At 41.2% G+C, this 143,201-nt stretch overlaps 4 protein-coding genes across 4 annotated transcripts; 2 read left to right on the top strand and 2 right to left on the bottom strand.

Moving 5' to 3' along the window:
- Positions 1-34,778: 34,778 nt before the first annotated feature.
- LOC306741969 (cGMP-inhibited 3',5'-cyclic phosphodiesterase 3A-like) lies at positions 34,779-98,821 on the top strand (the record flags this gene model as incomplete). The annotated part of the gene is made up of 14 exons (XM_079224305.1): positions 34,779-35,693; positions 69,190-69,240; positions 79,532-79,792; positions 82,105-82,262; positions 89,691-89,764; positions 90,744-90,895; positions 91,025-91,162; positions 91,404-91,515; positions 91,734-91,847; positions 92,488-92,687; positions 93,216-93,419; positions 94,578-94,739; positions 97,588-97,870; positions 98,508-98,821. The coding sequence occupies 14 exons, from the start codon at positions 34,779-34,781 to the stop codon at positions 98,819-98,821; spliced, it is 3,138 nt and encodes a 1,045-aa protein (XP_079080431.1).
- Positions 98,822-110,575: 11,754 nt separating this feature from the next.
- LOC306741027 (solute carrier organic anion transporter family member 1C1-like) lies at positions 110,576-121,498 on the top strand (the record flags this gene model as incomplete). The annotated part of the gene is made up of 14 exons (XM_079223281.1): positions 110,576-110,671; positions 113,606-113,747; positions 114,989-115,121; positions 115,339-115,460; positions 115,841-115,987; positions 116,637-116,735; positions 117,117-117,365; positions 117,772-117,936; positions 118,485-118,680; positions 119,421-119,586; positions 119,797-119,981; positions 120,258-120,322; positions 120,695-120,812; positions 121,092-121,498. 14 exons carry the CDS (start codon positions 110,576-110,578, stop codon positions 121,309-121,311), a joined length of 2,103 nt encoding a protein of 700 aa, XP_079079407.1. The 3' UTR covers positions 121,312-121,498.
- An 804-nt stretch (positions 121,499-122,302) lies between these two features.
- Positions 122,303-124,329, bottom strand: LOC306741267 (B-cell receptor-associated protein 29-like). The gene is made up of 7 exons (XM_079223538.1): positions 124,234-124,329; positions 123,892-123,992; positions 123,643-123,790; positions 123,334-123,469; positions 122,940-123,036; positions 122,716-122,816; positions 122,303-122,539 (listed from the first exon to the last, which is right to left on the bottom strand). The coding sequence occupies exons 1-7, from the start codon at positions 124,323-124,325 to the stop codon at positions 122,504-122,506; spliced, it is 711 nt and encodes a 236-aa protein (XP_079079664.1). The 5' UTR covers positions 124,326-124,329; the 3' UTR covers positions 122,303-122,503.
- A 9,282-nt stretch (positions 124,330-133,611) lies between these two features.
- Positions 133,612-134,928, bottom strand: LOC306741988 (G-protein coupled receptor 22-like; the record flags this gene model as incomplete). Its single annotated transcript, XM_079224329.1, has 1 exon — positions 133,612-134,928. The coding sequence occupies one exon, from the start codon at positions 134,926-134,928 to the stop codon at positions 133,612-133,614; it is 1,317 nt and encodes a 438-aa protein (XP_079080455.1).
- Between the last annotated feature and the right edge of the window lie 8,273 nt (positions 134,929-143,201).

Here is a 143,201-nt window from a genome sequence, read left to right on the forward strand (position 1 = left end):
GGACTATATTTCATGTTTGTTATTTGTTATTGGTCCCACTTTTGTGGTAAATCACAGTGGGCAATACAATGGTTCAGCATGCGGACTGCAAAATGGAGGCTTGTATAAATACCTGAGCAGGATTAATGTTGGCTAGCGGTCAGTTTTGTTTTGCTCCGTGCGTTTTCATCCAAAGGAAGCGACCAATCAGGTTGCAGATTCCAGTTCAGAATATTGACGTCATATTTTCTCTTTTAATAATGGATCCCAATGGAGGACACTGCAAATGAACAATTTATGGAATATTTGTACTCCAAAGGGTTCCCAGCTCCGCACTCGCTCATCACCGTGTCATTGTTGGGCCAGATGATCTAACCTTAGCCTCCCGATGAGATACATGACATCCGCACATAGCAGCAGGGGCTAAAGGCATGATGACAAGCTGTCTGCTGCTCTCAGAGAGACTGAAGAAGGACATTGATGATAAGGGCCGAGCACAGATGTGTCTTTGTGCTGCAGTTGGGGACGACACGTGGAGAGGGGCCTCCTGCCTCTCAGGGCTCCTTTGGCCTGTGTATAATTGATGAGTGGAGTGAATAAGAGATGAGTTTGTGACTGTCAGCCAGCCTGATGGGGATGGACAGAGCTCAAGTTTGGCTCTCCTCATCTGGCTGATGATGACAATGATGGCGATGATGACTATGCCCATGCTTCTTCCACAACACTGTCCTGGACTCTGCACGGGCCACGCATCACCGCTATCGTCACCGCAACCTCTTCTGGATGGCAACACAAAGACAGAGGGACGTGCCAGAAAAGAAAGAGGCAAGGAGAGGAGAAGGAGGCGGGGTTGGCGTGTGGGGGAGACGAAGAGAGCAAGAATGGAAGTTGGATGAAAAGGAGGGCAGAGGATAGGAGCGGGGGAGGGGAATAAAGAAACCGCTAGAGAGTGGAGAAATTCACTCACAAGAAATGATGACATGCAGATCAGGCTTCGAGGGGGATTTGGTTGCAGTAGTGGCCTTTTAAACTGGCCAGGCAAAATCATTTTTTCATCGATATTTCTATATTCATAATCAATTTCTTCACTTTTGTCTCTGAGGAAATGGAGACAATTTGGGTAAATACTGGCGAGGTCTTGTACGTCGGACATGTTTGGCCAGGAGCGGGCTGCCGTGATATGAATATATTACCGGGGTCGTCCCTGAATCATTTTCAATCTGCGTCCCCTTTCTAATAACAATTCTGCCATTCTGAGACAACAATTTACATATCAATGTGTTCCTTCAGAAAGGGATTACCAACAGAAATTGGACTTGTTACAGATTTGATGGGAAGAAGCGTTCTACAAATGACTCATTAAGGAATGCAGTTTCTCTCTCCCTGACGTGAATGCTGATGCTGAGTCGTCACTGTAGTGTCCGGCTATAACTCAGCTATGAGATGCTTCAAAGTATAGTTCTGGGTCAAAGCTGTAAAAGATTGACCTGGCTTTGAGAGGGGAATGACATTGTAAGATGTGTTCTGTGTGTTTACGTTAACGTATTTGAAAGGGATTTAAAAAAAAAAGACTAATTTTATCCGAACCATCTGAGAAGCCGTTCTAGGAAACAATTTGGTAAAGAGCAGGCACTTATATTTGAATGTAATTGGATGAACCATCCGTCCATCAAACTCTTGCCGAAACCATTTCGGGACAAGAGCGAGAACATCTTTTTCATCCAGAAAAGCCTTTAGTGCTGTTCTTTGCTCTTCTTTCAATGAAGAAAATACTTTCCAGTTCTGACGTGACTGTTGCCATCGCCGCCTCTACGCCGACCTCCTCCTCAGAAGCCTCCGTTGTTGTTTTGAAGGAACGGTCGCCTCTCTGAGTCGTTGCGTCACACACCTAAGCAACACCGCGGAGCCGCCAGTGTTCCTCACAGGATGCCGATTAGTTTGCCCACTTAGTTTGCTTGTCGGATTCTTGCGTGATCTGGTGATATTGTGAGAATCCCGCTGCTCCAAATGGACCATACTGATCTAAAACTGTTTTCTGTAATCAACATTGTACATAAAACAACAATAGATCTTCTTCAATTAGGATATCAGTTGTTTCCATCTTTTTTTCCTCTCAGCTCACAATATATCCTGTACACAAAATGTTCCATAAGCACACATGCATCCTCCCAAGGTGATAACCCGTTTTCACTTTTATGAACTTGTGACCTATTATCTATAGGGCCACCTTTGTTTTCTTCACACAGTAATTCTCTTTCCACGGATATCAGATTTTCGATCCTTCTGTCTGTCTGCCCCATCCTATGAAAAATGAAATGGAGACATGCTCTGGGATTCTGCTGGTTTAGTGGATGACTGTGGTGGTGCCACGGAGGAAGAAAGTCTGCCCTTTACACAACCGCTGGGACCGGGTGACTGACATTTCTGCTAATGCCATCACATGAGCCGTGCCATTTCAGTGAAGACATGGACAGATGCCACCCTCTGCTCACACCACTGTGACCACACAGGAAACTCCATGTCTCTCTGTGTTTTCAAGTGAAAGCCTGCGGAGGTAAATTCTCATCGCCATCTATGGAAGTGCGCTGCCTCCATAAATGTCATTGTGTTGAATTCTTCAAATGATCAATGAGTGCAGGTGACAGCACGGAGGAAACGCAGGCGAGACAGTATACGCTTTGGCCGTGGCGCGACCGCACCAAACGTCACCCGGTGAAGCTTTTATGTGTTGCACTTTACAGCTTCAAATGAATCTCAGACATGTTGCGTGTCTGAATGTCATTTACGGCTAACGTTTTGCAATGTGTTGACTTCAGACGGATCCCATTCGTTAACAATGCATGGTCCACTTTTACAGCCCTCCTTGTAGTCTGAGGGGAGTAGGCACTGGCAGAGCTCAAGGTCTCTCTCTGATAGACTGTACTCTCCCTCCTCTACTTTGTGTCTTTTGGGGGAAGGTGTTAGTTCGATGCGAAGCAGGCGACGAGGCAAGCAGTGTAGCGAGGGGAGCCGAGAGATTCAGCTGAGTCCAGCGTTTTTCTGTCCGCTCCCTGATGGCTCCCAGATGTTTTTTAAAGCAGCCGCTCTCTCTGCGTTTGCTCTCTTTCTCCCCCCCTTCCTCCCCCCCTCTGTGTCTCTCTTTCTCTCCTTTCACATATCTTGCCCCCTCTTTCTGCCTGCCCTTCCAATTTTCCCCTCTCTTCAGGGATCACACCCTTCGTAAAAGCGCTTGCTTCACCGTGTCTGATCGTAATCACCCCTCGTCAAATAAACAGTCGTTCTCCACACTTGTTCTCTTTATTTCTCTTTTGCTTCTCCCTCCTCTGTCGTTGCTCTCTTCGCTTCTTTCTCACCTCCTCTCATCCTTCATCATTCGTCATTCAGCTTGTCATATAATGGGCCAGGGCATTACGTTTCTACTATATATTCTACTATAATACACCGGACAATGCAGTGTTTGACTACAGAACCAACTGTCCTCGCCATGAATTCTGCATTGCCTATGCAGAATTCATGTGATTTGAATGCACTCGAGTGCGAGTAGGATTCATTCACCAGGAGTCCAAAACATGGCAGACAAGGACTTCAGCCGTTGGGTTTCAGAACTGAAATGCATTCGGTTCAAGTGCAGAAATAGCAGTTGTGCTTCGACCTGTGAGTGCTGTGTGAAAGCACTTCTCCTCAAGCATGCATGAGTGTGTGTGAAAATGTAAAGAGGGCGATATAGATATGGAGAGGAAAGGAAGTGCGTGAGGAAGTCATAAATAAGAAGTCCCACCCCTTCTACCTTTTCTCTCTTCCTGAGCTCTCCTGAGAAAACAGGAACTTTACTTCTATCAATGAAAACAGTTTTTTTTAAATGTATTTAATAATTCACTCTACACATGTGGACACAGCGTTAAAGGAATACACCAGTTTTATAAATTGCTCATTAATCAATGTACCTGCAAAAAATAATGAAGGAAAATTATTCTTAATGCTAAGTTAAAAAAAAAGTATGAGTTGGAATTTTTGACTTCTGTGTTTGACCTTTTAAATAAATGTTTGAATTCGTACCTGTTTTACAGGTAGTCTTTACTGCTATTTACCTAGACAACTGTGTATCCATTTGTTTTTGCAGTATAGTTGCTTCATCAGTTTTTTCAATGTTGTATTAATTTCCTTTTCATTCTTTTATTGTTGTTGCTATGTGTTTTGATATCCGCATAGTTTCTTGATGCTACATGTTTCTTGATGCTACACTTATCACTGCTGTAGTCGTAAGTGCTAAAAGCTAAATTGTGGCTTGGCTCCTACATATGAGCCATACAGTCAATGATGCAACCTACACTTTGTAATTACTTACAGCTCCGAGGAGAATAACAATGACTTTATAATCATTGCTATATCCCACGCAACATTTCAGATTAGATTTGGCCTAAACATTAGAGACCTATTTGTTTGTTTTCCCTATTTAGGCTGTTGCACATTGCCATGATGAACCTAAAGGGAGCACAACACCAGTGTTGTATACGTGTTCCTCTTGCAAAAAATCGTTGATGTCAATGAATGGTGTCTCTAGTTCCAATATTCCTGCCACAAAGAATACAATACATATGGTTAAGGATGCTCCGATACCACTGTTTTTCAGTACTTCAGTACTTTGGGTACTTGCTAATATCGAGTACCGCAATGATTACTTAATAAGAGCATTTCAGGCTAACAATTACTTTAAAAACATGTTTTATTTTCATCCGATGTTCCTCAATTTTTGACTGTAACAAAATAAATATACAACATGATGTGGTTGAAGACATTTTAACATTCAACCTTTACCGGTACAGATACCTCTTTGCAGTAAGGATTTTGATAATGAACCGTTAATTGACAATACAAATGTTGACGGATAAAAGCTATCAATTAAACAGTTGAAAGCAAAGCTCAGGACCGGCGTGTGACTAAAATGACAATAGTTGGTCAGCCCACCTTAAGAGAGCCTGGGCCTCATTGTTGCTGACTTTAATCAGCTGGTGGGAGCTCAGCTTAGGTCTAGAAGAGGTATAGCATGTATCTACAGACAAATAAACTGCACTCGCACTACACTGCTACTGATAACTGTGCATCTCTATATGGTAATATATTTGACTCATTGATGCACTTCAACCATAGTCATTACAGCTGTCATGATTTTCACTACAGCTGTAAACTGATTGCTGCGACGATAAGCGAGACATCTGTGACAGACGTCTCCTTCAGACTGCGTGACCAAAGTCCTCTCTCTCTCTCTCTCTCTCTCTCCCTCTCTCTCTCTCTCTCTGGATGCAGGTTTCACATGAGTGTTCACCGACAGACAGAGACGTTGACTGTAAACACTGTGATCTGTTTTGATGACGCACAACCCAGTGCAAGCTCAATGATATGGAGAGGGAACTGAGGGCAGGAGCTTCCTCATTAGCAAACACATTCCTGTGATGTTGACCCAATGGACTCCAAACTTTACCGCATAGAATTTAAACCTGTGTGTGTGTGTGCATTAATGACACAAAATGGCCGAAAAGAAAGTTCATAACTCAAGCTGTATTGCTACACTCACACAGTAGAGGAGTAAATCCCCCCAACAAGGCTTTAGTTTTCGAGGCATCCCTACTGAGGTAGAACAAAGCACAAGCGTGTTTTTTTTCATAACTTTATTTTGTCTAGTTTTTTTAAATGGATGGTTGTATAAACATATTTTACTGAAAACATTTTTGTATTTGATTGATGCTTGGGTCCTCCCCAAAACCATGTCTGCCTTATCGCATCTGGAAATAATGATCAGGATGTCACTCCATGTGGACTGGATTTTCATGGAGAAAACACGTCATGCATGAAACAATATTCTCACATGATTTCAATTAAAGCTTTGACTGAATAAATTTAACAAAAATCAAAGATAAATCATTAATTCAATCAATTAATAATAGACTACAGTACATATATATATATATATATATATATATATATATATATATATATATATATTATATACAATGTAACTTGACAATTCTACTTCTTCTTCTGCAGAATATATCCAACTTAAAGGAGTAGTTCCACATTTTTGAAGTCACTTTTTTCCTACTTGCAGAGAGTTGGACGAGCAGATTATCTCCCTGCCTCCAGTCTTTAGCAAAGCTAGACATATTGCCTCTTGGCTCTAGCGTCACTTGCCGGCTTTTTGAAGGTGTGAGTAGGTCTCCCTGCTGCTGCCGTCACAGCTTCATATCTCTTTGCGGCTTCTTCTCGTATCACCTGTAAGGCCAACATGGGTGTTGGGGTCATGCATTTCATAACTGACGTGGTGTGATCAGATTTATGCAATCACTGGCCACTTTTTTAGGTACACACATACAATTTGATTTAACTGATCACTCATACATTGTTGTATTTGTAATTCTACCTTTACATGGTTAATAAAGTTGAATTTTTCCTGACATTCTTAGAATAGGAAAGTGTAAATGAATGTTTCTAGCTGAGGTAATTTCCCTCCATGAGGGCGGCAGTACAAGCCCTGCTGAGCTTGGTGGATGCTTGCAGGGAGTGATGAGGTTGCGGAGTCACTCACTGAACTCTGAAACCACGTCATTTGTTTCATGTGAGTTGCGTGTCTGAAATGGTTTCAGTGCAATTATGTATGCAATTATGTATGTATATATATATATATATGTATATATATATATGTATGTATATTCATAATACGCAAACATACAAAGAGAAAAGGCTAAAATGTCTCATGCATGCCTTGAGCAATTAGCACTTGTTCTTTCTTTTGATTTGTGTTCCACATAACTTTATTCAAATGTTTTAATCCTCAAACCCAAAACCATGAATGAAAAGCAGATATGTTTGTGGTCATGTTGATTCCACAGTTTTGAGCAACGTCCACAGGGAGAAATGTTCCTCTTCAAAAGAGACGGGCATGAATGTAATTATCACAAAACAATGCTTATAATTAGCAGGAGTACGAGCTGGTGCACTTTGGCACAATGACGAACCTTGCTCCAGATTCTTTGAATCATATTGCTGTTTGTTTTCTTGTAAAAATGTTCATTATCATATGATGAACTGGGGACCTGTGCTCACATCTCACTCTGTTTATTTCTCTGGCACAACTGATAACCCCCTTCTTGTTCACTTCCTTCCTTTTTTCTTTATGCATTTCTATTCTTCAAACAGAACCCTGCTGTTTTCTCTGCCCTCTCTCTCACTGATTACCACTTACCGTAAAGAGTGCTTTCCATAATCTCTCCCGCTCCATCCCTACTCCTCCCTCTGTCCCTCCCTATTCTTATTAAAAACTCTCCCACTTTAGTGTCGCCTTGGCCCAGGTCCCACTCGCCTCTACTAAATGATCCAAGGCTTCCTTTATATCCTGCTTCCCTCCCTATCTCCTCTCCTCATCCTCCCTCTGTCCTTCCTTCTCACTCTCACTCTCTCTCTCTCTCTCGCTCACTAGCTCGCCCGTTGGCTCGGCATGTAAGGAGTGACGCACAGCCCTGCTGTCAGGGAGAGATAGCAGGCCTGACTCTGGCTGTGACGTCACCAGGTTATCTCCAAGCTGTCCTTCTGCAGAACTGCTACACAGGAACAGACACACACACACTTGCACCAATAGTATTTGGCTGACAGCCATCAAGATTATGGTGCTTCTGCTTGTACAGTATATGAGAAAAAGGCACACACATGCGGTCACGTTTCACACCTTCAACCTCCGAACCAATTGCCAGTACGCATGTCTTAGCGCCACACTCCTGCACGCCAGTCACACGGTATATGTGTAAATCCCTTCCACATATATATGAATTCATTAACACCCCAGATTGATCCTTTTCCCATATGTGCAGCAACAGTGGAATGCTCACAGGGATTGTTGGGCTTCTATTTCACCGCCCATGAATAGATAAGAGCCGACATGCTGCATATGCAGAAAGGATGACTTGCTTTACACTACAAAATCTTACATGACCTTTTCTTTCTTTTCTACATTTACAAAGCTTACTTTAATCTTCATGTTTCATATGATAATTATCATAGACCTTGAATTGAATCTTATCAAAACATGGAATAAAGAGACACATCTGAATGGCTTGCTTTCTGATCCAGGCAGCCCACAATAAGATAATAATTTTGTTAATTTAATAATACTTTTATTTGCAAAGCACTTTTCAACCTGGGATCACAAAGTGCTTTCCATAGACAGCAATATGGATCACATCAATACATAATATCAAGAAATAAAAACAAATAAAAGCACACAATTAAAAGTCCGTATAAAATGCATTTTCAAATGAATCATCCCAAAGCATATATGGGAAGACAGGTGAAACTATTTCAATACACTTCAAGTCAAATGGTTGCAGAGCTATATTTAACAATAAATAAATAATCAATTGTCAGGCGAAAAGGCAATTTGGTAAAAATGTGTCTTAAGACAGGATTTTAAAGCGGAATCAGTGTGAGCCGATCACGTACTAACTGGAATAACTTAGACCCTCACCTGGACTCTAGAACCGTTAGCAGGCTTAACCCCGCGGATCTCAGAGGCCTTCTTGGACAATAGGGAGTAAAAAGTTCACTGATACAGTCTGGTGCCTACCCATGCAAAGCCATTTGAGTACAATTTTAAAAGGAAATAGGTTGTTATTAGGGATTGCCATTTAAAGTACAAATATTATTACATATTCACTGGGATCTATTCAATACTTGCTTTTACCCTTTTTCATGATTTGTCCCCTTTTAAGAGGCTGGTACCAGCAAATTAAATTTATCCTTTAAAACTGAGTCGAGAGATTAATCAATGATCAAAATTGTTGCAGATTTTCCGATGATCAACCTGTCTATCAATGTAATCTTTATCTCTAAAATCGTTAAAGAATAACACAAAAAAATGTAGTTCAAATGAGAAAAAAAGGATAATATGTGATGAAATGGGACCATCAGAGAATACATGATAAGCTGTCAAATGAGGCCCTGCTCCGTAGTGGAAAAGTATCCCAGCTGTTAGACCATTATTGGGGTTATTTTGGAACCAGTGAGCTCCATTGCTGCACCATCTCCTCCAGTAATGAGAGGAGAGCGGTGCGGATGTGTGTTTTCCCACATGGGCAGTGGACCCAGACTGTCCATGATGGACCAATAGGGGCGTACCAACCGATGGACAGCTGTTTGAATCAGATTATCATCCTGTAATTAGGTTTTCTGTACTAATGAGTACTTCAATTTGCAATTGTTTGTTTCCCTCAACGAATATCATTTTTCCAGTTCTGTCCCAAAATATGAAATATAAAACAACAACTTTATTAGTAATGGTTTTACAAGTTTAAGTGGGTCAAAATCTGCTTATTCATTCAACGTTTTCTTGGGGATCAGTCCCTTTGGTCCCGTCCAGTTGGAACCTTCCCTCATATGTCCTGCTTTTAATACAAAGGTATACGCTTTGTTCTTGTTCTTTGTTGATGTGACAGCATTTGTCCCAGAGGTGCTGTCACAAGAAGAGAGGTTTTTATTTTAATGTTTTTTTAAATAAAATTTGCAATACCTGATTTCACATTTACATTCAGTCGTAGCGTAAACCACAACCGTGGAGTCCCAAACCGATTGGAACCTTTCCTGAAAAAGCAGGATAAAAGGGCCACCCTCAATATTCATTTGAAGTGGAAAATCAGGCAATGGTGAAGTTCAGTGGGTTTGGGTGGGATGAATAAAATTGGATGGCCTGCTTTTTTCCATTTCATTGAATTCAGATCAGGACACAAGGCCAACTCTTAGATGTGTCGCAGAATTTGGCATCGCCAGTGATGGCAGAGACAGCTGTATCCAGCATCCCCCACCTCCATTAGAACTAGAAAACTCAACCTCCCACAACGCTCCTCTTTGTTATAATTTATGGATTCTTCTCTGTCATCTGATTCATATTCTCTGTTGATTTCTTTGAAAAGAGTAACCAGTGTCCCACATGTCATGTTGCTGTTCTCATATTGCATACAATTGTTCTCATGATACTTTGTCATCATTGTCCTGCCCAGCAGTTGGCTGAGAGGGATTCGCAGTCTTTCCAAAATTGGGCCAGCCAGGGACAGGCAGATGTTTGGAGTGGTGTGTGGGTGTGGCCAGGGACTGTGTTAGAAGACAATAGAAACCGCAGGGCAGGCTTCCCCAAAGTAATGACGTAGAGCATGAGCCTCTTCGCTTTCTTTTGTGTTCTCTGGCTTACATCAGCCAGCCCTGATGCAACATGGCAATGGGGAGACATCGCCATGTTGCAGAATACAACTTTGAACATGAAGCCCAATGTGGCATTTGCAGCTTGAACCCGTATCTCTCTTTAGAGCTAGTAGTGCTCTGACCATTATTCAAGCTGTTCTGTTCACCAACTTTGAGTTTAGTTGAGCTCCGTGGAGGAGGGAAACTGTTTAAATGTGAATGAATTAAGAAATGCTGGTCTCCCTTTTTGTTTCTTTAAAAAAAGCAAAAAAACAATCACAACTTGTCACTTCCATTCTTAATAATCAAACTCTCCATTCGCTCGCCATGTGTCTTCAGTGTATTTGTTTCTGTTCACCGTGTTTATTTTGTGGTTTGCTGCAGTCAAACCATATTTATGCAACACACAAGGGATGAATGAAACATCTCTTCACATGAATCATGTGCACCTGTGGTCCAGTTCTCTTTAAATATGCAACATGCATTGGTCTCTTCCATGATGGTCTTCATCAGTGCACCAGTCATTGATTGATAGGAACCTATAAGTAATTCAACAGCATAAACAATTCTCCACTAATAGTGCATGCGTGTTTCAACTGATAGAAGGGAGACGGACGGAACTGATGACGTGGAGACTGGATAGGAGGAGATCATCTGAGAATGCCGATAGTCACTTCTGATTACATTAAAGCTCCCAACCTCATAATATATTCATCATTTTAGAAGTAGCAGATATAAAGACGTGACACTGAAAATAGATTTATGGACTCAGATGAGGAATGCTTGTTCTTTCATTTTTTAATGCTTCACCTCGAGATTCTGAACAGGATGGATTCAAGACTTCCCACAGAGTTAGATGCCAATTCCCCAAACATATCTACAGTATAATAATCCAAATAAAAAGTGCTCAAGTTTGAATTTAGGAGTTAAATGGTAATTTTATGAATCTACTGTGTATACCAATTGTCGTGTCACATCTTACAGTGTGCAGTGTACCTTGATGTTACTGAAAGATGATTCAGATTTGGGCTCTGAATTGTGAGACCCATACAAATATTATATATTATATTATAATGCACGCAATCATGCGTGATCTTTGCTATGTCTGTTGGCATGAACCAAAGAGAATAATGTAGGGTGGTAATTTGGTAGCTTCAAAGACGCAGGAGTGTTCCTTTCATATTTTCTGGGCTTTTTCTTCCTGATTGGTCAATACGTGTGACACAGCACCGGGCAATGTGTGGTGATGACGCTCCTATCTTTTTGGGCTTTCACTCACTCCTGCGAGCCTGATAGTGTGATTCATAGCTCATCTGATCATAAGTCAAAGGAAAGACAGAGCAATGAGAGGGACAGCGACCGCAATCCCTCTGTGGCCTCAGATGTGCCAGCGAGCCTTTCGTTCCCTCCTTTGCGGTGTGAAGTGTGAAGTGAGCGATCTGAAAAAGGGGAGTCTGTCTCTTGCGCTCCTGGCTGTTAACCTGGCAGGCGGATACGAGAGTAAAAAAAGTGGCTCTTCGCAATGATCAGAGGCGTCACAAAAGACACAGACGGTGCCAGAGCTAGGAAACAATCTCTTCATTTTCTCGACATCAAAAGAATGTACTGTCTGCAAATGAAACGACTCTAAAGAGGACAGGAGAGAGATTAATGCGGGGCTTAAAATGGGAGACAGATAATCGTGTCCTCGGTTTGCTTTGGCGGGGTGCTTTCCGTGCTGAGCCAAAGAAATCAAACAAGTCAATGAAGTCTAGAGACAGATACGCCCCAAAACCCCAGCCAGTTTCAACTTACCTCGAACTGGGTTGCATCTCCATTCAGTGAAAGTTGTTGCCCAGTTCACTTCATGTTGGCAGATAGATAATAAACATCTGAACCATGTCCAAACATTGTGTTCCGCCAACAAGCCATTATTCCAGCTGAAGAAAGATGATGTTTCTAAGGGTTATGATTGACGATGGAAATGCTGCTGTGCTTACAGTACACCTGCTGTCCTGTGTCCTGGGAATTAGTATTTTTAAATAGTACTTTTATTGTTTATAACAGAGTGATTCTGATTACACTAGTCATTCAATATTGTAATTGATTTACAGTACAAAGGGAAAGCATTAATATCTGTTCCAAATAGCCACATTTGAGGGCATGAGGAAAAGCCTGGCCTCATAGAGAATCATTGAATAGTGTAAATGGGGATAATGGTCCGTACTTTTGGGTAAACTGGCGTGTGCACCCTCAAACCTCTGCAGCTGCGTAATTGGGGCTGGCGCGCAACCGGGCGTGTGCTTTTTGTAAATTGAAACGGCCATCTGCGGCTGTGCCAACTGTTGATGATTAACTGGTTTGTCTGTGGAGCCCATGATAAAAATCACTTTCTTTTCATGTCCTTCCAAAACAAAAGTAGCCACAGAGCCGAGGCATTTTTATTTCTTGGTACGTTACAGTTGCATAAAGAAATATCAGAAAAATATAAATAAAGAACTATGACACATTTAAATAATGAACATATTGTTACATATAGCACAATTCATCGAGAAAATATAAGTAAATAAAAATACAAAAAGAAATACGGAATGAGGCGAATCAGACAAATGTGCATAAAACACATACAATATAGTTTTGAGTCATCCTTTAAGAATTGATGATGCTAATTATGACAAATTCACACAAACAAAGTAATGACATTTTGGACAAACTATAATTTAAACTACAACACGACTGGTATACAACTTCAAGTTTATAAAGAAATCTGACATCTCAGTGACAACAGAGCAAACGTCATCCACTGTTGAGCTGGACTTTAAGTTTAGGGTTTGTTTCTTCTTTGATCTAACTGGAGGACGTCTGAGTAATCTAAACAAAGACGTCAAGAAGTTCTAAATCCTGCTTCTGGGTTTACATTTCTAAATGTTGACCTGAAACTCTACACATTCATGGGGCTGTCACACTTCAGGTTATCCAATGATCTGGTAGATGATCTCCTGGTGTGGACAGCACGACAGTAGAAGGCCAAACCCAGAGGCTGCTGTGATAGATTACTTTAGTGCCCTCTGTGCTGTTTATCAGACCTCTTCCTTTTTACTGCCTGCATCTATCAGGCTCCCAGTAGTTAAATACGGAAGATAAAAGCATATAGTGCAGGCCCACATAAAAACAGCCACTCAGTTGATTTATTAGGTTGTCCTCCACCGAAGATCTGTGCTTCTCAGGGCCACAGTGCAGTGTGTAACGGGCCTTGTTGTGTTGTATCCACGGACACTTCTATCCCCTGTTCCTCCTGGCAATAGTTGTCACGGCCTTAATGGCTCTGTTTTTCGGCGTCGATGCATTTTCTCATGTTCGTGAAACGTAGAGCTACTTGGAACATGGTGTTCTTTAGGTGGCTGGCGGATGTCGCAGCCTAAACGCCGGCCTGTGGCTCATGTTGCTTTAACAGTTTACTGTGCCACAAGTTGTTTTTATTCACTTTTAGAAACTCAAAGGTTTTCTGGATTTGATAAGACTTGAGGAAACATGTCTCCTGTGTCCTGTTCGTTGGTTAATCTGAAGCTGACACTTCGGCGGTTGTTTAAAACGTGTCGCCTGCAGTTCTCCTCTCAATTTGATTGACATTTGGTGATAGCAGAGGCTGATGGAAAGGTTCTGTTTGTTCACACCGGGAGAGACGGGAAAAGATAGACAGAGAGATGAGAGAAAATGGGAGAGAAGAGCCTCCTGAACTACGATAACCTTAAGTCCTCTTCTAATGACACATGCTCCCATCTCTGAGTGGGTTGATTATGGTGACAGCAGCCTTTGCTCATCTCAGTCGAGCCTCTGCATCACATTCCTATGATGAAGACACTGGAAAGGACTGGAACAGTCTTTGTTGTTGCGCTGGGAGAAATGCCTCTGTGCATCTGTGCCTTTATTATGTCTCACCATTGAAGACGGGGCTCTTTTTAACAGAAAAAATATTTGCTTTTGAAAACATGAAATTAAAGTGTTTTTTTTTAATAGGTTAAATCCTTTAACTTGAATAATTTATTTCCAAAACAAAAATGTAAACATAGAAGAACAATACAATGTATCACATGGATAATTGAAATGTGTAAGCTTCCAACTGTTTTGCTGTTATTTTTCTAGAATAAGCACTGTGTAACCTGTGTTGACTGCTTGGTGTGTATTATATTGATCTCTTATAGATGCTGACGTATATGTTGTCCTTGTCCGGGGCCACATATGTAATGCCAAAGCTTTAGTTAAAGGAGCTATGTTTCACATTTTGAGTGTTAATATAGCAGCAAACCAGTATTACCTATGTAAGTGGAGAAATGTCTACCTGAGTAGAGTTGAAGTAATCTCCATTTGTGTGTGTTGTTTTCCGAGCTTCTCTGAGTTTTGTTCTCATAGCCGGGCTGGCCGTGCGGGCTTTCAGTGCCTGTTAGTGCATGTTAGTGCATGTGAGCGCGCCCAGCGTGCGAGCAGCGGCCCTCCAGTGGCCCCTGGTACACGCTGTTAGTTCTACCTGCACTTTCGCAGTTGTTTACTTGCCGTTTGTTAGCACTGTTAGTTATATTAACTAGCCATTTGAAATGCTCCTAATCTCAGCTCTTGCACCTTGAATGAATGGCGGGAGGAAGAGTTTGTGTTGGCAAATATGTTAAATAAAAAATATTGAGTGTAGTATTCAGTCATGTGCATCACAGTTCTTCTAACATTTATTTTATTGTTTATTGCTTGCTGGATCCATTGCATGACAGTGAAATGTGCAGTGTGTGTGTGTGTGTGTGTGTGTGTGTGTGTGTGTGTGTGTGTGTGTGTGTGTGTGTGTGTGTGTGTGTGTGTGGTCATTGTTGTGAATATTTCAGTATGTTTGAGAGTGTTTTGTCTTATTTTTTTATTTTTTTTATTTCCATTTCACCAGTTTCTTGAGATTGAAATCTTGGCCAAAAAAAGTACGTTACACAAACTGACACTCATATATTGAAGAAAAGTAAGACAAGACTGCTAACAATAAAAGACATTATAAGACGTTCATGGGGGCAGTACACTGCACACACTCATTTGTGCGTGCACATGACTTTTTCTATGCATGCATGTCTCAGTCTCAAGAGGTTCCTCACAGCCACTGGCATTTTTACATTGCATCATGTCGTTGAATGTTCATGCCTGTTTCATTTAGTGGAATATGATTCTTGCGTGCGTATTACTTCCATCTCGTTGCTCTTCTTGATGAGGAAATTGAACATACATGCTTTCAGCTGCAGTAGGTATGTGATAAGAATCCTCCATCCTGACCACAACCACCACTGCCGTCACCACCGCTGCCACAGTGTTTCTAAGAAATAGATCACCTCCAAATATTGTGTTATGTAACCTTTAAACAACTGCAGATTTCTCTCTATGCTTCGTTTTTAAGAGCCACGGGACCACAAGCGTGCCTGGAGGCCAGATGCAGATGATGGTCTGTTAGTTTGCGGACCCATGGTCAGGCCATCATGATGACATTAACACTCCAAGAATGTCTGTAGCACTCACTCTCAACCATCTTTCCACCCTCAGCTCGAGCAGGGTAGGCTAATTCTCCCCTGCAGAATGTGGATTGTTATGAAGGATTGCTCGTACAGTATGTTTGTTAAACCGCAGCACTCACTCTTTAGGTACGCCTGTCTTTTCTTTGTGGTCTGTGAAACTCCTCCTTTTTTTAAAAAAAACTTTGTGAATGGATGAAGCAAACAATGAAAGATTTTCCTTCAGTCACCAAGCACCTTTCTATTTGGGGTGTAAACATGTCCTGAGCTATGTGTGACATGGTGTCAGCAGCAAGCTATCCGCTAGTTTGGACCACTGGAGCAATGCCGTGCAGCATCGGGGAGTGGAAGTGAGGACACATGAAAAGAGATTTTTCATGCATCAAAGAAGTCCCTCTGGATATGCTCATGACATGCACAACAGCTTCAAATACTTTGAGGAGGGTCAAGCTCACTTCCATTGGCTCAATCTCACCGCCCGATTCCAGTCTCTCCTCCGCCTTCCCCTCTTTCTCTCACTGACCTTTTTTGTGATTGCAGCTCTGATGTGACGAGGGTTTCATGAAAGAAATATTTAGACAGATCATAAGCTTGAGTCCGGGCTTTGAAGCCCACGATGGTGGTGTTGACAGCAGCTACTGGAGCGCCTAATTAGGCTGCGAAGACTGCACCTCTGTGTGGGCTTCTCTGATGCAACTTAGAAGGCACCCTGCTAATGCTAGCACGCTGTAGCAGTGTGGAGGTAAAGCTGGCAAAATAACTGATCGGTGTTTATAGTGGGTCACTTGCATCTACAAGCATGGATGTCCAGTCGGGCTATAATTGCTGGCCGCTTTTGTGAATAGCCGGGAGAAGTTGTTAAGTTGTTAGTACACTGATGGGGTGCAGGAACTGGGCTTGGCGTATCCCTCGTGTTCGATGTACAGCCTGCTGTGCTGGTCATAAATCTTGGCTCGGAGTTCCGTCTTGATAAAATATCAGCGGCAGGAAAGTGGAATGGTTGTCGCCTGTAAAGCTAGCTTTCGTATGGAGCCCCACTCTGCTGGGCTTGTATGAATTAAACATGGGCCGGGGCCATTATAAATGACAGGGTCAGAACAGCCAAATAGGGATGTTGGAAAAACAATGCGACCAACAGAATCTATCAACTCTGCCAGGTCAGTTAAACTTTGTCTTGTAAGGCCAAGTCAGCAACTATCAGACTGCAGCTCCAGTGAACACTGTTGCGCTGAATTGAACAGAGCCTCATGACAGTAATAGTTGAAGAGGAGAGGAGTGTAGTGACGTTGGCTGTGCTATTACTTCCTGGTATGTTGTGAATGATAATCGGATAGTGGCTTATCCCTCTTTTATTAATTCATAAAAAATCAAATAAAAAGTTACAATCCAGTATATCCCTGACAGGCGGTTCCTTTTGTGCTAAAAACCTGGGAACCTGCATTAGGTTGTGTGAATAGATTAGGAGACAAATGTGTGGTTAAATATAAAGATCAATGTTAGACTTACATTTTGATATTTACAGATTTACTATTAATCCTAATGTTTTCTCTATACTATACACTGTATAAGATATGCACTTATTCTCCGTGACGTCGCCCGTAGATTTCAGAGGAGCTGTTGTGAAGCTCAAAGTGTGGCTCTGGCCACATGGAGCATCTATGGAGCAACGTGGACGTCTATGGAGATTTACTTGGAGCTTAGCCTCAAGTGGCCATTGGCTTCATTATTTCACACCATAAGCTGCCGCTTAGTTGCATCTAACAATCATTTTAATTATCAAGTAATCTCCACATTATTTTCTCAATTCATCTTTTGATTATCTATACAATGTAAGAAAATATGGAGGAATGCCCATCGCAATTTTCTTCAGATGTTTTGTTTTCTCTGAGCAACAGCAACTTTTTTTCTTCTTAAAAAAACTGTTGACGATTACTTTTGTTGATTTGACAAAATGTATTAATTGTTTTCATTCTGATGTCTCCTTTTATTTCATTTAAATTAGAGTTTAAAAGATAAGTCCAATGATTAGTTTTTAATATTTTGTAAAACAAAAATGCTGATGGTTGAATAAAAAAAGAACCTGAGGACACCAGCTTGGGCTCTGAGATAATTATAATTACATCATGTTTCACTCTTTTGGCCAATGAGAATAATCAATGGTTGCTGCCCTAATTTTACTTTATCTGTATGTGGCTTATATATTGGGTCAAGCTCAGCTAATGTGTTGTAATATCTGTGTATTGTTGCTGCAGCCTTAAATGCACTGTGGTATTGTTTCCTCTCTTCACTGGCTTCTCTCATGCGTCCAGCCTCTCCCCCGCTGATGAGCAGGACTTCGGGTGCCAAGAGTCTGGCAGCTCCATCCAAGTCTCTCCCCGGGTAAAACTCTGCCTCCCTGTTTGTTTCATATGCCTGAGCGTTGTTATCTGGACTAGGAACAGACACAATGATGAAGTGGACACTTGAAAAACAGTGGAAGTTGACCAGAACGCATCTGTCTCTCAAGTCGTGGAAATAAACCAAACAAATATTTAATTAACACGCAGGCCGGGGTGATCCTTACTGAGCTTGGCTGAGCAGTAAACACGGTTGGTTCTGTTTAACTTGAGACATAAACAAATTACAATAAAGGAAAAATAAATCCTTTATAAGATTCCATATCATTTACCAGCTAAGTTAGCTTGATTTGATCCTGGATCCAGGTCTATCTGGAGCTTTTGCTGGAACATTTGGCTTGAACTTAATGTGCAAAAGTATACGCTGACTCAAAGTTAAACTGATCCTGACGAATAAATGTATGTCTACTCCATCACTGAATGCACCAATAGAGCTACGTTGCAGTGATTGTGGTTTCTAGAGAATAAAATATGGGTTATCACAAGAGCTATTGGTGTTTGAAAGATACCTATGTTGAATAATACTACTAATAATACTAATAACTATTTTTTTTACAATAAAAATGCATGCATATATATTTAAGAAGTCAACAGAATTAAACAACGAAGAAATCATTAGCAATTTAGTCTTGGTCAATTTAACTTTATGACTATATTGAAAACTCTGGAAGCATTTTAATATATATTTATTACTTACCTACCGATAAAATATAGTAGATCATTGTATTCAGTTAATTTTATTCAATAACTTTAACTATATTAAAGTTCAAATCCATACATTTTGGGGTACATAACAATGTAAATGAATCAGTTTAAACAATTAAACACACCTTTCCTCTCATGTTTTAATCTGTACTTTAGAGTTCAGATATGATTTGGATGAGATATGTCCCTTAGCTGCAGTAAAACAGTTCTTTCCCCTGTAAGATGGTGTGCCAATTCCACCTCACATTACCTTGATTTCAAAATAAGAGCATGCAGCTGCCCAAGTAATCTTGTAAATCCACACATCAATTGTACTTTAAAAGACCAAGATAATCCGGTGATGATTAACAAGAGATTTTAGCTCTCTAGTATCATAATAATCTGGAGATGTGTCAGTCTAGTTAAGGATAGCTAATTGTCGGTGTGTTAATGTTATTAATATGGAACTGTTCATGCAGGTGCATCTCAGACTGCAACTTGCTTTCACAATAACGATTCTCTAAGTGAGAAGCACAGCATTTCATTGTAGATAGACTACGTACCTACTACGTACCTGAACAGTATTTACAATCTCTCCATACATGCTGGCATTTCCTCAGAAAGGTGTGATGAAGGGTCTCTCCAAACTGACAGTATAAAGCTCTATGATAATAATAGTCCACCAACAGCAAAGATCTCTTTTCATCCCTTGACTTTATCTTCTCTGCTTTTATAAATCCAGTCTTTCTCTTACAAAACACTCTAAAAATCCATCTAATTGTACATTGCCAACCAAACAGATTCCTTCGTTGATTGCAGAGCAGACACACAGGCCAGCTGGAAAGTTTCCCTTTTAGATTTATCCCTGAAGACAGAGGAGTAGAAACATTGGTGGGGTAACAGGGTGGCAGGCCTGCCTTGTCTTCAGAGATACCGAAAGGGGCAAGGACTGGATTTCCACTCCGCCACGACTGCAGGATCACCCGCAGCCGTTTGTAAATGACTGGAACAAGTATATTCCAGCTTTTGGATTCCGATGATTTAATGTCTAATCACAATACAACTACATGGAAACATCTAAAAAGTGAGGCGGTCAGAATAGTTGGTGAGGCTAACACAGTGTCTTAGTTCTTAAGTCTTGTATAGATTATGCCAACCCTGATTTTCCTTTTCTGCTGTAACATGTATTATACTGTGTCTCACACTGGGTGTCCTGCAGTGTTAGTATGACTGTATCTCTCACATTCTTCCTTGTCAGATAGACTATCGTCTAGTGTGGTCTGAAAGGTAAACAGGACCCAGGGGGGTCCGGGAGCTCAGTCTGTATTCTCTCCTCAGTGTCAGAGTCAAGTGTCAGCTAATGGAGCCTGTCAAAATCTCTGTAGCCTAAAACCACCTGCCTTGAGAGGCCTTGTGTGTAGATGTCAAGTCACTATAGTAGTACCCAGCAGCCCCACAGTAAAACTCAATACTGGGCTGTCGCACTTAATTTATACACTAAGTAGAGAGTGATACATGCAGCAATTAATCTTAATTAAGCTTTGGTAATCCTGTCAGAACTCTATTAATTGCGACTTGTGTGACTTCTAAATTGAAATCTGTGTTGACTTAGTTAATATGGTAACAGGTCTGCCATAATTTAGATGTGAGAAGCAACTATGTGGCAGCATTATGATGCTGTCTTTCCAAATATATTTGATATTTGATATTCTGTAATTCTTTGATTTTAATTTGTCATTATTATTGAGTGCTTTATCAATGTCTGGTTGGATGGGTTCTTTAACTATAATGGATCCAAATGCATTGTACCCCATACCGGCATGTGTGTGTGTGCAAATCAACAACAGCAAACACACCATAACCATACATCAAGAAAGAATGTGTGCTTATTACCTTGAAAAAAAATTCTAGACATGAATTTAATTGTAGATAAAGTATTAGAATTTAAAATAAACTTAAAAAATGGCTTTATCGTTGCAAATGTATTTACATGTTAGCATTATAGCGTTACTGCATTTTATTTGTTGACTAGTCCATCAATAGAACATGAATTATCAATTATTTTAATAACCAATACATTGTTATTGTAATACTACAAGATAAACTATATCAGCCCACATTCACTGCAGTGACGTGCCATTAGCCCGTTTACTTGTTGATGAATGACTAGACAGTTGCCTTTCTAGTGCTTTAGCCAACATTCACCCATACACACACACACACACACACACACACACACACACACACACACACCTACACACACACACACACACACACACACACACACACACACACACACACACACGCTGCCATGCAAGGTGCCACCTGCTCATCAGATTCTAATCTAATCTTTCACTCACACACTAGTGCACAGCTCAGCCTTCAGGAGCAATTTGGAATTCAGTATCTTGCCCAAGGACATGCGGATTGAAGGACCTGAAAAATCAAACCACAGATCTTCCGAAATACAATATAGAACCGCTGTATCTCCTGAGCCACACCCACCATAGTGTTGTTTGTATTGCACCTCTTTCTGCGACAATTAACCCATGAGTCAGATAATTTCTTCCTCAAGATGTATAACCTCTCTCTGCTCCTGGTGTTCACACATGCAGTGTTCATTCATGCTGCAGACACACTGCCGGCTGGTTGACTGAACCTGGCTCTCAACTTGCATCACCAGCAGCTGTTATGTAAGCTGGAGTGTGCAGGCAAGTAGCTGGTGCATGCTCAAAAAGTCAAGTAGCTGGATAGTTTGCATTTACAATTTAAGTTAATTGTATTTTCTTTAATGTATCCTGTATTAATTGAGGCTAGATTATCTGAGCATGCATTCTCATGTACAGCAGTGCTCTGGTTGCAGAGTGGGAATCATTGTCAAAAGAACAGACAAACATAGAGCAGTTACAGGCAGGTATGGAGTGATTATTGCACATACTTTTATAGTTATGGAAGAGTATTCATGTTTTGATTTGAGGTGGTTTTGCAGATTACTCCATGACGTCTATGTGCTCACAGTGAAGCTGTCTCTCCTATATCACTTCTAGCATGGGCTCCATAAGCATCAGCCAATTATTGTAGTGAGTTAAGTATGGACCAGAGTTCCAAAATTGAGATATAAGATGGCAATTTTCCGACTGGGGCTTTTTAGATGAATAAACACCAGTGGTTATTATGTCTCTCAGTCAGGGAGGACCAACCAACCGTACTGTATAAAATGCAGTGAGTGTTGTAATTATCTCCAGTAATGAACCTGACCATGTCTACAAAATGAGAGGAAAAATCTTTCAATAATCAATTTTCGACAACTCAGAGAACGCTGCTTCTGTTTCTTTACATAAAGCCCAACTTATTTTTTGTAAGTTAACTAACAAGGTTTTCTCTATGAAAAATAAACTTCTCGTCAAACATGCTACCCTCAGTCTCAATAATAAAACATGCAATGTGGAACCCCATTGTCTTTGCCCCGGAAGGTTTAATGCCTCTAATTACCATATCTCTAAGTATACAGTACATGTTGGCATTTTTTTCAGCGAGGTCAAAGGTCATGGTCAGCCATGCTGTAGATTTCTGAAGCAGTAAAGCCGACACGGCGGACAGTTCAAAGCTCTGACAGAGATTTGTTTGCCCATCTAGCAATGGCTCAAGTGCAAGTGTTATGAAACTTGCCGGGAGTAAGGGGACAGGAAGTGATGAGGTACCCACTGGCCCCTCGGGCTGTCAACAGATATTCTTAATAATAAAATAAAAGACCTATGAAAAGACCTTTAAACTACCACGGCTTCCTGCCTTGCGCGCACTGAATGCTCCAAAACGTCTCGTTCATTAACAGGAAGTAGGAAACTTCCAGGCAATCTCCCTTCAACCAGCTGCCACCTTATTTAGGTTTCTGTCGTGAAGTGAGGAGGTATGGTATACATTACCCATTCCTTGTCCTATACAGGCTTTCAAAGTGAGCAAAGTGAATAAATAGTTAAATTAAGGCTGCTGTCTACCTTTGCCAACATAGACAGAAAATGCTCCTTGACATTGCCTGGTGTGGATACATATAAGTGACTTTACACTGCTTTTCGTACTGCTCTGTTCAAGATTGTAATACATAAAAGGGTTCGGTAGTTATGGCTCTCATGATTGGGCAAACATGAAATCAATGCTCCCTGTGTTCAATCAAATGGATTGCTCAATACATTTGCCAATGCACTGCTCAATCAAGCACACACAGTGAAGAGCCAAAAATGCACTGAAGGGTCAGCTGAAGTGTAACTTCCACTTGATTGATGGATGTTTTTTTTAGGTGGGTATAATCCCACCTGAGTGCGTATATGCTGAATATTTGTGGATATGTCCTACCACATCTTGGGTCAGCACAAGATCAATGAATGAACTCACATGATGTCAATGTCTCCTACAGAGCACACTACACAGCAAGTGTTTCTCCTTCCTCGCGCAATGGAAACTCCATTCAACTCTGCCAGTCGTGATGGATCAGCAAGATATTCAGCCAAGGAAACTTGAAAAGTGAGAGTGTGTTCTTCCCAGATGGTGTGCCTTCTGTATCCGCCAAACATGATGTGTGTGTGTGTGTGTGTGTGTGTGTGTGTGTGTGTGTGTGTGTGTGTGTGTGTGTGTGTGTGTGTGTGTGTGTGTGTGCCTTCAGCTGCACATATGAACATATATAATTTGCTTTCATACACATGCAAATAATGCTGCAGGCTTGATTTGTCACACACACTCAGCCATGATTACATACATCTATCCACGGGAATGTGTTTCCTTAACAGACTTAGTCTTCAGATTGCTGAGCAGTTAGATAGTCTGTAGGTTTATCTGGCTGCTGAGGCCAACAACAAGAGCACTTTCCTCTTGCACCGGAGAAATAACAAGCTGTGCTGGGTTTTCTTGTCCCGCACAGATTAGATCAGTGCCGGGGCCGGATGGTTTGGTCTGTCTGAGAGCTCCAAGTCTTTGGCTTTTACCACTTGGACTATGTTTAGGCCCCCTCCCCAGGGAACTGTCCAGTTGAGGCCAAGCAGAGTGGAGGGCTGCAGGGAAAGTCCAAGTCCAACACACACAGGTCTGAGCACCAGACAGGAAATGACCTGGGCCTTTGGAAGTCATTAAACCCTTAATCTGATACCACAGGGCTAGGACACACTTCAGCAGCTCCCATCGCACTCTCCTGTAGATATTTTATTCAGTATTTCCAGTGAATGTTTCATTTTTTGCTGCATTAAAGACTGTATTTGTTGTATTTGCTTTCTGACGTTGCCTTGTCTAAATTATTAAATACATTTATGCGTTATATCTTAATACTTAAAAATCCAGCCCATAAGTCAGATAAGAATGATCTTGTCACCAATATACTTCACAGAAAACATTATTATAATGATGTCAAATATTGATCAAATAGAAAGTAGAACTCACACATTAAGTCAGAATCTGAATTTTCCAATGGTTTCATGATGTTTTCCATTTCTTTAACTTCCGGTTGTTGTGTGACAACAATGTTATTTGGAGTCTCTTGAAGCCGCTATATGGCACATCCCCCCATGCACATGAAACTGGTCGGATAGTGAGAGGAACAGTCCAGTGCACAAGTATAAGGCAAAAAGAGGATGTTTAAATTTTTAAACATATGCCATTTTAGCACTTTAATTATTGAAAGCTCCCAGTGAGCCGTGAATAACTTGTGCATAATGCAGACCCAGAGAAATGTTTCAGCACCATATATTCTGAGAAATTTAGCTCATGTCTGTACTCAGTGTACTGTAGTACTTATTACAGTTTCCGGAGAAAGAGGAAAACAGAAGCAGTTCGGTTTTGGGGCGTCACAGGGTTCAAAAGTCAACAAAATGTTTTGTCTACATGACCAGAAAATTCTTAGAGAAGATGATGACTATGATTTAAAACTGATTGAGACTAACATTGTAAATGTGTGGAAACGTTAACCTCACTGTAGTCCTAGATTAAAAACTGACTGTGATGAAATATTATGAGTGCAAATGTTATGAGACAATGTTTAAAGTGCAAAATTATAAAATGTTCTATATTTGACTTTTGACTAAATGTATCAGCTCGGAGCAACGCAGACCAAACAATGTGTACCCCTCCTTCTCAATCACTGTTTCAACAATAACATGTATCTCCGCAGGCTTTGCCTTTAAAGGGTAACAGGGATGTGTTGGTACAGAGGGACTGTGCACACGGCGCTTATAAACACTCCTGACACAAGCTCATGTTCAGTGTTTCCCCGGGCACACATGCCTTCTGTAAATTGAACCAAATCTCTTTTGCTCTCAACAAAAGAGTCAGACCAAGCTTCTCATCCAGTTACAAGGAAAAAGTACAGCTTTGATTCAAGATTGTTTTTGTGATCTAATGCCTTCAAACATAGCAATGAAGTCTGAAGTTTGGTGGTTAATTAAACACCCGTCCTCTCTCTGTGCCAACTCAGAATCTCTGTTTAAACAACGTCCGTCGGAAAAATCCCTTTTACCAACAAAGCAGTGCATTTATAGATGATATGCTTTTGCTGAGCTGCTGCTAACTGACAGTATTATATGTGTTTCCATTTCCATAGCAATCTAGTAAACATATTAAGGGGTTGAGCACTTGACCAACTGACAGAAAGTGACTTGACACGAGAGCATGAAGAAAACAAATGTCGGAAAACGTGGGGAGGATGAAGTGCTTCGGCAAACACGAGAAATGTTTGCATTGTCACCGTCATCAGGTTGACATTTTAGCCCAAACGTCTTAAATGTCTCCCTTTTCCTGGGCAGCACCGTGTGGGTTTTGTGACTCAGTAATGCTTGGATTGCCGAAAATTTGAATATGGGGGAAAGTTTGCTGTTTTACTCAAGGAGGAAATGTAAAGTAAAAATATAAAGGTGAGGTATATATGCCCTCGCTCTTTTTCTCTCCTTCAGTCCACCTCGACGGCACATCTGGATTCGCAAAGGTCATGATAAAATGTTAACTGCTGGGGTCAGGCTTTCACTTATGAATGCCATGATGTTTCATGTCATGCTAGACATTTCTGCTTGGATCTCTGAAACTATAACAGGGTGTTAAGGAATTATCAAGTCAGACATATTTCATTCCTGTGTTATGAGGAACATAATTAATAGTCTTCAAGATTCTGCTGTGTTAGAACTTAAAGCTTATAGGACATATTGTACTCAGCAGAGGCTCGTGAGCGGCAAAGATCATGTACGATTTTTTTCCTGATGTTTACAACGCTCAGGCTTAACCAAATGACAACTGTAAGCTGTTAGAGAGGTTTCTCATTTTTGTCAGTTTACTTAAGGCAGCCTTTCCTCCATTAAATGACGTCAAACAGCCACTGGGAAGACTAAATAGGGCTTTTTAAAGTCAGTTGCCGTCTACACAACTGCCGTCACGCAGTTCTTAATGGGAGACTTTGAGTCCCTCCTCCTCGGTTGATGAAGGGAGAAAAGTGAAGGGGCGGAGATGCTTTATATTCTCAATTTAAGAGGCAAAAACATTGCCTTAAAAGTCTCTGTTCAGTGTATCAACCATGTAGGTGTTTCCCATAAAATGTTATTGATAGAGAAGGGAACCAGAGTGGAGAGTGAGAGTTTGTAAATGGAGGCCTCAATCTGCCTGCTTCCTCTTGAGGGACCACACACTTTATAGATCACTTCCTCCTCTCCTCTTCTCCAAGACAGGCCTGACGTGTGCCGGCGCCATGCTCTGTGATGGCAACCAGGATAAACGGTACAAACAGCGGGGGATACATGGCAGCTTAAAAGCCTCTGTCCCAAATAAAAGTCACGCAAAAGGCAGAGAGAGGGGCTGTCAGAATCTAGAGATGAAGACCAGCCATGTTAGATTTGAGCTGATCGGACAGAGCCGAGAGGAGGCCGAGTGTGCATCTACTGCTTCTCGGGGACAGGAAGTCTGCTGTGGTGTCCTGTCTTCCCTCTGTCTCTCTGTCTTGATGCCAGTCTGTCTGCTTTTTAGAGCGCCAACCCTCCAAAGGTCAGCCGACATCGAGCTGAAATCTCATTCTCTCTTTTTCATCACAGGGCTAAATCGTGTTTTACGGTAAATCACCTCACAAGTGATTCAGAAAAACTGACTTATGAATGGCTGAAGTTTGGAGGATTTGGCCCCAGGAGAGGAAAGTTGACTTGCATGCTTCACTGAAAGCCGTGGTGGTGCATACATTAGATAAACAACAATCAACAGACATATTAACTCTCTTTTAGCTCTACTTTTTAGTCTCTACCTAGTCCACAGGGACATATCTGGCTCTTTGGCTGCTAAATGTTCCACTGTGTTAACCAGCTGGTTGCTAACTTTCTTTGTCTGACATTTTGTGCTGAGCAGGTAGTTAGATTGTAGAGTTTTTTTTATGGCTGCCTAAAGCAGAGCTGATGAGAGCAGCTATTTATTATAGTCTATTATTGATATTGAACTTGTTTGCTTTAACAATATAACGTTTATGAGTTCAACCTGTTTTCAACAGGTCTCAGATTATTTATCAATCACATTTTGTCACTACAAAGTGAAGGCTTGGGTCTCTATAATGTCAATTGCTCAAAGCCTTAAAAACAGTAATTTCAAGCTAAAAAAAGTCAGAACCATTTTTCCATTTTACCATCAGTTAGATCGGAAAGAGTTCCATCAGTCATGGGATTGTGTCATCCCATAAAGGTCCTTGTGATCTTTCAGTTGAAGTGATGTATGTTTGAGGGTTGTTCCAAGTTATCAGTTATTTAAACATACAGAACAAAGCAGAAGTATGTTGCAGTCAATACGAATCTGACTAATTGTTTGTGATTATGCTTTTGGAAAAGGTTGTCCATAACCCTCATCCTTTTTTCCCGACTGGAAAGTTGCCGTGAAGCACTTTACCCATGACCCCCTGTTTCCTTAACAAGTGAATAGGGCCTAAGGATCGGTTTCTGGGCCTGAGCTCCCAGCAGCATTCCTCATGTTTAGGAAAACATGTAAACTGACGTCGAAAAAATAGAAGTGAGCAGTCAGCTCCCTTGGCCTTTCTCGCCTGGCCCAGATGCCCATATGAAAGCTGACTTTTGTGTGCTGGACAACTCTCATACAAGGTGGACAGCCGGTGTTTTTCCTGGCATGTCTTGAACAAACATGGACCAATTACACTGGGCTGCCTGGTGTGTGGAGCCATGATCTACGGTTTTATTTTGCATTATTTGAGAAGGCTTAGGAAGTAAATCTGTACTCCACAGAACAAGCGAGACAGAGATATATAATACAAGTTCCTGCAGTTTCCCCGGGTTAGCATAAATCCCAGGCTCAAGCGGATATCTAGTGTCTAAGACAAGCAGCACGTCCCACGCCAGCTCGCTGCCACATGGTCTGAGCGAGCTGTGGTGGCAAAGCAGCTTTGAAAACTTTGACATAAAATATTCAATACATGCAGCTCCCCTGCATATATAGATGCAATACAATTTGTGGCTCCTTTTCCACTCAAACCTTGGAATTACATTATTCATCTGAGACGGTGTTTCAACTTTCTCTCTTTCTCTGCCCGCAGTGCTCCCACCCACACCAGTGAATTAAGTACCGTCTTCTAATTCAATCACAATATTCTTCCCCATCATTTTCCAAAAACTGAGCCCCACTTTGTGCATATGTTCTGTGCACACTAGTGCACGGTGGGGACCTGTGCAACCTTTTTACCTCAATATGCCACATTGATTTATGATGAGTTTGTCCATAACAAAATGGATCATTGTGTTATATGTAAGTAGCAATACCACAATGTAAAAGTACTACTGTAAAGAGAAAGTGCTGCTCCTGTGAGTGTTATAGAGGAATATAGTATATCATTGGATTATAATACCAATAGCAGCATTTTACTGTTGTAGTTGGGGGAGGTGGAGCTAACTTTAATTATTTTGTAAAGTGTTGGTTAGTTTATTCTATAACAATGCATCATATTTTATGACCTCATCGTGTGTTTTTTAGGTAAAATCTTAATTTTTAAGGGAACTAGTTGCTATATTTTTGAGGTGGAAAATAGTATTTAATTCTGCAATGTATGTATGTACATGACATAGAAATTGTGTTACATTCCACTACTGACTATATGTATATGTTATGATTAGACTTATCATTTTACCTAAATAAACAACAACCAACAAAATGATAAAGGTTTCTCCTGAAGCAGTTGTATGCCCATTTTCATATATTGTTTAGTTGTTCGATAAAGTTTTTAACAAATATATTTTGTCTGTCAAAGATCTTACAGCTTGCTTTTCTATTAATGAGACCTTGAACTGCCAAAATAATTTAATTTCGCAATGGTTTGGCCAAAGAGTTTGTGTTCAATCGGTTAAATGTAATTTCAGAGGAAATATTCAGGCAGAGACACTTTTTCTGCCATGAAAACGAGCAACATTTAAGATACTAAATCAAAACCAAAACAACTATTTGCAGTCTCTGTACTGTATTTGTATTGGCATCAGTTTTGAGAAATGCATGTGCTATATCCCTGTGTGTGTGTATGTGTGTGTGTGTGTGTGTGTGTGTGTGTGTGTGTGTGTGTGTGTGTGTGTGTGTGTGTGTGTGTGTGTGTGCGTGTGCGTGCTATGTTTGTATTAGTTTGCATGTGCCTGTACTGTATATAGAAACCTGTTTTGGAGTGACATTTTATAACCCTTCTTCTAGATACAGTATGTTACAGTTTGCCATGTCGAGAGAGTCAGCAGTTGTATTTACCAACAAACACAGGATACAGAGACAGCCTTTCCTCTTCAACTGCAGACTATAGTGGACTGTAAACAGTGGGCTATTTTAGTTCTCGATTCATCTGGAGATAATTTTCTCTATTAATTGGAATTCCCTGAAGCTGACGGTTCAAGTAATACATCAATTGCCTTGTTTTGTATGACAAATAGTCCAAAAGCCATAGCCAAGATATATCCAGTTAACTATAATGTAAGACAAATACAAGCAAGTCCAAACATTTGATAAACTGGGACCATCAAATGTTTGAATCATCAAGATTGTTGCAGATTAATTTTCTGTTGATCAATTAATCGCATAATTGTTGCAGCTCTAGATCACACATTCTTGTATTTGCCATATAATCAGAAGAGAATTACAGTTTGCATCCATTACATTGGCTTTATGTCACAATATTTGGCTCGAACATTTTATTTCAGTAGATATAGGATCTAAATCCTGTAGCTCTCTTGTGCCAATGAATCCCTGGATTGTACATGATTTAAATTGGAATATTGATGGAAGAACATTTTGGCGGATGTTGAAATCATTGACCCAGACTCATACATAATGCAGTTGGCAATGCTGTAGGTTCCTGCTCTGTTATTGCTGGGATTGTGTAATACAAGAAACAAGAAGCACGGACTAATTACAGTTAGGGTACCAACGTCAGGTCAGATGTTGTTGATTCCTGCGGGTGTCCAGCCTAGAAGGCTCTGCTCTGTGGACAACTGTGTGTACACACTCGGGCAGATAAATGACTGTGTCAGGAAGCGCGTGCACGTGCATGTCTGTGTATATGGTGGCGGGAGACGGATGTCCACAGCACCTTAGTGGAAACTTGGCCATGAGCCAACCGTTGCCCATGAGGGCTGGTAAAGGCACAGCTACAAACACCGCCTGTGAACAATGGCGCCCAAAGTGGGCCGGTCTGTTCCTGTTCATCATGAAGGTTGAAGTCTGGACTCAACTTCCTCCACGTCGAGCTGGAGATCAACGAACGGAACAGAACATGAAGTGTATCAGCGCTTCTGTTTTGGTTTCCACTTTGGAGACAACTTAAAGGTGACACTGACACGATCGGTTACAACGGGGAGGTCGACGACGACAAACACTACAACATGAAGCAGCATTTCACGTTAACCAAATTAGCGGAGAGGAAATATTCAGCGGGAGCAAGACTTCATCGCCTTTTTAGGTGCTCGGTCCGGGTATTCATTTATGTCTACATGCTCACATAAACATGAAAGAAAATCAATAACACTATCAAAACCTCTTCTTCTATTGTTTCCTACAGCACAACCTCTTCTTCTAAGGTTTCCTGCAGTACAACCTCTTCTATTGTTTCCTGCAGCACAACCTCTTCTTTTATGGTTTCCTGCAGCACAACCTCTTCTTCTATTGTTTCCTACAGCAGAACCTCTTCAATCAGCGACCACACTCGGTGTGTTCATTCAGCTTCGAGACGCAGCTACGACTTCTGTGTTTGAAATAGGCGCCACCTTTTCAGAAAAAATATAATTATAATGTAATTCTTCTTACATTCATGTCTATGTTTTAAAGGGTGTACTCCAGGTGATCTGGTTTCCTCCCTTAAAAACATGCTTTCTTAATTTCATTTATATAGTTATTTGGGTTTTCTCCGGGGGATCTGGTTTACTCCCTTAAAAAAAAAAAAAAAATCATAAATAAAAAAAGAATTCATAAATAAAATGTAATTTTTGTAATATTTGTTGTCAGTCTCAGATTAAAATAAGTATTGTGTTTCTATTTAGATATGTCTCTATATATCATGATCTGTCGGAAGTCGTTAAAAAATATTTTTTTAATTTAATCACCTTTCCTACTTGCTTGAATTGCTGATGAACATGATTTGAATGTTTCTGAAGTAAAAAATAGTGAAAGGAGTAATGCACATGATATTCACAGCCTTTCAAGCCCGAGCAGCCCCTTTAAAGGGAAATACTAAAATATAATTTATATTTCGTCCCGAGTGAGCTCACTCTGCACGTTTCCGGACCTAGCGACCCGTGGCTAGGTGCTAGCAGACAAAGCGAGATGACAAAAAGCAAGCAGATTCCACACATGCACAGCAGTGGCAAACACAACGTAAACTTGTTTCCATCACTCTCTTCAGCCTCTTCTCTTCTTCTTTCCCTCTGATTTATTCTTTCAACTCTGAATCACGCTGTAACCGCATTACAATTCCTGCCAAAGTGTGATCAAACAGACAGCTCCTCTTGATGGATGATTCTATTTCAGATTATTGAAAGCTATTTACAACCAGATTTGCCTGAAGTGTAGATCAAGTGTGAGTTAGGTCATCGGTCCATTGTCATGTTGGATATGAGTCGAGCATGTAGGTGCTGCAGGGTGAAGGGGTTTAGTGGTAAACAACTCTGCAGGACATTCACACTTCCTGAGTATACATCAGATCTGTCAGCCACAGTCCCAGAGGCCAGAGTAGGTCATCAGATGACTGCCCCCCCCCATGCTGCCCTCAATATCCAAACCAGATGTCTGATGAATTGCTCCTCATAAAAAGATTCCTGTTTCACAATGGACCGTGACATTGCCAAATAGGGTAAGATGGTTACGTGTGCATTCCCCAGTCGTTAAAGTTCTTACGGGTAATCAGAATGGCCTCTAGACGTGTTTGTAGGGATGACCAGAATTTGTTATCCACAAGGACTTTGCCTGGAGATGCTGCTTGCAGTGTGCTGCTGAGAACTGTGTGTGAGTGATTCATCTTTATCGGAACCAGAACGTTTCATAGGGGGAGATGCAGGTTATGATGAGTTTCATTCATGGCCATTGACAGTTTGCAGGAAAACAAGGGCAGCTGTTGGCGTTCACAGTTGACAACGCAAGTCTTGTTCCGGATATTTCACATCTGGCATTACTGTAATTTATGTCTTGTTTTCCAGCACATAACCTGCATCATTTCACATTATATTACCACACACGGATATAGTTATTTTGGACAACATTGGTCCCCTCACATAATGGATTTGCCTCTGAAATGTAAAAGAAGACCCACAATGTCACACCATGAGTGCACCATGCTATACATGAAAAATGAATGCTTGTATATCCCTGTTTTCTGGCTGACTTCAACTCCTCTCTCCTTTGTCATGCACATATCTTCTGTTTGCAAAGAGGGAATGTTTCTGTTCCACTCATCCATGAAATAAACCAGTCAGATGAAGCAGTATTGTTTCAACTCTTCCAAAGAAAAGTTACTCATGGGCTTTGATAAGATGGAAAAATAAAAGACGTTGTCACAGGAATCTGCTCAAACTTGGAGCCAGCAGCTGCCCTGTGTGATGCACTGCTTCGAAAGAGCTGTCTGGCCCTCAGTGAGCATGTGCTGAGAGGTGATGGACAGGACCTGGCCTACTCTTGCTCCTATCGCTCCCTGTTAGCGCTTCTCCTCCCGTGCCTCCTGCTAATCACAACCGACAAGGGATACACATCTGTCTACACCGATTGATAGAAAGAGTCCCGCTGATCTATCTCAGCCGGGAATAAGCACAGGTATAGAGCATCAACATCACTGAAATGAGTCCTAATTAATTCTTTCTCTGTTTTAAAGGATGAAGCGTGATTTCCATAAATGAATGAAGGATGTGGGGCTGCAAAAGCGTGACATGGTAGAGCATTGTCTATTAGAACGCTCTGACCTCATTTAGATGCTGTGAGAAGGCCAGATGTTGAAAAGCTTCAGGGTTAAAGAAAAATAAGTTACAGAGTTGAGAAACTACACAGTATGTGCGTCAGCTTCTTTGTGTTTGCATCAGCAAACGTGAGCGAGATTACATGTGCTTGCTTGGCTGTAGATGTCTAAACTGTATATGTGAGAGGGTGTGATCCCACGAGAGCGTTGCATCTGAGGGTACACACGTGTGCCTCCTGAACTGTGATGTGCTTCATGCCCACCCACGGAAGATCTGCACGCTGAAACATTGATGGAGACCTTCCACTGTGACGCAACACATCATCAGTGACACTTAAAGTGGGATGAATATTTCAATGACACGGTAAAGTGGGGGCATCAGGAGTCAAGTTGGCGGGCAACCATGGGGATTTTATGGCAAAAACTGTTTGCATGAAGATGTCCCATTTCTCTCATCAGCATCTATATTCTTCTCACTAGTCAAAGATACATTCATGGTAATACTGTTTAAAGCCCTCAGGTTGGCTTGGCCACCAAAACCACCAATCAAAATGCACCCATTGGGAGAAATTATGGCCTGAAATGTTTGTGCCAAAATTCTCCATATTTATTCTATACACTGATATAGGTCAACTCCATTTGATGCAAAAACAGGGTTAGTTATAAATATCAACAACATAAACGTATATGTGTATATATATATATATATATATATATATATATATATATATATATATATATATATATATATATATATATATATATGTAATGTATATAATATATATGTTGTTGAAAAATAAGACATTAAAAAATGTTGAAGAGAGAAGACCAATCTAAACTTAAGTCAGATCTAATGAGGACAACGCCTGCTAGGCTGTGTGAGGAAAGATATGGGGGGTTTCATTGGTGCTGCACTATCTTGCGTGGAGTCGGAACACGGGGGTGTGAATGAGCTGAAACTCGCGGCTGGTTGGAGAGCCGGTGACAAACAGTCCGGATTAGCACCTCAAAAACGCAGAGCAAAAACCTGACGGACTCTGGGTCAAACTGCTCAAATTCCTCAGCAGCGTTTATCCTCGAAAGTAAAAGGAGAACCACTACTTTTTTTCTTCAGGAGAGACCGGAAAGTGGTCAAACAATGGAGAGGGAGAGAGCGCGTTTTGTCGCTGAACGCTCACGGAACGGGACTGATGTTTTGTGAAGACTTCTGCTGCTGCTGCTGCTGCTGCAGGGACCGGGCCGTGGAGGAGCCACACAACAGACGTCAAAGAAACGGCGCTCCACAAAGGAAGGAGGGCAACGCAGGACGCGTGTGTGCCGAGAAGCAGTGCCCTAGATATGAATAACGTCTGAGTTACTCTGTCATCCAGGCTCCTTTCATGCCGTTTCTCGACCCTGCACCTGGACAAACAAAGGGAATGCAGCCCATCTCCATGCGTAAATGGAGACCCATCGGCGCATATTCGCTGTACTTTTTCCATTATGCGTGCAATAAATTCTGCTTGTCACTCGTCCTGTCCCATGACCACACTGGTATAGATGCATTCTAGACTTCCTCATACTTCATATCTACCATGAGTGATGGCGATGCCTGCAGAATCTGACAGTACCGGTGCGCAGAGCACTCGTGAAAAAAGCTTCAGCGCACCGGATCGCAATGGTTATGTGAAAACATGTGTCATCCCACTGTGCAGTGACCGAGATTACGAGTCGTGGGTGAGGCTAATGTTCACCAAAATATGGAGTTCCCAGAGACTCCGGAGTGCGGTGTGTGTGGGGTCGCTCTCGCTTTTTCTCGCTCTGCTGGTCAAATGTGCAGACTGGAGAGCTGGAGCCAGCAGCAGCAGCGCTGACAACAGACTCTCGCATTCATCGTCTCCCCTTCACTTGGTCTCAGGCTGCGCGGCGGAGCTGTTGCAAACTTGCTGGAGTGTTGTTTCCCCTTTGTTCACCCTCGTGTGTGCCTTCTTTTGGGTCGGCGTGTACTTAATCCGCTGCGGGGTCCTCATCCAGACCGCCCTCTCCCTCCTAACCTTGTGCCACCTGGGCGAAGCGGCGGCGTGGTCTCTCCTGGACGGGACAGATGAACAGCTGTTTTCCTTCACGACAGCAGCCGCGGTCGTGCTCATCTGCGTGGCCACCGGCGCACTCATGGTAGCGCGGCTGAATCAGGGCATATCTGTGGTCGTTTTCATTAGCCTGGTCAGGACTATCTCACTCTTCTCGCTGCACAAAGTGCGGGCCACTTGGAGACCGTACGTAGCGTACCTGGTTGGAGTGCTGGGCATCCTGCTGGCGAGGTATGCTGACAAGCTCCTTCCCAACCAAGGGAGACACAAGGAGGGCTGCACCCCCGTGACTGGAGCTAGGGAAGAGATCCCTGTGTTTAAAAGGCGCAGGAGGTCCAGTTCTGTGATAGCCTCAGACATGGCGCACAGTCAGTCCAACAGTAAGTCACATCGCCGGACCTCTCTGCCATGCATCCAGAGGGACCAGGTAAGAAGTTTCTGTCCCATTCAACTTTTCTATTTCTGCCTTGTTTTCTGCTTTCCAGTGACGAGTTTTGTGTTTGAGGCGAGGCGAAAGCAGGGAGCATTGGATTGGCAATTAAAAAAAAGGACTGTTGGGCTTTTATGACTAATTTGAATTTGCATTATTATTATTTTGTATTATTATTGTCATTATTGCTGTTAATGCATATCATATTTAGGGTTGCGTGTCATGTGTAGTGTACCACACAACAACAACCACAACAATAATACTAATATTAATAATGATGATAATAAACATACAAATGATAGTAATCATTATAATGAGCTAATAGTATGTGTTTACATGTCATGCTCCTGGTTTACATTGCAGTGGGTATTATACAGTTTGCTTTAATCTTTGCTCAGCTGTTTTTCTCTGATCTGCACAGATCATCTTTGGACTGATATCTTTTCATATTATGTTGAGCCACTTGCAGCCATTTGAAGGCAAACAATTTACAAGATTTTTTCTTCTTCATCTTCTCAGTAACATTGTTACAGTAATGCTTCATTAGATTTTCTAGCATAAAAAAAATACACATTATCTCCTACTAAAATGATCAATTAGGCCACATTTTCCAAATTCTTTCTCTAAAAACGTTGCACCCATGAGACCAAGGTGATCATGTATTCATGTATATACAGTAAAGTTTACATTTGGTATGTTGTTGCTGAAGGGAGATGCTATTTTAGAAAGAGCTTTCAAGTGCTGATGAGAAAGGGAAGCTGAGGACACGATGCCAATGATTCATCTCATCCCTAATTATTTATGTCAAACATTCTCCCCAGATGATCTCTGAGCCACTGCCACAGAACTGACAAATGCATTATTATCTTTCTGTCCTGGACTTTAATACCACTTGCTCCTCATCACTTATCGGGGATTGCAGTCCTTAAACTCCAGGAATGTAGCAGCTGGCTTTTAAACCTCCTGTGATACTGATACACATGCATACCTGTGTTAAAAGGAGAGAAGCTGACTCATATCAGCTCCTCGGGCCTCCTTATGGAAAATCAATGAGCATGCTGAGCATGTGGATTGGAAACAGATTTTTGGAGTGATCAAAGCTCTCGTTGTGACCTGTGAGTGCGGTCGGGTTGGAGATGAGAGGAGCTCTGTCGGCCCGGCCACTTGAAAGATGCCCTCAGCTCTCAGGGCCCGTTAGCGTTGTAGTGTGCTTGTTTGTTTTCCTTTGTGGTGTTACTCACACACTCCTGCATACACAAATAGGGAAATACTCTTAGATATTTTAAAGTTAACGCTTTTCTCTGATTTAGGTTTGATGTCTCAGCTGAAGCTTATTCAAGTGTCAATCATTATTAATTTGATATTCTGTCGTTGGTTTGCTGCAGTGAGGATGCATCTTTGTTTTTTTAATAAGCGATGACCTGGAAAATGTCTGACTGTAGAGTGAAGAGTTACTGCATGGCTGTAAACAAGCATGTGCACAGATGGCAGATTGTTTTACTCTCTGCTCTGTTTTAAAGATCATTGTTGCAAGTGATGGAATTAAACAAATACAAATATGTATTGATATACACACAAAAAAATACATTACTACACTTATTTGTTTGTGTATATGTTGTTGGTGTTGTTGCATTATAGATAATAAAGTTATAGCTTTTTTTCTATAATCTCTGTGGTTATGCAATACAAAACAGGAAGAAAAAAATGGATATGCGTAAGTGGAAAAACAAATTAAAAATGTCTTCCACTTCACACAATAATGTTTCCATTATGGTAAGAGAAAACATGGGCATTAGACAACAAGCTGTAATAAATTTGCTTCTTTTCAGTCGCAGCAACGCACTATTTCAAAGACGCCGAATGTGTAAAAAACAAGAGGATGAATGCCATAGCTTGTGGATTCAGACCCCTTTACTTTAAGGGATTCAAGATGGGGTTACTCAGAGAACAATAAAAACAGCCTTAAAATTAAGACATTAGTCGTAAACAGCTACTATTGATGCAACTGTGGCAATTGACGCGTTTTTCTTGTGCTTTAGATTTTTCTTCTTGCAGTAATGTCCCAATAAAAGCTAAGCAGGATGGAACCACCACAAAAAAAAAAAAAACAATGCAGACAATATCACGCAAAGATGCTAAACATTGCCAGCATCTCTGACTCTTCTCTGCTCTGTCACCTGGGCCAGGCTGGAGCCCTCTGCTGAGTGATGCTCTCTATTACATGTGTCTGTTGTGTCACATAAAGACAGCAGTGATCTGACTGTCTTGACAGTACGTGAAGGTTAAGAATTAATTCAATTTTTTGCCACGAATCCTGAGTGTTCGTTGCATTTGCTCTGATCTTTGGTGGTGGTGCTCAGCAGTTGAGCAGCCTTCCTGTAATTGAGACACACATGGCGGACATATGCCGTCTTAACCGTGTCTTGTCTGTGTGGTCTGTAATGTGTAAACAAGCCCATGCTGACCCACACTAGTCATCACCTCGCTCACACGGGGCTCTGGCCTCCCTAGGGGAGGTCGACGCACGTTTGGGGGCCACCGTGCAACCGCCACATGGTGACTGGAGCAGCGCAGCATAACGTGTCTCACCGACTCTGCCTGGAGGCCAAAGTGTAGGCTAACTGCATGGCGGTACTGTGGCCAAACATTTTCCAAGTACCGCTTCTCAGTGAGATGATCTAAAGAGGCTGAATGACGTTTGTGTTTTTGCTGTGTTTAATAGAGTTACGATGTTTTAAAGAAGCTGTAAGAGCGGCGTGACTTGGAGTAGTTCTGCACTTTGTTGACGTGACAATGTTTGCACTACTGCCGAGCGTCTGAAGTGTATGAAGAATAGTGTGAGTTTGGAGGGCGGATTACAGTAGATACTTAACTTTTTTTCTTCTAAGGAAGATTCTCCCACATACCTTTTGAGTCTTTTATAAAGGCTTGATAGTCAGATTGATAGTCTTTGTGTAGAAACAGTTTATTCAGAAAATAAATAGAGCTAAGAGGAATCCTTTTGTCTCCTCTTCCTCACAGACCTTAAAGTTGCCATGTTGCCCCCCCGCTGCTCAGCCAAAAACATGCTCCGAGGCTATACTTCACTCCGCACAACTGTAGATTTAATAAACAGTCATTTTCCCTCCGTTTAATTACAAATTGGCTGCCAGCATCTATCAGCTCACTCAGTAGGTACATTTCGCAACGCTGGGGTCGTCCTTCCCATCATGGGCGTAATAAAAGAAAGTAATTATCAGCTGATCTGATAGTGGTTAGTGTGGGCCTCTGTGGGACAGTTCTTCTTCTTGCATTAATACAAAATGACAGGCCAGTCTTCTGCATATTGAACTGGAGTAAGAGGTGTGGATCGCTTTTCACAGTGTGTCAGGAAATATGAGTCCAAGGCTCTCCAGCTGCAGACATCAGCACTGTCATAGAAATTCCTCTCCGCTCCACGGAGGAAAGCAGCCTGCCATGTTACCAGCACACATGGAATGTTTTTAACTAAACTTACCTGAGCTGCGGAGCTGACGAGCCAGGAAGGGGAGGAGTCATTGGCGAGACACTTCTGCTTTTTCACTGATTCTCTTTAGGAGGCGTTCGAAGCCCCTCCCTTTTCTGTCAGTAACTCAATCCCTCTCCACAGCCCTCGACGCGCTGTCCTCTCACTGACACCAACACAAATATTATCCCACCAGAGGAGGAAATTCTTTCTTAACTTGGATGATAAAGATATTCTTGAAATCTATGGTAATGACTTCCTGTGGAATTGGATCCAAACACAATTACTGTTGCTGTTGTAAATGTTTCCTGTTACTCTATTTTTGCTGCACCGTCCATAATTGAATTGTGTTTTGGATGGAGGAGGTTGTTGATAGCCCTTAGGGCAGAGATTTACCACTGGGCCACTGCGCACTCTCATCCCAAACAGCTTGTTTGTATTCTAAACACATAGCCTCGTGGGATGTGTTTTTTTTTTTTTTTTTTTGGACTGGACTGGCCTCTGGGTTAGAAACGGTCTCATTGAGAGCCTCCCCCTACGTTTGGAAAGGAAGCTGATATCAGCATGGGGCTGTGTGTCTTGTGATTGGGCGATCCAGTTCACACTTTCAATCCCCACTCAGTCTCAGTCTATTAGCTGCGCTGTGCGTGTGTGAGGAGGCAAAGGGTGGAGGTATTGGGGTAGGAATGAAAGTAGGTCATTCAAGGTTTTGTTCAGTAGCCAGGCAATACAGCAGGCTTACAACCCCCCTCCTGAATGGTGGAAGAGAGGGTTTAAACCAAGAGTGAGAGCACCTAAATGCTCCTAATAATCAAAGTATCCTATGTTAAAGGATCAGTGTGTAGCTTTTAGGGGGATATATTGGCATACCAGTGTTAATAAGTATGTTTTCTTTAGTGTCTGATCAGTAGAAAATAATAATCATTGTGTTTTCAAAACTTTAGAATGAGCTCTTCGAAGCTAACACAGCGACAAAGTCCACCATGTTTCTACAGTTGCCCAGATCGGACAAACCAAACACTGGCTAGAGAGAGACATTATTATTTTCAAACTTTGCCTCGGTAGTTCTGCTACATGCTTGACACACACGAGGAGTTTCAGTTGGTTGCAATCTGCAACCTCACCACTAGATGCCACTAAACCCCACACACTGCACGTATGAAGTTTAACCGTGAAATTGTCTCTAAACTCTGATATATGTTTACAACTAACATTTTGAGTAATTATTTTACTCTTAGCCTCTCTTCCCAAAAAAGGGCTTGTTTAAATGAATAGTTCAACATTTCGGTAAATATTGCTTCTTGCAGTGAGTCAGATGAGAAGTTTAATTTACGAAATATCTTGTCTGTATGATAAATATGAAGAAACAGACAGTGGTTTATTAGCTTAGCTTAGCATAAAGACTTGAAATAGGGTGAAACAGCGAGCCTAAATTCTAGAGCTAAACCTGTATGACCCTATCTGAACTCTTTTTAGGGATGTTGCTGTGTTCCTAGATCTCAGCCATTAACCGTGTGAGAACAATATTCTGAAAACCAATACCAACGATGGGGAAAAAAATTAAAATAAGACCCAAGTTGTAATAAAGCAGAATTATCATTAAAACTCTACATTACATGGCTGACCATCTGTGTTCAGTTCCTTCATTACCTTAGTTAAAGCAACAACAACAGGAGCTCAGATTCTGGTTCTTGCCCTGTGCTTCTGATCACCTATAAGACAACCAAACCAGAAGTCCAGGACTAAGCCGAGTGCCCCTTTTCCCTCTCTCCCATACCTCTGGCGCGACCATGATCTGGCTCCCTACTGATTACCATGGAAATTATGGAAGGACGTCTGTGTGAGCATGTGTGTGCATGTAAGTGTGTGTGTGTTGCCAGCAGCGTGATGGCTGCCAGCTGCTGCAGGCTGAGAGGTTGAATCCGCTCGTAGAAACACGGAGGGCCTCAAACCACAGACACAACCCAACACAGCTGGAACTGCTAGACAGGCACAGGCCTCCAGTCCTGACACACAGCACACATATTAACACCTCAGGATCCTAATAACTGCCTCACAATTGAATAGAATAGTAGAATCTTAAGCAAATTATTGATGTGTGTGTGTGTGTGTGTGTGTGTGTGTGTGTTAAAGAGTAGATTACACGCTGTACTTTTTTTCTTCCGTTGTCTGTTCTAAACTAAGGCAATTATGTCACTCAAGTTTTCTGTGTTACCATAAGAGACTAGTTCAGTGATGGAGGAAAATAGAATGTTCCTGGCACAAATGTGTGTATGCGTACAGTACGTGTGTGTGTGTGTGTGTGTGTGTGTGTGTGTGTGTGTGTGTGTGTGTGTGTGCTTGTGCATAGGCAAAGACAGAGAAAGAGAGGAGAGAGAGTGTGTTTGTTAAGAATTGGATTTGCATATGCACATATATTAGGTGTATGCATAAACAGGGTTGGGTATTGTTCAACATTTTACAATATAGCCAGTTACGGCACTATTATCATAATGATACTGTTGTTGATAGTTTGATTTAAACGTATATTCATGTTTTACAGAACTCTGTGGAAGCCAAATTTCTCAAATGTCAGATGTTGTCAAAACCCAAGCAGGTAGTAAATACATGAATACACAAGGCTCCATGTACAGTATATGCAGACATATTTCATATGAAAGTCAATTTCAAGTATGATATGCCTGCGCCAAACAGTTCTGAGTACTATTAATACTACTAAACTACCGTACCTCTCACTTGCAATAACAATCACAGCGTTATCAAATACACACTTTAAACATTTATAACAATATTCAGCACTCTGATAGGAATGGTTGATAGGACCCAGGTGCAGGCAAATGGACGACTTTAGAAAACTGTAAAAAACGACTGAAATATGAAGAATACACAGAAACTACACATCTAGAAATGGCTACAAAAAGTTACATGTTTAGTGACAGAATATTGCAGCAGAAATACTCCTCCTTCCAGCTTCAAATGATGGTTGTTTGTTGTGCTGTACTGGAGGATGGTGGTCAGGTGGTCTTCGTCCACTGTTCAACTTTCACATTTCACTAGTTTCTAGAACCTCTTGACGAGGTTGTTTGATTATGAAACAATGCATTTTGTCAAGTTTTTACACTTAATAATAGTTTACCTAAACAGGTAGATCACGAGGGGATCCCAGTGCGTAGATTGGACTGGATCAACTGGGAGTAGGGGAAACAGCTTCAAAGAGAATCAAGTTATTTCTTGGTAGGGCTAAAGCCATCACCTTTCACCTTCGTGCCACCTATGAGCAGCCAAACAAGAGGCTTGCTAACACAATAATACAGGCAAGACTTGCATTTGAGAAATAGCAATATTACATTCTACCACACCCTTTTTCATTTAGCAAAATAATCCTCCCCTCTCACAATAATCAAACAGACATATCTGATAAAGAATAACTATTAATCTATCCATGCATAACTCTCTGTACTTGACCGTTTTTAATAGTTGGTGACGACCAGTGTTTTTGTGTGTGTAATGACTCATTTTGGGACGTTTGATTCCCAGCTCTTTGTACAAAACAAGCCTGTGTTTGCAATGTTGATGCAATGATTTTGCTCTTAAAGGATGGGCAGGTTAATGGGTGCCAGGGGGTATCCAAAAGGACAGCACATCACTTTGGGAAACTGAATTCAGCATGTTCTGCTTTCATCTCTATTTATCCTCCAGAAGGGCTTTTTCAAACACACGAGGAACCCACCTTTAAGACAGTGATCCTTTACATGAGGGGACATTCCTGTGCTTGCCCCGGCGCTAAATGAACTGGAATGTGCAGGTTGAGCAGACCCTGAAGGACAGGCCTGTGGGCCCGTTCACCCAGCCCCCCCCCCCCCCCCCCCTCCTTCCCGTTCCTCCTCTCCCCGCACACCCTGACCTGAGCCAACACCACCATCCTGGGCTGTCACCAGGTGTGCAGCTGGCCTCTGCCGAATGAATGGACACTCTCACATCGCCCCGGGAAGTGTGTGCGTGAGTGTGTATGTGTGCATGTTTGTGAGAGGAAGGTAGCAGCAGAGAGTGGGGGAGAGGAGTCCTAGACGTAAATAGCTGCAGTCAGGAGATGTGTGAAAAACAAATGGAAGAAACAACTGTTAATTTCCCGTCTCAGAGTGTTCACGTGAAGCGGTGTCCAAAAAAATTGATCTCATGGCCTTTGATTGGTGCCGGAGAGGAAGTGCAGCAAGTCCCTCAGGTCCAGTCTGGCCATTTTGTCTCCACTCAAAGCAGAGCAGGCCGCAGTCGCTGCTGCTGCTGCCATCATCCATTTAACCAGCAGGAACATGTTTAACCTCTCCGACTGGGGCCTTCCACTAAATCCAAACATGGTCAGCTATTAATTGATTATACATTTCAGCAGTTTGACAAGGAAGGATGTTTTCAGTAATGGATGATTGTATTTAGTAATCCACCTCCTGTTGGGCTACTGATGACTTCATCTATATAAACAGATTATGCATATGCAAAGTAATCTGTAGGGAGCTGGACAAGTTTTGTGTATTGGAAACATTCAGATTTCCATTTGTAGTCCAAGTAGTATTGACCAATCACGTTTGATAAAGCTTCGTAGGGGCCTTTCTGGAACCCACCGGCTATTGTCTGACCAGGATTTATCTTCATATCGGCTTAATGTTAGCTTGTAAACTGGCTACTTGTGAAGCAATCCAGTCGTACACATCATCTCTGTAGCTCCAGGTTCAAATCTCAATCGGACCGCAAACAATGCGGTCAGAGTTATATAATATACACAGTCATTATTATTACGGATTGATTCATAAACCTTTGAGAAGCATGTTGTATCTCACTGAGGTCAAGGTCATTTTACAACTCATGTAATTTATGTATTAAATCTGATTAATCTGTCAAAATGCATTATATTTTATAAACTGATCTTGTGTTTTGTATAAAATCTTGATCTCTAAAGTAACTAAAATAAAAAATACAATATTTCCCTCTGTCAGCAAGCTGCATGTCTGTCTACTCGATGGCGTGGTGCGAGGAAACGTGTTATTGTAACCTCTGCCTGGTGAGCCCCCCTCCTCGTCCAGCCTGCTGCCTCACTGGCTCGCCATGAGCCTGTCTGTCCCTGCAGCCAACAAGGCTTCTGCTGTTCCCTACTCAATGCCATGTTTTGCTCTCTAAATATGTTAGAGAAAAAAAATCTGTCTGTACATCTGTCTGTCAGTCGGGTTATTTCACCCCTTGCAGCGGCGAGAGTCTTAGGGTTTGGGTTAAGGGCTGTTTTCGTGCAGTCACTTTCAATTAGTCCGATATCAAAAGCAGAATGTATAGCTGCAGCGTTGTGCTGGATTTGCATGATGGTATACAGAGTCTATATGATTTAGACTTTTATGGACACATAGTGTGTATGAACAAACACCAAAGTTGGAATGCTGGTTATGATGCTGAGGTGAACAGTGTGGAGGTATTTTTGTACTTTGGTCACATTTCTGAATCCACTCTGCAAACAGAAACCGCTTACGGTCAGCTCAAGGAAATTTGTTATTTTTATTAATTAAAAATCTACTATTCTAATGTTTCCGATTTGTCTGTATTTGTTAGCACCATTCGTTGGAAAAAGGTCTGCGCACATTATCACTTATTAATGAGACACTAGAAAAAGTTTAGAAAAAGTTCCCCCCCCCCCCAATGTGCTAAGCTCAATGAATATTTAATCAGATTTTTAAAGTGAATGTCGTCTCAAGTTAACTTCCACGTGTTAGATATTTGGTTAAGACAAGACAACCAGAGGGCCCTGATATATTCCCACCACACTTGCAAGAGTTCAACTACACACTGTATTATTTAGTTTGAAAGTGCGAGTCTCGACTCGGTTGTTTGAGAATCGGTGAGACGAAGGCCGGAGCTCTGGCTTGTCATCAGTTTGTCTTCCCTCAACCCTGCGTTGGTCCTCGGCTGAGCAGTGTGATAAAGTGGTGACCCACCTCCAGTTTTTCTTTCCTGTAGACTGGCTAGGCCAAGGACTCATTGATTTGTTGCCGCTATGCTCTGCATTGCCTGGAGACAATAAACGATGTCAGAGCTGACGTGTTCTTGTGTAGGTGACATCCGTTTATACTCGGCCACAATCGATGGCTCTCTCGCAGGCTCTCTTCTGTTCGTGTGTGTGTGTGTGTGTGTGTGTGTGTGTGGTCAGACAAGTGCTGTGTAGTGGAGATAGTGGTCTGTTGGTTCCAAGCAATCATTCCTGCCAAAGATAGCCAAGCTCACCCGCTAATTGCTTTGTGGAGTACAAGCCATGGAAGCTGGTTCAGGTCACATCTCCGCCCGGAAAACAAGACGTGAGCAAAGACGCGCCGTGACAACATGTGAGCCTTGTGATAAGATGCATGGCATTGTTTCAGAAAACTTCAAATGGATCCGCAGCCCTTCTTCTACCCAGATAACCCATAGCCACATGCTGTATGTCTTTGAGAAGTCTCTCTTTTGTTATAAAGAGAGGGAAAGAACACGCATACTGAGCATTTATTTGGATGCTTATGTGCCTCAGGTTTCTCTCTCCACCATCTCTCTCCATAATGTTTTCCGTTAGCTCCTGTTCCATTCATACTCTCACTGACCTTGCGTTGCTCCTCCGGGACTGGGCAGCTTAAATGAAATCTCTACACCTACTGCAGCAGACACCTCTTCTCTTCTCTCTGTTTTTTTTCCTCTTCTTTTTCCCTGATCTGTCCTCTCAATGGACACTAGAAAGAGTTTAGTGTCAGGTCTTCAGCAGCCTCAGATCCTGGATCACAGCTGTGAGACCACATTGCAGATTCAATCTTTTATAGTGAGTCGTGAGTAGTGTGTTGACCTTTTTTTTTATCTTGTTTTTTTTTCACTCTGTTAATAATCAACCCTTCACCTTGCGTCTCGCTGTCATGGCCAGACCCACTTCAGTTTTAAGATTTGAGGATTGTTAGAGGTTTGGCAGGTGATTCATCAAGGCTTTTGGAGAGAGCGTTTCCATTGTCAGGACGAGGAATGGCATTTGGCGGTTTTGGCAAAGCTCCACAAACTGGAGAGGCAGAAGGACTTTTGACGTCATCGGGAAACGTGACCCACTTCTCAAGAGGCGAGGAGCCTTGGGCTGGTTGAGCAGATGTTGCACAGATGATCGTGCGCACACACACACACACACACACACACACACACACTCACTCACACTCACACTTACACCACTCACACACACTCACACTCACGCATGTGCACCTACACTGTGTGCACACTTTCTACTCTGCCTTTATGTTCCGTTAAAATACCCACAGAAAAAGAATCAACAGCCCAGGAACTTAAGCCGGGTCTCATTTGGGTTTGTGGTCGTGACAGGCGAGAACTGGTGTGGGCGTCGGCGTGTGCGCTTGAAAAAGAGGTACAGCATGACAAAAGAGTGTGTCAGTGGGTCATTTAGGTCGTATCTAGTGGGTTTTGTCTATATGGGCCTCAGAGGGGTTCTAAGGAACTAGAAGCAGCTTAATGCCTTTCAGCTACATTGCTCCTGTTATGAATGGTGGATGAAGGGAAGACAAGGTGATGATGGGCCCAAGAGAACTGCTAGTTTAGTTCTTTACTGGCTCCTACTACCTGTCAGCCAGAGGCAATCTCCTCCTCTTCCTCCTCTCTGCCATCACGTTTGCTCTTATAGACGTTGCATAAAGCCTTTCTTTCTGGTCTGGACAGTGTAATAGGCTTTCTTTATCTCTATCTCTATCTTTGGTGGAGACCAAAACAAAGCTAAAAGGAGAGTGCATATTGGACTTACATTTGTCAGGTGGACACAAAAATGTCTCCAATGAATGTTAATGTTGCTTGGTGTCCACTTTGTGTGTAAGATATATACGCAACATTCGCTCACATGTTCAACAGATTTAAATGCTTATAATGTGTAACTGCTGTATTTACAGCTTGTTGCCCCAAGTGGGCAACAAATAAGCTATTGCAGGATTTCGTTAAAAGTTCTACTTTATTATTCGATAGTTTTTTTTGTCCGTTCATTGTTTCTTTATGTGCCACCATGTGGATCAGAACTCAGTCCCCTGTGGGAGATGATAGTGTTTCATCTAATCGAATTTCACCTCGTAAACCTGATACGTCAGAATTTGCGGTGTAACCGATCTTTTATATAATATGTGGTAATGAAGGGAAAAAACTCTCTGGCATTTGACACATTTCTGTTGATGAAATCAAATTGTGGATACAGTATGTTCACAATGCTTGCAGCAATGTTGTCTTTATTGGATGCAGTAGTGGGCTGAACGGTCCAGCCTGCAATCTGAGAGTTCATTTGATTTGTAAATGAACATCACAGGTTTGACTTATTCTCTATACACACAACTAACATCATGGCATTTTCCCTTGAATCTTTCTTCACGATCAGTTGGAGCACTTTTGGTCGATAGTTTGGGATTTCATCTTAGTTGCATCTCTGTCCATAATGGGGTCAGAGCATTTATCCATTGCAAAAAAATTGCATTTATGCACTTTCTGCCAATCCGCAGCTTTTTCTGAGAAAATTCGGATGAATATCCCGGATCTATGGAAAAGGGAAACATCAAAGTCTATTGATCTCAACCATACGCTTGGCTGTGTGCTAATCACAGTATACGTTGATATTGTTTAGCTTTAATCTAGATTCTTTTGGCAGCCGTGTCCTCTTCATTTGTTATAAATCCAATGCTCTATCTGTTTCAGGCAGATGTTGGGTCAGACCCTATTTCTATGTGTTCAGAATTCAGACAAAGTCCAGAAAACAAAATGGTGGCTCCGCCAGTAAGAGGCTGCTCACGCTGTCTATGATGAGCTCATTATTTCTGAAATGTCAGTGGTAATGAAGATTGGTCACCTTCAAGAAGCAACCCAATTTAATGTGACTGAGGTCTTTACGTTCCTCGTCACGCCCTGTTCCTCGCCGTTGTATACTCTGTCGCTGAGGCACAGCGAGCTGAGAGCAGACCCGACAACATTTCATGCTTATTAAGATTATCCCTGCTTCATTTTACGTGTGCTGATATTATTGCTTGGCGGCAGGAATGCGCTTGGATGTCAAAGGAAGTAAAAACAGTCATGAAACACACATTCATGAAACGCACACACCTGCGTAAAAGGGGCCGGAGCCTGTGATGTTGCCACAGATGTAATAAGCACTCATTCATTTCCACGTTGGCAGAATGTTAAGACTGATTCAGGGGCCGGTAGATGAAAAGGTCAGCAGGCTTGTTTTGAGTGAGTGTAAGATTTCCATCATCACGCTGCACGCTCTACCAGGCCCCGTCCAAACTACACAAACAGTGTCTCTAAAGCCCTCGACAGCCTCGATTCTGCCATTAAGTCAATAATCTGCCCTCACTCGCTCCTTCTCGTCCTGCTCTCTCCTCCCCTCACGACTGACCTGCTGTTAGTTTACGTACTTCCCTTTTTACTTACCCTCAACAACGCTTGTCCAAACAGCAGCATAACTTTCCCCCTTATGTGTTTCTCTTTCTCATACCGTGCCGTTTTCCACAATTCTTCCACTTTTCCTCCCCTCCCCTCCCCACTCTTCTCACCCAGCACCGTTCATTGTTTCCAGACAGTGTTGAAACATATTGAGGGAAACGTGTGGAACCTTCGAGTCTGTTTGCAAGGAGAAAGAGAGGAACACACACACACACACACACACACACACACACACACACACACACACACACACACACACACACACACACACACACACACACACACACACACACACACACACACAGAAGTAATTGTTCCAGGAAAGTGGCATCTGTGCAGCCCATTAGACAGGGATTCAGTGGACCAGTATGGGCCTTTTACATATGGTGGTCAGCTGCTGGAAAGGAACTGGAACCAGGGGTCACATTTGAGAGAAAACATTAGGGGAGATGATGCATGTTGGACACACACACACACACACCCTTCAAAGTCCTGTAGTGTCCTTCACCGTGTCCCACACTGGAGCATTGCTCTGGCCGAGTCGTTCATATCCGCAGGTTGTAGCAGACAGCCCTGCGACGTCAACCCTCACTCTCTCTCATTTGGAACCTCAAAGTATTCTCACTCTCGTCCCCTCCAGAGTCACTCCTTGAATCAAAAGCACTGAAAAGTTTGACATTTGTTCATGAGTAAAGGGTGTGGGAGAAAGTGAACTCTGAGAGGCCTCTCATCAGTAGCAACACTGTTATTATTGCAGCAAAAGTCCACCCTACTGTAATGGCTGCTGAAATGGCTCTCTAGAGTGCAGGTCTACTTGACTTTAGTGAGAGAAGAGGAGCAATTGAGGAAGAAAGGAGAGTAAGGGAGTATGTTATAAAGATTCTTTTTGGGAAGTTAAGTAAGAAGGAGTCTTTCTCTTTGGATGCTACAGCTGTGATTCATTAGTATATTTGTGTTGCTAGGTCTGAGTTGACTGGACCATGTATGGACCCAGACCAGGATACTTCCTACTGGGCCAACGGTTCTGCCCCCATATATTTGAACTTTCCTCACTGTTTTTATACCAGAGTGCATAGAGACATTCCTATTAAATGTGTAATGGATAAAACATGATTGTATTGCACTGTATTTATGGCTCATAATTGAGTTTCCTTTCATCTACTCCACATGACATATTTTAATATATATTCTATACATTTTGTTTAAAAAAAACACTATTTGTGACAATGGGCTATGTACATAAAATGTACTTGACTTCTTGTGAGGCAGTGAGCTACGTGGTAATACAGCATTTAACTGAGCAGATGTTTGGTTCTTCCTCTATTGATTAATCATAATGTAATAATTTCTCTTAATGGTGTTTGATAATGATCTTGTGGAATAATGTGGTCCGTTTTTCTGCAACATTTTTTCTGCATTATTGTTGATGCGAAAATCTGATTACTACAACATTAAGTAATCTGGAAGAATTGATAGTCCAAAAACATAAAGGCACTGATTAAAAGGTCATAGACACAGAACATTTGGCATTTGGCAACTTCACATGAATATAGTTAACTTGGTAGTAGCAGTTTGAGATTTTACTGCCATGAAATTGGAATAGATTGCCCATTTAACTTAATATGCTTACATTATAAATATCATCATACGCAATGTGGTTGTAATTCTCAGAAGTTACTCAGTCATGAATTAAATTCAGAAAGGTAACTCAATCACCCGTTTTCCAAAATATTTTTGTCAAGCCTCCAAAATGTAAAAAGGTTAGTTATAGTGAGGTCATGTTATTAGAGCAAAGGTCTAAAGAAAAAAACGGCTCCTTCTGGGTGGTATGCTGTTGGTTACGGTGATATTACGAGAGGTACAACCCTCTGGGAGGATCCTGCTCACGTTGTTTCAATGTGAGTCGTGTCAGAGCACCTGGTCAGAGCCTCAGGCAGCGGATGTGACTGCGCATGCTGCATGAATACGAGACTCATTAAGTTCACTGGCCTGCCAGGTGGACTGCAGCTTGTTCCAGCACATACACACACGGTGCACAAACACACACACACACACACACACACACACACACACACGCACATGCACCATGGTGCATGGTCGTGTACATGTGTGCCTGCTAGTAGTTGCGCAAGTAAGACACGTTCACACACTTTGCAGGGACAGACGGAGGGAGGGAGAGCTACCGACCTTGTAATCAGATCAACTCCAATATGGTATCATTGTAACCAAATTAGTGATGATGCAGAGTATAGTATATCAGGTTTTGGCCTGAGCTCAGTCACATTTGTGGCAGAGAAGTGACATGGAGCACTTGTGCCAAATGCAATATAACTGAACTTGCGTCATGCACATTAAGGACAGTTGAAAATACAGATACTGCAGAGGAAGATAGACTGATGCTGGATGAAGCTCACTCATGTAACTTCAAGTACAAACAAGAGAGAGACAGATACTTTTGACTGGAGCTGCAGATGCAATGTGTCTTTTGATCATTGCTAATCTGTTTCACTCATGCGGACTCTTTGTTTAAAAAAAAATTAGAGAGTGTCATTACAAAGAGAGGCATCCGTTTGCAGTATTTGAAGTCCTTTTACTGTAAAATGACACTCAGACTGGAAATAGTATTGATGTCCTGGCAAGACATTTATTTTTATTTTAGCATTTAAAAAACTGTGAATATCTCTGCATATATTATATTATTTTGTATGGTCTGACTCGAGGCACTGATTAAACATGCATCTTGTCTGTCTTATTAAGAGCAATGTAATACATCGGTTGATTGTTTTTGTATTTTGATGATGGTTTCAACAGCAAAATACGTTTTAAAATCCATCCTTGACGCAGCATACGAGAGAACAGAAATAACTTCTTCTCTCAGATTACTTTTCAACTCAAAGGCTTTTCTGCAGCAGATCTTTACAAAGCTGTTTATCAAGATGTCATACATGTGCAGCTGTTTTAATTTTGGGCACTGTGCATCTGAGAACATTATTTTTCTTGATGCCAGGGACACACAGCAGACTTGGGGTGAAAACACAGTTAATATTATCCCAGCTGAGACTACTGGAGCCAGTCTGGCTTTTTGAGTTCTGGTGACACTCGCCGTCTGTCTATTCCCACCAAATGGTCTTTCTGGTGGGAATGCGTACGGCCCCAGTAATGGAGTCTGGATCACATGTTTGTCTCGGCATACTCTTCTCTGATAGGCCCGTGGTTCTTAATTACCAGAGTGACTGTTTATCCACACTGTTTGCCTGGATCCTTATCAGCCCTAACAGTGTTTTAACTCCCAGTGGAGAATGTGTGGGAGATGGCGAGAGGAAGTGAGCGTGTATGTGTGTGTGTGTGTGTGCGTGTGCGAGTGTGTCGTGACGCACAATAGTGTATATGTCAGCGTGCATGTTTGATGCACTTTGTCAGACATGGGTCAGTGTGTGTGGAATGCAGAACACGCAGATTCTGCCACGATATCTTGGTTGTGTCGATGAGGTTTGTGTTTGCGCTCCCCGTTGTTGAGATGGAGAGTCAGACTTGCGGTCTGCAGTCATTGAGAGGACACTCATGTCGAAGGTTTTAGCGCTGAGGGATGAGTGTTCAAGTTACTGCTCCATTCCTCAGCACCGACGGTATCAAGCAAGTGGTGAATTTGCACGTTTTGCATTCCAAATCAGGAGCCCTTGTAAAAGTGTGACCAATTCACTGTGTCTGGATTGTAAAAATGTTCATGCAGTTTATCATCAGTCTGCTTTTTATTAAAGGTGGAGCTGCTAGTTGGTACTTTGTGTGTGTACACAAGTGTGTTTCCATATGCTTTTATTTGTGTGTATAGTTTATGCGTGTGTGAGTGTGTGTGTGTGTGTGTGTGTGTGTGTGTGTGTGTGTGTGTGTGTGTGTGTGTGTGTGTGTGTGTGTGTGTGTAACTTGAGCTCTGGCCATCTCCCTGTGTGTGAGTAATGGTCCCTGTTTTATTGGCCCGCTCCTCAACAGACTCTATGAGTAATCACATAATGCCTGCTCTGACGTCAGAGCAGTTTCCATGACAACACAGTGCTCCCCACTCTGGGGAGGTGCGTTCATTTTTATTTTTTTCCCCCTACAACTCGTCCTATGTGATCTCAAAGCTCCGGCTCCGGATGAAGGCATTACTCCTTGAGCTAAAATCACCTCCCCCTAATCTATAGTTTCACAATGTGCTCGTATGATTAGAGCGGCACACTTTGCTCTCTTTTACCTTACACTTCTTCTTTTTTTCATTATGGTCCATCTCTCTGAGCCTCCCCCCTCTCCCTTCACTGTCCCTATTTTAGTCATCGTCTGTCTCTTCTTGCCTCCCAGCTCTATCTCTTTCATGATTAGCCCCCATTTTACTCTCCGTCTTCTCCCTTCACCTCTCCTTTCTTTTCTTCTCCAAACTCTGTAATGCCCGACAAACCACCTCTCCTATTTCCACGCCAGATGTATTCATTTTTCTCCCTGCCTTTCATGCACTGTTGAATTCCAGTGAATGTCCGACCCCTTTCTTTTCTAGAGTCTCTTCCTCTTCACAGTTTTGCCTTTTCCTTTCTCGTTCCACGCTCTGGTGAGAGGACAGGCTCGGATGAAAAGGAAACACACTCCCTTGTGTACCCGTGCCCACATAAGATTAATACTGCTCCAGCCATCCCCCAGGGAGCCAAAGGACAATGTAGCAAGTTCTGACCAGATCTATTAACTGCACTCTGTTAATTTGTTTGTATTGAGTTTCACCAGGGCAACCAATTTTTAACACGTAGAAAATAGGGACAGAGAACAGAAAAAACGTCTCTTCAGCTGTGTGTTCGAGGAGATTCAGCTGTCTCAGCAGAATCAAGACAGATTGGAGGTCATCTCTGAAAGTAGAGATGAGTTCAATGCGGAAGGGCCAATGGATCTGTGGAGCGAACAAGCACAAAAGTCCAGAAAACCGAGAGAATGGATGAAAAAGCAACCAGTGACTTTCTGGATTCATTTTTGAAGGTTCTGTGAAGGGCATGTACTACTGATATATCCAATACCAGGACTGGACACGTTAACTGAAAACACTTAAAATTCAGGTTCTGTAAAATATAAGATCAAACACAAATTACAAACAATTTTGTAATTCTCACAGAGGTGAGAATTCTGTTAATTCTGTTACCTCACATTTGAATTAATAAGATGACGTATAAATGCAGAGTATCTATTGCTCAAAGTATAACTAAAAATGGCAACTATATTGTCAGTTACGGCAACCAAGAGCTGAGGTCCAGTTGCTAGCGTGGCAACTACTTTTAAGCGTTAGTAATGAGCCCTGGTTTCACATTAAGTCAGATACATTTGGATGCACCATTCCAATAACCATTGTACATCCGTAATTCAAAGTTCAGCTCAAGCGTCAGAGTTAGTCTTACTTTTTCCCAGCCTGAAAACCATCAACATGTCAATAATCAGGCCAGCCTCAATCTCTAGCCAGCAGCGGATGCTCTGTCTGGCTAGCCAAACACTCACACATTGAAGCCGTTAATGGCTCTGTGTTATGTCTGTTGTCGTTGCACGGAGAGGCCGGGGCTGAAAGCATTACACAGCCTATTTCCAACCCATTTCCTTCCCCTGTTGAAAGTGGTGTGTTGCTGCTCAGGAAAGGGGTATTGCTGTCTCCCAAACCAGCGGTGATCTACCGCCCCCACTGCTCTGTCATGTGGAAACTCGTGTCCGTCAGTCATCCAGTCAGGAGTGAAATTGGTGACTAACAATGAAGACAGACTGGTTGTCTGGGTGATGTGTTTGGGTCAGGAGCAGGACCACCGTAATAGACTTTGTGTCTCTTTAACAGGGCTCGCCTTGTACAGACGTCCATCTTCATTTTCAAATCAATTAGACCCCAGTGGAAAACAGGCCAGCTGACACAGGTGCATGTGTGTGTGTGTGTGTGTGCAAAGTGTCTCTGTAGATGTGTGGATGTGTGTTTGAGAGAGGAAAAAGAGACAGACAGAGGAAACATGAGGGGTAGTGCGGGAGTGTGTGTGATTTTGTGCGGTTTGCCAGAAAGGCAGCCTCACCAGATGACGGCCATAAAAAAGTGCCGCCTTACCGCTCAGCCCCGAGTCATGGCTGGGTTTCTGGCTGACTTGCCCTTGACTTGATTCTGAGGCCCAGGAACAGACAGAGCAGTACCCATTAGTGCGTTGTTGCATGTGACTGGAGTTTTGACCCGAGAGCCTGGGAACACTATCGAACCGTAACCCAATGGGCCACAGTTGAGGGTGTTATGGCCCGGGGCGAGGTCCATTCTGCGAACACAGGTCCCCTGGTTTTGCACAGTTTAGCGTGGCACTGCCAGCTCAGCAGAGGGATAGAATCTAGCCAAGGACGAGGACAAGGTTAAAGTCAGAGCCGTGCAGTTTTCCTACTGCAAAAACGTTTGGAAAGTAGGTTAATCATTGTTAAAGAAATAGTGAGACATTCTTGAAAGTACAGTTATCTGCTTCCTTGCCAATATATTGATCTAAAGATCAGTAGAACTATTATATTTGTCTGTTTAATATGAAGCTACAGGGAGAAGATAGCTTGCTCATCTTAGCATAAAGGCTGTTTATATGTAACTCATTAATTCATGTTAAATCTAAAAAAATATCCATACAAAAACAAATGTTCCCAGTCTTCATGCTAAGCTAAGCTAAGCTAACGTGTCCTGGCTGTCGCTTCATATGCAATGGACATATGCGAAAGTGGTACTAATTAAATGTGTTTCTAAAGAAAGTGTTTCCCAAAATACTGAACTATTCCTTTAAGTGAACCCGTCTCATCAGCAGTGCTGTCGCCACAGCCCATCAGTGTTAATCCACCAGTTGGTATAACAGTGTATAAAAGATTGGAATGATATGTGACACATGGAAAATGCTCTGTCCTACTAAAACAATCTCCCTTCGACCTGACAGGAGTCATTTAGCCATTGGCTTCCAACTTCTGACAGCTCATTATTGTTGCTGTGATTAGTTCTATATTGTTGTAATCACTGACAGCGAATGTTTTGGATGTGGGTGCAGGTCGGGCGAGATCTGTCTGCAGTTTCTTCCTCCATTTTTTTGTCTTCAGTGTTTTACAGTGTGACAGTGGCAGTGACGGCCAGATCCGAGACCCCTCCGTTTACACCCCCTCCTCTTTATCTGCACAGATCCATTTGCTTCAGGCGGGAGCAGCTGTACTAATCAGGTTATATGGGGAGAACTAATTTTGTTTGGGGTCTGTTTTCCATTAGATTAATGTACACATGCAGATAATAAACATGTCGATTTTTTAAATGGGAAAAAAATAACCATTTGCCCAAATTTCCACAGTTTTTTACTCCACGGTGGCCATTTTGTATTTACAAGTCTTGCACAGTACAGCCTTATCAACCGAGCAGTTGAAACTGTTTATGGCTCAGTTTTATGATTCCTCTCTTCTAGTCTACCTCCATAATTAATTGAACAACTTCCCACTATACTAGATTATCCTTTCCAATTGGGCATTTTCGAGCCAGGATTGTGAAAACAATCTTGGCTGATGGTGATCATTTATCCAGAGTTGCAGCAGACATTATTTGTTTCTGCTTTTACATGGTCTACGGAAAGTGCAATTACAGCAATTACAGATGAGGAGTCACACTAGCTTCAGGCTATAGACCCATTTTGTTGGACTAATACGGGTTGGGAACCTCTGTTGAACACAATGTTAAAACCAGGATTAATCGGTCTTTTCATTGTTTGATTAATTGTACTGCCACCATTACTGATTGGCCAATTAAGAGTATAACAAATGAGGATTTGGACAGTGTAATGGCTGAGTGAGGTTAACCGCAGCCTCCATCACACTCTCCATCATGTTTGCTCTGCTTCTTCAGATGGTAGCAAGACAAGCCCGCTGTTCTGGGTGTCTTTGGATCATGTCGTGGGGAGCAGAATGTGAAAGGCAAAGGTCTCAGCAAACTGTTTCCTCAGCTGTGCTGCAGAGGGGACTAGGCTAAGAATGGAGAAGCTTTTTTAAAGTGGTGTTGTCTTAAACTTTCTCTGCTGTGAGACTTGTTGTGGCTTTCAACAACAGAGAGCAAAGTATGCCACCATTTTGTGTATTATCTAAACAACAACAACAACATGTCAAACTCTGGTGCGTCCTGTGTTCACGATCATATGTCAGACACATACATATTACCAAATTAAATAAATGATCTTTCTCTGTCATCGGATAACAAATTACGAGTTGAAAGAAATGTAAATGCTGCATGGATTATATCTTTGTAAAGCATGAATCCAGTAGGACTGGATGGTGGTTAGGTGTAGATGGACGTCATACAAAGCTTTGGACTGTTACACCACAGACCGAGGTTTGCATCCCGTGTCCCGAGTGGATTTGGATTTGACAATACAATCTCTTTGTTTCAGGTTTGGTGTGGTTTTGGTGTAATGTTACAAGGACAGTGTGTAGAATGTTGCGGCATCTAGCAGAGTGGTTGCATATGCGACCAACTGAAAAACCCTCCGCTCACTCCTCCCTTTCCAAGACTGCGGTAATGTGATCCACCTTAAGATCAACGGCAGTCCCCAGTTTTCTTTGCGGCTCACGTTATCGCAGTTTCACAAGCGCGTCTGAGAAAGAAGCTCTCGCTAGAAACATGGCGGACAATTCTCTGTGTCAGGTGGTTTTACTCCAATAAAACATAGTTATGAATATTAGATCCCATTTCTGCAACTACACATTGCTCGTTTAAGTAAACACGTTGTATCTTGTGCTTCAACTCACTTTTTCAGCATTAAACAAAAAACACCATCTATCACTTACGTATCTTAAGCAAGTGCTATGAGGACCTGAACTGTTGACCGATGCCTCACATGTTGCGAGTGGAGATTGTATTGCAATAGATTATAAGAGCAATTTCCTTGAAAACATATTCAATGTTGTAAATTAGTAGAATATAAAAATAATTTTGAGTCAGGTTTTTTATGAGCACAAGGCTAACATAATGTCAAATCCTATTGATTGGGACAAGACTTTCTGTGGCCACTAAATTATTTACCTTAACCACATACATGCATTGTGCAACAATTTGTTATGATCATAGTGAGAAAATATTGTCCAAAAGCAACCAACAATATTTTTCCAGATTTGTAAACCAAGTTGTAGCAGTACATGTTGGACAAAAAAGTGCAATGCCCTGCTTGCTTTGGTAGTGTGGACAGTGTCATACCTTTCAGCCAACAGCATGAACAAAATAACATCAAACACATGACATAACATTTCATACCATACGTTAATCTAATTTTAAATGCTGCACCACGAGTGCAGATTCAAATGTTTCATTCACAAACTGTACATTATTATACATCACTTATACTGTAAGATCCTCATTTCCACTGTCGTCTTCTATAATACAACAGAGAAAAATACACTAATTTAACAATAAGCCTCAGACACGACACCCAACAAAACATATTGTAGTTTAGAACTGAAGCGTTCATGCATATTTATGTTGTGAGTTGTTTGTTCCCTGTACCCATCTCCTGACAGCAGTTTTGCAATTATTTATGGATTTCATGTTTTAAGTGGAACAGGAAGACTATTTCAGGCAATAACTTTTCATGAACGCACAACTGCTTATGAAAACAGATGGCAGACACAACGCAGTGCTTCTTTATTTTATCAGGAAATATGAATATAGCAAACACGGGCCCGGTGAATGATTGCTGCTTTTATAATGTATGATCTCGGCTTCCTCTGTTCTGCAGCATCTGAGACGGTATCAGTGAGAACTGAGACTGATGAATGTGAGGAATGTAAGTTGACGTCAATCCAAGCACCGTAGCTTCAGTCACATGGCTACGCAAACACAAGTTGCTGTTTGGCCTGATGTGGTGTGCGTGTGTGGGTGTGGGTGTGTGTGTGTGTGTGTGGGGGTTGGGGGTGGCACCAGTGGCTCTGATCAAGAAGATCCAGGAGCAAAGTGTTCCTTCAAGAGAGTATTTACTCCGTATTTTTAAAAAACAAAACAAATGCTTTGTGTTTTTTTACTCGGATTCTTTCCATGTTTGAACAGCAGCACAACAAAGTTTTTAAACAATGTTTTTTTGGGCTTGTGGTTAGCCTTAATCCTGAGCACATGCATACATGGACACTATTACTGAACACATCTGTATGCACACGCAGATATGAAACCTGAGCCATGCACACGCATATGTATTGGGACATACTTCATGTTATTGTACACATATTGGGGATAAACTGACAGACATACATGGACTGTGGCACACACACACATGTTTCACACACATGAAATATTGCACTTTTTACCGAACTACATTTATCTAACACCTACAGTTATTAGCTACTATGATGATCGTGATGTTCGACGCAAATTGTTACAATACATTTGTTCATTAATGCAACAATGCCACAACGTTGGCGAGGTTAACAGCAGAAATATGCACCGCTGGACTGGCCTTATTCAAATTAATAAGAGGTCTGAAGTTTTTCACGCTGGGCTTAAGTTGGTTTAAACGTGGTGCGTTATACTTACAGCCTTGTACTTAGCGCTGCACTAGTTCATATTTTTATATTAACAATGTATCAAATGTCTAAGTAATGTAAAAGGAACAATGACAATGAACCCACAGAGAATTGTTGACTGCAGTTCATCTCTGTTTTAGTTGATTCTCAACCTCTAGACATTACACCCAACTGTTTTTAGTAAACAAGATATGATAAACCCGCTGTATGCAACTTGCCTAGCACCAAATGGCAGACAGGCAAAGTTTGTGACAAGCTGGTTGACATAGTGACGCATTTAGATAGCTTCTCGAAAAGTCCAAGACCAAAATGGAGCACAAAGAAGAGTGAATATTGGACTCACATTCATGTAGTGGCAAAAAACATTTGAAACTTTAGGTCATAAATCTGTAACTGTTTGCTCACACGTTCACCATAACAGCTTCATAAGATGTTAATATGTCAGTGATGTGTTATAAGCCTTTTGTGCTACCCCCAAGTGGCGAAAAAAAGCCATCACTGGCTGGTGTCCACTCACAAATTCACAGTTTGAAATATTTGTGCCTCCACAGAGCTGTTGTCACTTTTCAGTAGCGCTCTGCTGAAACCATACATCCTGATATACCTTTGCCAAAGGCCCAATTGCTGCACGGTACAGTGACAACATATTTATTACTACTGTATCTTTGGTTATTATCACATCATACATCACTTAGGTGAGCGGGACAGAGAGCATGTAGATAGTATATGTTGTGTGGTGCTTGCTAAGACTCCGTGAGCCCCAGCGAAGGTGTGATCAAGGAAGATGTCTTTCCTTTCACTCAGGGGGCCTGCAGCCTATTTCCCCAAAGGACAACTATATATTATCCCCCTGTTTGTGTGTCTTTAAGCTAGGTTTCTAGGATGGCTATCAGAATGATGATCCAGTCCTAATTGCTCTATATTTTGCCTCATCGAGAGAAGCCCACCAGAGTGTGTCAGAGAAGGTCGTCTCTTGTTCCCCTTACCTTCGCAGACCCCTGCATTCCTTCTACATGGGGAACTAGACCCCTCTGGGAATTTCACTGACAAAGCAAGCATTTTACAAGCTAATGGTGGAAACCTGCTCATGGGGCTGACCAGAGCCTCTTCTAGGGCTCTGTAATGCAAATCCGTCCACCTGCAAAAAGAGGAAGCCAAGATTTATGTTCGCACACAGGTACACATGCTCTTTATTAGCCGCTGGCATTCACACACTTTCATGCATGCACACGCACACTTTGAGTACATCAGTCAGTACATAGGTGCTGTCTTGATTGTACATTTATATTTCTACAGCAGTGATTTATAAAGGATGTAGGGATGTGATTTAAAGGCATATGCTTGAGCGGGCAGTCGCTGTCTGTTTGTTTACTGGAGTCCTGTGGGAATCTTGATGGGATTGTAAATGTTCTACGTGCAGCTGTGTGTGTGTGTGTGTGTGTGTGTGTGTGTGTGTGTGTGTGTGTGTGTGTGTGTGTGTGTGTGTGTGTGTGTGTGTGTGTGTGTGGTCCTCTCTCTGATGAGCACAGACAAAAAACAGAACACAGACCGAGCTGAGTCAGGCCTGTGAATAAAAGATGCAATAATATATGCACTGGAGGCATGCATGCACACATTCCCATGCTGCTTTCATAATAATGCTGTTGACTGAACTCTGTGTTCTCAGAGTCTCATCCCCTATTCACTGCATTATCTTATTGCAAAGATTACGTTAGATGCTGAAGCCAGAATGGTTAGAATGATTTAATTGCGCCAAAACTCAATTCAGAAGTTCAGTGTGTTTGCTTCAGTTCTCATGTCAAGGCCAGGTCCAAATTGTTTTGTTATTCAACTGTTCATTAACTTTGAAATCCCCTCTTGACGTAAGTCGCCTCCTCCAAAAGAAATATTGCCTTCTGTCCCAGTCAGACTTATGGCTTCATAAAAACATTTTACAGTGGAACTGTAACACCCAGCCCTGTTGTCTGAAACCTGCATTGTGCACTAAACCAGCACTTAGACATCCATTTCTCATGGCTTAAATGAGACCAAAGAGCAGCAAAATACAGCAAAATGTAGCTTTTTTTCAGCCTGCGCTCCTTTTCTTGGCCTGTCATAATGTAATTCATAAATGTGATAGAAAGTCTTTAAGAAGACACATAAATCAATATTACCATTTCCATTTTGTAATGAAAGCTCAGCTGGAAAATACCCAAGTGGCTGTAGGGCTGAATCATCGAGTTGATGGATGATGGGGAAATACACTCTTTATCTCAATGCTGTCCATCTTTTTTGATGAACATGTAGCTAGGCCAATGACACACACATTAGAGAGAATTTGTTGTCCCCTTGATGGGTTTGTAATTAGCCAATCAACAGGCAGGCGCAGTCACCTCTGGGTCAATGTGTCGACCACAGAATGAGTGACAGCGCAGCCTTGATATATTCCAGAAGAAGACAAGTTAGCTTACATTTAGTAAATTAATTCCAGCGTCACAAACTATTTATTGTGACATAGCTCTTTGAAACAAGTGTGCTGTGGCCACAGAGTAGCCACTCGTGTTGTCACAGTTTGAAGCGACTGTGAATTAAACCACACAAAGCCCACTGGCACCTTGCAGACTGAACACAGTAGAGGCTTGTAAAATAAACAAACTAGTGAGTGCTGTGTTCCCTTCTCAGCTTTCCAGGCCCCAGCAGTAATCCTGACTGGACTATTATACACTAATGGCATTGGCATGCTGTTTTGAGGTGGGCTGCCAGGTCTGCCCAGCCAGATCCCCCCTTTCTAACCAGGCTGAATGTGCGAAGCTGGGAACCTTGCTTGAGTCGGCCAGAGCTCATAAGCAAGGAAAAGCAGGCTGTACACAAATATTATTACCAAAAATAAAAGATTATGCTTTTTAATCATGTAACCACATGAGGCTTTAAAACATTATTTTTTACTATCTCTTTATGCTGTCATAATATGTTTTGCTTCGTCATTGGTAAAATTCAGGCCGTCGTATTTGATGATTTTCTAGGTCAGAATATGGTTTACTCCCATAGAGGTTTTCTCTGGGCCACGGCATCCTTGTGTCCTTTGCCTTCACCCTTAGAGACTGACAGATGTATCTCCGGTAGAGCCTCAAACACTGGGTTCCTTCTAGGATCAGACTAAGTCTCTTCCAGGAAACGTAACAATAAATCCCATTTGTCCCACTTCCGAAATTAGCGTCTGAATAAGGAAGCGTGAAGAGTATGGGGGGGCTAAACAGAGTGCACACGCAGTTGTGCTGTGTAAAATATATCATGGTATCATATGTGAATATTGTTAATGCACATGCATTTGTGGTTTTCCTTTTAAGCGTGCATGGTTGCTTTGCAGGCCAGTGCATGAGACAGAGAATGTGAGAGTGTGCTGATGCCAAACAGCTTTTAGGTGTGAGTGTGTGCTAATCTTTGCATTCACACAAGTGTGTTCCTCATTCCCTGCACGTGGCCCCCTCTGCTCTGGCAGCCCACCTCAATAGTTCCCTTCCCTCCAGCGATGACGCAAATGACCCAGGATGACTGACCCCCATGGTAAAACCTGTAAAACATTAGCCGCCGTGAACAGGAATGACTCTCCGTACTCTACACTCAGCATGCAGGCAGTGAAGGATTTATTACATTTTTTATTTATTTATTTAAGTGTCCTCCCGGCGGACAGCTGCCGTGCCCAGGGAGGATGTGGCAGAGGAGAAGGAGTCACCTGGACAAGGAGCCAGGCCGTTTGTGTCACAATTATGTGTCTGCCTGTCCCTGAGACTTTCCACACTCTTTTCCTGCAGTGTGTAGTGTACGTTGAAAATACACACCCCTAATAATTCATAGCACTTAATGTCTTCTTTTCCTTTGCCTTATAGCATTGCTATTGCCTTGTGTCCCATTAAATTGAGAACAGCTTATGAAGAGAGTTTTTTTTAAACTAGTAGTTTATTGAGTGGGAAAGTAACTACATTATGGATAGAAAGACACTGAAGACACTCCTCATTTAAATGTGTTCTATGTGTTTGTTAATCATATGGAAATGTAACTTTTAAACTCCACCAGTTTAGGTAGCAATTAATGGAGATGGTAAACATTAATGTACACTATTATACTACATGCATCTGTTTTTCTCCAACAGATGCTTTCATTAAAAGGGATATCCTGTAATTATACATTGCCATGATTCTGTAAAAAACAAACTGTATTAAAACAAAAAGGACAGTTTCCCAATGGGTGCTATATGGCACTCATCATGAGAATACCTCCACCTGTGGGTGCAAAAGAAGATTACAACTCACTTTCAAAGCTGTGATGAGCAATATCGAGTTTACTGTGGCTCTAATATCCATGAAAGTGAGTACAAGGATCTGTGATTGTTGCTTTGATGGTGTCCTTTCAGCTAAGCCGCTGTCATTTCTGAAGCCTTCCTATAGTGAGACTTAGTTGAGTCTGACCTACTTTCTTTTTGTCGACCGAAATGAAAGTGAGTGTGGGGATGTCTGAGTCAAGCAATGCAGACGTCAGAATAGAGAGCAGTGATAAAAGAACAAAGGAGGAATAAGTAAGAAAAGGAGACCTCGAGGCAGCGGATGTGAATCTGAGTGCATGTGTGTGTGCACTTATGTAAGTAGGCAGATGTGTGAATTCATGACTTTGCAGACCTGATTGTAAGTTGGAGCACAGTGAGTTTAATTGGACAGAAAGGGGGTGCATTAAACCCCTTGGGTCCAGCTGATTGGAAATCCTGCGGACTGATCTGCTGGCCCTTAATTAACCCACCCACACTGTACGATCAGCCCTCTCTCTCGGCCTTCTTCCATACCCTCAGCCAGGAGATCTTTCGTTGGCACTTCTTGTAACCATGTCCTCAATTGAAACTGCATTTGGGTTCCAGTAAATCCAGTTCACTAACAAGCCAGCACAGCTACTGAAGATCCAAGTAGACACACATCAACTCCACTCACATGAAAGCCAGTAATGAGGGTCGAAGTAGGACGCGGGAGGCGGAGAGAGAAAGAGGGAGGCAGAATGAAGGCCTGATCATGAATGAATGATTAAGAAACACTGCGAGCAGTTATCTTGCACTGAGCTATATTAGGACGAGGCAGTTTCCGGTTCCCTCTCTAGACACATTTAGAAAAGTACTCGGTAGTAAGTCGATGACAGTGGCTTCAGAATTATTGGTGTGAAGGTGGAGCTTCACTATGGGTTGCTGTCTGCCACTTCGCACTTATAGGGAAGTGGTTCTCTGGTGGGAGCAAGTCAAACAACAAGCATATTCCAGTAGTTTGTTTGTGCTTTGACACTGTGGTGTTTACCCAGCACCTCAGAGGCACGGCAACTTGCTGTGGGCCGTGGCTCGGAGCCATGGTGGTGGACAGGGCACGGCTGCATACTGGCATCCACGCTGCTGCCCTCTTAACACTCTGGGTGAGAGGAAGGCTGGGAGTTTACTCGGCTGGCACTATTTCATTTTGAGTCATGAGAGTGGAGCTCATTTACGGAGGGAAGCGGGCATATTTTGGCTGGCCGCATTCTTTGTATGTCTGACAGTTTGATATCATCTACTGTACTTAGGAGTGGCCTTTTCATTATTTACTGTTGTGCCTATCAATCTAAACAAACTGTCATAAAGCTGGACAGTAAAAGACTGTTCTTGACACATATAATCTAAATCTGTAAACATCCATTTTCTCCTCAAGCGATTTCATCATAGAGTGAACACACTGTAAGACATTTGGGATAAGGGACAGTCCTTGATGGGCAAAAAGATAAACATTATATATACAAGGTTTCAATCGGATTTACTTGAATTCAGTCTGTATCTTTGTCCTGGTCGTCTTGTGAACTACAGGAAGTATCCTTCTGCCTCAGCTGAGCTATGAAACAGTTAAGATTTTAAAACAGTTACAATAATGAGGGAATTATGCACTAAAAAGACTGTAACATTCGGAAAACACTCCCCTTTTGGCTAACTTGCTCAGACTTGAGTCTCCCTCAAGAGGTCATTTGATCCAAAAAAACAAAATAGTAGTTACTTTTAGTGCTATGCAGCCATGCAGAATATACTCTAATATAATATAAATCTCTTACATTTTTACCTTCACCCCAACACTTTGAAAAGTTCAACAGCAACATCTCTTTCAAGGAATAATGTCTCGGTAACTCTGTGTGTGAAGACTTTAAAAGACAAAAACATTTCCAAGGAAAACTATTGACAGTGAGGTCTTTGGCCTATCCACAGGAAACGGGACATTGTTCCTGGAAAGACACATTGCTGTTGAAGTTTGAACCCTTGAGGGTTCCTCTGCAGTTGTATTTTCAGAGAATACAAGTGTGTGAAAACTAGTTAGCAAGTAGAAAAGCAATTGAAGAGAAGTTCAAACGTCCGTTCTCTGATACTCCAAGAGGTCTTATATGAATGCAAACTTGTCAAACCTACTGGGGAAAAGGAGGAAAGGGACAAAACCTTAACGCTGACAAAGTTAGAATCATTATGTCCTTAATCTGTGCTAAACAACATCCATTTCGAATTTGTTTGAAATTTATTTAAATTGACACATTTAAAACTTGACCAGTGGGGCAGGCGAGGGCTCACATGTGCTCAGTATGATTTTATCAATATCAGTTCAGTTTATTGAAATATCCTTCATGGAGCTGAACTACACCCTTATAATGTCTTTCTCTTGCGTGTTTCTTTCTTCAGAGTATCACTCTGGATCATGAAAGTACAGCAAATCTCCAGAATGTGTTCACAATGGAGCCAGAGTCCCATAAAAATGCCTGAGACCGTATTGAGTGTGTCGCGTTACTCTGGAAGCTATTGTGCCGTGATTGAAAGACGTACTTCCACTTTCAAAGACACAAAGCATTTTTTCTCCTGAAGACTGGTTTCAGTCTCTTATAAATCCCCAGCATTGCTGTAAGTGAAAGCCACTGCTCGACCTGAGTTATGGGCCGGTAATGAATCTAGCAGAGGGTGAAACAAAGGGCATAACTACTACAAAGTTATTATTTTTCCCAGTAGGTGCACTGGAGCTTTAGGACAAAAACAAATCCATTTGGAAATTTTACTGCTCCGGCTGTGTTGTGCTGCCTGGAGGGTGTCCATGAAAAACCAGGAGATATCTAAGAAATCATTCACGTGTGTTTTTACCTCTTTAGACATAATATTGGCAGTGAACTGTCATATGTTTTAAGTATAATCTCCGTTCTCCTGAAGAAAAACAATGTAATAAAGTTTGAACACGACTTTTGGTTACCAGCATGTGGCTGGTATTGTTTTCAGCTTGAGTTTGTGTGTCTCACCATGGCAAAGTATGGTCATGGAGACACCTACTGCAGCAGGAACTACCACAGAGGTGGGTTTGAGTACTTTGCCAGTGTGTTTATATGTATGTCTCTCTGTCTGGACAGATTTGATCAATGTGATAGTGTCACAAAGGCAAGATGCAGACACGAAGATGGGTGTGGCAACAAAGGCGCCAGATGATGGTCTTGATTCTTGTCTGTAAAGGACTAAATGGCTTCAAAAGAAGACGTATATCCTCTCTGTATCACCATATGTTTCCTTGCTATTTTTTAGCAGTGTACATTGTAGCCTCTGTGAGGTTATTGTCTAGTGCTGCTGGGTTTCTTTTGTCTCTTGTGACGGACATTTCTGCTTTTTGTTCTCCAGTAATTTCTTGTTTGTTATGACACCGGTGATTTGAAGGCTGGAAGCACTAACACCAAAAATGTTGTTTATGGTACTTCCAGCACTGGTAAAGAGCATTCAAACACAGTGGCACCAGACTGCATCCACTGTGTGGTTTAGTAAGTGAGTAGCGCACCATCCACATGTATTTGTTGATGAAATATTTTGAGCCAGTCTCAGAGGAAATTAACTCCAATGTGGCCTGTAAAGTCACTCTGTGCAAGAGGCTATCTGCGGCGCTCAAATTTTATGCTCAGCTTTGATTTTGTGTGTGTTTTTTTTGTTTTGGCACATCAAAGGCTGCATGTAGACTTCTGTGTAGTCTGGGTCTGTCTCTCAGAGCATGGAGATGAAAGGTTGGGTTACATAAGACTGTAAGACCGAATAGGCTGTTTATGTGTGTGCGCCTGGAGAGCCTCACTGATACTAAGACCTACTAATGGAGCAGGACTCAGCCGTGACCATGGAGGAGCTGCTGCCAACTCCTATACTTTAAAAGCAAAACCCCATCGTCAGAGCAGTACAATAAGACAAACAGCTCACTGGCTGGCTAATATTATCATTCACAGTCATTTACATCTCATACAAGGGCTTTTTACACTGATGATTGCCTTTTTCATCGAGTATGGTTATTTTAATGCATGAGAAGGTTCATACACGCTTGACGGAGCTTTAAAGTGACTCACAGATATTATCATGCTTATGATGGAAGAATCCAGGCTCTTCATATCAGCAGTCCTTGGGCTAGAAAATGGAGCATGAGTGAAGAATATGTTTGTTGAGAAAGGGCAAATCCCTAGTATTGCATTTAAATGAAAAGACATCCTCAATGTCAAACTGCGGAAAAGTCATTGTGCTTTATGAATGGATGTGCGACGTGTTGTGTGTGATTGTAATGATGCTGCCCTCGTTTACTTACTGCCAGGGTAACCATTGTTTTACCAAAATGTAAGCTCCTAATTTGATTTATAATGCATGTGTTTCAAGGCCCTGAAAACATAGTTTCTCAATCAACTTCTTACTACGACCAATCAATATACATTCAAATCACAAAGTACAAACAAAACTATATTATAACTAGAAAGGTGCACTCAGTAGAGGGCAGACTTCCCAGGTGTGTCTGCAACGGCCACTGCTATAATGTTTAGTTAAATGAAGACAACCCACCATTGCTGACCAATAGGCGGCGATGCAGTTAGCTGCGTGTGTAGTTCTGTTAGCTGTTCGCTGAAAGCCAAATACACCGTCCACAGCAATAAAAGTGGGCAAAGTGCTTTTCTCACTGTGTCTCACTTGCCTTGTCTCACCTCACCTGGCCAGGTGGGGGTCGCAAAGTAATGAGTTAGGAGTCAGCAGTCAATCAATGGCAGTATCAAAATGCCATAAAAGGTGTCAACCATAGAGTTCCTTGAGCAATTTGCCATCAATGAGCACCCAAAACATTTTGCTGTTTGGTGCAAGATTAGCCGTGGACAGACACAGAGATGCACGCACACTCAGTCACGCAAACACAACACTGATCTCATTGTCTTCTGGCAGAGATGATAATAAGGCAACAGGAACAATTTGTTTAGGACTCGGCAGCGCTGTTGAAAAACTCACCACAAAGCAAAACTTCTGTCCAGACAGACCAGTAGCACAGGCGACCGAAACCCACCGTTTTCTGAATGCTTTCTCTCACAGCACGACACAACTCAATGACCTCCTCTGACACAGTAAATTACACCTGAATTATCAATTTGGCTCTTATGATGAGCCCCCTTGCCTCAGTGTGTGCAGCAGCAATTTGTCACAGTGACATGCTGGGTTTCTCAGGGCTCCTCAGTTCTGGGGCAGAAAGCCCGAACAGAGGCAGGGGGGTGTAATGTTGACTTGGCTCTCCTGCAACGTGTTCACCAGAAACCAGTGACAGAGCTGCACTGATGCATTCGGTGACTCCCAAGAAAGTGGAAAACGGGTTTACGAGGCCTGTGGGAGGACACAGTGACTGGTAATTAGACAGCGTAAAAATGTTCAGCCTCCACCAGGCCCTCGGGCAGGGAATAGGAGCTAAAGTAAACCAAACCTGACTGTGAAATTGCATTAAATGTCTGCGCTTAATGGAAAGTGAAAAAAATAGACAAAACCCATTTTTGCATTTATGAGTGTTTCCACCCCCCCACTTGCCCTCTTTGCATCACCATTCTTGCTCCTCCTCTTTTTCACTAAAGAACAGTATATCTTAATTATGGTGTTGCCTTTGTGCAGAAGTTCTGTTGTTGGACGCTAACAGGAACAGGATGTTCATACTGCGGTTTGAACATATCTCTCTTTTCCCACAGATGCTCCCCCGTTCGGATTGGGACCACAAGAGAGGCTCTCGGGGATCACAGGTTAGCACTGTCCACACAAAAAGAGACACACTAGTAATAACAATAATGTTAAACAGCTGACAGGAAAAAACACACACACACACACAGGAACTAGTTCCCTGATCTCCGTCACTCGCCTACACACACCTTATAAATGACGCAAATAGCAGAAATCCCACCACTAACAGGCCAGTTCACCCACTCATTTCAGCCCTGGTTAAACAGCATGTCCAGAGGTGTCACTTCCCACCAGAGTCCTTGTTGTACTCTTGTAGTCTAAAGGATGAAGGTCTGTGATTTAGCTGAAAGGTGCTGCACAAGCCATTAAAGGCCAGGGAATTGAAACTAGAGGGACTCAGATGGCCCAGCTCGTAGAGGGCAGACACACACAAACACATCCTTGAGATTACCTTTCCCATCTTTGGGGGGGAAGAATGTGTGTGTGTGTGTTTGGGGATTGGTGTATTGAGGGACATTGCCCTTGGTGTCGGCCATGTACAGCTTTAGCCATGTACTGCTATCAGGAGGATATCCTTTAGAAAGGAATAGGCAATGCGTTTGAGCTGACACTGTATGCTGGGGCAGCAATACAAAGTTGTGGTTGGGGGCTGAATTGGGGATCTTTTTTTATAAATACTGATTATAACTGTGCAGCGCACGACTGGGCTTGAAATTAAATTACACACATACCTAGAGATGCTAGGACTCATATAGCAGTATATCTGTTCCCAAATCAGCACTGAAGGCCTAGGGCAAAAATGCATTTTTGCCCTAGGCCTTCAGTGCTGTCTGATATTGTTTACATAAATACGTGCATGACGTGATGCTGCGTTATAAACAATGCATGTAGTTCACATCAAGAACCAGTCACATTTAGTTATGTAGCCGAGGGTTTATCTTGCGCCTATACTTTATTAATAAAACAACAACACAAGGCTGGGTAGTTTGCACAAGACGCAACCACTTTTATTCTTGTTCCACACTTCACTAGAACATTTCCTCTCTCCTTCCTTTTTTCCCTTTACAATAAAAGCCCCAGAAACGTACATCAGAACACTGCTTCCTAGAGAACTGTTCAAGTACTCAAGATAATAGCTTAGAGTTATAACAAAACATGACAAAACAATCCAACAAAACTGCGGCACTACAACACCACCCTGCTCAGCTCTCCGCCAGCACCCACCGACGATGCCACCACGCTCACCCAGGGTGACTTGATGGAAAACATGTCTAGCAGCGAGCGCTCTCCGACTACTTCCACGGCGCGAGCTAGCTTAGATAACACACTGACCAATCACAGCGCATGTTAATGGTCACGCTGGGCCACTGACCAATCATACGTCCATGCCATTTCGCAGGCGCTGGCACGTCAAAGAATACACACAGCTTGTCAAACTAAAGATCTGATTTGTTGAAGTCTATGACAATCAATGACAACGTCCACGCCCTGTGTACTTTAATCTGCAAAGACCTGCTTAAACTGCTTTGCATCCATAGAGAGACAGGAGGAAAAAAATCTGATTGGATGAAAGCTATCCTTAAAACCAGCTGCACTGAAAGCAGCGCTGCAGGCTGAAGCCAGAGCAACAGAGGAAAACAGGAGAAAATAACCTAATAGGGAAAAAATATTATAATACATAGTGTATTTGTGAAAAACAATTATATTATGAAATAGCTATAACTTTGTGATTCTGTTGAGGCCAGCAGAGAATGCTTAGCTGGCCCTGACGGCCCACCACTGCATGTTACCCTTTTGAAATATTGTCCATGGCTCATATCAATTTGTTATATGGGGTTAGTACTGTAGGCAAGCACATATTTTTTTGATTGATGCATTCCCTAAGCTGCCATTTAGACTCAGTGGTCAGCTCAGTCTTTTTTTTTTGGATTGGTGCTCTGCGTTCGTCAGTGGAATCCCGTAATAGTCCAGAGACTGACAAGACGTGTAAGAAGTCAAGGCTTATGTTGGCATCTTTCTCCATCTCATGGCTATTTTCCCTTGGCTCTGCACTCCTGGACCAGGTTGTTGGTCAGAGAGGCTGGTAGCGCTTGACGATGCCATGGCACCTCGTAGAGTGTGTAAATCATACACTCTGCTCTTTAGCCAGTGACCAGAGCGGGTGATTGATCTCCACTTTGTCGTAGTCGCCAACATGCACACATTAGCAGGCTCATTTTCCAAACCGCGTTTTTTTTCCCCCACCCTTCCAAAGCATGCGGTGGATGTTTTAGCCTAGGAATTGACAGTGAAGTTATGTATGGAAAGAGCTATTTAAATATTTGTATTCGACTTGAAAACACATTGGTTTTGGAACATTACCCGAGGAGATTATCGGAGAAAAGAGTGTCTGTAGGCCCCGGATCTTGAGACTGTTATTCTAAATTACAGAAAGGCTGGAAGAGTGGTCTGTGAGGCAGACAAGCCATGACATTGCAGTCATGTTGAAGATTTCTCAAAATCACTTTGAGCACTTCAAACACTTGAGACCATCATTTCTTAAACTGCGGGTTTTTCGAGTTGTTAAATGTCGCTGCCCTTCCCCTGGTCGGTCCTATCATGACAGTCTTCTACTGGATCCTGTGGCATGACTGAATTTAAGGAGGAATGAGACTGAAAACATTCAACTACCTGAGCTTGTGACCATCCTCTGCCTGGTAAACAAGTGTATCTGCAAATGATACAGAAGCATTAGCAGTAAACAAGCTCCTACGTATTATGATGTGCAACAGTAAAACACCTATTTCTACCTAGCTATTTCTCAGAAAGGGATGACATTTTAACTTGGTTTTATGTACAGCCTGCCTCTTCAGTTTTTAAGATAAAAAAAAGTGTGACTGTGCTGATGAAGGATTTACGTTAAACCACTTGTATCATGTGGTAAGTCCTCGCCCAGTGTCAGCAATCTGTATGCTTGCCCTGTCCTTTATGCCAGCATTTCTTGCTTGCTTCTGCCTCTACCGGTCTGTTTGTGTGTCTCAAGCTCTGTTTTTATATATATTTTATCTTGCTTGGTTCCTTTTTCATACCCCCTGAAGTATAAGGAAAAACAAGCCTCTTCTTTGAGATGAGATCTCTGCATGTTTGGGGTCAATTGGCTTGACCTTTCCTCGTAAATCATTAATGAGGCAGTTATTATTGTTTGTTTTGTGTTAATACCCCTCAGATCCCACAGCACACCCCCTTTTAATAAAATATGTAATAGTGTGTAATTGTATCCTGGCTGCAGCCGAGGACCTGGCTCAGCACTTTGGTTTGAGTTGACAGAGGGGTTGTGAGGGGAGTTGGGTCGTGGTGGGCTTTCATTGGGAAGTGGGAAATGCAGTTTTGGCTGTCGGAGCTCAGACAAGGAGCAAATAGTGTCTCAGTGGGGTTTTCTGTTACCGTTCTGCTGTGATTCACACTGTATGACTGCACCGTTATTTCAAGTAGAGAACATCACCAACTCCCAAGCTCCTCTTCAGCTAATCCTTCTGGACAGATGTAATCAGGGTCATTACTGCACTGCCACTGAAATAGAAAACTGCACGATAATGATTTTTCAAACATGCAGAGAGTTCTGTGTAAATGAAATCAACCTAAGAAAAATAATGAATGCACTTAAGTATTTTTTATTTAATATATTCCCCAGCTTCTTGCTCAGCAAATTCCTGTATATCTCAGAGTGTGCGGGGGGGTTAACAAGCACCACAATGTGTGTATCTGTGTGCTTTATGAAGAGAGTTGCTTACATTATTGAAATGTGTTTACTAAGATAATCAAATACCTTTCGTTCTCCAGTAGGCCCCTGAGGGATTTTTCCAGTCTCTAGCTACATTATATTCTCACCATTGCACAATTTTAAGAAGCTTCACATATCACTGGTATTTGACTTGAGGCTTCGAGGGCTGTATGTTTAGATGAGGGAGCCATGGGGTTAAAAGTGCATTAAGTGGACCGTCTCGGAAATTGCAAAAATGTGACCTCTCTGCCTCTGCATCCCATTAATAATAATCAGTAGACAGAAGGGTCAGCGATTTGTTTGTTGCATCAAATGCACTTCATCTGTCTTCTGCAGAGTTATTGTTAAAAACATGTGGACGCAGCAGCAACACGAGCAATCACGTTTCAAACGCTCAGTGTTGTTGCAACACTCAATGTCCATGGTGTTGTTTGTAATGCGTGATGTTTCACATGAACTAATTACTATTTGCGCATACACATACACAGACGTTTTTAAATATTGTAGATTCATGTATGAATCCCTGCATTTAGCAAAGCATTTCCAGCATTGTTTATGTATTTTTTGATATAACACATGTACGGTTTGAGTATTTTATTCCTCAAAAGCATTTAAATTAAATGTTTCTAGTCAATGACCCTCACTCCATCGATCGGGTCCAATATCCAGACTAAATCGGCATTAAGAGTTATTTGCAAATATGATTTGGTCAATCTTTGGTGCAAATTACTGCAACTAAAGCTCCACACACAGCAGAGTAGGGTTCGTACAGAGAAGCTGTGTGGACAAACAGCTTTTCACTCTTCAGGAGTGATCGCTGGTTTGTTTTGACTGGCCCTTGGTTTGGTTTACATGAACTGCTGCGCGGGTGTTAATCTATGGCATGTCTATTGACGTAGTTTTCCAAACTGTGTTATTCACTTATACACTGTTGTTATTCATCGTAAAATGTCATAATGTCATAGCAGCATGTCCATGCATGGTTTAGTATATGACTTGGCGTGTTGAAGAATCATAAAAACGGTTTGTTAATGGTAGTCAGTCTAATCAAATCTAGCATGTCAACAAAAGCTGGGGGCTTGTGACCGAATATCACACCGACTTGTGGTAAATTTGTGACCAGAGGTGCTTGGCACAGGGGCCGGATTAGGAGGATCAGTGGGTGTGTGAAGTGGCTGGCATCAGTCAAAACAGGAACTTTCTTGCCTTTTAAAATCAGCATGCCTCCTGGCAGTTAAATGCAAAAGATTGGCCCGCTACAAAAATACCAAATGGCTGCAAGCTTGAGAGAATCAACTCGAAAAATATTACTTCTTGAAATTAAAAAAAGTAGTTTTCTAAATGAGCAATGTATATAACTGCTATGCAATTGTAATCATCAGTCACTTTTCATTCGCTAAGAACACCAGCCCACAGGCTAAAGTGCAGCACAACGTGTTGTATGACTGCTTCATTAAAATGGAAGCACACAACTATTCAACTTCCCCCCTAGCGTTTCCAAGTAGTATTAGACAACCGAAGCGCTTTCTGTTTTCCTCATAGTCTTTTAACTAACACCGGATACACTGCATTTTGTTTTCCACAGTTACTTTGGTTGTGACATCTTCTGGAATTCCCGCTGCAAGGGAGAGTACCTGCAAAGAACTACATTAATACATTTTGGCAACTGGGGATAGCTAATGATAGCTTCTGGGTAAAACAAAAGTGCTATCCATTTCCTGTTTGAGTAGCACAATGGTTGATGCACCTTATTATCCCAGGAGATCGGAAAGTGTTGACACGTTGAACTGCAGAGTGAAAGCCAGGCCGGGGAGCCAATCTCAACGCAGATGGTGTCATTATTCTGTAGCCATTACATTGTGCAATCTCCATTTACTTCATAATGAAAAGTTACAGTTTGCAGGATTTGGTGGCATCGAGCTGTGTTGTTGCAGATTGCAATCAATTGAAAACAACTTGGCTCACTCCTGCCTTTTCAAGACTGAGGTAACCTGAGCCGCCAAGTGCAGTGCTACCTCGCTCAGAGGCCATCCTTACCATAATAACATTACTTTAGGAGCAACGGGAGTCAGACGGCAGCTGGTGGTGCCGCAGTTTTTCCCTCTGCAACTCAGTTACAGTTCCCAATAGTGTTGGGGGACTACGGTGGCGTTCAGGTACCGTAAAAACGTGAAAGGCCCTCTTTAGTGTTTCATTTGTCCGTTTTGGGCGACTGCAGAAACCTGTTGGTGCAGCATGGCGGACTCCATGAAGAGGGCCCGCTCCATGTATCCCCGTGTATAGTTATGAACATTATAGTCCATTACTGCTAATAGATCCCTGAAGTGCTACACTGTACACTGCCCTTTTAAAGCCTAACAGTTGTTTATTGCCACTTTAAAGCGATAATGTAAAAACTTTTGGAAATACCCCTGCTGCTGCCAGCTGTTTTCATGGCCACCATTTTTTATTTTAAAAAGTAAGATTGATCCATTTCGCTTGAACACAGAAGAATGATGAACCATTTTCAAACTGAGGAAGCTGTTATTTTGATGATCAAAGAGGCAACCGTTGTCTTTTTTTCTCTGTAATTTAAAGTAGTTACTCCCCACATCTCCTCTACACAACTCTCTGAGGTGCTTCATCACTGATTAACTCTGAAGGGTGTATTTCTCAGAAAGATCTCTCCAGAGAGGAGTGTGAGCCAGTGGCAGACAGTTGTTGACAGTTGCCAGATGTGAATGTGTGTTACTAAGAATGTGGTGTAGCGCTGCAGTCAAAGAGCATATATGCTTATGGAACCATTTTGAGAAATAATTCATTAAACATATTCAGTATACAGCCTCACTGGGAGGTTGAAAGGGATTGATTTTAATTACTGCGTTTAATGGAGTTTACAAACAATCCAGATGTGACTGAGGAAAGAACTTTCATAAAAGTTTTACGAATTTTGAAATGCTCCATCATAACATCTGTCCAAAAGCTTTTTTCTATGATACTCACAGTGCTGTGAAGCCGCTACAGAGGTGCCTGTGGTTGATGAATGAAACTGACCATCGAACCTGACAGGAAATGCTTATATAACCTTAAAATATTATGTAACTTACTCACAATTTGATCTGTCACAGGACGTCCATGGATGATTGTTAAGTTTTAGTTTTCAGATTGTTTGGAACATCAGGATTTACCTTCCAGTCTAGACCAACTTGCGCCAAGGATTGTTGGGACTTTACACTCTTAATCTTTCCCTGCAATCAGCTTTGTTTGATAGCTCAAAGCTCTTGCTCCTCATCTCACAAACATTCTTTAGATAGTTTCAGAGGGAGGATTTTTAAAGGTTTAAAGTGTTTTTTGACAGCATTTCCTTTCAAATTAAGCAAGATTTGGCTTCTTTTTTTTTTTAGCAGAACAGGTATTGCCATTTTTTCCGGTCAAGAACAGTACGAATTCAGTGGAAACAAGATCTCTACTGTGTCACTACATGCACCTGGAGCCTTTCACCACACTATTTTTCAATGTCATGCTTTGGGCATTAAGTGTTAATGCTTGCACCCAGTGCAAAATAAAAAACCTTCATCCTTCCCTCCTCTTTTATGGCCACTTCGGTCAAATTTTTCAGGTAGTCAAGCTTAGTGGCACATCGCTCATCCTGCATAGTGGTTTAACGGCACACATGCGTCTCTGTGCTGCATCATCAGGATGATGTCATTTTCACTGTATGTATGTCAGTCTTTGTCGATGCAACGTATGTTTTACTTAACTAATGTGTTGACTGTGGTATGAGAACTAGGGGTTACGTTTCTATAAATTGCACAAGTTGTTTGTGTGTGCACCGGACAGATGTTCTCCAGCAGCTATATTTTGGTTAAACTTTCCTTAAGCAAACTCCTAAATCAGCCTATAAATGAGCTGAGAGACAGGTGTTTACATCTTATCCTCACAGCATGCATTAAAGCAGAATATGGAAAAGAGGAGAGGGAGGAGAAGAAGAAGAGAAGTGGAGAGGAGAGGAGAGATGAGGGGGTACAATAGTCTTCTGTCCAGAAATGTTCCATCAGCCATCCCACAGGACGCCTCCTTGCCTTTAAAAGGGATTAGCCTGGTCCCAGAGCTGACCATGTGTCAGATGTATCAATAAATGTGTGTCATTATCGTGTGCGGATCACCATGTGTGGAGGAATGGCCTCACACCCGCTGAACACACGGCTTTTGTCCTTTTGCAGACTCAAAGAAAAAGTGCATAAATACAGTGACTTATCTGATATGAGTAGGAAAATAAAACGCGAAACCTTCTCTGTTCCCACAAGTCCAGACGAATGAAAGGTGTTCACACATGTGTTGTTCAGGTCAACCTCTTGCCACTTAGCCAGTGTAAACAGTATAATTCTGGGTGCCTGGCAGCTGGTGTCAAAGTGAATGGGACATTTGGGGAGAAAAATCTGATAACATTCTTCGAAGAAAAAGGGATCTCGTGAGCTTATTAGATAAATGTGTTGGCAGCCAAGACTGACCTGTGTTTAGTTGTGGTTGTTCAACTGCTCTAGGCACAGCAATTAAGAGTGGGTTGTGAACTTTTCACTTTACCCTGCGAGAACAGAGCCGGCTCAAACTACGCTGGTGCCTTCAAAGCACCGGGCAGACGGGCAGAAACAGACGGTGGCTGTTGGCCGACTCAGGGGTCAAGAGTGAGGGAGTCAAAGGTTGGATTCTAGCTGAGACATTGCTAACGAGTCCATTCATTGAGCATTAAGTATAGCGTAGCTGTGCTGAACATGGTTAGCCTCATGTTGTTGTCAACTCCTACAGCTGTAAAGTAGCACTCCATGCTCCTCCTCAAGTTTTGGCTTTCTCTGAGCTGAAAGGAGCCATATAAGGTGGAGATTAAAGCCTTTGATGTGTGAGTGGATGGACGTGTGCATGTGCGTGTGATAACTCAATTAAAATACACTTTACAAATCTTGGCCGGGTCTCAGTCTGACACTGTGACGGAATATGTCTCCTATGATAGTGGTCCAAAGTAAATGGTCTATTGTTTTCCTACTTTCATATTGTTGTGTTTAGGTATTTTTTATAGGTATCATTTGTGCCATGTTGTTTTTTTCCCTGAGCTAAGTGCCCTATTGAGGCATAATTTGGTTATGGCTGTGCTCACTGTCATTGTCCTCTTGTAATGCGTTCTCAATATACATGGGGCAAAGCTGATGAATGTTCTTTTTTGCTGCTGGACAATTGGCCTCCCCACATAATTTCCAAATAGAGACTGTAATAGTTTTCAAATCAGTCTTTGTTGTATCAGCCATAGCTCCTGCTGTGACAGAATATTGTATTGTAAAGAAAGTAAAATAAGCAATACAGCAATGTAATAATACTCCATTACGAGCTCTGCATTCATTATATTAGAATTATGTAAATGTGTTGTAAATATAATGTATCAAAAGTGAAAGTAGTCATTCTGCAGGCAAAAGGGCCTCCATAGGTATTATATTATTATATAATATGATATTTGATTATTATTACTGATGCATAAATGTGCAATCAACGTTTAAAGAGTATGTTAATACCTGGCTAAAAAACTGTGTTAGTGTGTGCATCTAACCACAGTTAGCATCACCAATGGGCGTAGTCGTGTTTCGTCAGAAGTGTGCTCTATTGCACTTGTAATCTCATCTAACTATGACATCACTGTGCACTGACACACCCTGGAGTACATCTCAGCATCACTGAACATTTAGGAGCAGTAGGCTGCTGTTAATCCCCCAGGGAGGAATTTGGGGTTCAACATCTTTCTCAAAGACACTTCGACATGCAGACAGTGGGAGCAGGGGATTGGACCTTGTGGTAAAAAGACGACCTGTTCTATGTGCTTTTTCTGGGCACATGCACTGATAAAGTTGTTATTGCAAGTCCAATAGAAATTCCTGAATCTTTGTGGTTCCATCTTGTTCTCCAGGGAAACATATCTGGCTCTTTGGCTGCTAAATGCTGCACTATGTTCACCAACTTGTCGCTTACTCTGTCCGCCGGTGGTTTGGCACTCGGCAGGAAGTGTACAGTGTTTGAGCTAGCTGGTGATGGGAGCAGTGAGACTGAACCAAAACAATAAAGCAAAAACAATGAGCTTAAGAAATTATGAGTTTGAGAGTCAAGTTATAATTCTTTCTGGGTTTGTTTCTATGGTCAACAGCTTCTAGTAATATATCCAACATATCTATTAGTGCAATTTCACTACAAAAACCTTAGAATTGCACAAAAATAAACAATTTTAATAATAAATACCACAGAATTGTACTTACTAATAGCATTTTAGCAAATACACTGTCAGTTTCCACCACTGAGAGAGTTGGAACTGTCTGTCTTAATACAAAGACATAACTTCAGCATAGTTTGACTTCCATTTCGTTAGAATTAGCAACACGAGTGATGCCAATGTCACCGTTAAACACATTATGTTCTCACACACGAGCTGCTGACATGGTTTACACAGCTGCTCTTCACACCTACCACCAAGAAGCTGCACACAGCCGCTATCAGATCCAGCCATTAATGAGCATCAAATCTAATTAGCCACAGCAGTAGTGATGCTTATTGCTCCTTTTTCTTTCTCCCTGCCACAGTCATCAGGCACCACTGTCATGGTGGACATAGCAGTGATGGGAGAAGCCCACGGACTGATCTCAGACCTGCTGGCTGACCCCTCTCTGCCCCCCAACACCTGCACCTCACTACGGGCCGTCAGCAATCTGCTAACCACCCAGCTCACCTTCCAGTCGCTGCACCGGCCCCGCCCTGCTCCACTGCTTAACCCCGGCGATGCCTACACATTCTCAGACTCAGAGGACGGACCAGAGAAAGGAGAGAAGACGTCCATCCATAAGGTAAACCTGTAAATGAAGATCATGTGTCATGATTTCATCTTCACTGGTAAGATATGCAGAAGCAGGAAGTCAAGATGAAAGTGAGGATAGTTCACCACATATCAAAAGTCAGAATTGTTAATCAAAAGTAGTAGTATAACTTTTTTCTCTTTTTGGGGGGGAAACGGCTGTAATAATGGAAATGCAGTCCGCTTTATTAGGGCCAAATGATTTATACGCCACATAGCGCTCCACACACATGTTCATATTTTAGCCCATGTTTCAGCTAATGAGTGCTTCCTGCTCTCAGAGCTTTTCGCATCAAATGAAGGAGCGTATTTTCATAGAGTTGAGTGAAGAAAAATAGAGCGTGTCTACTGCTCTGAGCAGCGTTCTCCCTTTCATAGCCACAGCTGTGTCAACATGACAGATGTGCAGAGCCAGACAGTGTGTGTGTGTGTGTGTGTGTGTGTGTGTGTGTGTGTGTGTGTGTGTGTGTGTGTGTGTGTGTGTGTGTGTGGTCAAGAAAAGGGGGAGACGACATGAAGGTGAACACATCTCTCAAAAGGTTACAAAGAGGGACGTCTATATGTCAACAAAGCTGGACCCCCCACCACAATTATGGATCCAGTTATCAATCAGGAAGATACCTATCCTGGCTGTGTTGGATGCTGGTGTGTGGTCGATGGCTGCCATGCCATCAAGCCAATCATTTGGTTGACAGGTGTTTTTTTGTTTTTGTTTTTTTACATCGGCTAAACTTTGTAAAAGTAGCTAAGACAAACTGTGCCTGTGAGACTGCCCTCAGAGATGACGGGCAGCCTCTGACTGCCCAGGAGGAGAATAGCAGGAGGAGTCAAGGTGGTTAATGCAGGAGTGGAAAGCCCTGCTCTTGCTTTTCTGCCTCCTGGCTAAGAGTTTGATGTCCATCGTGGTGCATACTGATGCCTTTCAAGCACTTTTCCAAAACCCATTTCCTGCCCAACACAGCATATGTTCTCTGTGCTGCACAAAAGGAGAAGCACACACTGTACATGAAAAAATACAGAACTAATTATGAAATATTTGAAGTTTCATCAATCTCACTTTTCTTACAAAACAGTGATAGAGATAAGTCGTGTTATTTTTGCCATGCTTTTTTTTTTTGCCATGCTGTTGACGATGGTGATGCGTGTGTTTCTGTGATGTGTTTTTTTGTGCTTTTGGTGGGCATCTGAAGGGCTTTCATGAAAGAATAGAACCATAGTGCTGCAAAATCATACATGTAATACATTAGTCTAATCGTCACAGCATCATACACAGGATGTTTTAAGGACAACCCTGGTATGTGCTAACATTTTTTGAGTGCATACGTGTGTCAGTTCTGTCTGTATATATGTGTGTGTGTGTGTGTGTGTGTGTGTGTGTGTGTGTGTGTGTGTGTGTGTGTGTGTGTGTGTGTGTGTGTGTACATATAGTATGTGCTGATTGGGCATTGTTCTTTTGTAGGTGTGTGTGTGTTTTGCATACATTTGCCTTCACAAATTGGTTAATCTCCAACTGAAATCAGCACATGCTAAAATCAGGCAATTGTATTGGTCTTAAATGAAGGTTTTGGTAAAGCCTCAAAAGAAAGTCAGTGAAATGTCCACTATAGAGGTTAAGCCGACGACGCGTTTGAGTGTGTGCGCTCAGTAAATGAGGCCTTGCTGTGAATGGGCTCATTCAGGATTCTGAGGCGATCTTTACTAGGTCACTCTGCAGAAGACTGGGAGAGAGAGAGCCTGCCATGTTTAGCGCTGCTGAGCCAAGCTGCTGCGTAGCACCGAACAGATGGAGGCACCACAAGGGCACAGACCACTGGGAATCCCAGAGAAAGAGCAAAGACGAGACAGATTCAAGAAAGAGACTGAGAGAACAAGACAAAAGAGACATTCGAAGAGAATTAGAAGCAGAGAGGCAGATTATCTGAGATGAAATATATCTGTACAATGCAATACTAACATTGCATCTAATAATGTTATCGTAAGGGTCATCGTTGGCACAGCTGCCTTCCAATATCCTCCTCCCAAAAAATGAAAGTGCCACATGAAATATGTTCAAGGTTCTATCAGCTGCATCATTTGTTTCATCTTCATGAAACACAACTGTCTCATCTAGATCATCAAATTGACTTAAGACATATTTTTCTTTTCATTACCTGTAGTTTGAATGGCTGAGGATTTTATTAATTTATGGAGAAAAGGGCTGAGAAAGGTTTTCCCTTAGTGTTAACTGTGTGTGTGTGTGTGTGTGTGTGTGTGTGTGTGTGTGTGTGTGTGTGTGTGTGTGTGTGTGTGTGTGTGTGTGTGCAGCGTCTGAGGCGGAGTCTCCACCCTGGTCTTCTGAGGAGGATCTCCTCCACGTGGACCACCACCACCTCCGCCACAGGCCTGCCCACCATTGAGCCTGGCCCTGTCCGAAGGGACCGCAGCGCCAGCATCAAACCCTACCATGAAGCACTCGCCTGCAGGTACCTGAGCTACAGATGATAAACCGATGTCTCATTCTTCTCTCAGCATCCTATCCTCAGAAACTTACTTTTACTTGTGCTTCAGTTGCAGATTTAGCAAATGCAGTCTAATTTCTTACATTATTTTTTGCCTGCCGTATTATTTTTTCCTCCCCAGAGGAAGGGGAAAAAAGTTTGGATTTTCAGTATACTAATTAGGTGCTACTGTGCAACATTCTACCATAGTTATACATAACTATGGTTATACATAATAAGGTAGTTATACATAACTATGGTGCAAATCCTTTAAGGAGGACTCCTACAATGGCGAGCACAGTATGACGCATCACTCTGAGGGTTTAGAGGTTTATTCCCAGCAGTGTGGCTGTAGTTATACCAAAGACAGCTTGAGTGAACAGTAATGGCGCAGCAGTACGGAAGAGGATGTGTGTGCATGGGAGCCAGAATGGAAATATGCCCCACGGGCGAACGCATTAACCTGAATAACTAAGACACACAAAACCTCTCTGCACGCTGAGCTGAAGATAGCATGAGACTCAGGCTACACAGAAGTATCACGGTTCAGAAGTAGATATGCATGCAGGAGATATCATATTTATGTTGTTTTATTTTTTATATATACTGTCAATGCAAGAAAATCATAAATCAGTACAACCACATATATTTACATGTATTTTCCATTATTACTATTATTATTATTATTATTATTATTATTATTATTATTATATATCAGTATTGCCTTACAACAACAATCATAACACATTATAAAGCATCTTGTAATGACTTACAAGGTCAAGTGTCATATAAATTCATAATTGCTGCTCACTGAAATTCATCTTGCTCATGCTCAGGATCATAGTTTATTATAATTCCCATAGACATTTCAATAATTATTGCAATGCATTATACTGTGATTATCTGTTACTCTAAGTAGTGACTGTGTTTTTAATTAAAGTAAAAATGTATTAGACTGTTTCTTTAGGGTGGGGATTGTTGTGGGATATAGAGAAGGTTGCAAGATATGTGTCAGTATTGATGAGCGTTTGTGAGCTTTCATGGGTGTGTGTGTGTGTGTGTGCGGGCATGAAAGCATGTCTTTTTGTGCTGGGGTTTATGCTTGGCTGCATTTTGTTTTGTGTAAGCTGTTGAGAAAATCTGGCCTGGTTGCTCCATTGTGTCCTGACAGGACTAATGCAGATGCAGTGAATTAGTAGAAATGTCAAGACGCGACAGGCCCATATTGTTGAAAACCCAACAAACAACAAATAACTTCTGCTATTTTATGTTTAGCCAGTAAATCACATTGATGCATTTAAACTAGAATAAACACAATTTATTAGAATGGTTACGATTACTAAATGAAACATTTCAGCATAATTTGCTGTGCTCAGTGCAGAGATTGCATTCCTTTCAATTACTTTGTGATTACCGTGACGTTATGTTTGGATTATTTTCGAACACTTTTATGAATTTCAAAAGGCTGCAGATCACTGGAGATTCAACTTGAAAATGTTCAGCTGTGCGTGTTCGTGTGTACTTGAATATGAGTTATTGTGCACACAATGTTTTTGTGATGTGGATGCACAAGCAGTACCAGACAGCACATGCTCCCTGTCTTTAAAATATTAAGCATCTCTCAACAAGAAAGAGTCTCTCCGTTTTTCATCTACCTTATTCAGTTCCTCCCCTGTGGAGTTTGTGTCATAGGCATGAAAGTGTTGAGATGAAGATCAGCGTTAGTCTGTAAATACAGAGGCCTCTGGGCGTCTCTGTGCTGCCAAGCGGCGCCACGGATGCTCGTCATGTGCCAAATACTAGGACCTAGTACATGGTGCAGGTTTGTGTATATGTGTGTACGTGTTGTTGTAGTTAGTTTGTTTAATTTTCGCAATAACTTTTGTTCTAAACTAAAGCTTGAGCTCAATTATTCATGTGAAAAAAACTTCAGAAAGCCTCGTCTGATGCCTGACTCAAAGACCTGCTGAACAGTCTGCATGGATTCAAACAAAAATAGATATCCTTTGTGTTGTTCGGCTGCATTTGTTTGAAAGTGTATGTGCAGACATACAGAAGAACAATTGATGTATCTTGTTTCTTGTTTACTGTATTTAAGGCTAGTGTGAGGACATATTTTATTCTAATAAATAAAGTTTATCAATGTCAGACGAATACATCTCACAAGCTTATTTTCCACTACAATTTCATTTCTGCAACTGGAGATTTAAATCAGCTCGCTCACGTACATACTGGACCAGTTAGTGAACCTTTAGATAAAAACTAACTCACTGCTGTGCAATGAGGCATGACTCTGCTACTGCATGGCCTATTTCCCACCTTAGATAAAGTGAGAAATTATTTTTGGGTGGGTAGTTTTGCAGAAATTTGATGTTTCCAGAAGAGTTGCCATGTTTTTTTGGGGGGGAAATTAGGGGCAGGGAAAATTAGAAGCAAAGACCAATCACAGTGATTGGCATGTGATAAGTTTATCCAATCAGCATAAGGATGATACTGGCTCATTGCATGAAGTATAGTTTGTATAGCTTGCACTCCAAACTACTTGAAGTGATATCTGTCTGAAGGTAATTCACCCAGTTGAAGAGGCCAGCCTACCATTAATTGTATATTGCAAAGTATTTTTGGTCGTGAGGAGATTTGTTATTGATTATAGCTGCACTGTAAAACTGAACTGGTCCCGTAAAAACATGTGGCTCCTGTCTTCCAAGGGGAGTGTTTAAGCCAAGCTATCTGAAGAAACATGCTAACGAGCAGTCAGATAATCCAAGCTCATGGTACATGTATAGACACATCAACAGTATTATCTCAGTTTATGTTCCTTATCCGATACTTATGTAGTGTTCGAGTCAAATATTAGGTGCAGTTTGGGCTTTTTACCTTATTGTCAGTACAATACTTACATATAGTAGAAGGTCCTCTTTCTAAATGTCCCCTGCAAACTTAGTACATTCTTTGCTGACCACTAAGAAAGCACATTACTTGCGGATTCTGAAGGTTCAGGGGAGATGATTCATCATCACTCAACACTCTGCAGACAGCTTTCCACACACAAGTCTTTATATTCAACTGACCACAACGTCTTCTTTGAATTGTAGAAATACTTTAGAAAGAGCTCCTGGTGACGTGTGACATCCTCATACTAATACAAACTCGTACTAATGAAGCAGCACTTTTAGAATCGGTTAAATTCTGCGTTTAAAATTATTTATCAATATCTGTCACTGAACAACTCAATATAAAGTTAAATAATGTCAAGAAAACGTTCAACAAGGTTTCAAACTTTTTAAATAGCTTCAATCCTAGAGGAGTCTTCAATAGACATTATTACTTAACTATCACATTGTGTATCTGCTGGTTGATAAAAATCAAGTGGTTTGGTTGTATTCTCTCATAAACAATCAATACATAACACACTTGCTCAAATATTTGCACGACAAAAATGTGATACATGGAGATGCAGAGACAAAAATAAAAATAAAACAAACCAATAATTGCACAATACACGTACAAGGTGTCATCCATGCAATTGAGACCTGAATGTTAAATTGCCGTAGTAGAATAGATTAATTATAGAAAACGGATATAAAAGTCTACTTCTGTTGACTACAGTATATCCAACCTTCAGTTCTAAATTTGTATTGTTTACTGCACTTCAAAAAGTGATCTGCACACTGTTTTGTCTTGCGTCTTGAGCCCTCCAAAGGCCGGTGTGGGCTGCGTCTTTCAGGGACCTGCTTGGGTCTGTTTGCACAATGACAGTGTGATACTTGAACACGTTCTGTAAATGTAAGCACGCTGAGCAGCTTCTGTACACAAAGCCCTGTCACCTGGTCTTAAAGCTCAGCCCGGCCCAGCAGCAGGCCCCAGCTATGGCCACTTATGGTGGTGTGAGTATAAACAAACACCTGGGCCTCTCCCCAGTCACCGCAAGCTCACAATTAACACACACACACACACACACACACACACACACACACACACACACACACACACACACACACACACACACTGTCACAGCTGCTTCTTCTGGCAGGGGCTATACAGACACAATTGGAGAGAACAGAGAGTCTCTGGGTTTGGTTGACTGCAACTGAGAGGGCTCTCTTCGGAGTAACACTCACATTTTGGTTGAGGCGTTTGGATCTTTTCCAGAAAAAGAGAGCTGGTTAAGGATTCCGCGACGAGCTAAACCTAAACAGGGCCAGTGCCTTCTGACGACTACTTGACGTTTTTTTGAGTTAAAACGGTGGCGGTTTGAAGAGCAATCGGCAACCTGCCAACACATCATCTCTCCAGTGGGCTTTCACACAACAATCAAGTTTTGTGAAGTAGTACGGAGTGTTTTTTGTGATTTATGTACTTTAACCTGTATTTGTTATGCCTTTTGAGAGCTGGCCAGGACACAGTGACATCTACATGTATTCACAGATCAAACAAACAACCAATAATCATTTATGATATGTAATGAGTCCCATCAGAAAAGTTAGAAGCAGAGTTGGTTGGGTGAAGCCGAGAGAACCCATGGAGGGGAGAAAATGAGCACATGGCTTCAATTGCCTTCTCTCTGCTCCATCATCAAATCTGTACAATCTTAATTAGGACATTAGGCTTCTTTTTTTCCATCATGTCAGCTTTCAGTGACGTGCGTTGTTGAGACGGAATAACGCCGACTTCAAAGCTACAATATCATTCTTTTTTAATCACACAGACCCGGTAAAAAAAGGGCCCGATTGAATACTTTCCATTTCCTGACCCCCGGCCACTGGGCTCTTATCTTCTTCACGTCATCTGGCTTGAGAGTTGCTAGATTACTGGAAGCAGAAATAATGGCTGCTGTGTTTATCCTGGCTAGGACACTGTCTGTTTGGGCTCTGAATCAAAGGTAATCTGTCAACCTGCTGAGAGTGGTTGAGTATAAAATCTGGGAGTAAACTGTAGCGGATAGGGGAGCGGGCAGAGGCCAGTTGGAGCTTATTGCATGGCTCAAAACTATTCAGGTAAGCAACATGGCAAACGCAGACAATGTTGCAATTCATACAGTATTTCCTATTGCAGGATAATTAACTCGACGAAGGTTCATTCTGGAGAATGCCAAGGTGCTTTTGAGAACAGAGTCATTTTCTACTTCAGAGAAAAACTTGATTGTTGGCAATTCATCTTAAGCGTATTAACATTTGTTAAAATGATGTGTACAGCAAGACACCACATTTGATCTTTGACCTTTAGTGTGTCCTACACATAATGTTTATATACTAGAAATTGTCTACAACACAAAAGCACATTTTGAATTAAAACGTAAATTAGGTTTTATATCATTATAATGAGGAAATGTTTAATTTACTTTATAAAATTATCTGCAAAGTCACAAAAGGATTTCAAAGAATTTATCTAGAGCTGAGATCAATTAATTCGTCAATCGACAAATATTTTCATGCCAGATATCAACTCTATAATGCTTCTCAAAGGTGAATATTTTCTGTGAATAATTAAGAATGTAAGCATTTTGGCCCTGTTGGTATGTTGTACAGACAATTGGAAAATTTTAGACACTTTATAGACCAAACAATTAATGGATTAATTCAATAAATAATTGGCAGATTAATTTATAATACAATAGTATAATAGGTAGTTGCAGCCCTTAATGTATAAGATTGATTGACAAATGTTTTTCATTTGGTAAATTTGGTGACGACTTGTAGAAACAACATCATAATTCATGTTTTGTTGGTTGCAAAGAAAAACTATGTTGTTTTGGTTAAAGAATGAATAACTTCATACTGACTTGCAGCACAAGAGAGGACATGTTTTCTTGTGTGTTTGTTGTCTAAATCTAACCACACAACAGGATGCAGCTTGTTTCCTTGACCGAAAGCAAACACATTTGCAGACAGCAGTTAAGACAGCAGTTATCAGGGAAAATACATTATTTTCTTTGAGCCAGGGTTGAAACCAAAGCAACTGTTGTCTTGGTACTGTAGGTACATCTCACTGGGACATTGAAATGACTGTAACTATCTGCTGTAACTACTCCTCAGAAGAGGTTCTGTGACAAAAGCAGAGTCACTCGATACATGACTGACAGATTCCTCGAGTGAAGGCGGCCGACTTTCTTATTTACATTCAGTGCCGAAGGCTCAATGTCAGTAGCTGAGGTTATTCTGCTACATTAGCAGAATATGAAGAGTGTCTGCCAGTTCTTCAACTTTCATTAAAAGTAAACCTTTTAAGCCGAGCGCTGCTGCCTGCCCAGACCCCCCTGACAATAATGTACTTACTGTTCGCCCGCCAAACTATCAAACTATTTTATATTCCACACCTGCTAGGCATTACACACAGTGGTCCAACCTGGCCACGCAAACACAACAGAACTGCCTTTGTTGGGGCCTCAGGGCCATTAGGCCGGGTGGGTATGACTCAAAACCGCTCAAGAAACAATTTATCAGAAGGAGATAGACACACTACGGGACTTTGTGCTCCCTGTGACACCATGCTCTAACGGCAGACATTTCCTGCCCCAAAAAGGCAGGTTTTACAACATTTAGAGAGAGGTATTTTAATTGGAAACACCTAAATGTACAGTTTGACAGTGGCCTTAGTGGAGAAACATGGAAAAGCTGTTGAGAGCAGCTCGGGGGGCTAACACTGATTTGTCTAAAAGCTCAAAGAGGGTGGGCTCGATTTCTTGTGAATCATTTATAACAGCGCAACTGTTTCGAATTTGTTTGTTTGTTTATTCTCATTACACTGTGTTAATGTGTGCATCCATTACGTTCATTAATGAGTATTTGTCTTGACGCATCTGTACAGCATTGGTTCATGTGGGGACAGCACAGTAGGAATCCCATTATATTTGTTTTTCGATGTCTTCTGTCGACTGGTGAGACATCAAAGACAGATGTAGTGTATGGCGTTATTCCCAATTCTTTGGCGCAGCTACAGACGGCAAAGGCTTGCTCATTTTGCTCTGTACAAGCAAACGCACATGTACAGAACCAGTCTGCATATGCACGTTTATATTTTCACATTTTATGTTGATTTTGGTTTTTAATCATCTGTTCTGCCAGGCAAAACCAACAATGCAGAAGTCTGATAACCACCAATTTTTTTTCAGGAATTTCATCTCATCCTACAAAAACGTCATTACTGATTCTAGCATTTGATGTGCAGATCTTTTAGTGCACATTTAGATGCAATATGTCTCAGAAGTAGATCAAATTGATCCAGAAAATGTGTTGTTTTTTGACATTTAGCAGTCTTACATGTGTAGTCTCATAGCATTGACGTTAGACATAATTTAAATTGATTGATTATGACATACACAGCACCAGCTGCAAATACAACAGGGAACGTCAAATATAACGTTTCCCTTTCATGCACTTTATCTCCAACCTGTCAAACCTCTCTTGTCTACAGCTGTGGGAGACCATACATCAGACTGAGCCATGGGGAGGGTTCTATAGACAAGGGAGACAGGATACCACGGTCAGGTATGCTCTCAGTCTTCTTCATCCCTGTCACTGCCTCCACTATCTCCAAGCAGCAACGTTAGCACGTTATGCTTTATCTCCTCTGAGACTGTCTGCACCCATTACAATGTGCTGATATAGGAGTCTAATATATACAGTAAAGCAAAAAAAGGCCTGTCCCAAACTGAACTGCTGCATGAAAGCCTCAAAATCAAATTCCATCCCAAGTATTACTTTTGTTGTGTTGTTACAGGAAACATATAAATAATTCCATTGTATCCTGTTGGTTCTCCATACATACATAGATGTTGCAATGTCAAATCAATAATTTAAAGATGATTATAATTTAAAGGTGACTGTCAGATGTTGGTGTCAATCCATTATAGTCACAGGGTAACAGATTATTTAACATTCACCATTGCACAAATATTCAATAGGCAGTCAGTTTGCAAATATTCAATAGGCAATCAGCAATGAAATATAAACCAGTTTTTCTGACGATACGCAGTCAGACTTTTGCGACCTGACATATATTTTAAATCAGAGGCTTGGCAGCAGTCACTGAGATGGTAAATGGACCCATATAGCGCTTTCCTAGTCTTCCGACCACTCAAACACTACATGACATCATTCACCCACTGATGAGAGGAGCTACATCAGGATTATCAACCATTCAGCCACCGTAGGTGCAGCTACGGGAGCAATTTGGGGTTAAGTGTCTTGCTCAAGGACACATTGACATGATCTAGCGGAGCCGGGGATCGAACTGCCGATCCTCTTATTGAAGGACGACCCTGCTCACCACTGAGCCACAGTCCCAATGAACAAGAGCACCCACCATCTCTGGGAGTTTGAGAATTGCAGAATATAACCAGCTATAACAAAGTGGGATTATATGAAGGGGATTTGACCAGAAAAGTAAAAGCCTGACGATATGCATCAGTTTATCAGTTTCCTCTCGGCCGCAGTGTGACATCTCTTTGTTTTTGTCTTTTACTAGCAGAGGACCAAGTGATGGTGTCATCAGACTATGAAAGCACCCACGAAGCCAACCACAGTGACAGCAGTGATGTAGCACACACAGAGGAGGACACGGAGGAAGGAAAAAACCCTGCCCAGAATGTCATCCTCCACCCACTAATACCTCCCGAGGTAACGACTGCTCTTACAGTACAACTCTGTTATTGAAACACAACAAACCTGCAATCATATTGTCATATTAGAACATACATTATTAACATTGTATCTATTTGTCTCACCACTTTTCTTCACTTGCCACAGGACAAACCAATTCTGGCTCCAGAGCCGTTAGTTATGGAGGATTTAGAGCCTTTGACGAGTCAGCTAAATAATTGGAACTTCCCCATCTTCAATTTGATGGAGAAGACCAATGGGAAATGTGGACGGATCCTCAGTCAGGTGAGCACATCTGGGAACACCAATGGCCAGAGGTCAATAAATCTATTGATTATTTGCATAAGGATGGAGACATTTCCAGCAATAAAATGCTTGAAAGTAATACAAACTATTGAGTAACATTATGTGTATTTTGCATTTATAAATGTATAGACTAGTCTCGAATTGCAGAGATGATTATACCCCTCTTAACTGTGATGTAATGATTATCCAAGTTGTAAAATGTTCACAAACTCTCTTTCAGGTCTCCTACAGGCTCTTTGAAGACACTGGCCTGTTTGAGACCTTCAAGATCCCTGTAAATGAATTCATGAACTACTTCCACGCCCTTGAGAATGGCTACAGAGACATACCATGTAAGCTCCGTCCTCATGTTTTTGAGTTTCCTTCATTTTCCCTCTAATCTTGTTTGCAGCTGTAACAATGAAACCAGCCACTAGAGGGGAATGTCATACCGTCATATATGACTGTTTGCATCCTTTATGTTGTTACAGGAAAAATAAGCAGCGTAACAGTGCCCCCTGGTGGGGAAGATAACGCAGACAGACTTTTTAAAATGTATTTTCTGACCCAGATCACAACCGGGTCCACGCCACAGATGTGCTTCATGCCGTCTGGTACCTCACCACACAGGCTGTGCCTGGTCTGCCCAGCCTCATCACGGACCACGGCTCTGCCAGTGACTCAGGTGTGTCCATTAGTACATACATGCAGACATGTGTGTGTCCTGGAGGGGGAGCTGGTGTGTATGTGAATCGATCCCTCAACAACAGTGTGCTATAAGTTGTCGCATTAGAACACATGAGCTCCGCATACCTTTTTGTCGAGTTTTCTAACTTTTGTTAAGCCATGTATTATCACAAAGACTGTCGATATGTAGGCCAGACTTTTTATTTATATTTTCCCATCGGCCTGCAGCTTCACTGTGAGCCATCTCATTAATGTCGAAGCATCAAACCTGCAGGAGTGTGTGTTCTTATCCTACTCACAGTTTGTCTTATCTTACCCAGGCTTTTGGCACTTGCAGATACGTACCAACCACTATTTGAAGTCTAGAACACCATGAAATTGCAGGAAGATTAGAGTTCCCTCTCACCCATATTTCCATAACCTCATTTGTATGCCTTACTAGGGCCATCCCTTTGATCCACATATAAGTGAATTTGAATGTTCACGTTTGTGTTACTGCGTGTGTGAGGGTGTGTGTGTAGGGGCTCCAGAGTGTGTGTATATTTAGGCATGTGCACATGAAAGTACATTGTGTGTTTTTGTAAATTCTGCCACCCTGCTCTTCAACCTCCTCTCCTTGTCTGCTCCCCTGTGGCTAGACTCCGACAGTGGAATAACACACAGTCACATGGGCTTCCTGGTTTCAAAGACCTACACTGTGTCAGAAGATGGTTACGGCTGCCTGTCAGGCCTCATACCGGCTCTGGAGCTCATGGCCCTTTATGTGGCCGCTGCAATGCATGACTACGACCACCCCGGGCGGACCAATGCTTTCCTCGTGGCCACCAGCGCCCCACAGGTACCCGTGCTATTCAGCCAAGAGAACGGCATCTGATTAGGAGGAAAGTCAGTCGACGTCCAATTGCTTGATTTACTGTTTCACATTGACTGATTCTTTGGAATCAACAAGATGATCATTTGATTGCCGATTTTCTTCCACTTTGTCTATTTCACTGCCAAACTGCACTGGCGAGTCATCGATCTTTAAATACAATCAGACAATCACCATTTACAATAGCTCCCCGTGACTGGTCAGCAATTGACAAGCAATGAGGAGGAAATGTCAGTGTTGGATTTGTAAAGAGTATTTTCTGTCCAGACATACGTCCTAAATGTCGGTAAACATGCCATCATACTACTGAAAGATTGTTTATCTATCAGAGGGTAGCAATGCAGTGCAGTGGCTCTATTAATCTTGACAATATACTAACACACTAAACACACACTCATCCAGCCTCTTAAGTATTGTATGTGCGGGATTGCTGGATTCACATACATTAATATCTATACTTGTTCATGTAAATGTAAAGTTTTTGTGTGTTTGCAGGCAGTGCTCTACAACGATCGATCCGTCCTGGAAAACCACCACGCTGCCTCAGCCTGGAACCTCTTCATGTCGCGGCCAGAGTACAACTTTCTCGTCAACCTGAACCACGGGGAGTTCAAGCGCTTCCGTTTCCTGGTCATTGAGGCCATATTGGCCACTGATCTGAAGAAGCACTTTGACTTCCTTGCTGAATTCAACGCGAAGGTAGTTCTAGAATCAATTGTTTGACATTAAATATTCAAAAGATGTGACTTTTAGGTCTGAAGAGTATACAAATGTAGTGATTCAATCCTATGAGAATGTTAAGTTGACAACAACATAAACTTCAAAATGTCTTGGATTTTTATTGACTTTTGATTTAAGTAATTTGGGGGTTTGGGATTATAGGTCAACGCTTTGAATCCCTTTCCTCTTATAGTAAAAGTATACTTATGAGTTGCTATTTTATTTAGTTGTCTTTGGAAACTCGGCTGAATGAGAAATTTCCTGGACCAACTTTAAATTGTTGCAGTATTATTCAGCATTGTGAGTCCAAAGTATGAGAGGTGCTTGTCGTATACATTCATACCTCAAGCTCTTTTAATATTCAAAAAATAAATATTTATTGAAAAGGAAATGTCCAGTGGTTTTCGAAGAATAGGTCTGTTTGTGCAGAACATTGCAGCACTTGGAGTATGTTCAGCTCAAGTTAACGACACAAAGCGCCCTGCAGCTTTTCAAGAACTGGAGACAGAATGTTGGCTTTGGATTTGAGCTTTTTCCATGTTGAGTATTAGTACCATGCTTGATGGCCAGGGCCTGTTAGCTGGCGCGCAGCTTGCTGGCAAAAGTAACAGCAATGTCTCTCACTGCTCGGCTCTTCCTCGAAGCAAATTAGCTTTCTGTGAAGTACCCGTCAAGTTTCTCACTTGATATCGTCAGCTTCCTGAATTATTAGGTGAGAATGATAAGACTGCTGCTCCCTCTTCAGATCTCAAGCTCATTTAGCATGAAATAACAAATTAATTCAAACAGTGTTTTTATTAATTTAAGTGTTAACCTCATGGGTTTGAGAGCTACCGCGTAGAAATAAGTTAATAATAAAATATGTCACAGATATAGTTCAGGGAACTGCATAATTGGTTATATCTTACCCAAACTATGAGTGGTCATAACGTATTTAAGGCATAGTAATGAAAACCTATTAACTTTATCAGGAACAAGTTTGTTCATGTGACTCATAACAGGAGTGAGAGGTACAACTTTGAGACATTAAAATGATTACACAATCTTTGAACACATTCATTACATTAAGATAATATCACATGCTGACAACATATTTGAGTATTTAAATGTAAAAATGTCTGTCTGTTGATCCCCTAGGTGGGGGATGATCCGTCCACGGGTATTGATTGGTCTAATGAGAACGACAGGTTGCTGGTCTGCCAGATGTGCATTAAACTGGCGGACATCAATGGGCCTCTGAAGTGCAAGGACCTGCATCTGCAGTGGACCGAGGGCATCGTCAACGAGTTCTATGAACAGGTGTGTGGGCCGTCTCCGATGGGAACTTAGACCGTGTTTGTATTTGTTCACCATTGCTCTTGGTGACATGTTCCTTCATTACTATTAAGACCATTTTAAGTCAATCTCACATACAGTACACTGTTCTGGTGCCTTAAATACTCACTAGCCCACCACATTATTTGCTATTTATTGTTCAATTAAAGTGTATTATGAAAGAAATGTAAGTATTTGTGATGTTGTTGTTGTTTAAGATGTATCTTGTAGAAAGAAATGAGCAAAACAAAAAAAATTTAGTTTTATCTTTTCATGGGATTTGTTTCACAAAAATAAAGAGCATTGCCAACCTTATCCTTTCAGCACCACACCTAAATGCCTTATCTTAATCTTAACATGCCTATCCTACCCATAATTCTAACTTTAACACTGAAACAACCTCTAAACCTTCCCTTTAGTCGGATCCCTAACCAACCAGAATTCCCTTAATGTAAATATAATAAATGTCCTCATTCTTCAGACGTGAACATATAACTGGTGAGACACAAAAATGTATTCCCATTAAATAAATATATTTAAAATAGTCTCCCGGGCTGTGTTTTAGAAATTAATTCTGTCTCGTCTCAAACCCATAGAAGCAAGTACAGAAACTGAAATACAGTCCTCCCCTGTTTATGTTTTCCTCTATGTAGACTTTGGACTTCAAGCTTGATTGATTTTTCTCCCTTTAATTAATTTTTTTTATTAAATCTTTCTGACATATTGAGATAGATAAGGCAGCGCTCCACCTGATAACTGTTATTCTGTGAGGTGCTTTCATAATTCAATGGCAAGATTGATGCATCTGTTCAGTTATGTATTCTACTTTTGCCTTATTCATTTACATGTTATTTACATAAGATGTGGAAACAGTAGAGAAAAGTAAAGGTCTCTTGTAGTTTGGGCTTTATTGTCAGTGTAATAAAATAGTGTGTAATTGTGGCCTCAGGTGGAATATACTTTCAGTGACCACCTTGTTAGGTAAACCTGATACATATATTGCAATTCACAGCTCTGTCATAACTTTTACCTTGACTTAGTTCATCATGTTCAGTTCTTGTTGTTTACCAAATTCAGGTATATGTTCATTACTGAGGTCATAGTTTGAGGTGGTTTTGTAATGGACTGTATTACTGTATATTGTGTTTGTGTTATGCAGTTTATTATACAGTCTAGTACAACACTACTACTAACTATGACTACAATGTTAAACGTTTAAATTAAATTAATACAGGTGTACCTAATAAAGTGGCCACAGTGCTGCTATAATCAACTGAATCTAAGGCTACCCCCAGTGACCTTTGTTACAGTACAGTAAGCTCCTATGTACCCTGCTGGTTCAGATAGGTGACTCAATCTGCTTGTTACGAGCCTCTCTGAAGTCTATGGGGACTCACAGATGAAGAAATGCTCTTCAGGGACAATCATTTTAGGGCTGCTAGATGTGGTGACACACGCCAGCTGGCCAGGCAAGAAGCCTGTGATTACACTGACCTCCTTGAGAGTCAAACAACCTTAAAGAAAAGGGCCAAAGCAAGACAACTCCTCCTCAATACAGAACATGTTCAGGCATACATACAAAGCACACACACCATCAAACACTTTGTCATGGAGCTCCAGAAAACATGTCGACAGAGCCTTGAGGATAAGATTTGTTTGCCATGCTGACAGAATCTCTGAAGTTGATTAAGATGTGTGAACTGGGTGTCTTGAATCTGTATGAATGTTTGGGCTTACAGGGCTTTACATGTTGCATACACCGAATGTCCTACTCCCAAATATGAGCAGTCTTGTATTTATTTGGATAGCTTCGGGAGAACTGCCCACTGTATTCATACCACTGTTTCTGAAACATATCTTATAGAGATAGCTTTCCTTGCAATGCTTCTGAAATCTACCCATCTGTTTGGGATGTCGACATGGTGGCGGCTGGATCTCAGAGCTCCACCCCTTCTTTTACGTACGTTCACCTGTCAAGATATTCCAACAAGTCGGAGATCCATTTTAGATCCCTTCTTTTGATGACTCTCATTGTACCTAACATGAAAAGCACACTGTTCTGTGGGAACAAAAGCATGCTACTGTAAAGTGTATGAGATGGCACTTGAGGTCAGTTCCCAAGGAAACCAGGAAACCTCTCAATAGCTGTTGTTTATTGCCTCCACAGCCTTCCCACTATTTTCTATATTCTTTGGGCCTTTGTGTGATTGACTTTCATGGATGCGTTTGATTCATTTCTATGCCCAGCTTTAGAAGGGACATATTATGCTTGTTTCTACTAGAACATGTTACATTCAGCCTTTTTCTAAACCCGCACATATCAATTCCCCTGCTAGGCAACAGCTTGGGGTCCATGTTAACGTCCTGTTTGCTGATGTCATTCACATACACTGCAACCGGAAATAAACCGGGCCATATTTAGAACATTTGCATTTAAAACTGTGAAATGGTTTAAAAAATCCTGACGACTTGTTTAAAGGCACAGTTTTTAAATACGGGCTGTGTGTATTTCGCCATCGTTTGAGCGTTTTGATATACTTTCACTGTAATAAAATGTACTTATAACATTTTAAGTTTTAAATTATAAAATGAAAAAGATATACATTATATTATTTTGTACTACCTTTATATGTTTTAAGAGCTGACAGTGCCTCAAATCATTTCCTTTGGTTTCAATTCTCTGATGCAGTTGGCACTAACTGTCCCATTCTTATTCTGATTGTGAAAACAATAATTCGATAGACGTTGGCTTGACATCTTTCTCACGTATGAATTAAATTACTTTTGTATGTTGAAAGGTGAATCATGCCATGTCTTACTGTGGGTCATGTAGGGTGACGAGGAGTCCAGCCAGGGCCTCCCGGTCAGCCCCTTCATGGACCGAGCGGCACCCCAGTTGGCCAAACTCCAGGAATCGTTCATCACGCACATTGTGGGACCGCTGTGCAACTCCTACGATTCAGCCAGCCTCATGCCTGGACGATGGGTGGAGCCCAACCCAGAGGAAGAGGAGCCAGAGATAACTGAGAATGAGGAGGACGAGGAGGAAGACGAGGAGGACGAGGAGGAGGAGGATACTGCAGAGGAAGACACGTCCACCAGCTCAGAAGCATCACGTAAGAACTACCGTCTAAAACAAAGCTATAAACCTGGAGTAGTCCTGCAAGCCTAAACAGGAAGTGATCAGAGACTCGTTATAGGGACTTGTTTATACAATAGGATATTCTGAAGGACATTAAACAGTGGTTTCTCATGTGAACGATGGGAAATAAATTTAGCGGATTTTTGTATCTTAAAAAACATTGCAACATTAGATTACAAAGCCTCCGATCAGAATACTGTATGTTATCAATAACAACTCATTGGAAAGCCAAAGGGAAGTGTAGCCTTTAGTAAGCTTCTAAACCAGCCTGGGAGAAGCACTGTGCATGTTGTAGTGCGTATTTCTACAACATATCAGTCCCCCACCCCCAGTTTTAATATTTCATTAAATACAGAAACAGAGAACAAAGACATCTTAAATGTCTGTAAGAGTTATGAGTGATACTGGCTGAGCCATTTGGACCTGCTTTAGTGTGATTGTTCAGCCTCGGTCAAAAAGGTCACAGTCTGACTGCGAGACCAATGACTTGAAGCCAGAGACGGTTGGTTTGCTTGCTGATGAATGGCTGCAACTGTTAGTTACTTTTCCATTCGTACAATGTGTAAAATCAGTCGTAAAAAAAATAATGAACCAAGCTATTTTCTTTTCAGAGAAAGGAACATCCAAGAAGAGAAGGAAAGTCTTCTGCCAGATCACCCACCACCTGCTGGAGAACCACGAGATGTGGAAGAAGGTGATCGCAGAGGAGGCCCAGAAACAGGGCCAAGGAGCAGAATCTGTCCATTTAAACAATGTAGCCGAGCCAATCCTGGCTATTCACGAGGAGGAAGAGGAGCCAGGCAGCCGAGAGGAGCTAGTAGAAGGAGAGGATCCCGAGGAGGGGGTGGAGGAACCCGAGTGGCCCGTTTCTCTGCAGGAGGACTCTCAACCTCCAGTGGAACTAGCGGAGGGGGACCCACAGTGAAACAGCCAATTGGAAATATGGCGCCAGTCAGGGCAAGGACGTGAAGAAATATTTCTTGTTTTCTTATCCTATCAACTGACTCCTGTCTTTGCCAGCACTTCACTTAGACACAACACTGTAGATGTTTGGGAAATGTGTGCCTATACAGAAAGAAAAAAAAACAGGGTGGGAAAATTTGTGCTTTACACATTTTATCTGAATATCTGATTTCACCAAACAGTTAAAGGAGCTTTCCATTTTGCAATACAGGATTATTTGTGTACTTTGGGATACAGACTCTTTTGCTACTGTCAAGAGAAGAGGAAAACTGCTTGCACAGACCTCAACCCAATGTGGTAACACAGGACTGCAGACATTTGCTGCCAATTTATACATAGTTATTTTCTGAATGCAATTATATATAGATATCACAGTTACTTGTACTTGTGTTTCGATTTTAGCAAGAGTTTTTGAGGTCTCACATGGGCCATAATATGTTTTCTTTTTCTATATATATATATATATGGATTATAAAGGGAGTCAATCAAATGAGGAACATTGGCGTATCTTTTATTCCTTTCAACTTCTGCCAAAATGAATGCCTCACCCATAGGATTTTGCATATGAAATCAAATGATAGCACTTTTTTGTCTTACATTTGTTGCCAAATTAAGTACTTTATACAATTTGGTGTAGCCATATTACTTTATGGTCGGAGACTCGAGGCTCTTTACACTCTGTATTTGTGTGCGTGCGTGTGTGTCTGCATGTTTAAATTAGTGTGCTCAAATGCACAATCCTTCTGCAGAGGACATAGATAGATCCAGCAGATTTATTCGTGCCATCTCAAATGTAGTACAGAGGTCTGCACTGACAAGGCAACAGAGGGGGAGTTGGAAAGTAATCTGTGCTGAATACAAAACCAAAAAGGGAATACAGTACACAGAACATATAGTAATACTACCAAAGTGTGAAGGGACAAAAAACTGCATTATTAAAACACAAAGAAGCAGAAACATAATCTATTCAACAAAAGTCACTAAAATGAAGGAGATGTAAAATCCTATAACGCTCTTTGAAGATGGCCATAGGTAGACTAACTAATACACTGTCCTACAACTTCTTTTGTCTTTTTTTTTGTGTGCAATTTTTGACTATCTGACTATGTATTTGGACTCAGTGTGCTGTATTTTAGTCTTTATTTACTGGTTCTCATGATGTAAAAAAAACTGCAAATGATGCTGATCTTTAACCCTCAGGAAAAACTCAACTGTTGAAATTCAAAGTAAACATCTGTATCACCTGTGAGGACAGTAAGTTACAGTTACGGTTACAAATATGCAGGGATCGTAAGCTAGTTTTAAATATGCTCATAGAAGGCCGAGAGCCTTTATGCCACAACCCCTTTCACTATTATAACATATTTGCCTCTAAACACCGTGCATCGTTCGGAATTCTTCTCCTGGCACCTCAGGGAGACATTCATTCTCTCAGAGTTACAAGCAGACAGTCCTTCTGCAAGTGAAAGTCCAATCTAATAGATCAAATCCATTGCTATACAATATACAGAGGGAAGTCAAGGTTGATAAAAGTGTGTTGGTGCAAGACTGACAGCTACAATTATCTGAGGCTAAATTCTGAAGCTGTTTGATGCCAGTAGAACATATTTATCTTAATGAAATAGATATGTATCGCAGTAAAAGTTACATTTTCAGTAATGGCCAAGACGATGGCGATGTCCATTACAGTATGTCTTATTTACCATTTACTCTTTGAAACATCAAGTTTGTCATTTGGATTTTCTCCCAATGTTCCGTCTCTCGTACTTTCCCAACATGGCCCTAAAATGTTGTGTCCCATCACTTTTTTTATGACGGACAATAATTGCATTGGTAGCACAGTGTGATTATATTCAGAGATGACATTCTCTACCTTTAATGCAAATCTTGGGGTCATAATTTTCTTATTGCTTCACAATCACTGTGATAATATACAAAGGTAGTGAGTATGTCAGCTGTAGCAATCGTCACTCCAGACATTCAATTGGTGAAATCAATGAAACAAAGAGAAAGTGCTCTCCAAGAGTTGTTAACAACATTGACTGACTTGAGGTCACATGATATCCCCTACTGTCAACCAAGAAAAAGCCACAAGTTAAACCAATTAAATAACCAACTACACAGTAGCTGGAGTAGGATGCAAAATGTCACTGAAGAATATCCCACTTTGCTTAAAGTAAATAATTCACATTCACATAGAAAAGTGTTTGAGAGACCATAAGTAGATCTTAAATTGAACAAGTAAAGTGCTTTCCACTGAGTTGGCAGGTCAACTTTCTGTCACACATGAGTGCAGTGAGGCAATATGTTATGAATTATCCACTGCTAATCTTGACGAGTTCTGATGACCTACATGCACATTTTAATTTCTTGTGCGCTGGTTTCTCATCTCATGCTGTACCACATCTCTCCTCCATAATCTCCTTTCTTTAAACTGATCCATAAAAGGCTGCACGTCACACAAGTTAACCTGTGGACAGAATATGAGAGAGCTTTCCCGTGATGTAAATTACAACGGGTGTCGAGCTCCGTGTCCTTGTATCCGGCATTGGCACGCTCTTAATATCACCCAATGTTCCCAACTGAGGTGAACAGCGTACTACATCCGTGATGGCCCGTTAACTGCTGCCCTGACGCTGCTCTCTGCTGCAGTGTCAAGGGGAGGACGACCAACTCAGGAACTGCAGCTTTTAGGCCAAACTAGTTGAATAGGATTGGTTGACCCACTGATTAGAAATGCATTCGACAGAGAATCAGATCCACTGAATCAGACCTTTTCTTTGTTGTGGTCTTTGATGATCATGTGTCGCCTCACTCATTGTATCTTATATACAAAAAGCCTCCCGTGTTCTCGATGTTGCCTGCAATTCCTCCCTAATGAGCTATAATCATCATGACATAGACAATAAATACATTTTATTCAGCATCTTGAAAAACCTGATTAGATCAAATAAACAATGTTATATTGGCAAGCAATTCAATACAACAAAGACTTCTTTGTTAAAGTGGTCCAGAATTATAAATATATATAATTACATCAACTTAAACGGTTTAAACATTTTGCTTTGTGAATGTATAAATAACGTATACAGTGTGTGTGTGTGTGTGTGTGTGTGTGTGTGTGTGTGTGTGTGTGTGTGTGTGTGTGTGTGTGTGTGAGTGAGTGTGTGAGAAAGAGAGAGCAAGATAATGTGTGTGTGTGTGTGTGTGTGTGTGTATCTGTGTTTGTTCTACCATCCGCCTCTAATGTGACTTTATTTGGCTAGCGTTTACTGTTGAGTAGTGGCTCACTCACAAAGTAGAGGTGGTGATACAATGAAGGGCAAAGTGATGCAGAAAGTAATACTTCAATTCTTCTCAGATGCTCAGAGGAAATCTGTATTTACAGAAGGACCGATAGCATATTTCTCCTAGTGCTTCCTCTTTGATCTGCCAAGTGCTCAGTGTGCAGATCAGAGATCCTCACCGGCATCAGTGGTCGAGCATTCATCCCACGTCGCTCATCTTTAAAGGGGATGAGATTCTGACCACTGTGTTAGTTTGTTGGTGGTCTCTCTCATTTATAGCGATGCATTTTGTCCCGTGTCACATCAGTCTGAAGTCAATACTTTGCGTTTGAACTGCTACCGCTAAGTGTATTTTTTGTGTCTTAATTGGTTTTATTTCATTGACATATACTTATTCACACATGAAGCATTATTGTAACCATGGGAACCAAACAAGTTTTACGATTATGTATAACGAAATGAGATGAGTATTTTTATATAGTTGACACATGATTAAATAATTGCTTTCTTCTCACTAGTACCTTGCACTTATCACATGTACTAAAACTTACACAAGTAAGAATATGTCCAAATACACAGTATTTGTGAAAGTAAAATAATTTTCTTGCAGGTTGACGCTCCATTTTGTACAATATACATATATGCTGTACAGTAGAGAAATTTTAAAACTACAAAAACTCTTTTAGATATACATTATTTATTTTTACCATTTTGTAATTTAGACACTATACTGTAGCTTCAATATTGCCAGACTTACTGGAAGTGCCTATATTGGTATTATGTATCATACAGTGAATATATTTGAAGATCATTAGAAGTTGTCACAAACTGAACCATGTGGATGTTGTAATGTGAATACATTGAATTACAAGACTATAATTTCTGTGGTATCCCCGCGTCTGTGTTGTGTTTATTTGTCATCTTTGACTTGTGTTTAGAATTGAAATCTACATGACATCATTTCTTTTGAAGATGTTATGCTTCATCAAGACCATCTTGGTGCTCGAACACAGTTTGAGTCTTGAACCTATATAGTCTTATCCATTTTCTCATAATTGTAAAGTGTTATTCAAATGCTTTTCAGAAATATTTGGCTATGTTGAATTGGTCACAACACGACCACAGCTACTCCACAAGTCCCTCTCTCAGTCCATGTTATTTTAATTGAGCAATATACAATATTCAGAGCATTAATATAGCAGCACACAACTGTTATCTATGTACAAATATTGTGGAGTAAAGTCTACCTGAGCAGAAAATGAAGTGTCTGTCTCTCTCTGTGTGTGTTGTTATCCGCATTTCCATGTATTTAGTGCATGTTGGTGCACGTGAGCGTGCCTCAATGGTGCAATGCTCTCATGAGGCGGTTACGGCTAATAACGCTGTCCCATCCAACAGCTGCGTCTCAAAAGTACAGGACCTCCTTCTGGTTCCCGCTGAGGTAAACAGTGCTCGCTCTGTCAGTACTTTTTAGTTAGTGCCGTCTCCCAATCTTGTATTATGCTCTTTCAAAGGGGAGGCGATGAATAGATGATGCAGATTTTACTTAAGATAAATTGCTTAAACAGATGTGTGTATTATTCCCTCTTTAGAGTGAAGCTTAACGAAGGACACACACATCTGTGTATGTTGTTTGATAGACAGCAAGTTGTTACGGATGGCAGTGGTGAAGAACTAGGACAGGAAGTAACAGGGAGACAAAGAAGACCTTAAAAAAAGGTAGGGATGAAAGACACATATACATAAACATGACTATTAATAATATATACTACTTGTTGAACTGCCTTTTTATCCAACTGGTTACAATTTCAAAACCTTTTTATAATTTACAATAGTACATGCAATTTTTCAAACACTACTGAAGACATCAAACAGTAATGAATATATTTTATATAACTTATTAATCGTGCAGCTATCTCTTCTCTTAGAGGATCTTCCCTTTGAAGACATCCATTAACCAGATGATTTAAATATTGCAATAAAGCAATCTAAAGTCAATACTTCCCAGATGCTGAAGTTCCATAACAGATTGCGTTTTAAAACTGGCGAGTGTGCATGTTGTCTTCCTGTTTATATGGTTTTCAACATGTTTAATGAATGCACCTTCAGCTGTACACACTGTGTAATCTCACAGTGGGGATCTCTTAGTGGACCAACAATGGTGAACTTAATATTGTATTATGCTCAAAGGAAAGCACAAGACAGATCATTTACCAGGGAGATAAGGCTTATTACATTTAGTATTGGCAATATGATAATACTGTGTGAGAGAATACTAAGTTAAACCATTGTGGGCAATGCAAGAATTAACGCTGCTTTGTGTAAATATTTGATTGAGAGTACCTTGATTTGGTAAGTATTAGTTTTTGGGGATTTGGTAAAAACAAACATTCCTGTTGCTGATTTTATCCTGGAAAAGTTTCTTAATTCATTTTCCTGAAAAAGTATCAGAATATCTGTTTACTGCTATTCCAATCTAAAATTGCATGTGCAGTGTGTGAAGATTTTAGTAGATATTGCACAGTCCTATAATAATTCATTCTTACAGCCAGCTCTGCATCTAACTTTGGGTGGTTAAAATACAAGGTTATGTTTACCTCTGAAGAGAGAGAGGTATCATTCATAACAAGCGCTCTGCTGTATACCCATGGCAACAGAGAAACTTGAGAAATGAGGTCCGACCAGCTGCTGCGTCAGTCGGCTCAACAGGGAACATTATGACCTTATCTATGATGCATTAAAGATGCATTGGCGCCCACTTGGTTTTGTAGGCTTTTAAAAATGTCTTACATCTGATTTTCTCTGGGATGAATTCTGAAATATTGCAACAATCATGCAAAGAATTGGACTCCAATTTCAATTTGATTGAACCTTAAGGGTTTGTGAGCCTTTAGAACTAATTTGGTTGAAGCTTACTGCAGTTAAATGATATTAGCTTAGTCAAACTTGAGGATGCTAACACATTTCAAATTGTGTGACTTGTTAAAATAGATAGAGAAACTCACTATATTTGAACAACACAAGTTTATAGAAAGGCTAAGTCCTATACTTTTGACCACCAAAAAATGATGTACGGTCATCAACTGCAAGATTTTCTTTTGGGTGTTAATAATTTTTGAATTGCACCATAAATTACACATATGTTTGTCAATTTAAAAGATAATTTTGTAAGTCAAGAAAGTCACAGTTTGTTGCAAAACTGTTGAAGTATAAGACTGTGAAAAGACGTAGTTGCACGCAGGAAAAGTATATGCTTCCAGCGCTTTCTGCCGGAAAGAGTTTATTTTAAACCAAAACATGATGTATTCCTAAACCTAACCAAGTACATTTGTTGCTTTAACCGAAGGAGATTTCTGACAGAAACACATTTCTAAAAGGTATTTCAACAAACAAACTGCAACTGTCTTGACGTGCAACATTATATTTTAAATTGACAAACATCATATGTGTGTAATTCATGACACAATCCAAACGGAATCAAGACACTTTTAGTCTCTCGCCATTCACCATACATATTTTGTCTGAAGTCAGGTCCCAGGACACTGGATGTGGAGGGACTCCGCCTCTCTATAGTGTTGGACAACCTGTCATTTTGGTGTGAATCTCTGATCAACGTGGAGCCCTGACCATTAGCTTCAACACTAAGAAGGTCCTTATATGGTGTCAGAGAACACAAACCTAAAGCCCCGGACACAGCCATGAGCTGTGAGGCCCTGCGGTGAGCAGGCCTTAGCCTGAGACAAACGTAAAGCAGAAGTCGTATATGGGCTCCTATAGTCTTAAATAGTCGACAGGGTGGGGGTACAGATCGCAGGAAACAGGCCGTTGAGATGTGCAGAACAGATTAGACCCTTTAGTGAACCAGGCGGCTGAGAAGCTGCCCTACAAGGTCCTCTCAGGGGTCAGGGGGCCATAAATTAGACTTTTAGGTTGAGGGGTCACAGGAACATGTGTTCTCGTGACCAGGAAGGTTTGATTCTCTTTACAGGGTAAAAACGATGGGTGTTTGTTTTATTTTCCTTAATATAATATATAATACTATAATCTAGTGATGCTCCGGGTCAACGAGAAAGGGTCTGAGTGAGACCGGGATCCACTTTTGCATAAGAGTACGGTATACTGGGGAGATACTCTTGACATATAATCAATGATTGGCAAGTGTTAAATATGAATTTAGAAAAATTAAACTATGGTGCCTCTTCAATGACCTTTGTATTAAAGTGATGATAAAGGGTTGATTTGTAACATGTGCATGTGCGAGGACTGAGAGGATGAGCGGAAACGAGGCTGATAAGACTGCAGGTTAAAAAAAGGGAAGTAACACAGGAAAGAACGGGGGTGCAAGAAAGCCCAGGGCTTCAGCCCCTCAAAAAATTAAGGGATGTCCGAGTTGAAATTTGGAACAGAATAATAAGTTGAAGGTGAGTTGCGTTTGAGCGAGTTAGGTGAATAGACGTAGCAATACTTTGGTGTAGTTGAATCCTTAAGTTTTCTCCGTACTTTCAGTAGACCCTCAGTCCTCTCCGTTTTCTTCTAAGTACTTGCAAAGTTGCATTTGTAACTTGTACCTCCTTTTCTATCTTTGGTGAAATAAATATTGATTGATATCGAAGTTTAAATCAAGTCAGTGCGTCTGTAGCCTATTTCTTTGATTTCCTCAATTCTTGGCACCGAGCCATCAGAGAGCCAGAGGCAGAGCTCCACGTCGACCCGCCCCGGCAGCCCCCGAGGTAAGACTGAGGTTAATCCATCACGGCTACACTCACTGATAAAGATACAGGACACACTTACATCACAGCCACATATTTGTTGGAATGAACTAGAGAGAGAGTTACGGTGACTGGTTGACCGCTGACTGTCCGCTGGACACCGCTGGGTGTCTACGGGTAGAGAGGGGGTTTAATAATTATTAAATCCCCTTGTAAGAGTTTGTCATAAATGTATTAATTGTTGGTAGTTTGATAGCAGCCGAGCCGAAAGCCTAAAATAACCAAGGTAGTCCCTCTCTCGAGAACCGGGTCGTGTGTGACGGTCGGAGCTCGTGTTGCTTGGTGACTTATTTTACTGTTCAGTTATTTTTGTGGTTGTGAGGTTGTGGGGAACATATTCTGATTTCCTAGTTTAGCACCAGTTCATATTCCTCCGCGGAGGTGTATTCTGCTCGAGGCTGGATGGGTGACACGCGTGTACGAGCCCAGCGCGGTAGGCTGGTGGTCTGAGACGCGGCTGGACCCTTCACGGTGTCCCGTGTCCCGCTGGCTCGCCGCGCACCTGTCCTTTGTCAAGCCTGGATTCGAGCTTCTCTCTCTCTCTCTCTCTCTCTCTCTCTCTCTCTCTCTCTCTCTCTCTCTCTCTCTCTCTCTATTCCTCGTGTGAATTTATTCTTGAAAGCATTTGATTTGATTTGTATATTCAAATAAAATAAATAAACGGTTAACGTGCAGGACTAACACTTTCACTGCAGTGATACAGAGCCCACCAGCCTAAACTGTTTAATAATAGTCATGGATGAGCAAGAAAGGTTGCAATGACAAAAGTCTGCTTCATTATTGCACAACCTGCATTGTTTAGGATTATTCATTTGCGTATGCTTTATGATGGCTAAATAAGCGTACATTATATATTATATAGTGAGTGTACAGTTTAAAGGTCCCAATGTGCTCCACTTAACTGAAACAAAGTCGGCAGTGACTTAACATGAAGTCGTCCACGTATCTCAATATAGCGCATATTTTTTTTTGACATGTGTGTCCTCATTGTGTGTGAGATCAATCTGCATTACATAGTTTTCCCAGCATATGTTTATGTATTATAAGTGAGACACCCTTAAAAGCTTAAACACTGAACATACAGTCTGCAGAGGGTGAATAATAAATCCATGCATATTGTCTGAGCAAAATGATACATTCCCTCTAGTAAATGAATCCCACATCATGCTGCAGGTCTAATAGATTAATTATGTCCGTGCATTTTGACACAATGCATATGTTTGCATTAACCCATCACAGCTTCAATTTTAAGTCTGGCTTATGTCTGGATATTAGTTTTCTCCCCTCGCTTGAGCCCATCACGTGATCACGGTGCTCTATGTGTGCACCCTGTCGCTCCCAGTGAAACCGTCTGCTCAGCTGCGAGGAGCATGTCGGCTGCAGTGTGAGGAGGGGACTTTATTATAGAAGAGGGTCACTGTCGGCGAAGCCTTTCGAAACGGAAGCATTTTGTTTTGCTTCAATTTGTATTTTAAAATAAGAAGTTAAAGACGTCTTGAAGGGAGAAGGTTGAGGCTTCGAGTTGGGTAAGTAGCGTGATGTTCTCTGTCACAGAGAAATCATGCGCGCAGAGTTTTATTGGCACTTTATTTCCAAGACTAGAATTAATTAAAGTTCGAACGGAGACTACCCCCAGTATAGGTGCGTTTTCGTGCACTTGTTTTTAGGTGCACGTTGTTGTTGTTTTTAGCATAACAACCTGAAGGAAAACGTCAAAATTGGAGAAACAATAAACAATTAAAAACATTGCAGACAACTTTTTACGCGTGGCTGATGCTGAAGTGGTGTCGTATCGGTATAAGAAAAATGCAAGAAACTGCAAAGAAAACAGTATCTGGGAATTAATCCTGACGCAGCATGTGATTTAACGTCACTGAAGAGATGGCGACAGACCTTTATGTTTATGCTTTTCTATTTTGTATCGATATATATATATGTAATGTTTTAATGGCACAAAAGAAGAATTAGCCCCACTATTGGTCGTGTCAACAACAAAACAAACACTTATTATAATAGTAATCTAATGGACATAAATGGCATATTCACATTTTCTTCGGTCGAAGTTTTGTGTTCTCCTGGCTAGTGAAGCAAGCATCAACTCTATCAACAAACACTTAACCAGCAGTGCACACAGCCGATAAACAGCATTGGATTTGCAGAGTACACAGATGCTTATCACATTACTCAATATGCATTGGCCAATTAACCTGAGTGCATGTGGTATCATCATTACTCATAATTCAAAAGAGATCATGCGATTATCTTTGAACTATAGCACAAGTTTAGACTCTGTTTCTTGGTGTATGAAACATCAAAGTGTGTTTGACGATATCTGTAGTCTTTTCTCAGAGTTTGGCACCGTAAAAGATATTGATTTGCCTTCATGCAGCTGATTCTCAGCAGCAAAAATCACTTTTGTAGTAATAATTATGGTAATTTTTAAAGACATATAGGACACTGTATATTGTACCTTAGATTAGTTTACCCACAAAATATTTGTATTATTTAATATTAAATGTACACATTTTGTTCACCTTGAACACCAGGATTAGAAGAGTGGGATTTGTATTCACAAAGAACCCCCTCCTGTGTGGACTTGAATAGGTAAAACTTCTCAATTCCATAGTGACCATGGAGAGAAGGCAGTTTCATTGTGTATTCAGGATGAGGCCCAATAACCGTCTCTTGGAGCCGCTCAGTCAGATACAAGCTTCCAAACAAACTGATGGGTTTCTAACTTGTGTTTGAGATACTTAGTCCATAGTCTCAGCATGTGGGCTGCAGGTCATAATTGTTTACGGCCTTTTTGTGCAAAAGGCAGTTCTGCTGGATGTCTATTAGATGAGCATGGAAGCTTTTATCTTGTCAGCTACAGCTGCATTTCTTTCTTGCAGAGTTCAAAGCCATCTTGTGGTTTGGTGTATGGAGGTGTATTCCACAGAGAGTTTCCACGTCAATGAACAGTCTGGATTTTAAACATAACTGCCCAGCTTTCTCTTACTCTATATCCTCTGCAGACTAAACAAACTTAATACAAATATCAGTTATCTCTGATGCTGACACTCATTGCATTCACAGTTTGCTTCTATAGTAGATAGTTACCATTTTTATTTCAGATTTTTGCTATATGAATGTCATTATGTTATGTATGTACCACATACATATATGGTATCAGCCCCAGGTACCGCTAGACGGATCAGGGCATCCCTACTAGAACCTACAGTATTGGTTTGCGAATGCAGAGTTGAAACTTAGACCCTTGGTCCTTGCTTAATGTTTTAATGCCTCCAAGCTGGTGTCAACCATGGCAGGAGGCAGTATGTTTTGGGGTTGTTTTTGGGTCTGTCAGGTCCATTCTCATAAACGTGATATTTCAGGAAAGTCTGAAAGGGAATGTCTTTAGATTTGGAAAAAACAGTAACCTGGACTCAAGGATGAACTGATTAGAATTTGGTGGTCAAAGGTCAATGTGTTTGGCCATCTAAAGAATAGGCAACTTATATTGTATGTGAATAATAGTGCTGTTAACTATACTTGTTGTTTAGCAAAATGGGCTTGACAGATTTCCCAATCTAAATTCCTTCCAACAGTTGTGAGTGAGGAGCCACAGTCAGTCACCTAACGAGTAACAGCTCAGGCAAAGTACAGGAGGAGGAAGCCATGAAGAAGATGGACTTCACAGCCACAGGCAGCTGGACTCTGGACAACGACCCTCCCACCTCTGCAGTGAAGAACTCCTGCCACCCCAATCTGAAGGTACTGTTCTCCCCTGACAAACCCTTGGTTTGACATGTTTCCAAATGTATCTTGTTTGTTAGTTCCTCCTGAATACATAACACAATCTTCACTGAATGCATGTCATGAATTAAGGTTTGTTGTGTATCGGTAAATTCAGTCAAAACTTTGGCACATTGTAAATGTCTTTCCTAATGGTGTGATGACAAATGTGTCCTGGAGCTCCTTTATTGTTTGTTTTGTGTAAAGACAGTGCAAAACTTCCAATATTACAGAATAATTATATAAATATTAAACTCCAGAATACCTTTAAAGTATTTCCACAATTATTATTACATATCTTGAATAATGTGTTTTCTTCTATCCGGTTTTCAAGCAGCAGAGAGGGAAAAAGTACTTAATTACATTTTCAAAGGGCAATGGGTGCAGCGGTATACCAGAGAACATTCATAAGAACATGTATGCTATGAAGTATTTCAGACACACATATCTCTCCAATTACAGGGATCACATGTACGTACGTAAGAGCCACACAGACTGCACATGTTGGTGAATGTAACCTCCTGGTGCGAATATCTCAAATATATCGCTGTCGCCATTTCTCCTGCAGGATTTTTACAAGCAGGTTGTTTAGTGGTTTAAAACCACTTTATTTGTCTTGTGTTTATGCGTTGAGTTTCTGGGAGGCCTAGTTGATGACCATGCAAAGGTGTTAAGTGCAGCAGCTCTCTAACCTTTGGACTGGGAATTAATTTCCTCTGAGAAATTCCACAGACAAAGTTCGTGCTTAAGAAAAAGAGATTAGGTTGGACCTCTTTATTGGATTAGGAAGCACATTTGAGAAAAATGTAAAAAGCTGCTTAGTGAAATACCAAGGCAATTACAAGAAACATGCATTTTCATCAATGTGTGTTCTCCTTGATGAATGAACCTAAAAAATGCCATAAAACTTAACGGGTTAAATGAGATGCTTTGAATACAATATGCATTCTAGAGAATGTGTTTTTGTCTCTTTGTAGCACACACACATGTTGCTAATATTCACAGCAACTTGAATGTTTGTTGAGCAACATTAGGGTTGATTTGATCTGCAGCCTCATGACATCTGACGAGCCAATCACAGCTGCATCTAGCGTGGTGCGAGTTTGAGACGATGACTGTGCAAAAAAGCGCAACACTCGATCAGTTAGCTCAGTGCTATCGTCACATGTTTTGTTGCTCCAATCTGCTGTAGTTCTATTCAATGGTGTTAAATATATAAACATTCAATTTACACACATCCTTTTGCAAAACCACATTATGACAGTTCAAATGAAACTAAAGCTTTTGTGGAATTTTAATTATCAATTTGTTTCAGTAACAAAGTTACAAAGTACACATTTGGTGGAAAGCAACATAAAGTTCATGTAACATGACGTAAACATTGATTGTAGAAGATATACATATTGGATGGATAAATGTATTGATTGCCATAGCAGAGTGTTGCCAATAAGAAGAATAAAGCAATACATATATAAGACAATGGTAAAAGTAAGTTTTAAGAAGAGATCTGTCATGATGTTCCTCACACCTCACCATTCATTGTTCTAAAAAAGCAGTGACGGTTCCTTTAAATTATGACGTCTGACAAAACGCAGACCTCATGATGCTGGTGTAAGGTTTCTATATCAATATGACAGACCTTTCGTGCTTCAGAATTCCTGCACGAGCATTATATTCACGTATATTCCATGGTATGAATGATAATTTTGCACTTGACATTAGAGCGAAGCCAACCCTTACATTGAGAGTTTGTCAATTAGCTGAAGACCAGCCATGTGGTTGCCATAGCAACACTGACACCTTGTCATTTACATAATCTATAAAGAAGAAGTGTTAAATAAATGCCGAAGACATTTAAGTAGCAATGCTGGAAGATTTCAGGTCACAGAGTTGTCCATAAGCAGGCTGCTTTTTGAGCCACTCTTAACATGCTATTAAGCCTGCGAGTTCATTACTCATGTTGTTTAGCATCTACTTAGCCGTGGTATGCTTAATTCTTCACCATCTGCTAATTCATTTGTGCTTACACTTTGAGTCACGACCTGAAAATATAACATCTGTTTTCAGTGTTATATGAATGGCACCAAACCTGTGTGTCTCTTACTGCAGCTGATTGTAGAGTCACCGTAGAATGCTCAATCTCTGTTGATGTTTTGAAAATGTCAATTTCCATATATTTGTATTGAACATTTTAGAATACATTTAGATTATTGTATTTGTTGGTAGTATCTTTAAAGTAGGTTATTAATCAAACCACCATTATTGTCAAAGCCAGTGGTTTGTGAATTCATAGTTGTTTATTTAATGGCAATGGAATAAATTAATTTAACTGAAAAAAATTTGCTTTTCTTCCAAGCTCGGGTTATTTTCATCCCTAAGAAGGCACGCTATGGTTACCTCTCACCTGTTTCCAATTATGCTGCATGTCATTGGGTCTCAGCTCATAGTGCAGTGGATGAGTCTGCGTCCCAGTGGGTTAGGCTTCTCTAATCCTCTCTTTGTTACTGACTGTCAGTGTCCACAGGTGGCTTAGCTCAATACACTCTCAAACCTCTCAAGCTCAAACAGCCAGCGTTTCCTTTTACAAATGTGTAAATTCACATCATACGGTACATAAACGCACACTCACTCTGAGATAAGCATGCTCAAAGTCTACACGTTAAGCTACTGCTTAAAAGTTCTATGTACTTTTTCTTCATTGTTTTGTTCTTGTTACAAATTCCTAGTTTTTCATTCCAGAGTTTCCTTTCTACTGTGACTCTGAGGCGTTTGAACTGCAGTGTTTGAACTGCCTGAACTGAAGATAACAATAATATTAACACAGGTGGATTTGTTCTTTTGAAATGAAAATGTGGATGAAAAGTGCGTACCGTATACTTTGACACAACGTCTTCTCTTTCTGCATCTCTCTAGATGTTCCTTGCATCCTTGTCCTTTGCCTACTTTGCCAAGGCTTTAACTGGCAGCTACATGAAGAGCACAATCACACAACTAGAAAGGCGATTCGACATCCCCAGTTATCTGATCGGCATCATAGATGGGAGCTTTGAAATAGGTGAGTTTCTCAATGTGTCTCTCTGTTAACTGGCTAAACAGTTTAGATTGAGATACATTTAGATCCTTTATGTCTAATGTTTATTGTTTGTTATCCTTTGTTTATATTTTAGAGTTTAGTTGTTGTAGTTCGGTATATTAATAGTGTATTCTAAAATATTCTTTATGTTGTTTATTCTATAGATATATATCTCTCATGTTGATGTGTATATTTAATGTATATTTACCGTTGTCGTCGATAACCTGCTACTGTAACACAATCATTTCCCAATTTGGGATTAATTGAGTACGTTAATCTATTTTATCTATCTAGAAGCTACTGTATAACAAGAATATATCCCCGTCATGCCAGCAAGCTTGGCATCATAACACATATATAGCTTTGAATATTCACGTAATCAACTCTTAATGAGTGAATAATCCTTTTGATTGAAATGTTGCATGAAAAAGCTGCAGACTGTCTGCTATTATATCCTCAGTTCAAGCGTGTGTGTGGTAGGGTTGTCTGAATATAAAGACATTTCCTCTGTATTTACATGTCTTGAGGGGAGCGATCTTATTGCTGTCAGCGTAATCAAAACAATACAGTAACCGACTGTATACCATACAGATATATCCTGTGTTTCTCCGGAGCAAAGATAAATAAGGGTTTACAAGAGATTGCATCCATCTATAATGTGTCATTTAGATGATAATTTCAGTTTATTTTTTAAATGAGTTAGATGTTCTGAGATAGTTTGTATTTCACAGACCTTTTCTCAATAACAGTATATACAAGATATATATATATATATATAGATATATAGATAGATAGATAGATAGATAGATAGATAGATAGATAGATAGATAGATAGATAGATAGATAGATAGATAGATAGATAGATACTTTATTCATCCCCAGGGGGGAATTTGTTTGTGGCAAGAGCAAGCACGTTGCATAGTAAACATACAAATATTAAGTCTGGGAAATACTCAATATATACAGTACAACAAAATAGCAGAGCAGAACATATTACAAATAATAAAGAAAATGCAAGTATAAAGTGAATTAGAAGTATATACAGTGAAAGAGGTGCTAGGGTAATAGATGATTCAATTGAGGGAGGATCTGGCCAGAGGTGATTTATTATAAAGTCTCATAGCAGTATGGAATACAGTCTTTGAAGAATACTACACTAATTTCGATTCTCTTAACAGTAGGTCTCATATTTAATTGCTTTTCTGATCATCTCAACCTTGCAGGGAATTTGTTGGTCATTGCCTTTGTGAGCTATTTTGGTGCCAAACTCCACCGACCTAAGATCATCGCAATCGGATGTATCTTGATGTCTTTTGGGACCTTTTTGATCGCCATGCCTCATTTCATCATCGGCCGGTAGGCAACATGTCATGTCTCTATGCAATCAATGCAGCTCTCAAACTTTGTTCATGATGCTTTTTGTCTTCAAGCATCATGAACACAATGTAGTGACAGTATTCCTTGCACTTTAAAAATGATGTATGTATTTGTACTTTACATTGTGAGTATCTAACGATACCGGATGCTTTCTCCCTTCCCTTGTTTAACAGTCAAATTGATATTTTGTACGCAGCTATAAGATCGAAACATCAGTTAGATGGTCTGTGAATTCAACCAATAACTTCTCTCCATGTCCAGCAAGCTCACCTGAGTCCACCAGGGCAGGTGACAGACCTGTTATACTGCCCTCTAGAGGTAAGAGTGGGATTAGTGTGCTTGGTAAAAAAACAAAAACACATTGCTTGTTATTTTATTTCTTTATTCAAATTGCCAATGCTTTTTGTATATTGTTTGTATTTGTGTATTGTTCCTGTGCCGGACAGATCCCAACAGGAAATTTAGACAACCACAGTAAACTAGTCTACTTTGACATTGCTGGAGTTGTTTCGATGTGATGTGATGTTAGAGCGTGGTTAACCATGGTTAATAAGAATAACAAGAATGTACCAATATAGAATATAGAGAGGCAGTCAAAGCATGCATTAAGTTCATTGTGCTTTTTGTTAATATTTTATACATTTTGGAGGGTTTGATTTTTTTTATTCTCATTTTTCCTATTTCCTTTTGAACTGCAGGCTGTGAGCGAGAGTCCAGTGTTTCAATGTGGATCTATGTGTTTCTGGGAAATGTCCTGCGTGGGATTGGAGAGACTCCAGTACAGCCTTTGGGAATCTCCTATATTGATGATTACGCACAGTCAGAGAATGCTGCTCTCTATATTGGTAATGTATTTTACTCACTGTACCAAGATTACTTAAGAATCAATGTAAATCATTCAGGAATGGATTTTCTTTTAATTATAATCGAATTAAATGGTTTTATATTCAAGTAACTAAGAAAAAATGTTGTTTTTTAGTATATATTGGTGGGCATATACAGGATGTACTGAGGATTAATTGGGAGTAGGTGCCAACATGTTTAATACATACAGGCTTCTAAAAGAACTAGAATTACCGTATTGTGTTTACACGGCACCGCCAACAAGGTATGTTGCCTTTTACACTCATGTCTGTCCAAAATGTCATCGCTTCATCATTTTCCAGATATTTGATAACATCTGAATTATTGCGTTACGTCCCAAAGCATGTTTTGTGAGGTTACAGTGACCTTTAACGTCCAAAATCTAATCTCCAAGTCCAAGTGAATGTTTGTGAAGAAATTCCCTCCAGGCGTTCCTGAGAAATCACGTCCACAAGAATAGTATGGACACAAGACCAAACATTAGGCCTCCGGCTGCGGCTGTTGCCGGCGGGGAGGCATAACAATAGACTTAAGTTGACTGTATTATTCAATGGAATGTCTTAAAATACCACATTAAAATATCTTAAAAATCTAAAAATTGCTGAATTAAGTCTTTGTTGTATATTCTAGGATGTGTCCAAACCATATCAATCATCGGTCCGGTCTTTGGGTACCTGCTGGGATCGCTTTGTGCCAAGATCTACGTTGACATTGGTTATGTGGACATGGGTGAGTAAGCTGCCATCTCACTGATAAACTATGACTGATTAAAAAAACAATGTTCTGCTTGGTAACTTGTTAATCATTTGTTCACACTGCAGAAATGCACTCATCCGTGGAGAGTTGGATTTAGAAATTGACATTTGTACACGGTGTTAAAGCTGTGACACAATACACCTGGCAAGAGGAAATAAATTAGGGCGGGGTAAATCCTGTGGTATGGTGTAATCTGACTGGGAAACAGTTTTAATTATAGATAAAGCACTTTGAAACTCACTCTGTATTATTCACGTTGCCGAAAAACAATTACAGTTATTGGAAACACAATTATAGTAAATGCGAAGCAAATTAAGCTCAATTAATCTACTTCCTGTGCTTTTCTCGTCGCAGAGACGGTGACTATCACCCCGGGTGATGCCCGCTGGGTGGGAGCCTGGTGGCTGGGCTACCTGATCGCTGGTACCATCACCCTCATGTCTGCCGTTCCTTTCTGGTTCCTGCCTAAATCACTGCCCATGCCTGTGGATAAACACGATACCAGCTGCACTCCAGAGCAAACCAGGTTCATCAAAGATTCTCCAACCATGGAGCACAAGTTCAGACCTGAGGAGCCGGTTAGTTTACATCAGATGGCCAAAGGTACGTTTATAGTCACAGCAAGTTGTAATGTTGAAACATTTGAATGTTAAGTAACGGCATTGCAATCTGAATGCAGAATCTTTAGTGATGTTAAAACGTTCCCCTTTAATGCTATCTTTTGCAAGTACTCTCTTTATTTCCTTTATTAACCCACAGTGTTCTTACATTTCTACCACAACCCAACTTTTTAAAGAACTTTATTTCTTCTTATGAATTTAAATTGTCCTCAAATCTATTAAACAAAGGTTGCATCATTCTAAGCATGTTTGAGGGTCTAGCTCTGAAGACCATATGCATGTTATAAAGGCAGTAATCCGTGAATTAAGAAAAACAAAACAAAATCTCATATCTGTTTGAAGAGGCAAAGCCTACATTTTAAGTGCTTTTCATAAACTTCCCCACGCAGAATTTGTGCCCACATTGAAGAGTCTGCTTGGAAATCCTGTCTACATCACTTTTTTATGCGTGACCATCATTCAGTTCAACTCTCTCATCGGGATGGTCACCTACAAACCAAAGTACATTGAGCAACACTATGGCCAGTCAGCGTCAAAAGCCAATTTTCTCATGGGTAAGCAGACTGTTTGGATAATTCATAGCATTTTCCTGGTTTGGATGACTTTTGTTGGGTCATTTGATGATTTACATTCTTGTCCAAAGCCTATGTTGCTTCATGGAAATACAAGTATTTAAGGATGCAAATTGATATGCACTAGATGGTCATCATAAGAGTTTTATGAGCCAGCATTTGATGAATTTTTTATGATCCAACTCCCGCATCTCTCCTGAGGAAACGCTGCAGCTTACATACGGCAGCCAGGTTTACTGAAATCATTGGACAGTTTGGTATTTACTTATTAAAAAAAGCACACAGATTATTAATTATGCAATCAGAGATGGTGTAATAACGGCGAAGAGGGTGTTGCATGATGAGAAATGCATTTCTATTCTCTCTGCCAACAAAAGTAATTTTCATCTTTAAAAACATGACTGCAGTACACTTTACATAAAATATGAATGAGACTACTTTCATATAAATGAGTGCTCTTCCTCTGATCCCTTTTGGGGAGCGATGCTGCTGCCTGATGATGAATCTGTTCTACTCTGCGGCTTGTCTAGGCATGATCAACATCCCGGCTGTGGCCCTTGGTATGTTCTCTGGAGGGGTTGTCATGAAGAAGTACAAGCTGGGTATCATGGGAGCAGCTAAATTTGCCTTTGGGACCTCGCTGCTGGGCTACTTCCTGTCGCTCATGTTCTTAGTCATGGGCTGTGAGAACTCCAAGGTGGCCGGCATCACAGTCTCATATACCGGGTATGTGATGTGTGGATTCATTTCCCTCATATGTGTAATGTCAGATAAACAAAGGTGTGTGAAGGAGAGGTACTGCAAGTCCTTCCTTCCTGCTGCTGTAAGGCTGCACAACCAGCTGAGCTCGCAGTAGATCACAAAAAATTAAAATAAACACTTCAATTACTTTGGTCACTTTAATCACAATTTAATGCAATATGAATACATTTTTATTCTGTCTGTATAATATTGTTATTATGTATTCTTTACTATTTGTATTTGTTTTACTGCTTTACTGTTTATTTATATTACTTGCACTTGTTTTTATTTTTATTTTACTATGTCTCTTGTGTGTACTTTACCCATTTTCTGCTGTAATCCTGCAAATTTCCCCACTGCGGGACTAATAAAGGAATATCAACATTCAGAAGAAGGAGCCAGGCTTGGATTTAGAGAAATTCGACAATAAATCTGTAAAGCTGAGATACTTTCTGTGTCTCTATTTTCATATTCCATGCTCATTACTGTGGTTGTGGCTGCCTTATTTTATTTTACTTTATTTTTTATTCATAATGTTTTCTTAACTGTTCTTAAATCATCTGCATTATGTTTTGATGCTTTTAATGGTTTTATGTGAAGCACTTTGAATCGCCTTGTTGTTGAAATGTGCTATACAAATAAACTTGCCTTGCCTTGCCTTGCCTATACATATTTCATGTGAGCTGTCAATAATATATGCATATTCTTCATGTTGTCACATGCAGAGTGGAAGGCTTGTCTTATGAGGAACAGTCTCTCTCCTCTGACTGTAACTCGGGTTGCTCGTGCTCACGAAGGGAGTGGGATCCGGTGTGTGGAGAGAACGGGATCACCTACATGTCCCCCTGCTTGGCTGGATGCACCTTCTCCACTGGGACCGGCAGAAATACGGTCAGACACACACCACTGATTTCATGCCACATCCATATTTTCTAGTTCAACTGTTGACTAACAAATGCAGCTAAAATGTTCAGCCTAATTGCTGTGATTCTTTCCTATCATGCCTACGGATGCCAACAGAGTAGCACATGACATTTCAGTTGTATTGGCGTGACTATTTTCCTGCTGTGCTGCAGCTCATCTATCATTCTTCTTTGTTAGGTGTTTGACAATTGTAGTTGCGTATTGCTGGCTGACACCCAACAAGGCAACCTAACAGCCACTCTGGGCCAGTGTCCACGCAGAGACAGCTGTGACAAAATCTTTCCTTACTTCCTGGCTCTGTCTGTGCTCAGCTCCTTCATCATCTCTCTTGGGGGAACACCTGGCTTCATGCTGCTTGTCAGGTCCGTCATCAACCGCTTGTGGAGTCACTCGACTCATTTAGATATGCAGCCTGTTATTGGATCAATACATCATGTTGTCATTCTTAGAAAGATGACACTTCCTGCTGTGTCCGAACATTTGTATCATTTAGTATCATCAGTGGAGATATTTCTAGAAGTTTGCATTAAAGTAATAGTTCTACTTTTGCACCGTAAAGTGTAAATCATAGTTATTCTCAAAGTGTTGCAAAGTTTAAGAGTTGAGTCTCCTTAAACCCCTCAGTCTTGTCTCTATAGGTGCATTAAGCCTGAGCTCAAATCCCTTGCTCTTGGAATCTACACGTTGGCCACTCGCACCCTCGGTGAGAACCATCTTTGCTATTTTCTACGTTACTGTCTACTTAGTGTAAATGTCGAACACATGAATATCTCCTAAGAGCTGACATTCAGCATACTGTTTGATGGTAGTGAGCGAAATTACTGGAATAATGTGTTTGTGTAGAAATCAATTATTACTTGAAAACCATCATTAAAATTGTCAAACAATTTTAAGGATCCTATGTGAACTGTTTTTCTAACCAAGTACTTTAGAAACCTATTTTAAAAAGTACACCAATAACATCATTATGTTTTGTCATTTTATCAAACTTCCAATTTATTGAATGATCTCACCTTGAAGCAACCCATAATGTTCTCTTTGTCAAAAGTCACAAGTTATTTTGAATTTTGAACAGCTGGAATACCTGCCCCAATATACTTTGGAGCCATTATCGACACAACATGTCTCAAATGGGGAATCAAGATGTGCGGAGGAAGAGGAGCATGCAGAATATATAACACCTCAGCTTACAGGTAATTTGATCTGGAGGGCTTTTGTTATAAAATGCTGTATGTAATATCCACTAGGACGCCTTCTAGAAGTAAAGTTCACTTTCAAACATGACAAAACATCTATAACCAAGTGACTTCAGCATGGCTGCAATGCTTATGAACAAAATTATTAGATGGACTAAAAATAGGGAAACACAGTTGTTATTGTTATACCCTTACCACAAAAATAAAGTATAACTCAAAGCTTGACTTTCCCAGTTTGTCCCTGAACAGTACATTCTTCCCTCTCTTTTTTTACAGGATAGTGTACCTGGGCCTGACTTTGGGCTTAAGGACAATCTCCTTCTTCCTCTGTATTTATGGCTTTGCTCTATTAAAAAGACATATAAAGAAGGAGGAGAAAAATGCTCTGACCAATGGGAGTACAGAGTTGGAGTCACTAAGGAAAGAAGAGAAGAGCTCCATACACTGTGAGCAGTTTATACTGGGTTGCAATCCCGACAGAGAGACTCACTTGTGAGTCTCAGCACAAGCTATTCTCTCCTGACTCCACGGAGCATAAGATGCAAACTGTGGACTCTTTTCATAGCATTCAGAGTATACATTTCAACTGGATTTGTGGAGATGACGAGTCATTTTAAAAACTAAATACACTATTTCTGGAATGTATAAATATGTGTTTGTGTTTTTCATGAAGACTTTTATAGAAAAAAATAATGTGGTTGTGCTGTATTTTCTATGTTGGTCTTCGTTTGAATAAACTTGATGAAATAAACGTTTTGATTCAACATGTATTCAGGGTTCTTATGGTCATGGAAAACCTGGAAAAGTCATGGAATTTTAAAATGGTTATTTCCAGGCCTGAAAAAGTTCTTGAAAAAAATAAAATCCCAAAAGTTTTGGAAAAGTCATGGAAATGTGTTATACTCATATGTTCATGTTGTTCATTTACGCTGAGTTTGAAATAATTAATATGCTTTTAAAAGAAGGACGCTCAAAATAGTACTACTAAATGAACTATTGTCTCTCATTCATTTGTGTCATTTAAGGTATACTGTATGCTTTGGAATTCTCATTGTTAGTTTAAATACTACATTTTCTCATTTTCTTTTCGGTATACACCGAGATTTCACAAAATGTTTGGTCATGGAAATTTGGTTTAAAGTGATGAAAAAGTCATGGAAATCCATTGGTCAAAATGTGTATGAACCATGTATATTAAAGGTGTAGTGTATAGGATCTGAAGGCATTTAGAGGAAACACTTCCCAAGCGTGTGCCAAGCGTATAAGAGAACTACATTGGCTGACGCGAAAACGCAAAGTTAGTGTCTTCTGTTAACAAAGGTTAACAGGCAGCTCAAAGCTTGAGCAGCACAAGAGCAGCTGACCTCTAAATGCTGACCTCTTTCCGTTGGCACACATGTAACAAAAAGCATCCCTTCACTTAGATTTAACCCTTTTTGTGTAAATGTGGTATCAGCATGACAATAAGGGACACACTGTCTGGGGTTTTAAATGTTTATTTTTCATGCTCATGTTTGTAATATACCAGCCAAACTGTGACAAATCACAGTGTCAAGAATGGCCGGGCCAACTCTAAATTGTTTGGCAAATTATGCATATTAAGGTTTGAAGGTAGATCTATTCCAGGATGCTTAGGTATCCATGTAAAGAGAAGGAATCTTAAAACAATTGTGACTGCATTCCTGTGGTTACTGGTCCTTTTTGTCTGCAGAACTCTGGGGATTCTGTGGATCAAGTACAATATTAAAAAAGCAAACAGTCGTGACTTTGTTGAGTGTTTAGCTCGCAGTGACGGAGCTACAAGCCTTGGCAGAAGCTGAGCGGAGTGAACGAGCTGGGGTTTGTGATTTGTGTGTGTGTGTGTGTGTGTGTGTGTGTGTGTGAGAGAGAGATACCATACCTGGAGTTGATGATGTTCTGTCAAAAGTCTGTCATACTCTTGTGCCAAACCTTTGGCCTGCCTCCTCATGGCCTCCACTTCAGCATGAGACTTGCGCACAGCTACAAACACAACCAATCTCAGAATTATAGCTTTCCATGAACATTTTTGCAAGAATGTTTCTTTGGTTTTAATAAATGTTTAACTGCAGATCAACCTGTCTGAAGGAAGTGATCATTACTCACCCTCCTCAGAAGCTTTCACTTGATCTGCCAGCTTCTCAGCATCTAGCTTCAGTTGCTGGTTTTTTACTGACATTGCTTTTTCCTCATCCAGGAGAGCCTGAGCACAAAATAGCCTCCTTAATTACCAACAGCAGAAAACAGCACATATAGAATACAAATCACAGAAACAGTAATCTATGTATGAAAACACAGTATGCAATAATGCCTCCACACTTTAAAAGGTGTACAGGAGTCCCAAACATTCTGAAAACTAAAAGTAAATGTTATGCTAAAGGATATAATATAAATTGAGGTAGATATTACACATTGGGGAAGTTGAGGAAAGGAACCGGCTTTTGGACCACAAGACAAAAATAGTTTTTAGTTCCGTCATCAGACTCTGATTAACTCTTACTTGTGAGAGCATCACATTGTCGTCCTGGTGTATCTTGGCTGCTTTGACAGCACTGTCCATCTGTGCCTGAAGACCTGCACTGTTCTCCATCGTGACGGCAACCTGGTTTAGCAAGGTGACAATCCGACGCATGATACTGTGGTGGAGGACAGGAGAAGATGAGAACCGGAAGAAAAGAAGGCAGGGCCTTAGAAAGTGAAGTGGAGAATTATGTGTAATGTTGTATTATTAATGGTAATGTTCGTGTTAGACTGAGGTCCCGAACACATTCTGTGAGGCTGAATAAATGTGGAAGGAAGTAACACTAACAGACAGAGGAAGAGAGAGAAGCCAGATATGTAGAGGTTCCTCTGGGCTCTGAACAGCTTCATGTGGACATTGTCGTACAAATTTGGGTTCACCTTGGCATCGTTCATGGGCTCAGGACCTGAGTACTTCTGCACCTCACGGAAAGCATCTGAGGGTGGGCAGGGGAACAGCAGCATGAACGAGCTGGACTGACAACATGCTGTCAGTGTACTTAGTGTTATTCAATGTCAGTCATAGCAGGTTGCTTACCGAGGAAAAGTACAATAAGAACCATGATCATGGTAAAAAAGCCTTTGTTCCAATATGGAGTTAACCAGTTCCATATTCGCCAGCTGAAAACCGAACGCCATCTACAAAGTAGGCAAAAAGGCCATTGTGAGTCAAACATAATGCACATTAGATCGACCCTGGAAGGACATGCATGCACTCTGCTGGTGATTTGCATGAAGTGGCTCTATAATTTTTCTTGCATAAGACTTTTTTTTTCTTCTTTTCTTTCTTTAGAAAATGGGCCTCTGGACAGGAAGCTGAGGACGAGTTGCTGAATAAACTTTTGATCATCTTTTGGTTTTGTGTGTTAGATTGCAGTACCTCCGTGCTGATATGAAGGGTATACACAAGATCAGGTTGACTGCTATCTCTGCATAGAGGAAGAAAGCCACAGCAGTCCACTGTAGAGTCATTGTGAACAAGATTTCCTGAGGTGATATACAGGTTTAATTAGGTCCATGTATACATTTCTGAACATATCTGGATTGCAAATTTCAAAGCATAACAAAATATCTTTCTTTATCATTCTATTTCTCCATTAGATAGTAGCAACCAACGTTAAATTACAACAGCAGTCATTCACTCATAAACAAATGTCATTGAACAAATGTCATTGGAAGAATACATTAATGTGCTCATTGCCTACTAAACTATATACAGTATACTGTACCATTTGCTACTCATATTGTACAGTGACTTTTTGAGCACACACAAACGTTTCTGTAGGACTACTACATGAAACAGGCATCTGCAGCAGGCATTCATAGTCCATTTGCCTCTAAATCTATTCTTCCTCCTCAGCATTCTGTTTAAGAGCAAGAGGTGAACAGTCTATTCCAAGCAATAAACAGAGTTGTTGCCTTACCAGACAAAGTTGTGCGATCAGAAGAATGGGAATGTCCAGACACGCATGCGCTCACACACATTTACAACAGCTGCTTGTGGGCATATAAGGAGCTTCAGCCCTAAATAAATCTCCACTGTAAGCGACATCATTGGTCTTGCCACTTTGTATTTGTTAAAGATCACAATCTAACTGATAAATATAACCAAAGGCTTTGAGTTCAGTTCAGAATGAGTGCTAGACATTTTTTATTTTTTTATTCCACACTTTTCCTGAGGTGTCAGTGTGTTTGTTGATGTCTTCTCATGTCACATGTCATGGTACAAAAATAGGTATGTGAGGGAAGCGCACTCAGTTTTTTTTTTTTTTTAATAATAATTTTTCCTTGGTGTTTGTTACTTATCCCTCAACCACTCAAATAAACAAGCACACTTAATTCTTTCTATATCTCTTTTGTTATGCTGACCTTTCGGACTAGGCTTTTTCTGCCCAGAAGAAACCAAACAAATGTCCACAAGAGGGGGATGTTAGCCAATGGCATACTATAGCTTTTGCACAGGGGCTGGAAGTATCAAGTCCTGTATGTTTTGCAGTTACTGCAGGGAATTCAATCCAAATATTCCCTGTGTGTCAAGGAGATATACAGACAGCTGACAGTGTGGATAAAGGGTTCACTGTGTACACACCAGCTGACTATAAATAGTTGTCACTGAAATAGCAGATATACACTCATTACAAATGCGTATTCATTACAAAAAGACTTGAAAGGATTGCTCTTTTTGTGACTTTGTGTGCTTTTTGATAAGGAACGCAAAACGCTATTGGTTTGCTCATCTTGCACATAAACACATCAATTACATGGGTGTTGCACATCAATAACAGAGACGGAGAGGATTCTGGAGTGCAGCCTTCAGTACACCCTTATTCCATTTCAATAATGACTTTTTTTCTTTCTTTCTTTCTTTTTTTTACCAAATTCAGCTCCATTGCTTGTTCTGTGTGTTTCCCCTCCTCCGCTGTATTCAGCTTGCTGAGTGTATTCACACGGGCTTCCTCTTGTGAAAGAGACTGATAGCTGCTATCCTCTTTGACTGCATGTCTCAGGAGTGCTGAGGAGCAAAATGTTTACAGCTGCACCCGGTGATAGCTGTTTGAGAGTGGCCAAATGACTGTAGCAGAACTGAATGTGCTTTGATTGCTCTCCTCTTCTCACCATCTCCGAGGTCGCAGCTCAGGAGACTGAAGAGTCATTACAGCAAACTGCCTGCAATAAGCAGATGGTCCGGCCATGGTGATAGTGTGCTCGCTGGAGTGTTGTAGCTTGAGAGCTCCATTCATTTTATGTATTGCCTGTCTATACACATTTGACAGGTACAGTAGTCATGTGAAAATACATGTGGACTTCATAAATTGTCTCTTAAATATTATATATAAGATTATTTTCATGTTGTTGTGTGTTTTTTCCAATGCAGGAAAGTATGCACATACTCCTGCCTGTTTTGTGAATGCAGGGCATTCCTGCCAACTGAGGAAATATCGGCCCTATTGAGTATTTTGTGTGTAACATGGGGTCTACGCCGAGCGGCTTGTGCCCAGAATGCCTCCACAGAGAGGTGGCCAACTTTTATCATGTATATCAGAGTCCCTCACCTTGTCCCAGAGGAGTAGCACAATACTCTGCCAAGGATTTCTCATTACAGCTGCTTGTATCCTTGGATCTTATCATCCCAGTCGCTACACAAACTTGTGACTGAAGGTTGGAACATAAATCAACTTGTAAATTGAGAGCTATGCCTTCAGGCTTAGGGGCTTTTGACACTATAATGGCATGGCATCCCATACCTTTATGCAATTTGGTACTATCCCGGCCTATCTCAGCCACCATGTTGCCCTCGTTTGAGAGCAACTCACTCAACATGGTCCATTTGGGCCTACATGGGTTGGGGCGATCAAACGCTCCATATTTTATCACTAATGGTGCCAAGAGTGGACTTCTTTTATTTTGATATTTACTTACTGAGTAGTTTTAACTAGATAATGATGTAATGCTAATAAGACAAGTTAGCTTGAATGAACGGTGTCACGTGACACGTCCTCTGCTAACTTTCAGTTAACGTTTGTTTATCAGCTGAGAGAAACATCCGCTATAGGTAATCACACTTTTTTAATCGTGTTACATATCACCTAACCTTCATGTAAAACGAACTACAAACATGTAAACATTATTTAGATCGTATCTGCTGTCATTACCATGCACTACAGCTAGCTAGTGTTAGCGTGTAAGTTGTTGCACTTGTAGCCTTTTGACTACTTGATCATATTCTGCAACTGCATTATCTTGATGCTGTTCCTGCCTTTGTCTGGTTAACTGTGTTCCTCTAAATTCATTACATAGCAGAGCTGTGAAGTCATTTTGACTGGGATATAATTCATAGGCAGTACATTTTCTAGAAATAGACATACTATTCTGTAGTTTAAAGCTACTGGAATATCGATTATCAATATTTGAGAGTATGGAGACTTAAAATGTTGACTTGGACTCTAAACCAGTGACTTGACACTTCTTGAATTGGGCTTGTTGAAAAGAGAAATAACACCGAGACCTTTCCATCTGGTTATGTTATCCCTTTGAACTGAACATTAATCATATTAAGAATTTAACACCTGCACATTCCGGCACACAAACATGTTCACACAACATTACATCATTCCTTTTTATTTAAGATCAAACTTAATGTATCAAGTCAGCAGTTAAACAATTACCAAACTCTTGTAAGCCCTCTTCTACAGCTACATCAAGCTACAGTTATATACTTGTACGGACCATTAAGCTACAGGCAAATGCTCTTTAGATGTGGAGGATGTGAGTGATTGTGAGATTCAGACGCAACCCACTGTCAGTTACCTTTGCAGTTTAAACAATGCCTCTTATTTGGATTGTAATATATATACTTGTGTTTTTTAATGAAATAAGGCCAGCTGATTAATTCACAGTATATTATGCCCTTGCTGTATAGACTGTTTCCAAGCAACCCTATTTCTAGATGTGTGTACACATATGAGGCAGAAACAAAGTTTCACAGAAAGCAACGGTATGAAAAGTTGAGGGGGAGTTGTTGTGTGGTTAACTGTGGGAATCATATTCATGATGAGAAATGTTCAGTATCGAAGAGGTTGAAATTCCTTTAAGCACATATTGCACAATTATTTGAATCCAGAGATTGGGTCGGATGACGATGGGTTTTCCACAGAAATTGGCGCGGAAAAACCTGGTAAAGCAGCACACTCATGTTTAGTTTAATAATAAGCGCAGTAGTTTTCGTGTGCAACATGGTGAAATCTGGTATTTCAGGTTTTACAGAGGAGGCAGAATGAAAAAAGTTATTGTCAAAAAAGTTGCCAAAAATGATTAGTCAATAAAAATAACATTCAAGCTGTCTTTTGAACTACAGATAACGGCCACCAACAAGCTACCATAAAGTACCACGGTCTCTACCCCCTACTACCTTTTTAATTAGATATTTAAAATATATCTAATGACACTCAATCTTTTTCAACTCAGAAACACAGAAGTCTCAATGCCATATGTTTATATTCTAGCTATCAGTGTTAAGTATTTCAACTTTAGTTTCAGCCTGGTGTTGGCAGCACATCAGAATTTCAATATGGAGGTTGGTTGTTTTGTAAGAAAATGCACATTTGTAGTTAGAGTGTAAGAACATGTAGAGACACTATTATGTTTTGTGATCCAGTCTACATGCAAATATTCATGGCAAAAGGAGCCATGGACATGAGGATATTTGGAGGAGAAAATATATAAACTGTATTGATCTCTTTTGGCTTTAATAATACAAATCTTCACCTTGTAGTGTCTCAAGCTGCCAAGCTGTGGTAGTGAGCTCTGTGGTCCCATTTGTATCTTCCCATGTGGAGAGAGAGAGCTGGAGGCCAGCAATCTCCTCTCTGCTGTGTTCCATCTCACACCGATGGTCGACACTCTGTCACTGCCTGATAAAACAATTGGAATGACACATAGCTGCATGCACATACTGTATGGGCATAGCTGCACTTTCTGGAGTATGCACACATTGCTGAATAGATGCACACACAGACAATCACACACTGACTGGCAGGTGCGTGCGCACACACACACACACACACACACACACACACACACACACACACACACACACACACACACACAGGGACTGGGCATCCAGCCATGTCGGTACTTCTGACTTCATTTTGTCCTTCACATTTTTGGTTTAGTGAGATAAGAATATGCCAGCCCCTTTGTCTGACTCGCATAAAGGATTTTACAACATAATGGCACATTTCATCAAATGTAAAATTTGTATACACTACACAGTCTCTATTACCGTGCTTCATGACATAAGCATTTATTGTGCTGTGGGCAATTTGTACATATAAATTCAATACAACAATATCCTATATTTTTCACTTTGGCATGCATGTGAGATGCTTGTGTTTACCCTATACGGTTAATTAGTTAACCGATGTAGACTGCATATTAAAGGAGAACACTTCATTTATCATTGAACATCTGCGCTGAACTGATACCGATGGAGAACAGTAATCTACACAGCATTGATTGGACCGGTGTGTTATTTTGCTCCCATACAACCCAATGATGCCATTAAGGTCACAGGAGGTAGACGTTGTACCCCGTTTTCGGCCTCTGATTCCTGGTTTCTATCTGAGCCATAGTTTTTCTTGTACAGAGATAATAGGTTGTATATCAGAGTCACATATCTTCCAGCTCTGTAAAGTGTCCTTCCATCTCTACAGTAAATGTGGCTTGGTGAGAGTAAAATTTGGAAAATGACCACGAGCAACAATTTGTCAAGCTGCGCTGGCTGGTGTGCTCAATTCACTTTCTTCTTCTCTACGATAGCAGAATTACAGTTGAGTGTTTGCTGACCTAATGCAATAGAGGCTCCATACGGACAGAGTAATATGATTTCCCAGGCTTTTATTCTGTGTCTGCGGCTGGATAGAGAGGAGCCCTAAAGAGATGGCATCTCAATCTGGGATGGCTGCCTGGGCGACAAAGGGAGGGACCTAATGTATGTGATAGGGACAGCAGTACACATCAGCCTTATTGTGGAGTATATAGGGGAGAAGGTGAAGGACACATCAGGGTCAAGTGATTCTCGTCAGGCTCACAAAAAAGCTTTATTGAGGCCTTGCTATTGATTATGGTAGAATTATTGACCTATTTTCTTCTCTGCAGGTCACCTCGGGTTGGAGGTCTAGTGGCAGCCTGCTAACCTTTCCATGCTAACCAGCTACGCTGACCTTGAGATGGCAGCCGTTTGTAAATGTCTACATTAATGAAAGTGGTCCCATGTGGGCCAAAATGAAACATGAAACATGAAACATATGGTCAATATAATAGCAATCATAACAAGTTCAGAGTTTGAACATAAATGCCCCTCACAATATTATATTATTTGGAATTATAAACAGAATAAATAGGAAAAAGTAGACACGTGAGATTAGACTAATGGTGTAAATTGTACAGCTTTTGTTTAAGTTATTTGACACATGCTTATCAGAACATGTTTATTCACATCATGTTGATTTTAAGCTTCACTAACCTGTATTATACAACATTGTATTCCTTAACAAGCGAGTAACTCAATAAGCAAGGGTATGTCAAGGCTCTGTTGCGTTTTCTTTGCCTTGGATGGTGAATGTCAATAATTCCGTAATGCAGCCTAGAAATTAAATTAAATATCCTCATGATGAGATTTAGACAAAATTGAGGTCACCCGACATTGCCTAATGTCTAAAACAACATTTTACAAAACAAGCTCTGGAACAGATCCGGTATTTAGGATGAATATTTCAAAAGCGTTCTGGAGCACAATGAGCTATATTTGACAGAAATATGCTATTTTAAGTAGAAGTGCATCCACTCGGATATTCAGTCGATCAGTGTTATTTGTGGCGTAAGAGGTTCAGAGTTGTTGTTGCACTCATGAATGGATTTATCCCCAGTTGGAGAAACTACTCAGCCCGTTGGTGCCTTTTATAGGTTGGGCCAAGGTTAGGAACGTCATCTAGCTGTGCCAGAGCCAGAATCCAAACAAATATAGAAACAAGCGTCAATAAATAAGGTGGAGCTATCTAGCCTGTGAATTAAATTGAATAAAACAGTTCTCGAATGGGAACACCACCATGTGTTGAAGGCATTTCTTTAAAAGAAAGGAGTTTGTTCCATTCTCTCCAAGAGAGTTAAGAAAAGGGTTGCTAGTACTTTCTCCCTTGATGGCCTTAATGAGGATCAAGTTAAAGAAGCTGACAGGTTTGGCGTGTCGTGTGCACAGTGGCTTTAAAATAGCAAATAGTTAATGTTACAAAAGTGTCATCTCCCATCAATGAACATGATACACTTGAAGCTGACTGCTCCTATCCAGTACTCACACAGCCTCAGTTTGTGCTGTAAATGACATCAAGAGAACGGATACATCAAGTTCTGTGATTAGTGAGAGCTAAATACCCCCCTCCCAAACAGAAAATTACAAGAAACAAGAAGGGATTGTCAGCGTGAACATAGCAGTTCATTCCGAACATTGGGCTATGTTGGTTGTGCTTGAAAAGACTTTTTTTTGCTTAGCCGGTGCCGACTGCACCACAGGCTGGATAACAAATTGTGACCTAGATAGTGTATGTAGTATTGGTCTTTGAGAGGTCATTTTAGAAGGTGATCAATACAAGTGATTTATTTTTGTCAGTAGCACTGATTATGTTTGGATTAGTACTTGACATTTGAGCAGGTCTAAATGATGTACTCAAGAGTGGAACATATAGCTGTTAGTAGTGAATCATTGTTATGTTGGTAATGGGAATAAGCCTATACGCTTGTATATTGATAGCACTAAAAAGTGGACTCATACTCTATACATGTGTTTGTTAAATGTATCCTCTGGCTCAATGTTTCATCTCATAGGTTATTTCCCCTCCCCTGTCGGCTAATCTGTTGCTGGCTCTCATCCCATCTCCTCTCTCAATCACAGACATGCCCTCAAGGTAGCGTGACATCCACACTGCCTGTATACTGCAGGGCCATAAAGAACCTTGCCTGCATCAATATTCCCATATCAGCCCTCTCTGTTGTGCTACAAACCACACACTAGTCTGGCAGCCAGAGAAGCATCTGATCAAGGTTGTGTAATCGCTCTGGTAGCCAATAGCCCCGTGCTCTCAGTATCTAAAGGGCTCTTCAATTTTCTTCTGTCCCTGAGACAATAAAGGTGTAATGAGCTCATTACTGAGATAAACCGTGGAGTACAGCATGCATTTGTCTGTGTACACCTTTATACATGCATGCATGTGACTGCACTGCACAGTATATATCGACATTTTAGAGAGAATGTCATTCTTGACCCAGGGATTGTAATGAAGTGAGCTGCCAGGCTAGCTGAGCATTGCTTTATATGCTAATGGTTATTGTAACTCTGCATCTAGATTCAGCATTAGAGCGCAGCCTGAATAATAAGCTGGCAGCTTTTTTTTCTTGTTATTACGACTGAAATTCTTCTGCATTTTTATGAATATATTATTTCTACTTATTTAGGACAAGTTAAGCCACAAATATAAGGCAGGCTGAATTATATTCTACCGGCAGAAGCCACTTGGGAAATACAGTTTCACTATCGTATTCCTTGATAAACAAAGCAGGACACGCACTATTGGTAGACAAACAAAGGCAGGGAAGGAGAACTTCATTATCTGTTATTGTGGATTGTAAACAGAATCTTTTATAAGGCTTCAACATTTTTGCAGTAGTTCTTTATTGCAGTTATGGGTTTGCTTATTTTGAGAGCATTGTTGTTCGACTAGTGTTATTAAAAACAGACAATTTGATAATACAACAATTTTCAACATTTTCCTTTAGTTTGATTAAATCACTTCTTTATGAAAACATAACCTCTGAGGATTCACTCAGGTTTAAAACAATATTGGTCATTATTTTGTGTTCAATGTGTGCTCTCCCTGTCCCACCGTAAAGTCATGCTCAATTCATCAAACCAAAATAAGGCAACTGTATATTTTCCATTTGGCTCAAAGACGCAACTGTTAAAGTAAAACAGACTATGCTTTGATTACATCTGGTTTTTGTCAAAGAGGTGATGAGAGCCATGTTCTTCTGTTGTGTCTATGGAATGCAAGTGTTCCTCTTTAACTCTAAAAGCAGTGATTGTGAACAGTACATCATAGCTTTCTGGCTATAGCAACATAACATACGTTACTTTTGCTGCTTCCTTTCCATGTTTGACCTGTCTGCCTTCCCTCAGACGGCTCCCAGGCAATAAGGTCAGTGGTCACTGGGGATTGCAGGTCTGGTCTCGGAGCTAGTGCCATGGTGATGAATGGTTGTAATCTCACAGTTGTTACAGGAATCACAAATACTTAACTTGGGGGAGGGTAGAATAGGAAGAGTTTTGCTGTGTTAGGTGAGTGAACACGAAATGTATTATAAATATACATAAACATAGTACTTCCTACGTCTCTCTCTCCCCCTCTCTATTTAAATACCTTGTTTACCTCTATACTGTACATGTATTATGTATGTACACAATGCTCTGTATGTTGCTACCATTACAAAAAGCCATGCAATATCTACAGTACAGTATATAGTGTATCTATGAAACCTACATTTGTTCTCAATAAATAGTAATAAATTATCCACCTCTTGTTTTTGTACATTCTATTGCACATATTATTTACATTACTGCTTTGGATTAACATTTTCCCTTTTTCATCATGACCTGATGTCAGTTGTAGCTGCTTTTGTTGACTGTATACCGTAAAGACAATGAGTTCCTTCACCCCACGACCTCAGAAGATAGACATTTCTGTCGGGCGTCTTTGTCCTCAAATGTCACCTTTTTGTTCCTCTTTGGGTCGATCCAGGAGTTGTGGATAATGGCATTGTTAGGGGTAGGATCTGCCTCAATGATCGACACCACTCGCTTCTTCATCTTGCTTTTCAAGACTTTCTGGAACTTCTGCCTCGTGAAGGCATATAGTAGAGGGTGAAAGATAGTGGTCCCATAAGCCATGACCAGGAAGCCCAGTCTCAACTTGACCATTAGGTCACTGGGGCCCACACTCAGGATGACTGTGTTGAGCACTGTGATGGGCGTCCAGCACAGCAGGAAGGTAGACACAATCAGGAGGGACATTCTGAAAACCCTCTTTTGGCGCTCTCGCCTTTCTCTGTGGCGCTTCACAGCCCTGCGCAAGGCGATGATGACAGAGACAGAGGTACGCATTCCCAGTGTGGGGTTGCGGCTGCCACTGCTCTGGGATGCATCTGGGGCCTCAGGCTGTGTTGTCATGGCTGTCATGGATGGACTTTTTTTCCTGCGAGCCTTCTTCTTCTGTGAAGCGTGGAAACGTGTGCCAATGCGAATGTTGAGTGCCTGCAGGATTTTTGAGTAGGTGATGAGCATGACAACGGCAGTGAAGAAGAAAATAGGAATCTGAGCAAGCAGGTGGTAATAGAGGCCAAGTTCTGTGTAGTACTGGTTAGTGTGGACCACATTCTCCACCACTGTCTGGTTCAGATCCGCATGGCCCTGGGCGAAGAAGCCCACCTCAATAAAGGGTACGAGGAAACTGACAAAGGATAGCACCCAAATGGCAGACAGCAAGGTCAGGGCACGGCCCATGGTCAGCACCCGGTTGGCCGGTTTGACTGAGATGTCGTAGCGATCGAGGGTGATGGCGAGCACATTAGCAGCAGTGGCGACACTAGCAAAGGAGACGCAGGCTTCATGGAAGCAGCAGACGAGTGCAGTGTCACCCTCGAGGGAGAGCAACACCACCACAATAGTGAAGGGGATGCAGCCCACACAAATTAGCACATCCAACACATGGAGGTTCATAGTGACGATGTTACTGACAGAGCTAATGAGGTTGGACTTCATACAGTAAAGGGCAAGCACAGTGAGGTTAGAGCTCATTCCCAGGAGGATTTCCAGCATGAGGAAGCCAGTCAGGGAGACCTGGAAACTGACAGGGTAGGAATACGGGCTAGGGCTTGCCGGACTCATGGTGCGGCTGATGGGCTCAGTGTTGTCGGTGACCGTGACGTTGCTCATGGTGGCTTCTTGTTCAGGGCAGGGAAGGATATGCATTATCCTGCGTGTAGAGAGAGGAGAAAAAGAGAATTCATGAAGATGGAAAAGAAGGGATCCATGTTTGTGCATTCCTAGAAAGTCTTAATTAACACACATCTGAGAAATCTTGTCAGACGTATTTGCTGCCAGTTATCAAATGATAGGAAGCTTATTGAATTTTAAATGATAAATGCTGAGATCAGACACTCAGACTCAGAAGTGCTGGAACTTTTTTTTCCTATTATGCCCAGCAGATTAGATTGTCTCACAACGTACATGGCATGACTAACTAGTCACTATCTTGCCTCAATCAGCTTCTGCTTTTGTTATCACCTTCCTTGATCAAGCAGTTGCATCCACAGTGGAGGCACATAACAGAAGCACATAAACACTTTGGAAGAAATTAAATTCTAATAACCTTATAGCTTTAATGGCTTAGCATGTTGAGGCTTTGTCGTGGCTTAGCTGTGGCTTAGTGTTCTTTGGAGCCTCAGCTGAACAGCACATTCAAGCTGACATAGTTTTAGTGTATTAACATTTACAGTATACATAGTGACTATAAACCAGAGGTCATGGAGATAATAATGAAGAAAGCTAATTTTAGCCCCAATTGGCTGTGATTAATATAATCACAGACATTTTTTTTCCAAAGTTAGAAAATAACATACTTTATATGGTTTTTGCTTAGTAAACTCGTCATTTCTGGCAACATTTCAGTCATTGCCAAATTTGAAAGGAGGTGGTTCATAACTGACAAGAATATTCTGCCAGAAGATTATGTTAAGTTTGTCAACAGCAGGCATCAAACTCTCAGAGATGTACTTCAGGATATAAGATGTTTGTTCAGACAGAACTTCAATAATTGGAGGACCGAGTAGTGCACCAAAAAAAAGCTGTCATCAATAATGGGTTAAAGGAGAAATATCTATTTCACATGCACTGCATAATAATGAAAAGATAAAAGCTGACTGGAAGAGAAACAAATGTTTTTTTAATATTTACCCTTCCCACCAGCACTATCTGAATACCAGGGCTGTGTAATCAGGCCATAGAGTCCATGTTGCATCCACAGAGACAAGCATCACATCCAAACATAGCCCGTGCAAAAGAGTTTCCGCTCCAGCACAGCCCCCCAGCGAGGCCTTTCCTTTCACTGCTGGTCCCTCCCAGAGAGGCTGACACACCTGTCCGTCTCGCCAAAGAATATCTGTGGGCAGCCAGCCTTTTCTTCAAGGCCTCACAGATAAGAAAGCTAAGGAATCAGCCACCTGCACCCAGTGGATTTTAGAGTATGCAGGGTAAAGTTCTCTACAGTCTTTTTTTCTCAGATCTCTGGTCCGTTTGCTTTGGTGATGGTGGGAGCTCTGATGGATGAGTGGAACAGGGATAAAATGTCGGAGCCACCTCCTGTTTATAATCTCATGATATTCCCAGGCAGGAGAGACACAGCCAACCCAAAAAAAAACAAAGACACACAGACTCTTTCCCCTTCACAGGGCTGGAATGTACTGCTCATTGTGCGATGATTCTTGCCTTTTTGTGTTCAATGAGAAGATAGTAGTCAGATCTGTAAATACAAAAAAACTGTTACATCCATCAGCTTGTACTCCAAGAGCCAGAGTTTGTCATTCAGCCATGTAGATTCCCCCGGTGTGCACTATAGTATTGTCCAGAATCTGTCCAGGAGAGGTTAGTGTGTCCGGGCAGCATCCAGGCCCATGTTCCCCATGGGAGCACTAATGGAACAGAGCTTTATTCTCCACCTTTCTCATCAGTCTCTGTACGCCTGGCTCCAGATGCCATTGACATGTAAATCGAGCACAAGTCTCCAGTTTGCCCCTCGACATGCTGAACCCTCAATCACCGGAGATGGCATGAGTGGAGCAGATTATTAGAGAGCATGAGTGTCCAATCACTATGACACGTGTGGACACTGAGACATTTGTGATCACTGCTTTTTACATGTGCACGGGAAGGGGGTTGATTCAGCGATTCAGGAGAAGGTCATCCTCATGAGGTAGTGGGAGCGAGTTCATGAGACGGAGAGCATGCCTTGTAGATTTGCAAAAAGAAGAGAATTGGACTTCAGGTAGCAGGAGCTGCATACCTCATCTGTCTGTCCGTCAATGCCACATCTTTCTCTCACATGTGACCTGAAGAGAGAGATAAAGGATAGGGCAATGGTTGAGAGAGAGAGTAGGAGGAGTAGGAGAGGGATGTGTGGGGGATGCGTTAGTGAAAATAAAGATATCCTCAACAGCGAGGCGACAAGGAAACACTCATTAGCATAGCAACAAGCCTCTGTTGTCTTATCATGTTCCTGCATATCGCCTGATTTACTTTACATCTTTGCTATTGCATTAACATAACAGTAGCACTAATAAAGGGCTTGCAATAAAAGCAACTGGTATTAAAAATGCCAGCCCCCAGTTGTTCGGATTGAAGATTAATTGCAGTAATGTTTTTGTTGTTCTTGTTGTTTTTCCTGTAAATTACGGAAACTTGCTTAGTGGTAATTATTGATTGTCACTTGGACAGCAACAGTGGTGCTAAAAAGGTCATATCATTTTCATGATAGGCCAGACTTGCATAAGAGCTTTAGAGCCGTGTGATTCCTCTGGGAACTTGTCATAAAGACATGGATGCCCTCTCGTGTGTCACTATATATCATCCATGTAATCTCTTCAGAGCAACATGTCGGTCATTCTCCAAGGTTGTCTCAGTGAGGAATGCCATACTTTACGGCACAATGTCAGCAGAAATGGTCAGTGAGTACTATAACCATGTACTAGGTTAGAGAGAGGATCATGTATGTCATGAAGATGCACAGTCTTAAAGTGAACAATTGCGTATCAAGTTTCTCCTATATTCAGCCTGACAGTTTGGATTATGAAATGTGTGCAGGAATAGGATGCAAACAGATGTGCTCACAGCATGTGGGGTATCGTAGTGCATAAAATTATCTAAAGTGTGAAGCTTACAGTAGCAGCTACTTGGAACTACAAGACATAACCTTTTTTTCTTATCAGTTACTAATAGGTTTCACTTGAATCATAACCAATGGTTCTCAATAAGTCAACAATACATTATAGAATGACACATAATAACTGAAGTTATTCAGGAAATTATACTGATAGTTTCTAGTCCAATGCCTTTGTTGTTGTGAAAATCAAACCAATAAGTAGCGTGCCCCGTCAAGACACGGCAGAACTCACCACGCAGGGTAAACACAGATGCTTCGGAGCTGGTCCCTACCACGCTGCCACCTCTCCTCACAGCTCTGCAACAATCTAGGTCGACAGACTGCCAGCTGCTGGTTGATCTCCTGCTCCTTCCAGCAGTAATCCGAGAATAGAGATTGAATATTGATGAACATGCAAGGGTCACACAACTGAAAGATGTTCTTTCCCAGGCTGCGAAAAAAAGTCCACAGTCCACAGAGATTAGTCCTGACAGGAATGTTGGTGGGATTCTTCTCCTCCCTTTAATTCTTAACCATCCATATGGTACAGGTTTGTGAACACTCTTCTCACCAACTCTCTGTTGCGCTCCCTCCGTGCCTAACTGTCTGGATAGGAGTGCAAACCATCACACTCCTCGTATCTCTCTATCTCCCGCTTTGCTCTCCTCTCTTTCCCTTACTCTCTCTCTCTCTCTCTCTCTCTCTCTCTCTCTCTCTCTCTCTCTCTCTCTCTCTCTCTCTCACTGCGGAGGTTTGCAGTGCTCCCCCAGTCCTGATTGGTGTTCTGTAATAGGCTTAACCCTTTCCTCTCCAGCGAGGGGAGGTATTTCCTTTTGTTCTCACTCCATCCTCTCTTGCCTGACAGTGACTGTGACATCCTGTGTGTGGCTGTAGTGATTTGGGAAAAAGCTTCTACAGTACTACACTTTTGCGTCGGGACCTTAGATGACACTGCGCTAAACGAACAACCTGCTGCAGAGTCAGATAGGCAGACTGTTGAAGGAAAAACAGCAGAAAATACAGGACTGATGTATTAATTTGCTCGGTCACTATGTCATGGATAAGTCATGTGTTTTTGCATAGGAGGGGGAATGATGAGGATAGAGAGCCAGCAGAGGAAAGCAATATTTTTTTTATTGATTTTGCACACATGCATAGCTCTTAATATGTGCGTGCAAGTGAGCATGAGAGACAGCGAGACTGACAGAGAGAAGATAAATTCTTGCAGCTGTGAGTGGGAGAAATGGATTATGCAGGAAGGAATGAAAGTCAGAAAAGAAGAGATAGAGTATAGTGGCTCTCTGATTGATAGTTTCAATTAAGTTGCTCTGTCAGATCAGTAAGAGCTTGACCACCCTCCATTTCTTTGTCAAGGCTCATTTGTCAGGTGCAATTATTGACAGAGGGCATCCTGGGATCTGCCGCGTTGGCATGACTAACTGATAAACTAACGATTAAAGCCCACACAAAATACATCAGGTATAGTTATTGTGGGGGTGACAGTTCAATAATTGTACGTTGCTGGGCAGATGCTTCAGCTGGCTTTTAAGGCATTTAAAGTTGACTTGCAGCACTAGAGCTGAAGCTTTAGAAGGGGGTGTGATGTTGTATCACCTTCTTAGTAAGGAACCAATTTGTCAATTAATCAATTTGTTGATTGACAGAAAATGTATTGACAGGTTTAATTGATTCATCATTTCGGTAATTTTGAAATGAAGATGTCAAAAGATTCAGTTAAGTTTCTCAAGTGTGAGCAGTTGCTGTAATTTTGGCCTCTGGGGAGTTGTTGTGGGCTTTTTTGTACTTATTTTTCATTTTGTAAACTAAACAATTAAGCCTTATCCCTTGTGGCAACATGTTAGTTGTATGTCTCCACATTACCTGCATATGATATTGCCCTTAGGTCATACATGTTGGAAGCGGCATGATAGGCTTTGCAGTTTACGTCCCTGCTGCTGTACCAATGTAGAACAAATTGAAGGTCATGGGGAAAATTTCAATTACAATCTGGTATTATTGAGGGCATTGGAAGCCCTTGATCACACAGAGGTAGATGTTTCCATTCCACTTAACACAGAAAAAACCCCACTAATTAGAGGATTAAGAAGAGCAAACACTTTTTTACATTTTTAAGCCTGTCATTAATACTAATTCTCAAAGGATCTTTACTTTACATGATATGGAGCTTGGCACATGTGTTGACAGAAATTGTAGAGGAAATCAACAGATGGTGGAAAGAGAGCGCTATCCGTGGTTTTTGTAGTTGTTAGTGTGCAAGGTCTTTTGTACAGATCTATTTCTCAATAAGGTTCGGTGCCTATGTGTCCCTTGGATTGCATGTTTGTGAACCTCGATGTCTTTCACCCAACATCAAGTACCTGCCTCCTACACAGAATCCATCTGTACGCCTCTAGCTGTCGGCTTTAATTAAACAGCACATCAGTGCAAAAGCCTGCAACTCAAGGCACTGCGTATTTATAAGAAGCATCCTGAAGAAAGTGAAAAGTGCACATGTATTTGAAAAGACAGAACTGATCACTTGACAGCCATCTTACAGCTCTTCAGGAATCCTCCTAGTTTAAAGAGGGGTTAACTTGCTACTGCAAAAACACTGCATTCCCAAAACTTCAGTTCAATAGAAGAATGACTTAAATATTTAATTCCCATTAATATTTCATCCAGCTTTTTCTCTCTGTCCCCAGACTTCACTGTCTGACATACGCAGAGTGTTTCTCCCCTTTCTCTCCGAGTACCTGTAGACGTCCTTTGATGTGCCTGTCGATATTCAAATGTGTGCATTTTTTTTGTTTGTCCCAAACATACTGAATGTTCACGCCATCTTCAGCACTGTGTGTGTGGTGCTTCTGTCAAGAGGGCCATATCTGGCCTGAGTTCATCAGATAAAGAAGATGCAGATGTGTTTGTAAGTGGCCGTTTTATTTCAGCCCGTACTTTGCATGCCAAACATCAGCAGGCAATCTTTCAATAGTAGGATGGCCGGCGGCGGGCCCAGAGGACCCAGCACACAGACTTTTATCTCCTCACTGCAGCAGGCGTCCTGCACTTCCATTTGGTGCCACTGTGATTTGCTCCAGAACAGAGTTAGCTCAGCGCGAATGAAGTGGCTGGTTTCAAATTGTGTAGCGGACTGCTGTCATCTGATCCATTTAAAACCCTCAGGAACTTCTGGTCCAAACTCACATGGATCTGGGGTTGTCGTACAGAAATGGAGATGGACAAATACGGTGTCCTGAGCTGCCCTGAAAGCTGCTGTTTCTATTCCCCAGTTTTTCCTTGTTTTTCCTCCTATTCCATAGCAATTTCATCCACTTCCCAAAGCATAGAGCACCACAGCAAATGTATCACCTTCGAGGATGTTGGACAAGAAGGAGACTGAGAAGAAGATGGAGAGAGAAGGGTGGACCACATTCCAAGGTCCTCTGGTTTTGCCTGTAGTTTGACCACAGAGCAGTCGGCTTTGGCCTCAGTCCCAGGGTGCCTTTGGATTCATGCTCATTTGGGAAGAGATGAAAGTGCCAGGATCAAGAACAATAGAAGGCGAAAAGAAGGCCACCCACCCCTCCCTCATATGTTAAACACTTGAGATTGATGAGCTGAAGATAACATGAAACCCTTAGTCTATAGAATGAATGTAAATGTCTCCTCTTCCATCCACATAAAGGTCCACTCGTGTTGAATTGGCTTAATTTGTGCGTGTCATTTAGTACTATATACTGTACAAGTTTTGTTTTTGGTACCATCAGTGAATACAGTTTTTAGAAAAAGAAAAAAATACCAAGTTAATTTGCTTTCACAATAGATTACAATATTGTTTTTCGTTTTATTATTATTTGAATTAGTGTGCACTTGTGGGGTACAACTTAACAGGAAAAACGTAGAAATAAAGGAGGAAAGATTTATCAGAGCAAATATTGCATTGGGGAAAATAATGTAACCTGTGAAAGACCAGAGAGGCCATGGGTGAAACTATTTTTTTCATTTTTAAATCCAGTAACTCAACATCTAAATTAGTTTTCTGTCAAACAGTGATTTGTTGTTGTGTGGTCATGAAATAAAAGGTATTTCACCATTCCTTACCTGTGAGCAATAGGTAAGCATGGAGGAAACTGTGTGTGTGCCCATGTGACCGGGACACGTGGAAGACTTCAGTAGCATTTAGTGGCCTATATATATAATATGATTTAGGCCGACTGAATGCACAATCTGCACAATCTGGGAAACACTCACCAGAGAATAACAATACATTGTATTGCTCATTTTAAAGATTAGTCTTGCCCTTCCACACCCTGAGTAGCAGTGATGTAGCGTAGCACTATAGTACCAAGCTACATCACATTTAGGTGTGGTAACAAGTAGAATGGGGCACTTAATAGCACGCCCTGTGAGCAGAAGTGCAACAGACATGGTTGCTGCTGTTAGTGAATTATTCCCATCAAGTGCACTTCACACGTAGCTCATAATTTCCTGCAATATTCTTTGTTTCTGTCATTCAAGGGTTATTTATTGTCTTAGTTCCACAGCTATTACTCAAATGTTGTATAATCTCCCCCTCTCTCTCTCTCTCTCTCCCTCTCTCTCTTTAATCACTCGTCCTTCTCTCTGTTTTGGTAAGATATAAGCTCTGTGTCCTGCCATTGATTTACAGTCCTGGTGGTATTGTGTAAGGTTAGAGCCATAAAGTGGAACCCGGTGTAGTCAGCTGCTTAACCCTGACCATGGGGTTAGAGATTTTAAATGCAGCCTCTTCAATCCCCAACACGCTCGTCTGGGACAGATTTTGTTTGCCGTTTCCTGCTGTACTGTGAACTCCTCGATGTCCGCTGTCACGGAAAAGAACAGCTCCTTTTCCATCATCCCCTCAGAAGTCGGCCACTTCCTGTCACGGCGCAACATCTGTTTACGTTAGTCATGTCAAAGAGCATCGACCAAGGCGTGGGAACGCAAGGCATTGCATGGGGGACCCCACACTCACAGGGAGGTGCGAGTGCAGCGGAGGGCTGAATCTTTGGGGAAGCACGTAGAGGACAACCTCTCACACTCTGCAGATAAACACGAATACACACATTCATACTCCTCCCTACAGGCACTCGGCCATCACAGCACTCAGTGTTTGACATCTCATTTCATCTGGTCATGTTTCTACCCCTGAGAGTTCATGTTACATAGAAATGGACAGTTTTCTTAATACAGCCACTCTAGTTGAAGGACTTCAGTAACCCGTTTGTTTTCATTGACTACGTTGAGGGCAACTGGGTCAGTGGATTTTGAATTTGTTTTAAATGCATATCGGGAAACAATTGATTATGTT

Source organism: Taurulus bubalis (assembly GCF_910589615.1).
Source record: "Taurulus bubalis genome assembly, chromosome: 9".
Classification (NCBI taxonomy): domain Eukaryota; kingdom Metazoa; phylum Chordata; class Actinopteri; order Perciformes; family Cottidae; genus Taurulus; species Taurulus bubalis.

Coding starts and splice junctions, on each gene's coding strand:
- LOC306741267 (XM_079223538.1), bottom strand. CDS start 124,325: ATGACTCTACAGTGGACTGCTGTGGCTTTCTTCCTCTATGCAGAGATA. Junction 123,791..123,891: donor TCTTATTGTACTTTTCCTCG/GTAAGCAACCTG, acceptor GCCCACCCTCAG/ATGCTTTCCGTGAGGTGCAG. Junction 123,470..123,642: donor TTCTCTCTCTTCCTCTGTCT/GTTAGTGTTACT, acceptor CCTCCACCACAG/TATCATGCGTCGGATTGTCA.